The 101600-nt window shown below is 48.8% G+C and overlaps 4 protein-coding genes across 14 annotated transcripts in view; 2 read left to right on the top strand and 2 right to left on the bottom strand.

The window, feature by feature from the left end:
• The window catches only part of ARSH (arylsulfatase family member H), a 25649-nt gene extending 7804 nt beyond the window's left edge, over positions 1–17845 (bottom strand). The window contains exons 1-7 of one of the 2 annotated variants that reach the window (XM_015080200.3): positions 17556–17845; positions 12970–13067; positions 11085–11234; positions 9913–10034; positions 7076–7201; positions 4770–5193; positions 3322–3458 (exon numbers count right to left, since the gene is read on the bottom strand). In XM_015080200.3, the coding sequence (XP_014935686.2) occupies positions 3322–3458; positions 4770–5193; positions 7076–7201; positions 9913–10034; positions 11085–11234; positions 12970–12992 (982 nt within the window). In that variant the 5' untranslated portion in view covers positions 12993–13067; positions 17556–17845. Of the gene's footprint in view, positions 1–3321; positions 3459–4769; positions 5194–7075; positions 7202–9912; positions 10035–11084; positions 11235–12969; positions 13507–17555 lie in introns of those variants that run through there. The other variant, XM_053202023.1, reaches the window with a different exon arrangement.
• A 1968-nt stretch (positions 17846–19813) lies between these two features.
• On the top strand, positions 19814–37708 carry ARSL (arylsulfatase L). Of its 3 annotated transcripts, none has more exons than XM_027052922.2 (12): positions 19814–19942; positions 20108–20592; positions 21631–21680; positions 22903–23052; positions 23821–23942; positions 25150–25272; positions 27844–28267; positions 29688–29824; positions 31366–31500; positions 32210–32372; positions 34618–34739; positions 37261–37708. In XM_027052922.2, the coding sequence occupies exons 2-12, from the start codon at positions 20317–20319 to the stop codon at positions 37617–37619; spliced, it is 2061 nt and encodes a 686-aa protein (XP_026908723.1). In that variant the 5' UTR covers positions 19814–19942; positions 20108–20316; the 3' UTR covers positions 37620–37708. The 3 variants fall into 3 exon arrangements, with proteins under 3 accessions (XP_026908723.1, XP_053057997.1, XP_026908722.1); XM_027052921.2 differs by lacking the exon at positions 19814–19942 and having other exon boundaries at positions 20008–20225; positions 20348–20592; positions 21631–21675; XM_053202022.1 differs by lacking the exon at positions 19814–19942 and having other exon boundaries at positions 20007–20592; positions 21631–21675.
• A 1149-nt stretch (positions 37709–38857) lies between these two features.
• On the top strand, positions 38858–61577 carry ARSD (arylsulfatase D). 3 transcript variants are annotated; one of them, XM_027052923.2, is made up of 10 exons: positions 38858–38984; positions 40831–40980; positions 47367–47488; positions 49834–49956; positions 51920–52343; positions 52724–52860; positions 54170–54304; positions 56492–56654; positions 58255–58376; positions 60306–61577. In XM_027052923.2, the coding sequence occupies exons 1-10, from the start codon at positions 38941–38943 to the stop codon at positions 60668–60670; spliced, it is 1785 nt and encodes a 594-aa protein (XP_026908724.1). In that variant the 5' UTR covers positions 38858–38940; the 3' UTR covers positions 60671–61577. The 3 variants fall into 3 exon arrangements, with proteins under 3 accessions (XP_026908724.1, XP_014935713.2, XP_014935715.2); XM_015080227.3 differs by lacking the exon at positions 38858–38984 and adding an exon at positions 40022–40391; XM_015080229.3 differs by lacking the exons at positions 38858–38984; positions 47367–47488 and having other exon boundaries at positions 40842–40980.
• A 5248-nt stretch (positions 61578–66825) lies between these two features.
• On the bottom strand, positions 66826–100498 carry GYG2 (glycogenin 2). 6 transcript variants are annotated; one of them, XM_027052866.2, is made up of 11 exons: positions 100457–100498; positions 94619–94774; positions 90389–90530; positions 83619–83793; positions 82245–82407; positions 81397–81523; positions 79079–79301; positions 77706–77834; positions 71310–71414; positions 70064–70171; positions 66826–67344 (listed from the first exon to the last, which is right to left on the bottom strand). In XM_027052866.2, the coding sequence occupies exons 2-11, from the start codon at positions 94623–94625 to the stop codon at positions 67183–67185; spliced, it is 1341 nt and encodes a 446-aa protein (XP_026908667.1). In that variant the 5' UTR covers positions 94626–94774; positions 100457–100498; the 3' UTR covers positions 66826–67182. The 6 variants fall into 6 exon arrangements, with proteins under 6 accessions (XP_026908667.1, XP_053057992.1, XP_053057995.1 ...); XM_053202017.1 differs by lacking the exon at positions 100457–100498 and adding an exon at positions 99847–99964; XM_053202020.1 differs by lacking the exon at positions 100457–100498 and adding an exon at positions 96003–96132.
• Between the last annotated feature and the right edge of the window lie 1102 nt (positions 100499–101600).

Genomic DNA, 101600 nt, shown 5'->3' with positions numbered 1-101600 from the left:
GTAATATAAGAAGTATGCTATATAATACCTGCAAGAAATATATGTAATATATAATATACAGGAAAATATATTTATTTTAGAAATTATGTAATGATATGCACACACATTATATTCTATAAATACATGACGTATACACATAGAGTGTATGAGAACATATGAACTACTATGTAGATACAATACTATCATCGCTCAAGGATCAAACAGCCAAGACAAAAGTTTTAATAGGCAGTAAATATGAAGTCTGGCAGTTAGAAGAGCCTTACAATCACTAATACAAAAGAGATAACAGATGAAACACTGACATTTGCAGGAATAAAGAAGCAAAGTCGTACCCTTGTGCCAGAGAGCAGCACGGTCCCCCCACCCCCCACCAGGATGTACTGTCCCCACGGCTCTCTGAAGGTGGCACCGGACCCACAGGTCCTAAGCCTCCGACAATAATTAACATCTTCCCAGACTCGGCAAACATTGTGTGTTGAGTGTGGACACTCTCTTAAGAAGACAAACGAGTGTTTGAAACAAACAGATGGAAAGCCACATTCCACACGATGTTGACTTAATTTGTAATCCCAGCTGGACATCAGCCCTGGGCTTCTGTAGGTCTCACCTTGGTCCTGCCGTCCAGCAGGAGCCCCTTCCCCGGCCACATTCCTGTTCTACTCAAACATGCAAAGACAACGTGGCTAACTGCAAAGAAAACTCCTTGAAACATAAACTCGTTAACCTTTCTGTTTCGTTTTTGAAAAGCGGTTTGTTTCCGAAGCCACATTGGCCTTTTTTTTTTTTTTTTAGAAACCTTGTAGCTAGAAATCAATGAAAGCCCTGATTTTGTTAGATAAAGTAAATGACACCGATGCGAATCCTGATATTTTTTGGAAATATTTCCATGTAAGCCTATGTGTATGCAAGGTGTAAAACATAGAGATGTCTGTGTCCATATGTATGTGCAAATGGCAACAGCATAATCATAAATATAAGACAAGATATGAGGAAAGACTGCAAAAATACAGAGTGTCTGACATATTCTTTTAAGGTCAAGTTTGCTTGAATACAGAGTCTAAAATGTTCCCGAACCCTGGACATTTTAGGACATTCACTCTCTATGTCACTCTGACTGTAACATTGTTATGGCTTCTTGAGAGACTTAATAACTTAGGAAATGATCTTAAATTGTATCATCATATTGCCAACTAGACACACACACACACACACACACACACACACACACACACAAGACGCCTCTCTGGTTTTTGACCTGCCTCTGTTTTTGATGCGCTTTTCAAAAGCCATGAAGGGAGGGGTGCTTGGGTGGCTCCCTCGGTTAAGCATCCAACTTCGGCTCAGGTCATGATCTCACGGTGCGTGGGTTTCAGCCCCACATAGGGGTCTGACAGCTCAGAGCCTGGAGCCTGCTTCCCAATCTGTGTCTCCCTCTCTCTCTGCCTCTCCCCTGCTCACACTACCTCTGTCTCTCTCAAAAATAAACATTAAAAAAAAATCTGTTTTAATCCCTGAAGGGAAAAATACAGCAATGTATTTGGCAGGTGTCGTGCAAGGAAATGCTTACTCGGCATTTCTCCCACGTACATAGGATGAGCCCCGGAACTAAATGCAATTAATAGCGTTTACAAGGAACCTGTAACACGGAGTTAACATAGACGGCAGAATAAACTTAATTATCTGTTAGTGGCAAACTCTGCCCCTTCAGGTAAAACTAGTCTTGGACTTAAGATAGAAGTGCCTTGTTTGCAAAGGAGATTATCCTGAAGGATAAAACACATCAAGGAAATAAACCACAATGTTGCAATGACACTAAGTTATCAGCCTACAGCTTGGCTTTACTTGTAGCAAGTTTCAATAAGTTTCGGTGTTTGTGTACATCTGCCAGGAAATTTAAAAAAAATATATATATATATATATATATATTGTACTATGCACAGAGACATATATAAATCATGTATCCATACATATACACACATTAATATTTGACTTGCATGGATAGATTTATATTAACATAATGATACACTGTTGATTCATAGGTATTAAATACATCAAATGTATTAATATTGATAGATATTAAATAGATATTAAATAAATAGATATTCATAAATAATGACTATTAAATACATATTAAATATTGAACACTTAAGTTAATTACATTCTTAGTTGATTTAATATTCATAGGTACTAAATAGATATTAAATTAAAATTAGATATTAAATAGATATTAATCTTAATAGGTATTAAAGAGTAACCGATATTAATAGATATTAAATAAATATTAATGGATATATTAATACATATATATTACATATATTTAATAGATGTTAAATATATCATTTAATATCAATAGATATGAAATAGATATTAAATACATTAAGTATACAATTAATAGATATTAAATATAAATTGAATAGATACTAAATTAATGGATACTAAGTTAAATCAATATTAAATTAAATAGATATTAAATAGCTATTAAATATAAATAGATATTGAATAAATATTAAATAGAAATTAACATTAAATGTTAATAGATATTAAATGAATACATATCTTCTATATGTAAGAGTAACATTTTCATATTTAAGGAACTTTGAATATATTTTAAAACACATTTCAAACTCTGTGAATATCAGTGTAGAGTGTCGGCACAGAATAGTTTTCAAGCTTCAAGTAGAGGGGGAGAAAATTGTACTGTGTTTCAACAGTAAAATACCCTAGGGGCGCCAGCGTGGCTCAGGTGGTTAAGCATCCAACTTTGGCTCCGATCATGATCTCAAGGTTCATGAGTTTGGGCCCCGTGTCAGGCTCCGTGCTGACAGCTCAGAGCCTGGAGCCTGCTTCCGATTCTGGGTCTCCCTCTCTCTTTGCCCCTTCCCCGCTCACGCTCTGTCTCTCTCTGTGTCTCAAAAATAAAATAAATACATAAATAAATGCAAAAAAAAATTCAAAAGTAAAATTCCCTCCTTGTCATTCATTCCATTCGTCTTATTCTGTGTATTGATCGTATAGCTTTGAATCGAATGGCTTCGGTTTAGAATTCCCTCCTACATTTCTAAGCACTTCTCATAAAACAAACTAATAAGAATAACGGGGAAGGACAGTATCCTTTAGTAACTTTACTAATTTCTTCTCTGTTTTCAAGACCAAAAACCCCACATGCGTCATCGTGACCGCTTTCTTGGGGGAATACTCACTGATTCTGCTGCACCTACGGCCAGATTTGGATTCGGTTCACGGGAACAAACACTTCTCGGCGGCCCCAACACATGCAACGGCCCGCCCGTTCCCAGAAACCCCGTTTTCCTCAATACTCACCCACCATCCAGTCCATTTCTTCGACGTTATCTCCATAGAGCCCGTATTTACTGTGCCCCACAAACTTCTCTTTGGTGATCAGTGGGGTGTGCACGTGCAGAAAGGACACGAAGAGGAGGAAGGGGCCGCGTTTATACCTAACGGGTGGAACATTAACTGAGTTATCGCCACAGACAAAGGTGTTTTCTTCACTTGGCTATGACGCTGCACAGGTTGAAAGGTGTTGCAACAGTGGATAGAGGTTGTGCGAGTACTTCAGTGATCAATGCCACTCACGGGAGTAACAGAAAGTACGGCGGAAAGACCGACCGTGGGTAGGAATAAACAATATGGGAACATTTGCACTGGCAACAAAATAGTGAGTGAGTTCTGACTTCGGAACAAAGAGTTCTTCACTCCCTCCTCCTCCTCCTCCTCCTCCTCCTCCTTCTCCTCCTCCTCTTTCTCCCCAATTGCTGTCTGGAACATAGACGTGGTGGCTGGAGTTTTGGCATTAACTTTGAGCCATGAGGTTGCTGGCACAGCATCACAGGTCGCAAGAGAGGATGCTAATCCATGTTGTTTCTTGTATTCTGCATTTTAACGTCACATGCAACCATTTCAAATTGCCCCTTCACATACTCTTACAAGCGGGCATTATACAGAGTGAAGTGCATAGACATGGGGTGCGTTCTCTCAAGGACAGCCCTTGGGCTGAGTGAAAGCTGGGCTGAGTGACTATGTTCTGACCGCTATGTTAGGGCAAAGAACGAACGTGGGGGTCATGCAGGCATAGGAGTGAAGGAGGCTCCGTTGCCAGGGGTTAATCTCGTCTCCCATCTAGACCCCCATTCCCCATCTAGAAGGGAGCTTGTACTGAGCATATAAAACCTCAGACGACATATCTGGAAATTGAATCACGGCCCCATCTTTCACGGACAGGGAGGCGTTTCCAGGCTGTTTCTGAGAAGAAGCAAAATCAGCAGCCATCCGAAAGCTCGAATCCATTTAGACACCAATCCATATGGAAGCAGTTTTGCATGAACAAGAGCGAGCGAAATATAGCTCTTGGCCATTTCGGTGTTTAAAATTGGCAGGAAATTTAACTCTCAATTTTATTATTATTATTTTTTTAATTTTTAAAGTTTATTTTCAGAGAGAGAGCAGGGGAGGAGCAGAGAGAGACAGAGAGAGAAAGAATCCCAAGCAGGCTCTATGCTGTCAGCACGGATCCCAACGTGAGGTTCACACTCAGGGACCGCGAGATCATGACCTGAGCCAAAGGTGGGGGGCTCCCGCGACTGAGCCGCCTGGGCGCCCCTCAATCTTATTCTAAGGAGAGACTCTGGTCTGTTGCAAACGTCACAGACACACGTGCGCACACGCCCGCGTCCCCAAGACAAAGCCAACGTCTCTGCCGTGCAAACCAGAGTCCCAAGCAGGAAGTCCGGCCGGCAGGGGCCGCGTACCTGTCGATAAAGGCGAGGGCCTCCTTGAGCAGAAGGGAGGTTACCCGCTCCTCGCGCATGGGCTGCTGGACGATGTCATGATTTCTCATCAGGATACAGTTCCAGCGTCTCGTAAACCCGTAGCTGGAGTACCAGGACAGGAAGAAGAGGAAGGCCAGCAGGCCCAGGGCCAGGAGGACCTTCCAGGGCACGGGGAACCAGCGGGCGTATTTGGGGACGAGCAGCAAGACGGGCACGAGGCCGAGGGCCGCCGTGGACATCCACAGCTTTATACGCAACCAGCGGTGCAGCTCGGGGGTCCTGGACGCCTGGCAGTCACTGAGCAACCCAAAGGGCAGCCCGTAGAAGTAGTCGAAGCCGTGGTTGAGCGGGTGGTAACAGTGGTCGTTCCGAGAGGCGCAGCTCAAGCCCTGGTGCCATTTGCCTGCAGGGGACACACAGCGTCACCGGGGCGCCAGGACATCCGTCCGTCTGTAGAACCCATGGGTTCCCGTATTTCTCACCAACTCCGTACCGGTCCCTACCACCCGCACCTTGCGCACGAAAACAGGGCCACAGAAAACCGTCCGCGTGCTGCCGGGACGGGAGTCCCTGCTGGGGGCAGAGGCAACAATTAGTGCGCAGAGCACAGCCACCTTCTCCATCAGACCCTTCCCAGGGGTCTGGAAGGAGCCGGAAAGCCAGATCGCATGTGCTGGGTGTTTTCTGCCCTCCTCCGAGCTGCTCGCTGTGGGTTTGCCCCCAGATGCTGTAATCTGACTCCTTTGTTCCATGCCCCCGAAAGGGAACCAGAATTCTACACAAAGATCTGGTCCAAGAGCCCTGAGTAACGATCATAAGGGAGCCACGAGGAAAAGGACTCAGGTGATGGTTCCCGTTCCTTTTATTGAGCACCTACTACATGGCTCACATACATGCTCATTCATTTACGCACGTGATTATACTTAACCCACTCCAGACCCCTTACTGCCAGTGAGAAATTCACCCTCGTATTAACAGGCCTCAAGTCATGTTAATTAAAAACAACACAGCTGAATGGGAACTCAGGTTTGGCCGTGCCCTAGAATATTCCTGAAAGATCGCGTACAAGATCTCCGTCCACACGGTGGCCACTGGGGTTCATTGAGGGATGATTGCGCTACAGGTCACATACGGGGGAACCAGGGTCATTCTTTTTTTTATTTGACTGCTTCAAGCGAGGGCAGCCGAGATCCTCGAAGAAGCCTGAAGAGCCTGGGTACAGGGAGCAGACAGCATCTTGTTGGCTCATCTCTTGATAGGAGAAAAATGCACTGGATAGAAATTCCATGGAAAAAAAACTTGATGGGATGTTGTCACAGTGTCATGGGTCTCCCCAAAAGGGCGTAAGATATCAAACAACCCGTATAAACAGATTTCCTAGCGCCAATTTCTTGTCTTTACCTTACTTTGTTGTAAGACTACAGTATATACTTTGCTGTAAGAGTACAATATACACTTTGTTGTAAGAGTACAATATACACTATCTACAACTTGCAAATATCTTCTCTTTAGCTTACTCTGTTGTAAGAACACAATATATACTATATATAACTTACAAATATGTGTTCATCAATTGTGTTATCGGTAAGGCTTCTGGTCAATAGCAACCTATTAGTAGTTAAGTTTGGTGCGGGGGTTTGGGGTGGGAGTTAGAAGCTGTATGTGGATTATCAGCTGTGAGGGGGGTTGGTGCCCGTAAGAGCCTCATCGTTCAAAGGTCAAATGTAGTAACTTGGTCACCATTCATGCTTTTGGTTGAATAGGACATATTTAAAAATGCAATCACTCAGGCGCCTGGGTGGCCCAGTGGGTTAAGCCTGTGACTCCTGCTTTCAGTTCAGGTCATGATCTCACGGTTTGTGAGTTCGAGCCCTGTGTTGCACCCTGTGTGGACAGCGTGGAACCTGCTTGGGAATCTCTCTCTCTTTCTGTGTTCCTCCCCCCCCCCCCAACTCTCTCTCTCTCTCAAAATAAATAAATAACCTTTCAAATAAAAAAATAAATAAAAGTGCACTCACTTCCCGGCTACTAATGATGTCATAAAACTAGCGTCTCCCCCTCCCAACACACACACAGAATATCTACAAGCTGTTGTTCCTGCCGCTGACTCCCCCAATACCCTGCTCTGGACTCCGGAAAGGTCCTGAGTAATCGTGCATCTGACTCCTTCCCCGCGTGTCTCCTGCCACCCAGAAGTCAGCTGGCGTGCACCCAGTGGACGTCCCCCGGGAGGCCTGAGCCCCACTGCCAGGGGACGTGTGTCCCCACGTGTCCACAGCCCGTACCTATGAGTCCCGTGCGATAGCCCCGATGTTGTAGCAGCTTGGCGAACGTGGTTTCATTGGTGGGCAGACCGCCGGAGCCTCCGAGCCAGGTAAGGACGCGGTTCAGGTTGAAGGGAGACGCCATCCCTAAACTCACAGAAGCAGAGAGCAGGTGACGTATACAGGCCGCGTGGTGACACGAGAAACCCCAGGGCTCATAGTCCTTTCCTTCAAGCGTCTCCCCAACGCTGTTCTTTCCCCAATTGTACGTGCTTTCTTTGCGTCTACTTAGCTAACCCTCACATTTGTCACATGCACCTGCTGTCTTGTCATCAGGATCCCCAGCTCCAGAAAGCATGTCCGGTCACAATGGAATCTCATATTAACCGTGCAAGACTCTTCAGTACATACACATGCCCCAAACATTGTGCGGGGCGTATCTGTGCTGAAAATTTATTCACTGATTGTTCGAGGTTCAAATGTAACTGTGCACGTGACTCTGGGTGACGTCGCTGGACCTCGATTCTCAACTTTGATCTCATCTTTCTTTTTAAGACTTTTTTTAATGTTTTATTTATTTTTGACCGAAAGAGAGGGACAGACGCAAGTAGGAAAGGGGCAGAGAGAGAGGGAGACACAGAATCAGAAACAGGCTCCAGGCTCCGAGCCATCAGCACAGACCCCCATGCAGGACTCAAACTCACGAACCGTGAGATCACGACCTGAGCCGAAGTAGGATGCTTAACGGACTGAGCCACCCCGGTGCCCCTCATCACGTCTGTCTACACGGTGAGAAGCCCGCTCCCCTCCAGACCTTCCTCTGAACTTTACGTCCTATCTGTGACATCTCTATAGCGATGAATCCCAATCTTGGCCTGGCCAACACACCAGTCCACAGTCGTGTGACTTCAAACCTACCTCAGCCAAGGACGCCATGATGCCCCCAGCCACCCAACGCACAAATTCCTTTCCTAGCCTCTTTGTCACACACCCTGCCCTGTTCTGCCCTATCCAGTGTCCAGTCCTGATAATTCTGTCCCGGTAAACGCTAGGGATATCTATCATAGCTTCGGAGCACAGCTTCCACTGGGCTGTATGGCATACACCAGCCAGTCTCCATGCATCATCTCAGTCACCTTCTCAACAACCCTTCCAACCTACACCCCTCCACTGGTCAAACCTCATGACTGTCCGTCCAGCACCCGTTACAGAAATCTAAGTCTGGGGTGTAGACTGCACAGTCTTTTGATTATCGGTGTGGCCACCTCCTTCTCCACACACTCATGCGTGACTGCGTTACCTGAGCGTGTCATTTCCTCTGCTGGGCACACCCTTCCTCCTGAGTCCTGACTCAGAAACGCTGCATTTTTAGGAACACGTTCCAGGACAACTTTCTGCGGATGCTTTACGGGCCCTTAGGGGCTTCCAAAGCTCACTGAACTGTTCCTTGCATCTCAACCACTAAAACACATGCACCTTGAGGTATGTCCTACTTACGTCACAACGATCACCTATAAATAAAAGGTACCAATGTGCACGATCAATAAAAAAAAAAATCAGTATATGTTTCAATAGCCTTGTGATCCAACCTACAGCTTTGTTTTTCCCTTCCCAAGAGCAACGGGTACATTAAAAACGATGCCTTTTGCAAATCTTAGAAGGCAAAAACCATGCCTGTCATTTGCAAGGAAAGTGGTTACATCTTCTCATTAAATGTAGGTATCTGTTTACATCTTGGTGTGTGCACAAAAGTTTGATGGGCGCCATTCACATGACACGACACTCAACACCTAAAAGAGCTTAAAAACATCTCCATCCTGCCGAGCCCTCAGCCATGCCAGCTCCCCTCTCAGAGGCGGCCGGCGTGACCAGCTGCTTTTCCAGGACAATGACAGAGCTCTATTCCATTGTGCACGACCTCTACTCTGCGTTTTCAGGTTGCTTTCCCCATCTAACAAAAAACATCTTGCAGCACGCTCAGGGTCCACGTATTAGAAGATTTGTCTACCATTTTAAAGATGCATTGGGTTCCACACTATTGGCTTGATCACTTCCTACCGACAGACATTTAATGTTATTTCCCCAGTTGACTTGCTCCCTCAAAAGGTTCAGAAAACTCACTTTCACATCATCAGTACCCAGAGTCCTGATTTCTCAGGGCGCCTGGGCGGCTCAGTCGGTTAAGCATCTGACTCTTGATTTCAGCTCAGCTCATGATCTCCCGGTTTGTGAGTTCGAGCCCCATGTCAGGCTCTACACTGGCAACACAGAGCCTGCTTGTGATTCTCTCTCTCCTTCTCTCTCTGACCCCCCTGCTCTCTCTCTCTCTCTTTCAAAATCAATAAATAAACTTTAAAAAAAAGTCTTTAAAAAAAAACAAGAGCCTTGATTTCTGCCAAATCTGAGTGGTGAAAACATCTCATGAAGGTCCACCACCATTACTCTCATGAAGACGGGTGGACACTATATCCCTTTGTTCAAAAGCTCGATCTTGGTTTTATTTTCAGCCTGGCACATTTCCTAAACTATTTTTGCTGAAAGTTAGGGGTAAGAAACATTGGGAACTTCTCCATCATAAAAGGTTGGCTATGTTCTTGCTGAGTCCAAAACTTGGACAAGGAGCTGGGACACTGCTCGCCAAACCCGGCCACTGGATGCGCACAGTGGGGCAGCCTGGGAGGCACTTGTCAAGACTCTCGGCTGTGTAAACTCTGCAGGTATAAAAACATGACCCCCATTTGCACTGAGATTCTTAATCCCATAAATGACTGATCTTGAGAAGCCTTACGAGGAGGAGCGAACAATAAACAAATAAGAAGGAAGCACGAGAGAAAAAGAAGACTGTTGAGTTCCTGCACCTGATCTGACGGGGTACCGGCCGGTCAGGAAGGCAGTCCTACTCGGGGTGCACACGGACGCAGCCGCCAGGTGCTGGGTGAGCCGCACGCCCTCACTCGCCAGGCGGTCGATATTCGGTGTGCTGCGGGCAGACAGACAGACAGAGGATTCAGCACCTGTGTTTCGTATTCTCAGCAAAGCACGGAACATTCGAAGCCATCCACTCTGGCGTGAGTCCCACTGACTCTGTTCCCGCCAAACCTTATAAAACACATGCTCTTTAACCTTCTATCCATCCACCTGCTAGGACGCATCGATGCCCAGAAGGGACACGAAAACAGAGTTTACAAGAATATGTCTCCAGGCACAACTGCGTGTACAATTCAACTATTACCGCCCCGGGCGCATTGGCCTGTCCATGCAAAACTTAGCCCATTTGGTTATATTATATTCCTGAAATGAAGGGGTAACTTGGATCACATTAAATTTTACTGTAATTCTTCTAGGAAAAGGTGACTTAAAAAAAATAACCGAATTGTGACATTTTGGATGGTCCCTTATTGCCCGCTTTGGTCATCTGATGTTTTAAGGTCTCCAAAATCTTTCGGGAGAACAGTAGACTGTAGGCTCTCCCATGACGAAAGCATGTCCCCAGTCTTGATGACGTACTACTCACACAACCGCACAGCGGTGTGATCGGGGAGGGTCTCAGATACGCCCAAAGAGCCTCAGTGTCGGTGTTGGGGACGATCTGTGTGTACCTCCCAGTACTTTGTGTGGATAGAGTCACTGCCTGGTTGACAGTCACAAGAATCCCGGACAGTCTTCCATCTTAACCACGACTGGAGGAGGTGACTAGAGAACAGTGCTCGTGTGGCCCCAAATTGCCCTTAAGAAGACCAAAACTATGCTTAAAATACAGGACTGGTCCATGACCCACGTTGCAAGGACAAATAATATCAACGTGTGCTGTTGACGGCCACGCGGGATGTGCTGTCTGTTATGGTGGCCCTGGGACGGGATGCGGTATCCGTTATACCGCGGTCATATGTGATAGGGATGGTCATGGGTGATAGGACTCAGCGGATGTGAAATTTCCAGAAGAAACCAATCCTGAGAGACAGAAAGCAGATGGGCAACTAGCAGTCGAGGGACCAGGGCATCACCATCTGGGGACGGGCGGCCTCCTTACCTCACTGTGTTATTGCCGTAGCAACAGACATCTCCCACCCCGAGGTCATCCGCCATCAGGAGCACAATATTGGGCCTCGAGTTCCTCGTCACCAGCGCTGAGCTCAGGCCCCCAAACAGGCACCAGAGGTGAACAGACAGCCAGCAGGTCCTGGAGGCATTTGGGGACGTGACAAACAGAAGACTGTCAACCGTGTCTGCATGTCGGGCAACTGAAAATATGAAACACTGTGATTCCTCACCCATTCCAACTACACCAAGGACCTGAGTGGGCTTGCTCAGAGGCCACAAGTTTTGTGTTTTAAAATCATGTGTTTTTTTTTTTTAACGTTTATTTATTTTTGAGACAGAGAGAGACAGAGCATGAATGGGGGAGGGACAGAGAGAGAGGGAGACACAGAATCGGAAGCAGACTCCAGGCTCCGAGCCATCAGCACAGAGCCCAACGTGGGTCTCGAACTCACGAGCTCTGAGATCACGATCGGAGCTGAAGTCGGACGCCCAACTACAGAGCCACCCAAGCATCCCAAAACTCATGTTTTGTGTTAACGTACTCTCACATTCAAATTAGTTTTATATGTCTGGTGATATTTAAATTCTTACCATGCTACACAGGATTTTGTGATAGGAAACCCTTAAAGAAGACCAACAGTGCAAGGGCACCGGGGTGGCTCTGTCTGTTGGGAGTCCCACTCTTGATTTCGGCTCAGGTCACAATCCCAAAGTCACAGGATCGAGCCCCACGTTGTGCTCTGTGCTGACAGTATGAAGCCTGCTTGGGATTCTCTCTCTCTCTCTGCTCCTCTCCCCCACACTCACTCATGCTCTCTCTCTCTCTCTCTCTCAAAATAAATAAATAAAACTTAAAAAAAAAAGACTTAATAGCAATTAATCATGAGTGCAAGGCCTAATAGTTTGATTGATTTAAATAAAAACTCAAAATGGAAAATCAGAGGCTAGCCACCAGCTAGTCAAGCCTTTTGCTTTTTTTTTTCAACGTTGACCTGTCCTTTTTAAAATATTAAAATATATATTTAAAATACCATCGGGAATCCTTTTGACACCCGAAAGGGGAAATGTAATCTACTTCTATATCCTACTGAGTGTTAGGCTGTAGAATCACCCATTTGTCACTGCCGAATGGTACCCTATGGGCAGAAAAGCACAAACAGCCTTTGACCGAAATCCCCACAAGCTGAGATGAGGACCATTCTCCAGTGCACGAAGCTGGTTCCCCAACCCCAGAGTTTCCATCCGACCCATTTTACCTTCTGTTAGTTCTACCTCAAAAAAGAATATCTTAAATCCACTGGCCTCCATCCATTTTCAGAGCAATCACGGCACGCTCTCTCTCACTCACATATGGTGTCTCTCACTCACATATCCGAAGACTCTCCTGAATGGCCTGCCTGTCCCTTCCCGGTTTTGCCACTTGGGCTGCACCAAAATGCAGCCAAGCACAGCGACCCTATCAATATACAAAGCTGGTTGCTATGCTCCGTAGAGAATTCCAACGGCCTCCCATTGCGCCATGATTGACAAGCCTCAGCAAATGGTGCTCTGCTACTCTGTCATGGCTTCCTCTCTCTGCCCACTCTCCACCCCTCGCTCCTCCATGGACATCCTTAAAATCCCTACAACAATCTGACTTTGGCCCTTGTACAACCCCCACCTCCGTGCTGTCATCCTTAAGGTAGGCATTCCTCAGAAAAGCCACCCTATAGGATGCCATCAACCCATAGCCCCTGGCACACCCCTCATGACCCTCATCACATGTCAAGCAGACGAAGCAGAGCTAACATCAGCCAGGGTGAACAACACTGGGACATCGAACCCTTCCGTCTGGATACAAAGGACAATGACAGTTTACGAGGTCGCATACTTACCGCTTATGGAATGGCCACATCATGGCTGCAACAGCGATATCTCTCTCATGGGCAGACGAGTCCACCCGTGAACACGGTCACCCCTCGATTCTTTATACCTAATTGCAAACAAGTCGCGTTTGACCAGAGACAATGTGACAAACACCATGCGTGACCCACTCATTTCTGGACACTTGTCGTAGCAGACTCCCAACAAACGATGATCTGGCCACAAAAACCCTTCATTCCAGAGTCAGTAGAACAAATAAGTCATCAACCCACTGACTGACATTTTTCAGGGCGCCTCGGGGGCTCAGTCGGTTGAGTGTCCAGCTTCAGCTCAGCTCGTGATCTCATGGTTCGTGAGTTTGAGCCCCGTGTAGGGTTCACTGCGGTTAGCACACAGCCTGCTTCCGATCCTCTGTCTCCCTCTCTCTCTGCCCCTCTCTCCGCTTGTGCTCTCTCAAAAATAAATACACATTTTTTTAAAAAAAGGAAAGAACATTTTTCTGCCCAAGGTGCCTAATCAATGCCTACCTTAAAAAGCACAGTGATCAACACCATGAACCCGTGGCCGCATTGGCCAAACTCATTGAGGTCAAGAAGGCATATTTAGCCACTGTAATTATGATGATTTTATAAGAGTCCAAAGACTGGAAGAGTCCTGTGTCCCCCCCTCCCCCCCCCCCGCCAAAGACCCTCAGATGGCTCCAGGTGGGTGAAGTTTTGTAGGCTGATGGGCCACCCCCAAGGAAAATGATATATAATCATGGCTAATGACCCCACCATAGAGTTTACAGGGTTTCCTCATCCCCAAGGCATTTCCACACACATGTTCCCATTGGCTCCTTAAAACATTTCACCCTGCTTGCCTCGAAGGGTTAATGACAGTTTTGTTTTATGGGAGAAGGAGCTGCGGTGAGAGAGTTTTGAACACTTTCACGAAGGCCAGTGAATTGGAGAGGTCCCATTTGGATGGTCTCTGCCTCTCCATTGTGTGTGTGTGTGTGTGTGTGTGTGTGTGTGCAGTTCTCATCTTCTCATCTTAGACCTCCAGTGACGATCTCAAGTGACACAGTTCTAGAAGCTGACTCTCCTGGGGCATTTGGTGAGGCTCACACCCCACCTTTCAGCGGTGGCCCATTTTCTCTGACCCATGGTACCCAATCAATACCTTACTGAGAGAGAGGTTATCAGATACTGATAAGGAAGAACCTTCGGGTGGGGCTTTATATGGGAATAGGGTCTTTGCAGATGTGATTAAGTGAAGGATCTGAGATGAGCTCATCCTGGATCAGGGTGGTCCTAAATCCAAGGGCAGGTGTCCTTGTAAGAGACAAGAGGAGACAGACACAGAAGAGAAGCCACGTGAAGGCGGAGGCAGACACGGGAGGGAGGCGGCCACAAGTCCAGGGACGCCTGCAGCCCCAGAAGCTGGAAGAGGCAGGAAGGACCCTCCCCTGGAGCCTGTGGACGGAACACAGCCCTGCTCTGGATCTCAGTGATCCTTCCCTGCCTGGGTCTCAGCAGCCCTGCCCTTAGTTTGTGACCATTTGTTACACCAGCCTGAGGAGACAAATAGAAGTAATTGTAGGGGAGTGGGGGGAGAGAGCAGAAAACTTCCCTGTGCCAAGAGACACCATCAGCAAAACAAAAGTGGCATGTTCAGAGAAGGAGAAAACATTTGCAATATTTTCTATCAATAGATCGGACAAGGGATAAAGGTACCGTAAAAATCAGACATAGGTTGTCCACAGGCAACTGACAACACACAGACACGATTAATGAGCACATCGCTGTAGGCTTAGCTTCTTTGGCGACCGGAACAGGTACGTTTTAAGCATCACCAGGCCGTAGAGCTATCAAACCTCCAGTAATTTCTCCAGGGTCAATAGCGGGCACTTGTGCTGCCGGTGAAAGCTTCTGTGGGGGTACGTGGCCATTAAATGGTAGATTAAAAAAATATCATAAGCTATCACACACCGCTTGTGATTTCTTACTCCGGACAAACGCTCGGCCAGCGCGCAACACGCAGGAGTGAGGGTGCTCAGGACAACACTGCCTTTATTTACTTTTATTTATTTTTAATTTTTTTAACGTTTATTTATTTTTGAGACAGAGAGAGACAGAGCATGAATGGGGGAGGGGCAGAGAGAGAGAGGGAGACACAGAATCTGAAGCAGGTTCCAGGCTCTGAGCTGTCAGCACAGAGCCTGACATGGGGCTCGAGCTCACAGACCGCGAGGTCATGACCTGAGCCGAAGTCAGCCGCTCAACCGACTGAGCCACCCAGGCGCCCCATCACACTGCTTTTAAATATGCCATGCTGAAGCCGGCTGAAATCGTGCTGCGGTGACATCGGTAATTAACCCGGCATACACTCTTAGTGTGGAATTCTGTGCTCTTTTCCTTAAAATAGAGAGGATGTACACGTCGATCCTTTAGGGTTTTTTGATGGTAAAGCTGGATCATCCTGCGAGGCATTCGTCAACCCCAGCTGACATCAAAACACTAATTACTTTGACGGGACCTTTCATCCAGGGGCACACAGATGCTACCTGGGTGTCATGGCCTCACGCTTTGGAGGACGGGGGATAATCATATGATTTGTCCCACTCTTCCGCGGATACAGTGGGCTCCAGGAGTGGGGCTGTAGCTTAGGGTCAACCAATAAAGTCAACTGCAGCCTAATTAAAACACTGTCTCTAATTAAGACCCACTAGCCAAGACCTTCCAGGCATTGAAGCCAGTCCTTTCTTTGCCCTGTGCTCAGAGCCAAGCCCTGCAGCGGAGAGAGTCAAGGCAGCCAACGCAGAGATGCATAAAGAAATCCCCACGGATCACGATCTCTCAGTATCAGCACTGAGAGCATCATCTGGGGCTGGGTGGCTCTCGCATGGAGGGGAGGAGCGATGTCTCTGGTCTCCACCTGCTATGAGAACCCCCACTCCACACATGACAACTAAAGTTATTCCCAGACATCACCCAGTGTCCCCCAGAGGCACGACATGGTCCTGTCTCCGTGGCAAGCTGCACTGAAGCAGCCTGATTGGAAATCATTCTCAGATGGTATCAAAAGCTATTGATTCATCCTGCAAGATTCCGATTTTCTCATCCAGAGCTGTGGATTGAGAACAGACCATCTGTGATTCTCTTCTATGTTTTCCCTAGTTTATATATGAGAATGAAAACTGAAGTTGACAGTTTTGTGAGGGCTTTGTTTTACTGAGTCCTTCTGGAAAGAATTGAACACGTGGAGTATGGCTTTATCACCTTGGGTCTCCTCACGCATCTGAGAGACTTCTAAAAACATTCACACCAATCCCCAAACTTCCTCCAACCTGCCTGATCTTCAGTGACTCTGGCAACGTCATTATGATAAAATATAACAGGGAATACGCAACAGTAAGAAAAAAATTTAAATATGTCTGTTATTTTTTTCCCACTAACAATTCATACAAAAAACCCACATTTTTCACAGGATGAGAAAAACTCATTACTGCTTTCAGCTAAGAAAAACTCCACTAATAAAATATTCAATGACACCATTATGAAGTAAATTCAGAGACCAGAAGCCTGGTTTCTAAATTGGCAAAATTCTTATGGTATGGGTCCACCTGTGGTTTTCAATATTTTAGTGTTTGTTCATTCACTGCAATGGTACATTATCCCATTCAAGGAGGATAACAGATAGCTGAAAGGGAGAAAGAAAGAAAGAAACAAGGAAAGAAAGAAAGAAAGAAAGAAAGAAAGAAAGAAAGAAAGAAAGAAAAGGGAGGGAGGGAGGGAGGAAGGAAGGAAGGAAGGAAGAGATTGGGGGAGGGGGTAAGAAACAAAAAAGAAAGAAAGAAAGAAAGAAAGAAAGAAAGAAAGAAAGAAAGAAAGAAGAAAGAGAAAGAAAGAAAAAAGGGAAGGAGGAAGGAAGGGAGTGAAGGAGGGAAGGAGAGAAGGAAGGAAGGAAGGAAGGAAGGAAGGAAGGAAGAGATTGGGAAGGAGGGGGGGAGGGGGTAAGAAAAGAAAGAAAGAAAGAAAGAAAGAAAGAAAGAGAGGGAAAGCAAAATTTAAAGTTTACAAACTTACTCGTAGAGATTTTACCATTTTACTACCAAGCAAAGGTCACCCACCTCCAAGACCTCTGATTACCCTCCCTACTTGTCTTCCTGGAAACACCATAAATACTCTTAAACACTTAACATCCACTCCAGAAAATACAATTTTATACAGATATCCCCTCACAGGTGAGTGGGTAAATCAATTCTGGGATATCTAGAATCCTATAGAATACCATCCGGCCACCATAAGGAGCAAACTGTCAATAACACAGGCAGCACCAGGGAGGGTTCTCCAAGTGATTAGGCTGAGTAAAAAAAAAAAAAAAAGCCACAAAAAATATATATATAATATTTCACACTCCCAGTTATATAAAATCTTAGAAAACATAAAAAAAAGAGAGAGAGAGAGACAGAGAGAGATGATTCAATACAACTAACACTCAACCCTTCATGCTCAACCTTGTTGACCGTTAAAAATTTCAGCACACCAAACTGGAATTAGTTTAACTTAACGTCTTTTACATTAATTATATGAACTTAACATATTTTACTTACTTGAAACAAGTGGTTTCTCCAATTCCTACATTTGTGGACACGGGTCCTGTGCGTCCAGGCTCCTGCCACGGTTCCAAGAGACTGCGCTCGTTATTATAATTAAACGTTTATTAAGTACCAAGGTTGTGCCCTGCTCAAGTCTGTCAATTATCTTTATATTTAAATATAACCTACCTGGCAGCTGTTGCATACTTATTTACCAAAGGAATATTTCATCTCAGCTTTCAACTGCCACCAAATACTCATGTATAATTAAGGACACTTAATTAAGTCGAATACGTTTTCTGCCAGGATAATTTAAAAAAAACCAAAATCTCCACCAAGGATTCCAGTTAGACTTTCAAAATAGAGACGAGAGGGTAGATGTACAAGAATTTCACCATCTTCAATTCTGACGCCAACTTTCAAGAGTAGCTTCTGTCTTGTGGTCTACATGTGTCTTACAAACACTGCATCATGTGTGGCTGCAACTTGCACCTCTGAGGAAGGTGAGGGTCATTAGCTGCATTGATACCTGGAGACATAATGGCACTGAGACAGCATGCAATATTCAGTTAGACACTCCAAGAACAATAGATGATAGAAGAAATGTTTCGAGGGAAGATAGAGATAAGTAGATAGATACAGGGATAAATAGATAGATATACAGATGGATGGATGGATAGATAGATAGATAGATAGATATAGATGTTAGATATGATGGATGGATGGATGGATGGATGGGTGGATGGATAGATTATTGATAGATGATAGATACATAGACACATAGATACATGGATATAGATATGATGATGGATGGATGGATGAATGGAGATAGATAGATAGATAGATAGATAGATAGATATGATGGAAGGATAGATGGATAGATGTATGGATGGGAGGATATATGGGTGGATGGATGTTGAGGTGGATAGATAGATAGATAATAGATGGATGGATGGATACATAGATAATGATTGATGGATAGATACATGATAGATGGATGGATAGATAGAGATTACATAGATAGAAAGTAGATAGATAGATAATAGATGGATGGATGGATATATAGATGATTGATGGACAGATAGATAGATGATGGATGGATAGATAGGTACAATTGCTTCTATCACAAGATTTTTTTTCTCATTTGATTGTATGGTGTTTTACAGTCTTATTATGTCTGTGAAAACGGGATATGGGAGCCAGACAAGCAGTCATGTTCACACGAGCATTACCGTGGGCAAGACAGGCACATCATCCCTGGGAAGGGATCTTCAGCCAGAGCTCCTTAATTTCTGGAGACACAACCAAGGAGCCAGTGTTGCAAGGAGGTCATACTTCAAAGACATTCCAGCCCTGGGATCCTGCAGGCCGTCCCCTCCCCCGCTCCCCCGCAGCGCCCTCTCTGCCCACAGACCTTCTCCCTGGGCAGCGCGTCTGGCCTGTAACCGACGCCTGGGCTGTTGGTGAAGAGAACACAATACAACTCACTCCAGTTCCCTGAAGCATCAATGCAAATACAACAGAGGAAGCCCGAGGGCCCGGAGGGCAGGGGGTACAGTCCCCATCAGAAGGCATCCTGGTAGGAATTTGGGAACACTCTGTACCCACACAGTGACACGTCACCTCAGAGCCCCAAATGACTCCAGACCAAAAACACGCAAGGATCCCGTTCCGGGGCGTGCACTGGAAAAAGTAGCCAAGGGGAGAAACGGAGAGAGGCTGTAAGTCCGGGCTGACAGCTTCAGTGTGCGACCTGCCCAGCAGGACTGTGACAGGGCAGCGGAAGGTCAGTACGCGCCAGGAAGCCTTCTGCAAAGTGCTGGATCACTGGGGGGTCCTCAGCAAGAGCCATCTTGGTACCAGGCCACACTCAGCAACGTCTGCAGGCATTTGGGGGCGGTCACAACCTGGGCAGCGGGAGGTGTTACGGGCCTCTGGTCTTGTCCCTCAACGGGGAGCAGGGAGCGAGGTGGGGTGCACCACAGGTCACGTGGAAATTCCAAGATGTGTCTCCGCTTAGTCGGGTTAAAAAAAACTAAACTAAAGCAAACAGTCCACAAAACACAAGGAGTCCCGCTGCCCTCCTCCATCACCCGCATCCCGGGGCGGAACGTTGTTCCTGTCCTTTGTTAAGTTCACAAAGAATGTTGGACGCCTGGAGCCAAAAAGACTGCTGTTATCTGCCAGGCGGGAGCCCCCAGTGGAAAGTCTGCAAGGCTCAGGCCCCCGGGTGTGGTTGGGGGGGGGGGGGTTGGTGACCACACACAAGGGGCTTTGAGGGGGGACGTGTTGATGGGACGGCACACCTGGGAATGCGCAGCAAGGTCTGATTCAGGAAAGCCTTTGAAAGGAAGTCTTTGGTGTGAAGGCTGTGCCTCCGGCAGGAGGAAGCCGGCTCCCCGGTGAGTAGAAAAGAACAGACACAAACAAAAACAATGGCCTCAAACCCCAGAGCAGCTCCCCAACGCGGGCATCCGCCTCGGCGGCTGCGAAGTTCCTGGCCTGTGATGCTGCTGGCCCGCGAAGGCACACCTATTTTCTGTTCCCCCTTTTCCTTGCGGAGGCAGACGCAGGCTGCAGGGGAAGGGGCGCGGGCTGCGAGGAGCTGGGGAGAGGCATTTTCAAGGCAACCAGTTGGCCGCTTTGGAGGGAGACCCAGCACAGAGCCCTGAGCTGAGGACAGAGGTCAGGAGGTTGCGACCCGCTGGGGAATAAATGAGTCACCGGCCCCCGCGGGAGCCTGGTGCGCTGCCCCCCGGGCGCCTTGCGTGTTCTAATGAGTAACAGAAGGTCTCCTGTACCAACAGGCCGCTGGCCACGGCCCCGGCCACTCTCTGCACAACCGAACTTGCTTCTCCTCCACCTCCTTACTGTGGCTTTGAACGGGCTGAGTTGCTGTGCACATGCGTGCGGCCGGCCGGCCGGCCGAGGAGGCCTGGGCACTGGCGGCCGCCTCAGGACAGTCCCGCAGGACCAGCCGTGCCCCCTGCTGCACCGCCAGCCGATCGCTGAGGTCCAGGCGGCCCGGCCCCGACGGAGCACAGCCATCCAGGTAACTGGGAAGCCCACAGAAGCGTGAAAGTATCACTGACTGGTCCCCCCCACCCCATCTCTCTCTCTCTCTCTCTCTCTCTCTCTCTCTCTCTCTCTCTTTCAGACACACACACACACACACACACACACACACATACACCCCTGGGGTGATTGCAAAAAGGAACCAGATTGAAAGGAACCAGAAAAATCATGCAGAGATGGGGAAGCATGGAGACGGGATTGTGAACGGGTCTCAGAGCCTGTGGACTCGACGTGGCTGGGATCCCAGAGACCGGAAAGTGAGCTGGTTTTGGGAGCAGGTCCAGGCAGAGCCGGGAAGGCAGGCTTGCCGTCTGGGGTCTGGAGGACATCGGGGAAGCTGCGTGCAATTTCTTCCCACCCGGGGAAGACACTGCATTGAAGGGCTTTTCTTTCTCTGTGTCCTTATCTTTAAAAAAAAAAAAAAAATTGAGAGGGGCACTTAAGTGGCTCAGTCGGTTGAGCATCCGACTTTGGCTCAGGTCATGATCTCACCATCTCTGAGTTCGAGCCCCACGTCGGGCTCTGTGATGACAGCTCGGAGCCTGGAGCCTGCTTCCGATCCTGTGTCTCCCTCTCAGCCCCTCCCCCACTCACACTCTGTGTCTTTCTCTCTTTCAAAAACAAATAAACATTAAAAACAAATGAAGAAATGAAAAGACCGGGAATCTATGATTTGTGGGGCGAACAAAGCTGACCAGATCTGTAAACGTTGTTTCAGCAGAAGCCAGTGACACCCAGTCACGTTCCAACGGCAGAGTGGGGGTAGCGGCAACGTGGGCAGAAAAGCCCCAAATATTTATCGTCCTGCCCATGACAGACGCACGTTCCACGTTCTTAACACAGCGTTCAGCTTCCTTAAAGCCTTTCTGACAGAGAAGACCATTCTTACGAGTTCTCGGTAGCTGTTTTAAGGTTTTATTGACACGATCCGAGCGCCTCAAAGTTTCCCGTTCGATAGGTAGGGACTATCTTACGTGTTGAACATCGTTATTACATACGTCCTTGTTTCTTACAGGAAATACAAGCGAAAAGAGAACATGTTACGTCTGGAGCACGCTTGGTAAGGTAGAAACACGTGCAATCTCCAGTCTTCTGTTTGCGCCTCTACCTTTCTTTATGCCCCCTCGCTCAGGACGCACTGATGGAGCGCTCTGGCACACCTAGTAATTGCTGATGCATCTGGGGCGCTGGCCGTGGGGCTCAGGGTTTATATCGCTGTCCCACACTCTGCTGTCTGGGAGCCACTCAAAGGAATTCTATTCCACTTTTCCCAAACTGCATCGTCTGGTTTTCCAGGGTGCCCACACCGCAAATCTTCTTTGGAGACTCAGATCCCATGTTGATTTCATGGCCCCGGGGATTGGCACACTCTTGTCCCTCTGTATATGCACCTGCCCACAGAGACTTCCAGAAACAGGAGGGCCCCCACGGAGGCCACGGTTATGGTAGTGATAGTGGTAGGAAAGGCACCACCCCCCCCCCCCCCCCCGCCCCGTGCCAGCCTTTGGTAGTTTCACAGTCATGCTAGAATATACGGCGACTTTTCATAGACTCAGAATCACCAGATGGCATTGGTGAGCTTTTGCCCTGACTTGGGCCCTGACTCAGTGGCCCAGTTCCCACCAACGGGCCACAGAGACCCAAGTTCAACACAGATTACTTGTTTAAAGAAAAACGAGGAAGAGGCAAAGGCAGAGACTTGTAGCTGTTCTGGGGACCTGATCCAAGCCACAAAAAAGGACTTTCCTCAGTCATGGTATGAGTCCTAATAACAGACCCCAGGGCTTCCAAAGACAAAATGTTTACACTTCAGATAAAATCATCAAGGGCCACCTGGGTGGCTCAGTCAGTTGAGCGTCCGACTCTCCGATCTCAGCTCAGGTCTGGATCTCACCGTTCGTGAGTTCAAGCCCCACCTCAGGCTTGTGCGGATAGTGTGGAACCTGCTTGGGATTCCGTCTCTCCCTCTCTGTCTCTTCCTCTCCATAATGCTCTCTCTATCAAAATAAATATACAAATTAAAAAAAATAAAAAATAAAAAACCATCCCTCTCTCTTCCTCTCCATAATTCTCTACCAAAATAAATATATAAATTTAAAAAAAAATAAAAAAACCATCCAGAAGGTGAACTGTTTTCAACTTTAAAACAAAAATCAAATACCTGAGAAATGTAGTCAAACCCTTCCACAACACGATGCAATATCCAAGTCCCCTAGTGACACCCCTACAAACGTCACTCTTTAACTGGAAAGCAGTGTTAAGCTTTCGTTGGCGCCTTGCCTTGCAGGACCTGGCTAGCTGTGACAGTTGGCGCACTTCTGGGTGTGACGCCCTCCGCCAGCAGGGATCTATCTGGTTCGCGTCCAAACATCCTTCTTCTGATGGCGGACGATTTCGGCATTGGCGACATTGGCTGCTATGGCAACGACACCATCAGGCAAGGATCTGAGAACGGGTCCTCTGGCGTCTCGATGAAAACCCCACTGACAAGGGGTCAAACCTTTGACGTGTGCAGTCCAGACCTTGACCGGATTCCGTACACGTCCGTGCCACGCCCCCTCACCCCTCGTTCTGCCCTCACCAGCACTAACCCCAGCTCAGATGCCTCCTACGTGTGACTCCTCATTTCACTTTGAAACGTGGTTTCTATCAGCACAGTCCATGAGGGACAGTGTCCAAAGATTCATGGGTGTTGCATCTAAGTCAAACACCAGGGCTTCCCCACCCTCCACTTCCGTCCATCAAGTCAAGCCTACCCAACCATGCATGACTTTTCCCGTGCTCCCCGCTGGAAAGCCCTGCTGCGGTCACACAAATCCATGCCCCCATCACCCCAACATACCTCACCACACTCACCTGTCATCACTAGCCCGTCTCGCGTAGAATGACCTCACTCCATCACCTGGGTCACATTCTAACTGCCCTTGGGCGCTGAACTCAGCCAACACCAGGAAGTATCATCTGAATCCCACCCTCGAGTCCCAACGACAGCGTGCGGCTGCCATGAGGTCGAATTTTCAGGTCCTCTCATGGTTCACGTGACATCCGAAGTTCTCGCCACTGCCTTTGGGCCACTCCCAAGAACATCTTGCTGTGCTAAATGGTGATGGGCTGATTTTTCTATGAAATATGTAGCAGTTCTTGTAGACAAAAAACCCGTGTGTGTCTTTGTTCAGCAACAAAACTGTTCGTGTTTCTTCTGCAGGACTCCAAATATTGACCGCCTCGCACGAGATGGTGTGATGCTCACCCAGCACCTCGCGGCCGCGTCAGTGTGTACCCCAAGCAGGGCAGCTTTCTTAACGGGCAGATACCCTCTTCGATCAGGTCTGTTCTCCCTCCTGTCTCACCATGGCTCTGGAGAAGAGCGTGTTCCCTGTAACTCCTCTAACGCAGGTATTAAAGCATGGGTCCACTGGTATCGTGGGGAGAGAATAATCTGATATCGCCATAGTTTTACCATCAGGTATAGAGCCCCACCGATAATGACGTGACTCAGATGGGGCGTTTCAGTAGGGAATAGACAAAAAGGTGGAAGTCTGTGTGATGTTCTTGGACCCTAAGGACGAAGAAGGTCCATATCAAGGGTTTTCCCCTTTGGTTAAAGCCAATTGATTGTACACGTCAACCGTATCTTGAAAGGCCTTCGCAGCACCATCTGAAGTAACGGGCTGCTGTTTGAATAACTGGACACTGGCCTGGCCATGTGACATATCAAATGAACTGTCACAGGCCCTCCTATATATGGGTCTCTGGCACCCTCTCATGTCCCAGGGAAGAAGGAATCCTGGCCAACTTAAGCTGAAACACCCCACCTGTCTTTGTTATGGCCGAGAACTACGTATGTTCCCCTAGTGTCCTGCGGAGTCAGATGCATTCTCAAAGGTTTGGAAAATCTCAGAAAGAATTCTCCAGGTCCCCAGAAGATGATCAGTGGGAACTGTGTTCACTCTTTGAACCAGGTGGATCTTCCCTAGTAAGACTGAGCTGCATTGGTGAAAATGGTCTAGGGGGCAAAGAGCACCTTCTAAGTCAGTGGTTTTCAACTGTATACTTCAGAACTTCAGAAAAATGTTTAACCTACCTTTTGGAACACTCATGTCCATGCCTTGGGTATGTCAGGGCTGGTAGGAATTATAGCCATGGCTCCCTACCTTGCTGGCACATTTGAATCATCTAGGGCGTCTTGCAACCCACCCCAAATTCCACCCCCAACCAATGGAACTCAAACTCTCTGGATCGACGACCAGGTTTCAGAATAGTTTGAAGCTTCTCAGATGATTCCAAAGTGCAGACAAGTTTGAGAACCCCTGGGTTATATCAAGAGTTTGGTGAAATTATAAAACCAATTTTAATTCCCCTTCCTGTGTCCTTTCATCCTCTTTGTGTGTATAACCTTCACACAGCAGCACAGTTAAGTGTTTTTGCTAATTGTTCAATTAATTTTTCACTGCCTGTTTTACATGAAAAATTAACCATAATGGCAAATGTCGATGTGTGATGGTAACGTTTCTTTGAAAATGATTCCTCAAAGGTATGGTTTCCAGTAATGGTTATCGTGTTCTTCAGTGGACGGGAGTATCTGGAGGACTTCCGACCAACGAGACAACATTTGCAAAAATATTAAAGGACAGAGGCTATGCCACTGGGCTAATAGGTATGTGCAGTTTTTAAAGTATTAATCACATTACTTTTATATGAAGAAGATATTCAACCATAAAGCTTGCAAATTACGTGGTCATGACACACTGGGATCGTCCACTGGACAGAAAGCTCCCTCCGTGCATGCAGGAACGACCTTAAGACCTGCAGGTTGCTTCGTGCAAAGTACATGCTCAAGAAATGTCCGCCTAATGAACCATCTAGCATGTCATATTATTTGCTGATGCACTGTCACAAAAAAATTAGAAAATTCTTTTCTAATGTCACCAAATTACCAACAATTTCCACAACGTCTTTCCCCCTAAATTCCGCTTAGAAATGTGCCTCTTAGTACATTCCCTCTCTGCTTCCACAAATAGCATGCTTACTTTTCTGTATGTCAACAAACCATGTCATGTGTAAGTACAATCAGGGACAGTAGTTTCTTGAGAGGGGACCAAGCTGTCACTATCGTTATCATCTTATACTGATAATTTTTATTAACAGTGCCATTTATTGATCAAAAAAAAAGCAAGACCACCTGATACACTGAACATCAAATCTGATAGGCTCTTTGTTGTTTTGGGGACAGAAGTCTACCCACGTGGAACATTCCTTGGAAAATCGCATGAGGTTTTCTGGATGGGAGACACCATTTGGGGTGTTGGGAAGATACACAGGCCTCTTTGTCAATACCCTAGTAGTGACAGTAGAGAAGCTAAACACCTGTCATTGGTTAAACTTGACAGTTGTGTTCTGTAGAACCTAATGTCCACCATGACCCTGACCATCATTTCAGTGCTTTAACAAAGAGAGGGACAATCCCAAAGTCAAGAAATCTTTTCCCCACTGACTACAGCAGATTGCATTTTCTTTTTTTTTTTTTTAAATTTTTTAACGTTTATTTATTTTTGAGACAGAGAGAGGCAGAGCATGAACAGGGGAGGGTCAGAGAGAGGGAGACACAGAATCTGAAACAGGCTCCAGGCTCTGAGCTGTCAGCACAGAGCCCGACGCGGGGCTTGAACTCACGGACCGCGAGATCATGACCTGAGCCGAAGTCGGCTGCTTAACCGACTGAGCCACCCAGGCGCCCCCAGATTGCATTTTCTAGAGCAATCTGAGCATCCTGTGCCTTCCTTATTGACCTACCAGAGACCTTTGCAAATTCAGGCACAGTAGATTGAATAATGCTCACCAGAGATATCATGTCCTACATGCTGGAGGCTGAAAATATTACTTTCTATGGAAAAAGGGTCTTTGCAGATGTGATTAAGTTGAGGATCTTGATATCACCTCACACCTGTCAGAACGGCTAACATTAACAACTCAGGCGACAACAGATGCTGGCGAGGATGCAGAGAGAGAGGATCTCTTTTCATTGTTGGTGGGAATGCAGCTGGTGCAGCCACTCTGGAAAACAGTATGGAGGTTCCTCAAAAAATTAAAAATAGAACCACCCTACAACCCAGCAATTGCACCACTAGGCATTTATCCAAGGGATACAGGTGTGCTGTTTCGAAGGGGCACAGGCATCCCCATGTTTATAGCAGCGCTATCAACAATAGCCAAAGTATGGAAAGAGCCCAAATGGCCATCAATGGATGAATGGAGAAAGATAATGTAGTATATTTATACAATAGAGTATTACTCAGCAATCAGAAAGAATGAAATCTTGCCATTTGCAACTACCTGGATGGAACTAAAGGGTATTATGCTAAGTGAAATTAGTCAGTCAGAGAAAGAGAAATATCATATGACTTCACTCATATGAGGACTTTAAGAGACAAAATAGACGAACATAAGGGAAGGGAAACAAAAATAATATAAAAACAGGGAGGGGAACAAAACAGAAGAGACTCTTAAATACGGAGAACAAACAGAGGGTTACTGGAGGGGGTGTAGGAGGGGGCATGGCCTAAATGGGGAAGGGGCACTAAGAAGTCTACTCCTGAAATCACTGTTGTGCCATATGCTAACTAACTTGGATGTAAATTTAAAAAATAAATTAAATAAACATCACAGTTATGTTCACAAATGAAAAAATAAAATAAAATAAAATAAAATAAGGATCTTGAGAAGACAAGATTGTTCTGGATGACCCACGTGGGTCTTATGTGCAAGGACAAGGGTCCTTTATAGACCGATGTAGAGAGATATATGACACAGAAGGGGAGAAGGCAGTATGGCCAGAGGCAGAGATGGGAGGGATATGACTACAAGTCAAGGAACACTTGGAGCCCCCAGAAGACATAAGAGGCAGGAAAGATGCTCCTGTGGAGCCTACAGGTGGAACACAACCCTGTCACCCCTTGATTTGGGGCTTCTGGCCTCAGAACTACAACGGCACAAATTCCCGTTGTTTTAAGCAACCATGTTTATGGTAATTAGTCACAGCAGCCTAGGGAACAATATGGCCCATAACGCTGCCACACGAGATCCGGGTCCAGGTTGTGCTTTAAATCACAGTGAGCACTACTCACACCCATCTGGCTGTCCTGCCCTTTTTCCGCTCCCAGCAGAGCACCCGGAATGTGGCGAGCACACGATACCCACTAACCAATGACCCAACTATTTTGCCTTTCAGGAAAATGGCACCTGGGTCTCAACTGTGAATCTTCCAACGATCACTGCCACCACCCTCTCAACCACGGATTCGACCATTTCTACGGAATGCCGTTTTCCATGATGGGAGACTGCATCCGCTGGGAATTGTCAGAGAAGCGTGCAGGTATGGAGTGGAAACTCAACGTCTGCTTCCAAATCATGGCCGTGGCTGCCCTCACGCTCACCGCTGGGAAACTCACCCACCTGACGTCAGGCTCATGGACTCCGGTCATCTGGTCAACCATAGCTGCCATCTTACTCTTCACGACCTCGTATTTCCTGGGAGCCCTGATTGTTCACGCAGACTGCTTTCTGATGAGAAACCACACCATCACTGAGCAACCCATGCACTTTCCAAGGACGACGTCTCTTATTCTCAAAGAGGTCTCGTCCTTCATCCAAAGGTGAGCATCCAAGGAAGGGTTAGCTTCATCCTAGGGCTCTGGTCCATGGTGAAAATGCATTTTGAAAAGTCTTTTTCTATAATAAGGATAAGACCAGTGAAATCACCGTAGCCCAGAAAGACGTTTTTGGTAAACTGTGTCATAGATGATGTTCAGTTGAGCCCCACTTGAGTCAGTCCCATTGTGTAAGCACCCGCTGATCACCACCGGCCGTATTTAACTAACAAAACAAACTGAAACACCCGTAGATTTACAATAAATTCTAAATATTTTTAAAGCTCTATCATCAGAACTACATTGTCCTCTTGGCAACTTTATGCTAAATGTGAGTTTGAGTAACAAGGAACTTACTGTGTCAGAGCCCAGAGGGACTTGGTGAAAAGCTACGCCAAACAGAGGTGGTTTCTATGCTCCACAAGGGTGTTCCAGTAAAGTGGGGCCAGGGGGGGCCACTGGTGAACCCCAGTTCACTTGGTGGTGATGAGGTTGTGATCATGTTCCAGAACATTCTTTTCGTGGAAGTGCCTAACGTGAGTCTGAAATGATGTTGACGGTTACAGTTGACCTTGAACAACGTGGGGGTTTCCAGATGCCCACACCATGTGCTGAGGAAAATCACAAATAACTTTGACTCTCCCAAAACGTAACTGTTAATAGCTTATTGTTGACTGGAAGTTTTACTGATCACATGAAGAGTCGATCAACACATTGTGTGCTATATGTATTCTATGCTGTGTTCTTACAATAAAGTGAGCTAGGGAAGCCCAGGTGGCTCTGTCTGTAGAGCATGGGACTCTTGATCATGGGGTTGTGAGTTTGAGCCCCATGTTGTGTATAGAGATTACTTAACAATAAAACTTAAAAAAAAAAGAAAGCCAAATATGCAATATCACTTTATCCTATACACTAAGGATTGAGGTGGGAACCTATACCGACATAATTGAATGAAATAAATAACTGAATTAAGTAAACTCCAGCCACCTGGAATTGTCTTACCTTCAGATCCAGAGGCACATACACCTATAAACTGCCAAAAACCAGGAAAAAAATACGTGTCATATGTGTGCCATTTTTTAAGTTTCTTCATTTTATTTTTGAGAGAGAGAGAACCAGCAAGGGAGGGGCAGAGAGAAAGCAGGAGAGAGGATCCAAAGTGGGCTCTGAGCTGTCAGCACAGAGCCCGATGTGGGACTCGAAGTCAGAAACCGTGAGATCATGACCTGAGCCAAAGTCAGACGCTCAACCAACTGAGCCACCCAGGCGCCCCTCAACAGACTTTAGAAGGGTGACGCCATCACATTAAACACTAGCAGGTAGACTTCTTTAAGGACATGACGATCTAGATCCCTATTTTGCATCTTCTAGGGCCTCGGTCTCTACTTTACATAAAAGTAAACCGAGTCATGTTATTTATTCTCAGAAACAAGCAAACACCTTTCCTCCTCTTTGTGTCCTTTCTACACGTGCACACCCCTCTGATCACCACCGAGAAGTTCCGCGGGAAGAGTGTCCACGGGCTGTACGGGGATAACACGGAAGAGATGGACTGGATGCTGGGTAAGTAAGTGCCTTTTCCCCGTGCAGACAGGATGGTCGCTTCTCCGGAAACAGCAGCAGGAAAGGAGATTAATGCAGACTACAGATGGAAGAGGCAGTGTGAACAGTGTGATCTCATTGCACAGGAAGGCTGCGAGCGATTGTAGCCTTTTCGTCTCTCTGATGGCTTTGTTTCTTCTCATCACACTGTCTTAGGTGGGTTGATGTTGGATTTTCCCCCAGGAGAACAGAGCTTAAAATTCCCGTGGGGTAGGATTGTCTTGCCCTGTTCTCCCAGTGCATCCCCTGCATTTGGAATGATGCCCGGAATGACAGAAAGGGCACATTTGTCCCATGAGTACATGGATACAGACACACACACACTTCCCTGCTCCTCACATGAGGATTCGGGTCCCCTAGGGCTGACGTGCCGGTGGACGGAGAGGGCCAAGAGATGCAGAATGATGGGAATCAGATTTTAGGAGAAAACATACTGTAAGAAATTCGCCAAAAACATCACTTTGGAGGAAAATGTATGACTTGAATGAACTGTTGGAGAAAATAGTGGCGGTTGTGAGACCTGTAGGCAAAGATTGATGTCACATCGCGTCCCCCCGTGGGACTTTGTGATGCCATTTTCTTCAGGGCGAACTCATTCACCATTACCACTATGGTCCTTGTGTGGAAAAGATGAAAAATGACTGGAAAATCCAGAGTCGGATGGCCAACCAACTGAGCCACCCAGGCACCCTAGATATTGAGTGTTGAAAATGGAATTCACCATGTCACAGTTGGGGGAAAATCTGCTAAATGAATGCATGTGCAGGTGTATGTACTCGAACACTTACTGAGTGATAGAATCTGAAATTCTACAGTACAGAGCTAAGAACCCCCTAAGTCCATCAAGATAAGGAACCCAAGATACATTTAAGGAATCTTTTCTATAGCCTTAGTGCCTCTGTGTTCCAATTTCAAACACAACCAAACCACAGTATGATCACTTAAAAAAATTTTTTTAAACATTTATTTATTTTTGAGACAGAGAGAGACAGAGCATGAACGGGGGGAGGGCCAGAGAAATAGAGGGAGACACAGAATCCGAAGCAGGCTCCAGGCTCCAAGCTGTCAGCACAGAGCCGGACGTAGGGCTTGAACCCATGAACCGTGAGAACATGACCTGAGCTGAAGTTGGATGCTTAAGCGACTGAGCCACCCAGGTGTCCCCTGTTTTTCGTTTTTGTTTAATGGAAGCATGGTTGACTCCATAATCTTCTTTTGCCTCCTTTTTAAATTTTTGCTATTTTTTTTCCTATGCAATATATTCCATGTAGCTTGCCTGAAGCATGTTGGAAACAGAATGGGGTGCATCCGAGGGTGTATATGAACCTTGGGTCGGTGATGCTCAGAATAGCATGACTACACTGGTGTTTGTTCCCATTCATGTGCTAACACTAAAGGTTTGTTCTCATGGAGAGCTCCAAAATACTCCAGCATGCACGGAAGACTTTGGTTTAAGACGGCCTTCCCTTCTGACTGGCTCACATGCCGTCTATTCTTTGCAGGGAAGATCCTTGATACTTTGGACACGGAAGGCTTGACCAACAGCACCCTGGTTTATTTCACGTCGGATCATGGGGGATCTTTAGAGTCTCGACTCCGAAACAACCAGTATGGCGGCTCAAATGGAATCTATAAAGGTAGGGAGAGTCCCAGATCCTTGTGTCTGGTCTTTATCTCCACCCTACAGTTCCCCACCCTTCCCTTGGAATGGGGCCATGCATGTCAAGAGAGTCACCAGAGACTCTGCTTTTCTATTCAGGGTAGAAAGTATAATTTGTCATACTGAAACTTGATTTTTTTTTTTCTTTTGCACAACGCTGTGGTTTCGGTAGAATCACAGAATTATGAAAACATCACCATCGCTCAATCGCAAAACATGGTCAATTCCTCAGAAAGAAACTCAGTACCCATGTGCAGTCATTCCCGGGTCCTCCCTGTGCCCAGCCCCTGGCAACCACCAACTCTTTCTGTTTCCCTCTTCTAACCAGTTCATGTAAATGAATCGTGCAGTACGTGGTCCTTGACAACAGGCTTCTTTCAGCGAGCACGATGTCTCTCCCAGGTCCACCCACATCCTGGCACCTGTCAGTGCCGTGCTCCTTTTTATGGCTAAGCTTCCATTGTGTGGAGGGGCCACAGTTTGATTACCCATTGATTGAGTGAGGGACTCAGGAATGAGGCAATGCATCCAAGGAGGGTGGGTACCCGTGGTGGCCACATCATACGCAAACTAGAATGCTATCAACCACAGACATACCATTATCAGATGTACCCCAAGGATCGTAAAACACACTGCCAAAAAAACACGGCCCGATCACATTCTTTTCTGTTCGTGTTTACACACAGGTGGCAAAGGGATGGGGGGCTGGGAAGGCGGGATCCGCGTCCCGGGGATCTTCCGGTGGCCTGGGGTGCTGCCGGTCGGCCGAGTGATCCACGAGCCCACCAGCCTGATGGATGTTTTCCCCACCGTGGTCCAGCTGGGGGGCGGTGAGGTGCCCCAGGACAGGTACATAACAGCCCAAGGAAACTCAAGCAGCTCAGTTTTGCATGCAGACAAACGTGTATGTGAAATGTCATTGTCACTTCTGCATTGCGTGACGTGCCCGTGATATCAGTTTCTGGGAAAACACTCCAGGCCCCCCGTTATGAGCTATTAGGATCAGCTGTCCGCTTCATTTGATACACAGAATGTTTATTTCCCTTCTACTGATTCATAAGTGGAGCCATGTTATTACGGTGGCCATTGAAAACATCTAACAATTCATCGTGGGAAATTACTTTTCATGTAGTGTGGCAGAGATTTTGTACAGATTCCAATGTTTTTGTCTTGAAAATTATAGAGACTTTTTGGGGAAATAGAAAATAATATTATTTCATAATCTAATTAATTATGTATATAATCATATAATCATAATGATGCAAAAATATGAGAAATATATGATTCTCATACAATTAGAAATTGTTTGATATATATCATGTCAATCTACCTATATGTAGATCTATCGAGATATGTAGATTTAGATATATGATTTAGATACGTTTTCCATATTTTATGCATATTCATGTAAATACATATATATTTAGACATCTTTCTGGACAGACAAAAAATTTAATGCCTTCATGGTATTTTCTTTCAACCATCCCCTTATAATTTTTAGCCTCGCTTTAAAAAAAATACTGTCTTATCATGTTACTGTCTGTCATGATTACCTCCTTATTAAGAATCCCCTAGAAGGTGAATTCCTGAGTCAAAGCGTATGGCCGTTTACAGATAAATCTCTTCATGTATTTTGTCAAAATTTTCCCTAGGAACCACAACCAGACATATGCGAGATGTCTACTTTAAAACATAACAGAGCTAAGATAAATATAGATTTTGTACAGGTAATTTATATAAAATTACTCATATGTGTGTATACAAATATACATATATGTGTGTATTATAATTTCCACCATTTTATCCCTGGAGAGGTTGAATATTTCATACGTTTAGTCAACATTCTTCTGTTTTTTCTTGCATGGAATATCATATCTCTGGTTGATTTTTTTTTTTCTAACTGGGTGCTAATCTTTAAATTAATTTCTAATTTATCATTTGCCTTAAAAATAAAAATTTGACATGTATATTGCAAATGTGTTTCACTAGATGAAAAAAGAAATGCAGCCATATAATGCCTATATTTATATGTTATATATATGTGTGTATATATATATGGATATATAAGGATATACACATGTATTTATGTGTGTGTGTATATATATATGTGTGTGTGTATATACACACAAAACCAATGTTATATATTGTATGTGTGTGTATATACATGGATATATATAAGGATACACACATGTACAAAACCAATACTATATATTATATATATGTGTGTGTATATAAGAATATATATAAAGATATATATATATGTTTATGTGTATATAAACACGATGAAGAACATTAATGAAACTAGAGAAAAAGATCCCCTTTCCATGGGCATCTGTCAAAACTTATCCTCAGTATCGGTGATTTACATGTGACCCACAAGATTCTGAAAAGTAATCAAGACAATTAAGAAAAATCAAGAAGGATCGCTGCAGTTGTCCATAAAGTCATTTGATTACCTTCAAGTATGGGGAAAGTTAATGGCCCGATACATCCACGCAACTTTACCACTTTAGGGGTGGTGGGCAAGTCCCAAAGAAACACAGACCTGTTTCCCACCCTGAAGCAGTGGACCCCGTCACTAGGACATCAAATGCTCAGGGCCATCCCTGCAAATCACAAGTAGTGGGTTTAAGCTGTCCCCTACAAAGTGTGGAGAAAATGGAACCGGAGTCCCTAGAAGACCTTTGTCCTGAGTGGGATGGAGTCACACCTTGGAAACTGGAGAAGACAAGGAAGGGAAGAGGGAAGAAAACCCAACAGGTGGGGCTAGGGGAGGGAACACAAAAGCAGGACGAGCAGCAGGCAAGGAAATGGTACTCAGTCTTGATGAATACACTGTAGGCTGCAATGGCTTAGAACCCAGCACAGTATAAAACCAAAGAGACAGGTCACAGAACCTTCGGCTTACGTTTGCATTCCTAACAAGGTCGGTCTGGTAATAGCTGGATCCTTGGGGATACTTTAGCCAAAGGTGATGTTGGCAGAGAAAGAATGGAGGCACCTGTCCCAGTGCTTCCCTAAACTTGCTAAGGATCGAGCATGCCTTCCGTGCATCCTTGCTGCACCCCTGAGTCCCTGTGCTCCTCATCTGCAGGGTGATTGATGGCCGGGACATGCTGCCCTTGCTGCTGGGGACAGCACAGCACTCGGATCACGAATTCCTGCTGCATTACTGCGAGAATTTTCTGCACGCAGTCCGCTGGCACCAACGTGACGGTGAGTTCTCTGGAACACGGAGTCACATCTTGGCTTGTAATCCCATGGCTCTGCTTCACATGAGCCCTTATTATCCCTTTCTTGACCGTATTTTCCCCTCACAGCTGCCGGATGCAAGCGGTCAGTCACCTTATCACCCTATTACCATTGTTTAGGGGATTTCATGTGGCCTTCCAGAACACAGGTGTTCTAGTCTGCCTCTCATCTTTGAAACCTGTGCTCTTAACCTACATTGGTCTCCACCTGTCCCAACCACCTTATCTCAACAACATGATTTCATCCTTGTAATAATCACTAGTTTATGATATAAGCAGCAACATGCATACCAAATAATTTTTGCATTTCAAAACTTCCTGGGCTATTTTGGCCCACTGGCCTTTTAAAAGAAGTCTAAAATCATTTGCAAGGGATTTTTTTACTGTTTATTTTTTTTATAAATATTTATTTTTGAGAGAGAGTGCAAGCGGGGAAGCGGACAGAGGATCCAAAATGGGCTCTGCATTAACAGCAGCAAACCCGGTGTGGGGCTCGAACTCACAAACCATGAGATCATGACCTGAGCTGAAGTTGGATGCTCAACCAGCTGAGCCACTCAGGATGCACTGCAAGATTTTTTTTTTTAATCCGATGGGACTATGATTTGGCTCTGCATCCCATGTATAAACTGACTCTGAGAGAAGACTGGTTATCTTTACAATATCAGATTTTCCTGACTGAGTCACGTTATGCCCCTCTACTTAGTCTTTTTGTTTAAAAAATACTGATTTCATCAAGCACATTGTTCCCATCCCTACTAATTTCATTGTATTTTAATTGCCTCCATATTTCTATGCATCTGATCTCCATCATCACTTAAGTGGCATTGCTAGAGGTTTTCCATTGTTAGAAATTTTTTGTTTAATGCAGCTCTTGCATTTACTGTAGCACTGTTAGTTTTGAATTTTACACACAATTGATTTCTGCTGCCACCTTTGTCTTCTGGTAACAGAGTTTCATTCATTTGAGTTACTTTTCTTCATTTCTATTTCCCTTCTATTACTCTTCTGTGCCTTGACATTTTCTCCTCTCTTTTGGATTTGCCCTATGGATTGATTGGATTTGTAACTTTATGATTGCATAGGTTTTGTGTTTCTTTTCTTCCTCCACTGTTTGGGAAGGACTGTATCCTTCTTGTGATTTAACTGTTATCTTTCCATTCCTCAAAACCATCCTCTAGAAGTCTCCAGCCATCGGAATCAAGGGTGAAGGAATACCTCTTGGGGTCTCCCTTATTTGAGGAAGTTACCATGTTTTTTTTTTAAGTGTTTAGTGTTTTAGTGTTTAGCATTTTTTTGGAGAGAGAGACAGAGTGTGAGTGGAGGAGGGACAGAGAGACAAGAAGAAACATAACCTGAAACAGGCTCTAGGCTCCAAGCTGTCAGCCCAGAGCCTGACACGGGGCTCCAACTCGTGAACTGTGAGTTTGTGACCTGAGCCAAATTTGGATGCCTAACTGACTGAGCCACCCAGGTGCCCCCTATAACATACACAGTTTTAAAATATTTATTTATTTTTGAGAGAGAGAGAGAGAGAGAGAGTGAGCAGGAGTAGGGCAGAGAGAGAGGGGGGCAGGATCTGAAGAGGGCTCTGCACTGACAGCAGCAAACCCAATGACGGGTTCAAATCCATGACTGTGAGATCATGAGCGCTGAAGTCAGACACTTAACCGACTAAACCACCCAGGCGCCCTTAGATTGTTTTCTTTAAACGTCCCTCCCTTTTCATCCATTATTTTCCATATTATTGTAATCTACATCCAGGCTTCAAGTTTGTTCTTTTACATTGTGGCTGCCCCTTAATGACCTCTCATCTCACAGTAACTGGGCGAATATCTCAATGTTTTTTCAAGGTCAGTAGACAGTGGGTGATTCTGGGAAGCCAGTGAGGGTGCTGTTGAAGAGGCTTGAACGTTGGGAATACGCCCCCTGTCTACTGCCCCCCCCCCCCCCCCGGGTTACACATGGCTTCTCCAGACTCACTGTCGGGATACACGCATGGGAGCCTCCCTCCCAGAGCAGCAGGAAGCTGGGAGGACAGGCTGTGCAGCTGGCACAACCCAACTCTGGGCAGGAGGCCAGTGCAGCGACCTCCCCGGTCCCTCCTTCTATTCTTTCAAAGTCCCTTCCTGAGGCAGAAGTAGGATGGGTGCCCTCCCAGAGAGGAAGGTTGGTTGCTATAGCTTGCCCCCTCCTTTCTTCCTCCCTCCCTCCCTCTCTCCCTCCTTTCCTTTCCCTAGCTGCCCAGCGCCCTGGAGCAAGCTTCATGAGAGCAGCTAGTGCCCTTGTAAGCCTCTGAGCATCCTGCCTGGAACTACCTACCACACAAGGAACTCACTCCTTTGTAGCTTTATTGAGCTGCCCAATCTGCCCCTCCATTCATTACATCAGACACTTGGGCTTCTCCCAACACCCGTCCTCCGTCTCCACCTCAACCCATCCTCCTTCTCCACGTCAACCCTCTGAGATTCGTGTCCTTCCCTCAGGAGGAAGACTGTGGAAAGTCCACTACACGACCCCAGTGTTCCACCCACATGGAGCCGGCGCCTGCTACGGGAGAGGGGTGTGCCCATGCTTCGGGGACCAAGTGGCCCATCACGACCCACCTTTGCTCTTCGACCTGTCCAGAGACCCCTCCGAGGCGCACGCCCTCACGCCGGACACGGAGCCCGCCTTTTACCGGGTGATGGACACAATCTCACGCGCCGTGGAAGAGCATCGCCGGACGCTCAGGCCAGTCCCAGTGCAGCTGGACGCGCTGGGAAATATCTGGAAACCCTGGCTGCAGCCGTGCTGTGGCCCGTTTCCCCTCTGCTGGTGTGATCGGGAAAACGGCCAAGCATAAGCGCCTCCAGGGAGAACCAGGTCCCCCTTCCAGATCCCTGCATGTCTTTGCTGGTGTAATTAAACCTCCCCTAGCGGGTTAAGTTATCCGTTTGTGAGGGCGGACTAGTTGTGCATCTCAAAACAGGAAGTTATAAGGAAGAGGCAGCCGGGTGCAGTCACCACTAGCTAGAAGGAGCCATTGGGGGGGGGGGGTGTTCAGACCACCCACAAGGAAGTGGGGAGGAGCAGGGACCCCCACCCCCAACCCAGGGACTTTCACCCACAGACCTCAGTGTCACCCAGAGGAGGCCACTCTGGCCCCATCAAGACCTCCGAGTCCCAGCGGAAGGGAGGTCCGTGCCAAACAGATTTTCAGGCAAAGAGCAGGTACGCACCCAATATAATCAACGACACCCCGAAAGCGTGGGAGTCGGGCCAGTTCAAAGGGCACAGGCGGATCATTATTCTTGGTGAACAAATGCCCCAGTGATTTAGGGACACCCAGAATTTGGGGGCTGTGCTGAGAATTGCACGTCCTTCGGCTCCGTGTTGGAAGGTCACTGCGCGATGACCAACCTTCCTTGCTGGCTGGCTTTGCACCGCACCTGCCCGGGACGGGACACCGGCAGGACGGGGCCTTTACTCCAGACTCCGTGCGCAACTGCCTGTCGGTGCACACACACAGACACCTAGTTCCCACCTGTGACCCTCCCCTGAGCCCAGCATCTGCAAGGAACCACGGAGGACGCAGCTTAAACCACAGAAATGTATTCTTCCAAAGCTCTGCAGGCCGGAAGCCCCCCAGCAAGGCGCGGGCAGGGACGGGGGCGGTAGGGCAAACTAGGCCCACTCCCAAGCTAGCGGGCAACGTTCATTCCCAATTCCTATCTCCCCCAAATGCAGAACTGAGCTGGAAGGATAACACGGGAACCAAGTAGCCCCGCTCACATTCTCCACACCCCCCCCCCCCCCAAACTTGGACACAGAGTAGGAGTCTGCGTCCAGGACCCTGGCATTCACTGCCTGCCTGCCTGCCTGCACGCCGTCAGTCCCCAGACCTTTCCAGAACTCGCTGGCAAGCGGGGGTCGCTGGCCGAGGCCTGCCGGAGGCTCCCCGTGCCCAGGCCCAGCCAGGAGGAATCATCCCCTCCCCTCCTGCACCCCAGTCTCCGGGGAGTGCCCGCCCGGAGGCGGCCGGACCCCGGAAAACCTGTTTCCGAGATCAATTCCCGGAGGCCCCCGGGCGCCTGCGGATCAAGCGGGTTGGGGCGGGGCGCGGCCCTGCTCCCCGGAGGGCTCAGCTGGGGACAAGGTCCTGTGCGCCCGGCCCGCGCGCGGCCATGGGACCCAGGGCTCGGAGGGGACGCGCCGCGCCCGCTGCCAGGTGCGCGGGGCCCGGGGACGCGGCCACTTGGGACGGAGATGGGGGCGCTGGGGGAGGGGTTGCACCTGGGCGAGCGCGAGTCCGGGGGCGGGCGGGCCGGGCGGGGGTGCGCCTCCAAAACCCAGCTGGAGGCCCCTCCCGCCGGCTGTCGGCTGCTGGACCCGAGAGCCAGCCTTATTGGGGGGTGGGGGGGAGGCCACAGGACGCGGGGAGGGGAGGGGAGGGGAGGGGAGGGGCCTCGAGAGGCAAGGGAACACCCGGAGGGTCCTCACAGACCACGCCCCGGCAGAGCGCGGCCGGCCGTCCCCCACCCCCACTGCCTGGGACACCCCCCTGGGCCCCGAGTACCCCCCTTCCCCCGCCAAAGCCCTCTCCTACCCCCGGAGCGCGGCCTTGTCCCCAAACGGCAGAGACCGGTCCCACCTACCCCCCCTTGGGTCTCTTACCCCCCCAACAGCCGGGCGGCGTCCCCACGGAGCACAGCCCCTTGGCCCCCCAGGCCACGGCCCATCCCCCACCCTGTTCCGTCCCCGCCCCCCACCCCAGCACGGCGGAACCCTCCCCCCTCGGACACACGTCCGGTCCAAACCCCAGTCCCCGCCCCCCTCAGGGCGCCGCTTCCTCCCTCCTGCTCGATCCCGCCCCGTCCCCAGCCCGCGCGCAGGCGTCTGTCCCCACCCCCAACGCGACACAAGCCCAGTCCTCGCGGGTCCCCAGCCCGCGCGCACCCGTGTCCCCACCCCCAACGCGACACAGGCCCAGTCCTCCCGGGTCCCCAGCCCGCGCGCACCCGTGTCCCCACCCCCAGCGCGACACAGGCCCAGTCCTCCCGGGTCCCCAGCCCGCGCGCACCCGTGTCCCCACCCCCAGCGCGACACAGGCCCAGTCCTCCCGGGTCCCCAGCCCGCGCGCACCCGTGTCCCCACCCCCAGCGCGACACAGGCCCAGTCCTCCCGGGTCGCCAGCCCGCGCGCTACCGTGTGTCCCCCCACCACGCCGCCCTCTAAGACGCGCCGGGCCCGCCCCTTCCCTGCTCCGCCTGCGCCCGGTCGCGCTCCCTCTGTCCGCTTGTTCCCTCCCCGGACTGCGGGCGCACCGGAGCGCAATGGAGGGACCAGACAGCCCTGGGGGCCCTGCCGGGGACCCCGGCCCACGCTCCAGCTGCCAGCCAGGAGCCAGGAATGGGGATCAGGGCGCCCCCGGTCCCCAGGCGCCCCCCTCGGTTCTGGGGCGGGCAGGGCCCGGGATCCGCGTCGGGGACGCTCCAGGTCCCTGCCACGCGGGGTCAGCGGTGCGTCCCGGCCTCCCCGGCGCCATGCGCTACAAGTCCGTGTTGTAACTACTGGGTCTCATCATCTCCCTGTCGCGCCTGGGGTGCTTTTAATCCCACATGCTGCCTTTTGAAATGTAAGTTGCCCCGGCTGCCTAGGCCCTCTCCCTCCTGCGGGCTCGCTTGTGGGGCGCCTGGCGCACCCGGGCCCACTTGGCACCCTGAAAGGCTGGAAGGCGAGGCCCTGAACGCAAGTCCTTTAGAAAGAACCTCACAGAAGTGGCCTCATTACCAAGGGGTCGGCAGGACGGGCCTGGGTTAACTCACCGGAAGAAACCTCATTCGGGCAGACCCTAACTTTCACAACCAGACCCCAGCGAGTTCAAGTGTTCTGGGGGTGGGTGTTACAAAGCAAGGCATCGGGAGGAAAGGAACCCAGGACCCGGGTACAGGCCCTTGGGGTGAATCCTAATTTGGTGGAGATGCTCGAGCCCCCCCAGCAGCGTGCTTTGAAATGTCACTCCCTAACCTTCCCAGTCCCAACCCCTAATTTTCCCCTTTTGTTTCTGTCTCCAGGGACTCTTGGTGGGTTCTACTCAGTCTCAGTTTGCTTCTGAGGACTTCGGGGTTCCAAGCAGCAAATGCCTCTAAACCCAATATTCTACTGATAATGGCAGATGATCTTGGCATTGGGGATCTTGGTTGCTATGGAAACAATACCCTGAGGTACCCAGTCCAGCTGTTGTGTTTGCCTGTGTGGTGGGGGGTGTATTTGGCCAAATGATGCATTTAACATCTGCCTATAGTGGTGATTCCTTACAGCATCAGATCTGAACACTGAAAAATTGCTTTTACATAGGGAAGCAGGATCCCAAACTTTTCAAACAACACAGCACTCGGGTGAGTGGGTGTATTCCTATCCTAGGGCTGCCTCCTTCCTAAAGGAGGAATCTTAGGCAACAGGACTGTATTCTCTCTCCATCCGGGAGACCAGGACTGCTGAGATCCAGGCAGGACAGGGCTGTGGAGACCCAGGCAAGGCAGGACCGCTGAGATCCAGGAGGGGCAGGGCCACTGAGATCCAGGGGGGCAGGATCACACTCTCTCTTGAGGCTGCAGGGGAGGGTCCTTCCTGCCTCTTCCAGCTTCTGGGGCTCCAGGCATCCCTGGGCTCGTGGCTGCCTCCCTCCCGTCTCTGCCTCCACCTTCACGCGGCTTCTCTGTGTCTGTGTCTCTCTTCTGACTCTTACAAGGACACCTGTCATTGGATTCAGGGCCCACCCTCATCCAGGATGAGCTCATCTCAGATCCTTAACTAGTTACATCTCTCAAGTCCCCACTCCGGGGTAAGTTCCTATTCACAAATAAATACTGGAGATTAGGACTGGGCCGATCTGCCCCGGGGCTGTGGTTCATCCACCGCAGGGAGCTTAGTGCGTATTCAGGGTGTGCGTGCTCCCAGGGGCACGTTTGCCTGCTTGGCTCCGTGCAGAAGGACAAAAGGGAAGAAAGCGTCTCACTCCTTCTGTGAGCATTTCCTTTAGGACGACCGCCCCCCCGCAGATTCACACACGTCCGCCTTGCAGTAGGTGCCCACCTTAGGGCTGACCTACACAGACCGGGGCCACCCTCTTTCCCAGCGGCCTGTCCACACCAGGAAAAACCCCTGTGTCCATGCTGCTTCTTTCCCACGCGGAGCCTGCGCAGGGCGGACGATTCAGCCACCGAACGTGGACAATTCATTGTCTTCTGGATCTTCAGAGATGGGCATCCATCGACACAAACCAGTTTAGGACAATTTTATGCCCCCAGGGAACCCTTTGCTTTCTCTTAACCATCGCCCTCCCCCCCTCCTGTGATGGACTGAATCATGGCCCCCGGAATTCATGCGATGCATCCCTAACCCCTCGGGACCTTCTGTAGCCTTCGGGTTTGGGGCTCAGAAAACCGCCATGAAGAAATTGGTCGGTTCAGTCCGTTAAGCATCCGACTCTTGATTGCGGCTCAGGTGGTCATGTCACAGTTGGTGAGTTCGAGTCTTGCGTTGGACTCCTCCATTGCTTACGCACTCTCTCTCTCTCAAAATGAATAAACTTAAAAATAGATTTAAAAAAATAGAAAGTAATTAACAAAAGTACCCAGACCCTGGGATTGCCTGGCCATTCCCACCCCTAGGAGCAGCACCTTTGATTTTTAGCCCACAAAGATGTTCTCTTGCAGACGTGGGGGCCGTGCCCCTCCAGGTCCGTCTGTACGAAATGTGGCTCGAACTCACGGACTGTGAGATCATGACCTGAGCTGAAATCAGGAGTTGGGCGCTGAACCGATGGAGCCATCCCGGCACCCCTAGAAGACTTAACTTTTGTGTAAGAACCACACGATTTAGAGAAACTGTCATTGGGTTCATGGCGACGTGGTTCCATTCCTTCACTTCATCGTTCGGTGATTTGCGACGAAATCCCTCCAACCCATCTGGCACATAGGCCATTCTCCCTCCAGTAGTAAATCAGCCCCATATCATTCTTTCCAGCCGCCTCGGCGTTCGGTGCGCATGTCTAAATACACTAGAAGATGCTCGCGTTCTAAATCAGGGGTCAGCTACACAGCACTCTGGTACCTTGTGTGGGCCACACCGGATCTGTGTTTCACACCCTCCCTTCTTCCCTTTTCATTTTTTCTAACTCGTGACACATCTTAAAAAGTTCTTAGCTCCACGGGGACCCCTAAGAACAGAGCTAGGGCCAGATTTGGCCATAGTGTGCTGACCTTTGTTCCAAACCATGAAACCCCGAAGTATCTCTGATGGACGGAGCAGACCTTGAGGACCCCGTAGAGAGGTGCGTCCAGACTCACTTCTGCTTGTTTGAAACACCGGTTGTCCCTCGCTGCGTACAGGACACTCAGTGGTGGCAATGTAATATCCCAGACACTTGGCCTCGTGAGAAAGGGACGTTGAGAACCCACGAGGTGTGTTATGAGTGTGTAGGCACTGAGGGGGCACAGGAGGTCAGGACAGAAGAGGGAGTCCCAGGACAGGCTCTGTGACCCCAACCCGGCTTCGGAATGCCTAGTCAAAAGAAAAAGGATGTATAAAAAATGAAAGGCATTTGAGAATAATACTGTAAGACTATATTTGGCAATCAATATATATATATATATATATATATATATATATATATATGGCAATATATATGTGTGTGTGTGTGTGTATACACACATACACACACACACACATATAAGCATTTTTCCTGTTTTAAGGTTATCTTTTAACAAGTGAAGGAATGAGATTCTGCAGGAGAAGATTTCCATGCTGAGGTTGAAACCTGTAGTGTTTTACATTCTGTTCCACAACATAAAGACATGTGTAAGAGATAAATACTTGATAGAAAAGAGATAGACAGACAAATGATTGATGGATGGAAGGAAGGTTGGATGGATGGATGGATGGATGGAAAATTGGTGGATGGATGGATGGAGAGACTGAATAGCTGGCTGGCTGGCTGGATGTGATAGATGGATGGATGGACAGATGGATGGCTGGATGGATGGAGGGATGGATGGGTGGGTGGATACATGGATGGATGGATGGAAGGAAAGGTGGATGGAGGGAGGGAGAGATGTTATGGGATTCTGGAGTGATGGTGGGGTCCGGAGCCAATGGCTAACAAAGAATTCTTGAGACATCTTTGGTGCAAAAATGTGATTTTATTAAAGCACAGGACAGGACCCACAGAAAGAGCTGTACTGGGGTTGTGAAGAGTGACTGGTTATATACTATGGAGTTGGGGGAGGTAAAAGCAGAAGGGAGACCTCCAGAAGGACTTTGACATGCTAAAGAGGACTCCTAAGATAGCTGAGACCTTGCTATTGTCAAGTTAAGGTGGTTTTTCCTCTAGTAAGGCGTTAACATTAGGAGGTAGGGGGTTCCTGGAGAAATGTTCTACTCTGTACTTACCTCAAGTATCTGTCAATGGGCTGTAGGTTATAAGGAAATTTCATTATATCTACCATTTCCTTCTTGCCTTCGTTCCCTACATCGTGATGGAGGGGAGGGTGATATTGGGGCTCCAGGAAACAGTCTATAGGGTTCTGGAGATGAGGCTATTGATAGGGTTGCCTTTTTCTTGTAATGTACTAAGACATTTTTAAACTGATCAAGACTCCTGTCTTGCACGACTGTGATCTCGATCAGTTAACCATTTGTTTTCTTTCCTTTACTTTGTTTTTGAGCATCAAGGGGTGCCTGAGGAATGTCACACATGTCCCACCCGGGCAGGGAGCTGTGTGCCGAGTCTCAGTTCGCCTTATGCTCCCTCATCAGGTGGATAGAAGGATGGATGGATGGATGGAAAATTGGTGGATGGATGGATAGATGGATGGAAAGATAGATGAAGGATGGATAGATAAATGATACATAAATTTGTAGATAATAGATACATAGTTGGACTTTGGGATATCAAACTGGAGAGAACTGTGAAAAATAGGTCAACGCTAACAAAATTATATTTAATTGCTAGAATCCTATAAGCCCCTTGCAAATCATGTTCATAGCTGAGCCAAAAGAAAAAAAAGAAAAGAAAAGAAAAGAAAAGAAAATTTCTACAATTGGGTTATTGAAAACAACCAGCATGAGTACAGAATGGGTGCTTTTTAACAACAACGGTTATATCTCAGTTGGTTGCAATTAAAATGTGAGTCAAAGCAGCCAGAACTATCTTGAATGACATTGACACAGCTGTTCTTTGGAAACAGAGGCTGGGCAGGGCCCCAGCAGTTGCCCTGAGGAGCAGGTGTCTGAGCTTCCCCTTTGGTTTCTGGGCAGGCAGGGAGGGCCTGGAAGTCACAGCTGATGGAGCTCAGGTATCAGCTTACACACAAGAGGGTGAGGGACACTCCCTGCCTTCAAACAGGAACAAAGCGATCAGGAAAAAGGCTGCCACGGTCACAAAGTGGATGGGTGATTGTAAACTGTCGTGACCGGTGCAACAAACACCGAGGTCAGGGTCCTGAGGGTAGGGGAATGCAAGAAAAAAAGAGAGAAGAGAAAGTTTGGGAACAGGAGGGTCCCCTGGGCTGATGGCCCAAGTGACGGCTTTATTGTTGCTGTACACAATCTTTTATATCCAGACTCTTATGGGTCAGACCATTCTAAGAATAAACAGGTTTCACATAATCGCTGCCAACCAAAACATTTAGTTCTGTGTTTCTTGTGCATTTTCTAGACGGGTCACAAGACCTTGTTGATAAGATTGCTAGCAAAACACAATTCCCATGTTTGTTTCTATCTGACTCAGGGTAGAAAAAGGGAGGTAGTATTACTGCCAACACCTGCAGACCACAGGCTTCAGGAATTAACTTTCTCAGCCTTGACAAGGCTTTTGTATGCTCTTGAAAGTGGGGAATGGGCGGGGGAACCACCGGGTTGGCTTGAGTCAACGGGGAACATTGCTCAACCCGGTCTCAGCCTGGCACTGGGGCCCGGCCCCCCACAGTAAACAATCAGAAAATCCATGACTCATACCAGATGTGACCCCCGATATCTAAGATGCTTGAGTCACAATGCCCAGTACGGCACACTCTGGATTTTTTTTTTTAAGTCAAACAGATTTGGCATTAAGCCCTCCTTTGGCACTTTCTAGCTCCATGACCAAGGGTGAGGGGTTCAACCTGCAAACGTTGCTTGTCTCCTCGCAAACGGGGAGATCGCTCCATTGGCCGAGAAATCGCCAGGGCTAAAGATAACACAGGGTGTCCCAAAATGCAGCTTTTCGCTGTAATGACCCCCAAAATTACTACACCAACTCAGAAGTTTACACCTTAACAACGAACATCTTTTGAAAACGATCCTCCTGCCCGTTACCTTTATGCTTCACTGGCTTTGAGGGTTTTGACGAATACATTTAATTTTTCATGTTTTTTTTTTTTCAGACAACATGTACCATGTTCAATCAAAGGGACCAAAACAAAAGCAAAAGTAAAACTAAAAATGTGTTCTTCAAAAGGTGAAACACCATTCGAGTTAGAAAGAAAGGTACTTAGTGCAGCATTCAGAGGATGGTCTCAGTGGTGGTCTTGATTCGCCTGACGTTCTTGAAGCTGAAAACCCACACTAGGACTTTGGGACGCCCACCAACTCACAGAGGTCCTTCAGTTGACCTCTTGTTCCTTCACAGCTCATCTTGTTTCTATCCTCTGTCCATGCAACCTATGGACACGGACCCTCTGGGACACCTGGAACCCCCCACTAGCAAGCAGTCAGTGTCACAGGGCTTGGGGTGTGCCTTATGTATAAGAAAATAGCGCCCATTAGTGCCATGACTCAGCCCGGGGCTGCCCATTCCCCCTCAACAAAGCCACAGTCACTTCAGCCTGCTCCTCCTGTAGCACTGGGTGAACAGGGAACTTTAAGGCTCTTCTCCCCTGTAGATAATGGTTGTGGACCACACTCGACTCCCAGAATCCTCCATCAATACTCTTAATCTCAGCTAGGAAGCCCTCCACCCATGCCTCCAATACGGTCCAAAGATCCCTTTCACCTTGAGGTCATTGGCTTTTGGACCACTTGCCCATAAGGAAGTTTTAGGTATTGGCTTTTGCAGATTCTATTCCAGCCAGTGGCCTTGGTCTTCCTGTCGTCCCCTCGCTCTCTAATCCACTTGCTCTCTGCTATTTATAACCCATCCGCACAAAAACTTGGTGGTCTAGGCAGGAAAGGGGCACTTTGTCCCCATTCGATTGGGAAGACCATTTCCTGCATGTGGAACAGAGCATGCTCACAGAACAGCAATGGGTATCAGGGGAAGCTTGTTTCTGACCCCCAAGACCCTCTGGTGACACAGTGGGCTCAGATGTTGGATATACAGGCAGTGGGTTGGGCTCCAGCTGAGGACCCCAGGACAAGGGCCCCGCATCTTTTATAGCAAGCAGTACTCAATGCATGTGCTCATGCTGGTTGTTTTGGGGGTGGGTCCATCTGCCTCTGCAAGACACCATATGCAATTACTTCTAAAACCTATAGAAATGCACTCTGCCAGTACCTTCCAGTGCATGGATCCCCATAAGCTGAATGCATGTCCCCGTCCTGACAGTGATTGTCTGTGTGGTTTGCTCAGGACACCCAATATCGACCGGCTTGCAGAGGAAGGCATGAGGCTCACCCAGCACTTGGCGGCCGCCCCCCTGTGCACCCCGAGCAGATCTTCCTTCCTCACGGGGAGGCACTCCTTCAGATCAGGTCGGTGTCGTTGGGACAATCGAGAAAGGGGTATGTCTACCTACCGCCACTCATTTCTCATCTTCAATATTATTAGCAATGCTTGAGATCCAGGGGAAACGGTGCAAATATAATCTGCAGAGGCATCACCTTGTAATTACATGAAGAATACTGTGTTTGATATAGTCATGCAATGATTGGGTCGACTGGGAATTCAAAGGCTGAAACTCTCCAAGAGTAGTTGACTATGTTTGACATTGTGTTTAGTTGTCTAAATATTTTAGTCAATCTTGACGTGTAGTCATGATTTCAGACAGGCTCTGGATGAGTGTATAGGGGGCTGAATGAGGGTCCCCAAAGATCCCACATCGTAAGTCCCAGAAGTGACGAATGTTCCTTTATATGGCAAAGGGGACTTTGGAGATAGGATTAAATCAAGGATCTTGAGATGGGAAAGTTATCTTAGGTTATCCAGGTGCCCAGTGTCATGACAAAGGTCCTTATAAGGGGGAAGCAAGAGGGTCAGGGTCAGGGTCAGAAAAGGACAAGGAAGAGGTTGGTGTGATGAACTTCAAGGATGTAGGAAGGGGCCGTGATTTGATTCTCAGTGTCTGCTTAAGCTAAATGCGTGCGTACCCTGTGACCCAGCAGTTCCTGAGTATGTGCCCAATATGGACACACAGGTGTGATCCACAAAAGATGGAATGAGAACGTTCACAGCAGCACTGTTTGTAAGATGCAAACACGGAGACAGTTCACCAGCAGAAGAGTGGGTTAATAACCTGGTATATTCATGTATTGGAATATTGTTGTATTGGGCTGTTTGAGATGCCACATGGAACGCCACAGGTGTGGCAGCCTAAACAAAAGAGATGAATTTTCTCACCAGTCCTGGAGGCTGGGAGTCCAAGAAGCAGGTGGGGCTGAGGCTGGTTCGTCCTGAGGCCTCTCTTCTCAGCGTGCAGACACCATGTTCTCCCTGTGTCCTCATGTGGTCGTCCCTCTGTGCGTGTCTGTGTTCTCATCTTCTTTTCTTAAAAGGACACCAGTCCTATGGGATCAGGGCCTACTCTACTGACTTCATTTTACCTCTTTAAGACCTTATCTTCAAACATAGTCACATTCTGTGCGGTTAGGGGTCGGCTAGAGGCTAGTAGCACCCACTTTCCCCACCAAATTGTGACAACCAAAAATACCTTCAGGCATTGCCAAGTATTCTCTGGGGGGCAGAATTGTCTTTGGTTGGGAAACACTGACATAGATCATGGAAAGATGATAGATAGATAGATAGATAGATAGATAAGTATGATGGATAGATGGATATGATGAATGGACAGACGATAGATAGATAGATAGATAGATAGATGATAGATAGATATGATGGATGGATGGATGCATGGATGGATAGAGAGAGAGAGAGATGATGGATGGATGATAGATAATAGATAGATAGATAGATAGATAGATCAATAGATAAGTGTGATGGATAGATAGATAGATAGATAGATAGATAGAAATAGGGATGGATGGGTAGATAGATAAGATGGATAGATAGATATGATAGATAGGTAGATAGGTAAGATAGATAGATAGGATGGATAGATGGATGATAGATAATAGATACATACATAGATAGATGATGGATGGATAGATAGATAGATAGATAGATAGATAAGTATGTGGGTAAATATGATGAATGGACAGATGATAGATAGATAGATAGATAGATAGATAGATAGATAGATAGATATGATGGATGGATGGATGGACAGATAGATAGTAGATTAATAGATTGATAGATGGAGAGTAAGGTAGATAGATGATACAGACAGACAGACAGATGGACAGATGGATGGATGAGTAGATAGATGGATTGACAGATGGCAGAAACAGATAGATGAATGGATGGATGGAAGGATAAGTGAATAGATGATAGATAGATAGATAGATAGATAGATAGATAGATATGATGGATGGATAAGTGATGGATAGATACACAGATAGATGATAGATGGATGGATAGATAGATAGATAGATAGGATGGATGGATAGATAAATGGTGGATAGATACACAGGCAGATGATGGATAGATAGATAAACAGAATCTCTCACGGTAAGGCAGGGTTTCTCAATCTCAGGACTGCTGACTTTGGGGCAAGATAATTCTCTGTGGTGGGGGCGTCCTGGGCACCGTAGGGTATTTTCCACCCACCAGAGGCCAGTATCACCCCTCCCACGATTGTGACACCCAGGCCAAGCCCAGGCACGGCGACGAGTCCACTGGTGTGGGCCAGGCTCCTCCCCAGGTGAGAAGCCCTGCTGTAGTCAAGGGAGAGTGAGCACTTGCTGTCTGCTCTGTTCCACAGGCATGGAAGCCCATGATGGGTACCGCGCCCTCCAGTGGAACGGGGGATCGGGTGGACTCCCCGAGAATGAAACCACGTTTGCAAGAATCCTGCAGCAACAAGGTTATGCAACCGGCCTCATAGGTACTCATATCGTTAGTGAACAGGAAGACCAACCATCAAGAGAACCTGTTTCCCTACAAGGCGGAAAAAAAAAGTCGTGTGTCAGAACCAAAATCGGGGGCTGGACCCTTCTGATCTCTCTTGGGTTTGTCACAGTGTTGGAACTTCTGTTATTGACAGGCAGTTTTTCACTCAATCTCTTGGGAGGTGGCCCTCTTTCCTCCATCCCCAGGTTCTATATTCGGGGCTGTTCTCATCGGCACCTGCTTCCTGGCACCCATGACTTTTCTGGTCTCCACGTAGCAATCTGGGGGCGACACAGACATTCAGAACATAGCATATCACATCTTCGGGGACATTTTCAAGGACTCGTTGCACATCCACACTATCACCTTTCTCTTTTCACTCCCAAGAAATGGAGCAAAACTTCTTAGCCACCCAAATTGACTAGAACTTTCCATTAGCAACTCACCACCATTGGATCAGTGTCCCTGGCCCCAGAACTGGAAAAGTATATTTATTTTGCATTGACTAGAATTGCAGACCTGTGTACCGGTTCCTTCTGTGCCTCCTCTTCTGGTGCACACGTGCCATCTATATTTAGAGAAGGCTGTTCTTGACAGCATGAGAGGTGGAGACCCTCCTGGACACTCTTCGTCTCCACCACCCTCACCCTGTTTGAACTTTTTTGCTGCCTTAAATGAAAGCAGGGGAATAAAGGAAGATACCCGGGCTTGGAGTTAGAACTAATTCCTGTAGGTTCTGAAGACACTTTGTGAGTCGCGGGAGGGAGCAACAGGGCAAGGACCCGGTGTACCCTGTGCACTTGGAAATTATGGCAAATAGTACTTTGGAGCCTTTTCTATCCTGTTTTGTAGCTAAATTTAAGGTGGTTGAAGGTCTGGAGTAAATGAAATAGAAAGTGCCCATAGACGGGCGCCCGGGTGGCTCAGTCGGCTAAGCGTCGACTTCGGCTTAGGTCATGATCTCGTGGTTCGTGAGTTTGAGCCCCACATCGGGCTCTGTGCTGACAGCTCAGAGCCTGGAGCCTACTTTGGATTGTCTCCCTCTCTCTCTGCCCCTCCCCCGCTCATGCTCTGTTTCCCTCTGTCTCTCAAAATGAATAAATGTTAAACATTTTTTTTTTTAAAAAGTGCCCATAGAGAACCCAACTCTTGCACATCCTGCTGGAATTTGATATACGGGCTTACTCACGTTCCATCTCAATGATATTGTTGTCAAAAGTTCTTGCCTTTGGGAAAAAATCTATTATAAGCATTTCTTGCTTACTAGTTGGTGGAGTGAGATGGTTACTTCTACTCGGTCTTGAGATTTTGCAAGAACCAACTCCTGTTATCAAGCGGCTGTCTTTTAAGTAAGAAATAGCAGTAAATGATATTATGTGAGTTATTTAATAGGATAGTCTAGGGTGACAAACTTATAATTACACACAGTCCGGAAAATCTTAAACCTTTAATCTCTTGATAACTGTCATGAGTATTTGTAATGTTCATTACTGTTTGCAAAGTGTAACACACCCATTTAAAAATACCCCAATATGAATGAATTCATTTCATCCCTTTCTATTTTGAATTTCTATTGTGTTCCTTTCTTTAAAAAAAAAATTTTTTTAATGTTTATTTTTGAGAAAGAGAGAGAGACAGAGACAGAGCATGAGTAGGGGAGGGTCAGAGAGAGAGGGAGACATAGAATCCGAAGCTGGTTCCAGGCTCCGAGCCGTCAGCACAGAGCCCAACGTGGGGCTCAAACCCATGAACCATGAGATCGTGACCTGAGCCAAAGTCAGACACTTAACCGACTGAGCCACCCAGGCACTCCTATTATGTTGCTTTTCTCATTCAAGTTTTGCTGGTTGCATACCATCTCTTTTCATCAGAACATCTAAATTATTGAGAAGGTGATTCGTATCAGACAGAGCACCTTATTTGTATGTTCTTCTCTAACGCCCTGCTCTCATTTTCAGGGAAATGGCACCAGGGCGTAAATTGTGAATCCCGCAATGACCACTGCCACCACCCACTGAACCACGGATTTGACTATTTCTATGGCATGCCTTTCACGCTTGTGAATGACTGTGACCCAGGCAGGCCCCCGGAAGTGGACGCCAGCACGAGAGCGAGGCTGTGGTTTTACACCCAGGTGGCGGCATTGGGAGTGCTGACTGTTGCTCTTGGCAAGATTTGGGGGTTAATCTCCGTGCCCTGGAAAGCGGTCCTGGGTGCGGCCAGCCTCGTCTTCCTCTTTTTTGTCTCCTGGTATGCCAGCTTCGGGTTTGTGCGTCGTTGGAACTGTATCCTGATGAGAAACCATGACGTCACTGAGCAGCCCATGGTTTTGGAAAGAACCGCGCGTCTCATGCTACAGGAGGCAGTTTCCTATATTGAAAGGTAATAAAACCATCACCTTTGATTTTATTGTTTTAAGTTTATTTATTTATTTTGAGAGAGGGAGGGAGAGAAAGAGAGAATACCAAGCAGGGTCCACACTGTCAGCCCAGAGTCCGAGGTGGGGCTCGAACCCATGAACCATGAGATCATGACCCGAGCTGAAATCAAGAGTCAGACGCTTAACCGACTGAGCCACCCAGGAGCACCAAAAACACCACATTTGAAACAGGAGGTGACTTCTCAGAGCACCTGAGTCTCTTTATCATCTTTGGGATTTCCTCAACCAGCCTCAATGGGGAGATGGTTTTCAGGGGCTCAGGTGGATCGAATAATGTCGAAAGAGGTTCCATCATGTCTGAAGGGTGTTTCTCTGCTTTCAGAAATAAGCACAGGCCATTCCTCCTCTTTGTGTCCTTGCTACACGTGCACATCCCCCTGGTCACCACAAAACAGTTTCTCGGGAAAAGCCAGCATGGCTTATATGGCGACAACGTTGAGGAGATGGATTGGCTGGTAGGTAAGTCAACGCACACCTGAGCCTCATTCAGTCTTGGAGTCACTGCTCAAGTTTGGAAAACACATGGGCCATCTCACTGTTAACCAGGTTGCAATAAAGAATAACGGGGCACCTGGGTGGCTCAGTCAGTTAAGCGTCTGACTTCATCTCAGGTCATGATCTCATGGTTTGTGAGTTCAAGCTCCACATTGGGCTCTGCGCTGACACTCGGAGCCTGGAGCCCGCTTTGGATTCTGTGTCTCCCTCTCCCTCTGCCCCTCCCCCACTCACACTCTGTCTCTCTCCATCTCTCAAAAATGAATGAACATCAAAAAAGGATTTTTAAAAAGAATAGTGAAAAAGGCAAAGAATAGGGAGAAACGTCCCCATATCATTCACGTGCTCCTTCAGCATTTCGGATTCCTCAGTCTGCTTCTGCACAAAGTCATCCTTCCACGAAGTGCGTTATTTAAAGCCATCGTGAGACATTACCGGAAGTGAAGCAAGAACACTGTTGTTCAGGACAACAGACCAACACAGCTTTCCTCCTGTAGCCTCGAGAAAGTCCGGACAGATCCAGTGAGATGGTAGATTCTATTTGTTTTCACCTTGGAGTGTGGCTGATACACAGTGTATCACACTTAGTGTCAACTGTATAGAGATTCTCAGAAAGACGTAGACATCTAAATCCTTGCAGGATCTGAGGGGTGTCCTGGGAGAAACATAGTGATGTGGTACACCAAGTTAAGAGGCAAACAACCCCAAAATGGGAGGGTGGATTACATAATCTTTTAAAACTCTGCATTTCCACTGTTACACATGCCAACGTGCTCTAAAATCTTCATTTTCAGTGCTTTAGAGGTGCGTTCGGTCTCCATGGATAAAATGTGCACATGGCTTGTACGTGGCTCTGCACTCCCGAGCCTTGGGCTCCCTGTGTCAACACCCACAGATAGATGCTCACAGGTCTGGCTTCCTCGTGTCCCAACAGGGGACTCCCATCAAACCTTTTCTCACCATGTTGCCACCCCCATGCACTCATCATGGACACGTGTATGCCTGCCAACCATGCGTGTTCAGAACACTCTATGACTTTGGGTGTTTATTATGTTCTCTGCATTGGTGATACCTTTGTAAGCAAGATTCTGAATCCTGTGGCATCAGAATAATCTGATAGGCATTGACCCTTTCTGACAACGTGCATAATGATGGTCTATGGTGACTGCAGAATCCACTTGGGGGACTTTCTAGCAAGAATGGGGAAATTTGGATTGAATTTACTGATGATGGATTACTGGCTCTGTCCTGAAATGTTCCATTTTTCCTAAAGGTGAAATCCTTCAGGCCATTGAAGAAAACGGTCTGAAAAACACGACATTCACGTATTTTACCTCTGATCACGGAGGACATTTGGAGGCAAGAGACGAACGCGGCCAGCTGGGGGGATGGAATGGAATATTCAGAGGTGAGACCAGTGGAGATTGGGGCTGAAAAGGCAGATTGTGGTCCACCAAATGACTCCCAGCAGTGGAGACTGGAGAACAAGCAGAAGGGGGAAAGAGTGTGTACTCACTTTCTTTCTTTCTTTCTTTCTTTCTTTCTTTCTTTCTTTCATTGTATTTTTATTTTTTTTATATTTTTATTTTAGAGAGAGTGAGAGAAAGAGTGTGAGTAGGGGAGGGGCAGAGGGAGAGAGAATCCTAAGCAGGCTCCACACTCAGCGCACAGAGCCCAACACAGGGCTCAATCCCACAACCCTGGGATCATGACCTGAGCCAAAATCAAGATTCAGATGCTCAACCAACTGAGCCCCCCGGGCACCCCAAGAGTGTGTGCTTTCAAAGGGGGATTTCTTGAGTAGCACCTATTCACCAAATTTTACCAGATGCCAAGAGAGAGAAAAAAAGACACCCGACCTTCCCATGAAGAGTTTACATTTTAGTAGAAGTGCGAGATATACAAATAAATGATTAAGACAAAATAAATGCCATCCTAAATAAAAGACAGTACAGTAACTATAACCCTAATTATATGCATCCTTGTATTTGACTATATTATGCGATACTTAGCGCATCATAACTTTTATACTGCCCTTTTTTTAAAGTCTGACACAATCGCTCCACATGATTCATGGATTCCATATTTATGAATTCTCCTCCTTGCTAAAATTTATCTGTAGCCCCAAAATCAATACTTATGATGAATTTGTGGTCATCGAAAGAGCAATGAAAATACTGGTCACCTGACACGTACATTCCCAGTTAAGGTTGGATGAGGCAACTGTGTGCCTATATTTCATCTCTCAGACTATGAACATAGGTCTCTTTTGTGGCCACGTTTTTGCGGTTTTGTTTGCTTTTTGTTGGCGACTTTGCTGCTTCAAATGGCTCCCAACCATAGCGCTGAAGGCTGTGCCCTGTGTCTGAGGGCAAGAAGCCTGCGCTGTGCCTCATGGAGAAAATCAGTGTGTTAGATCCGCGTGGTCGAGACATGCATTCTAATGCTGTTGGCTGTGACATCAATGTCAATGAATCACAGTATCTACTCAGTAAGGTGTGTTTAAGCCAAACACACAGAAATATACCAACTGACTGATGAAAATATAGAGACCAGAGTCTCCCTGGAACCGAGCCCTGTATTGCTCCTGGGAGCTGGGATTTCGTATTTGCTCATGGGGTGTTTTTGATGGCTCTGTAGAACACCACTCCGGGGGATAATGAGGGTTGACTCTATATGTTCCTACCCCTTGGAAGTGGATTTTTCTTCTGATCCACCGTATACGTGTCCAAGATGTAGCAGGTTCATTTACAGTAGATTCTTACTGTCCCCGGTAGTATGTTCTACAAACAGCCGAAACCTTGAATTCCTACTGTGGGACCCGGAACAGAATACCCGCGAACCCAGCATACAGAACTGAGACCAGATACACAGGAGTGAAGCCGCTGATTTTCAGTCACCCGTCACACAGCGACAGAAAATGAAAGGAAGCACATTATAATCTGAACTGTGGCAAAGAAGCCTTTATTTAGCGAGATTCTGAACGCATCCTTCCCTTCTTAAAACTCTCCTTCTGCAACATAAGATTGCTTTAACTCCCCTATCCAGAGTTCCTAGGCAACGTAAGCATGTTCCCTAATGCTCAGTAGTTGTGCGTGTTTCCCCAAAAGCCAAGCTGGGTCCCAACTCATTGCCAGGCACCCCAGAAATGAGGAAGAACCAGGCAAGGGGTAAAGGAACAGGTGGATGGTGTGGTGAGCAGGTGGGAGAGGAGGAGAGGTGGGGGAGGGACGGTGGTCCCAGACCCAGTTCCCAGTCCTTCAGGAAGGAAAAAGGATGGAATAAGATAGGGGTCACCAGCCGCACACGGTGTGAAACTCCAGGGCCATTATGCCCCTGATGCCATGCATTGCACACCCCATTTTTTCTGGTGGTCACAAAGACACCCTGAATCACAAGGGGAGAGTGTACAGACTCCACGTGCCCGTGGGGGAGTGACGAGGTTCTGGAATTATTGCCACAACCATTTATGGGGAACGCAGCCTGCCGCGGAGTGCATTGATGGGCGTAGGTGTCCAGGGAAACACTAGGTGTGCCCAGGCGTGTGTGTGGATGAGACCATCTCCTGGACAACCCTAATGGCACTTCCTTACAGGTGGCAAAGGGATGGGGGGCTGGGAAGGCGGCATCCGCGTCCCGGGGATCTTCCGGTGGCCTGGGGTGCTGCCAGCCGGCCGAGTGATCCACGAGCCCACCAGTCTGATGGATGTCTTCCCCACCGTGGTCGAGCTGGGGGGCGGCCACGTGCCCCAGGACAGGTACACGTACAATGAGACCCTCTGTTCCCCAGTTCCTGACAGCTACACTTGCACTATTTCACACGTGGGGGAGAAAAACGACCACAACGTGAGAACATCTAAAAGGTTCTCACGTCCTCAAAGGTAGGGGTCAGCCTAACAACACAAAATAACCATACTCGCGAAAACATGATTAAATACACTATTGGGTCCATTGACTGGTTTTGCTGAGGGGGTAGAATTTGATAACTGCAACAATCGGGAGATTAAAGCAGTAGAAGTCAGTCCGTTGGAAAACATTGCCCTATGATTTCCTGAAAAGGCAGTCTTGCCCATAGGCGGATGAGGCTGTGGCCTCGATATCTGCACATTACCAAAGGCTCACGCTAATACAGGGTAAAAACAAAAAAAGTAAATCTTTTCACAATGATTTGATTTTAAGATGACAAATAAATACTTCTGAATAAAAGGGCAAAACCAATACAATATGTGCAAGTATGTGTCTGTGGGTTTATCAAGTAAGACCTTGATTTTAAGGAATTGGCTCAGGCAACTGTGGAGGCTGTTCAACTGAAATCCTCATGTCGGGCCAGCAGGCTGGAAATGCAGCCAGATTTTCCGTGTCATAGTCTTGAGACGGAATTTCATCTTCTCTGGGAAACCTCAGGCTTTGCTCTTGGCAAGATTCTGAACACATCCTTCCCTTCTTGAAACTCTCCTTCAACTGATTGGGTGGGGCCCACCCTCATTATCAAGGATGCTCTGCAATTGCTCTAAGTCCACTGACTGTGGATGTTAACCGTATCTAAAAAAACGCTTTCATGGTAACCCTTAGGCTGGTGTCTCACCAAATCCCTGGGCGCCATAACCCAGCCAAGTGGACACAGAAGATGGAACCATCACAACTAGGGTACAATTAAAATAAAAGGGAAAATAACTCCATTTTTACATTCAGTTCAGATTAAGGACTTTTTTTGTTGTTAATATTTATTTTTGAGAGAGAGAGACAGAGACAGAGTGTGAGTGCAGGAGGGGCAGAAAGAGAGGGAGACAAAGAATCTGAAGCAGGCTCCAGGCTCTGAGCTGTCAGCACAGAGCTTGACGCGGGTCTCAAACTCGTGAACCGCAAGGTCATGACCTGAGCCGAAGTCAGTCGCTTAACTGGCTGAGCCACCCAGGTGCTCCCAGATTAAGGACTTTTTAAAAATATAAGTTGTTTGTAAGGAAGACACTTCAGGTCACGTGGCCATTACTGGCTTCCCTACCCAGCTCCTATAGACATGTGACAACATGTCTTGGAATCTGTTATGATTTTAAATCATAACATAATATGTTATGTTACGATTCTGCTACATTAACACTCAAATCAGGGGCCTGGGCAGTCCAGCCAGAATTTAAGATGACTTTGTGTGGAAGAAGTGACCCCACGACTTAGTGACTTTGTGTCTAAAAACAGTATGCATCTCGCTCAGCAACCTGCCATCTGCATGATACTGGGGAGATGGCTCGTCTCCCTTGCCCTCAGCGGGGGCCCCCTCCAAGCTTGGCGTTTCATTTGCCTGTGCAACACTGCACGAACAACCTTGGTCTGATTCCTTCCTGTGTCTCTTCACTGAATCAGGGTGATCGATGGCCGTAGCCTGGTGCCCTTGTTGCAAGGGACTGCCGAGCACTCAGCACACGAATTCCTGTTTCATTACTGCGGGAAGTATCTGCACGCAGCACGCTGGCACGATAAAGACAGTGAGTACACACTCTTCTCTTGTGGCAGGAGGGGGCTTGCATTAGTCAGGGTTCCCCTGAGAGACAGAACCAAGAGTGTGTGGGATGGATGGACAGACAGATGGACTGTGGATGGATGGATGGATGGATGGAAGGAAGGGTAGACAGGTGATAGACAGATGATGGATAGATGGATAGATGACAGATAAATGATGGCTGGATGATAGAAATAGAAGATAAAGACAGATATGGATGGATGGTAGATGGATGGACAGATGGATGGATGCACAGATAGATGAATGGACAGATGGACGGACAGATGGATGGACGGATAGGTGGGTGGATATAGAGTAGATGGATGAATGGATGGACAGATGGATGGGTGGATGGATGGGTGGATGGATGGATAGATGGATGGACAGATGGATGGGTGGATGGATGGATGGATGGATGGATGGATGGATGGAGAGATGAATGGATGGATGGATGGATGGCTCAGTGGATGGATGAACAGATGGATGGATGGATGGATGGATGGACAGGTGGATGGATGGATAGATGGTGGATGGGTGGGTGGACAGATGGATGGAAGGGTAGACAGGTGATAGATGGATGATGGATAGATGGATAGATGACAGATAAATGATAGATGGATGATAGAAACAGAAGATAAAGACAGATATGGATGGATGGTAGATGGATGGACAGACAGATGAGTGGATGGATGGAGAGATGGATGGATGTATGGATGGAGGGTGGATGGGTGGATTGACAGATGGATGGATGGTAGATGGATGCACAGACAGATGGATGGATGGATAGATGAATGGAGAGATGGATGGACAGATGGATGGATGGATGGATGGATGGATGGATGGATAGACGGATGGATGGATGGATGCACAGATGGATGAGTGGATGGACAGAGGGATGGATGGATGGGTGGACAGATGGATACATGGATGGGTGGATGGATGTATGGGTGGACAGACAGGTGCATGGATGGAGATATGGATGGATGGATTTGTAGATAAATGATAGAGGATGGATGCATGATTAGATGACAGATTGTGGACGGATGACAGGATAGATTAAGAGCTAATGACATAGATATGATAGGTAGTAGATGGATGGATGATAGAGATAGAAGATAAAGACAGATATGGATGGATGGATGGATGGACAGATGGATGAGTGGATGGATGGATGGATGGATAGGTGGATGGATGGAGGGTGGATGGATGGATGGATGGAAACAGGGAGAGATTTTAAAGAATTGTCTCATGCAGCCATGGGGAGCAGCAGGTCTGAAATCTTCAGGGGCGGCCAGCAGCCTGGAACGAGTGCATGCTGCCATCTTGAGCCCAGAGGCTGGAAATTGAGGCAGAATTTCTGCTCTGGAGGCAGAATTCCTTCCTCTTTAGGGGCCCTTTGTCTGCTCGCTTATGTCCTTCAACTGATTGGGTGAGGCCCACCCACAATATGGAGGGTAGTGTACTAATGGAACTGTTCATCTCCTCTAAAAAAACACAACCCAAGAAAGTCCCCGCCGCACTGACACGTAGGCTAGTGTTTGACCACGTGTCTGGGTGCCGTAGGCTGGCCGTGATGACACATGAAATTCCCCCTAGGTGCCGTGGTTAGTTGCGCCTCACCCCTGACTGTTCTGCCATTGTTCTCCATGTTGTCACGGTCCTTTCAGTGTGTCACTGAACACTCTGGGATGAGTCCCTTGGCCTGGGTGTGCCTGGAGCACACCATACACACACGTGCGCACCCACACACACGCGCGCACACACACACGAGGACGTGACGTCTTTTCAAAGTTGCAAGAGCATCCGCTGCTTATTCTCTCCTCTCCATTTGAACGGGACGTGGAAGACGTCCCTGGGGCTGGCTCTTGGCTCTGCTGGCTCGTGCTGCCCTGACCACCTCCCTGTTTGCCTTTAGGCGGAAGACTCTGGAAGGTTCACTATATGACACCGCGATTCCACCCCAAGGGGGCGGGGGCCTGCCACGGCCAAGGCGTGTGCCCCTGCTCTGGGGTCGGCGTGACCCAGCACAGCCCGCCTCTGCTCTTCGACCTGTCCAGGGACCCTTCGGAGACGCGGCCCCTGTCCCCTGGCTTGGAGCCCCGGTACCACGCGGTGCTGGCGCGGGTGCACGAGGCATTGGAACAGCACAGGAGGACCCTGAGTCCTGTGCCCCCCCAGTTTTCCGTGGGCAACATCGTCTGGAAGCCGTGGCTGCAGCCGTGCTGCGGAACCTTCCCCTTATGCGCGTGCACGCAGGACGGAGACCCCAGCGAGGCGTGACCTCACCCTCGGCCACGGTGCCCGTCATCCAACACAGGTTGGCGACGGGGTGCAGAGAAAGGAGCAATCGTGCACCGTTGCTGGGAATGCAGACTGGTGCAGCCACCCTGGACAACAGGAAGGCGGCTCTTCAAAGAGTTAAAAGCATACATGCCCTACAGTCTAGTGATCGCGGTGTTGCATCCACACGACTCCTGAAACAGAATGCTACAGGCACCAGTGACAGTCACAACAGTTTATTACAATGAGAGGCAAGGCCGACCGATAGAGACCAACACTCTTGATAAGAGTGCAGCCCCGAACAGCCGGGGTACAGAGTTTTTAAAGCCAATCACATCGTTTTATCGTTATCTAGGAACAGAACAGAGAAACAGTTCCCAGATGAGTCAGAAACAGTTATCGAATGAGGTGATTATTTTAGACTTTCTGCCGCTAAGTTGCAACCAGCGGATCTCCTTGACCTTGTCTCTGATGCTCTTTTTTTGAGCTTTTGTTTCCTTCATTGGTAAAGCCTGATTCACAAGAGTATGAAGTATGATTTACAAGAGTAAAAGAGCGTAAGACTGGCTGCCAGGGTCTGGGGGAGACGGGGAGGGGGGTGGTCGGAGGGCATGAGCTTCCAGTTGTAAGAGGTCTATGTTGTGCCCGCCTCACGGTCCACGTACATTATAGCTCCTAATACTGTGGTATATACTTGAACTCTGCAGAGAGCAGATGCTTGGTGTCCTCACCGCGCACACAGGGGGCGATCACGACTGCAGGTGGCAGCTGGGCTCATGAACGAGACTGGGGCGCTCATTTCACGATGGACACGTGCATTGAATCGTCACGCTGTCCTCCGTCAATGCATACAATTTGATGTGTCACTTCTACCCCAAGAAAGCTGGGAAATAAATGCTTAAATTTTTTTTAATGTTTATTTATTTGTGAGAGAGAGACCGAGCATGAGCAGGGGAGGGGCAGAGAGAGGGGGAGACACAGAATCGGAAGCAGGCTCCAGGCTCTGAGCTGTTGGTACAGAGCCCGATGCGGGGGTTGAACTCACAAACTGTGAGATCATGACCTGAGCCGAAGTCAGACGCTCAACCGGCTGAGCCCCCCCAGGCGCCCTTGGGCGATAGATGTTCACAAGCTCCCCAAAAGGCCAGCACTTGGCCGGGGGACCCAGAAGGGGCACAGCGAAAAGCAGAGCTTGGTTTCCCTTTCTCGAGGAGGATGTCGTGGGCAGGGAGTGTGTGTCCACTTTCTCATCTGCGAAACGAGACAATCCTAGTGGACACCCAATCATGTCCCCCCCCACCCCAGTCCTAATCGTTTTCCAAAGCTCGGGGGTTATCAAAGTGCCAGTGTCCGATTTCTGTAGCCATTAATCTTAAAGCCTATTTGGGATTGCATTGCCTCCGGGGACAGCCTTTCAATATGGGAGATAAAAGTATGTTGCCTACTCTTCTCAGAGATTATTTTGGGGCTGCTAGTAACACACCCTGGGAATAAATGTCATAAACGAGAGAGGGGAGCAACCCAGGCCGGCAGGCTCACACCTAGTCTCTAACCATCCTAGCCTCTACCTCAGGGCGTCAATATGGCTGCAGCAGCTCTGGGCAGCACATCGACATTCCCAGCTGCAGAACGAAGGGTATTCCTCCCAGCTGAGTCAGCCCTTGTGAAGGAGATTCTGCAGAATTCCTAATCCCAGCCTCCGCCGATCACCCCCCACCTCCCCATCCACAGAAGGGGTGCTTGTGCGGCTCAGGTGGCTGGGAATCTGGATTTCGGCTCAGGTCATGAGCTCACACATGGTGAGTTCGAGCCGTGTTGGGCTCTGTGCTGACTGTGGAGCCTGCTTGGGATACTCTGCTTCTTGTCTCCCTCTCTCTCTGCCCCTCCCCTGCTCTCTCTCTCTTTCTCTCTCAAAAATAAATAAACTTAAAAAGTAGCTTAAAAAGAAGGAACAACTCTGGGAACTGAGAAATTGGGCTTTCGAGTGGGCGCTTACTTGCCCCGGGGAAATTCAGGGTTAATCTCGTCAGCCTATAGGGTGGCCCATCTTTACGGACGTGACCAGGGTGTTCGAAACATCATTTCATCGCCCAATTACTGATTCAGCAAATGTAGAGTTTCCAGGTGGCTTCTGAACATCTGAAATTTCTGCAAGAACCCCCCCCACCCACCCCGGGCTTTTCTTTTCTTTTCTTTTCTTTTCTTTTCTTTTCTTTTCTTTTCTTTTCATCCTTTATGACTTTCTCGTCGGCTTCTTGTGAGTCAGAGTCGTTGAGTGAAACACAACACAAAACACCAGTCACTGCGGATTTGCGTTATCTTACTGGATGCAAAACCAAGTCAGATAAGAGAAGTCACGTAAGTGCAGCAGGGAGGGGGGCGGGAGGGACGCGGGGAAAGACCCCCCGAGGAAGGGAGCCGCCCACCGACCCTCAGCGGAAGGGGGTGGCCCCCAGCCCCAGGACTGGAGATCCGAGGAATGCCCTCCGGTGGGGGTTGGGGCCCTGGAGAGACAGAACAGACCCCATCTTAATCTCCAAGGTTCCTGTCTGTTGACTTACAGTGAAACCTTGGCCACTGGCCTAACCGGTTAGACCGGCTGTGGATTAAGTCAGTGCCCCGGAGGCCAAACACACCTCTCCCTCGAATGTTTGCTCCCACACGCCCAGCTGCTCAGTCTGCAGACACAGCAAATGAGGCTCTTTGCACAGGCTGTTGCTGAACCCCCAGGGCTGGCCTCCCTCCCCCTCACCTTTATGCAAGCTCTGCCTGTAAACAGCCAATGGGGCATCCACACATTTAGACATTTAGACACTTCATCTCTCAACAGAAGAATGGATTCACAAATCCGCCAGAGACCCACATGTGAAAGAGAAATCTGCCAAACCTTCAGGAAAAAAAAAAAAAAACCAAAAAACTCAAGGGAAGATCTTTATCATCTTCCCTTAGAAGAGACGTTTTAGATAAGACACCTAAAGCCTGAGCGTTTAGCAGAATTCAAAGCCCCTGTGCTTCAAAGAGATGAACAAAAGAAGAGATAAGCCACTGGTGGGAGGGAAGCATTTGCAAATGAATACAACTCCGTAATAATAGAACCATAAAATGTAAACACACACACACACACACACACACAGCCAACCCTCCTTCTAAGTACCAAAATACTTGTGATGGCATAGGTCACATCACATCTCTTGGGGTTTCAGTGTATACAATTGTGTAGTCCCGACATTACATAGCACAGATTCAGACACTGGCTTTATTCAGGTATACATTGTATTATACCTCTTACGTGGATGTTTCGTAGAAATCCCCGAATGTTTTTGAACTTCTCATTTATTGAATAAGCACATGTCACAGTGCCTGCCATACAGAGAACTCAATAACCAGGAAGGAAGGAAGGGGGGGAGGGAGGGAGGGAGGGAGGAAGGAAGGAAGGAAGGAAGGAAGGAAGGAAGGAAGGAAGGATGAATGGGTAAGTGGGTGGGGGGATGGGGGGATGGATGGATGGGTGAATGGGTAGATGGATGGATGGATGGATGGGTAGGTGGGTAGATGGATGGATGGGTGGGTGGATGGATGGATGGATGGATGGATCGATGGGCAGATGAGTGGATAGATGGATGGATGGATGGATGGATGGATGGATGGGTAGGTGGGTAGATGGATGGATGGGTGGGTGGGTGGATGGATGGATGGATCGATCGATCGATGGGCAGATGAGTGGATAGATGGATGGATGGATGGATGGATGGATGGATGGGCAGATGAGTGGATGGATGGATGGATGGATGGATGGATGGGTAGGTGGGTAGATGGATGGATGGGTGGGTGGATGGATGGATGGATGGATGGATCGATGGGCAGATGAGTGGATAGGTGGATGGATGGATGGATGGATGGATGGGCAGATGAGTGGATGGATGGATGGATGGATGGATGGATGGATGGGTAGGTGGGTAGATGGATGGATGGGTAGGTGGATGGATGGATGGATGGATGGATGGATGGATGGGTAGGTGGGTAGATGGATGGATGGGTGGATGGGTGGATGGATGGATGGATCGACCGATCGATGGGCAGATGAGTGGATAGATGGATGGATGGATGGATGGATGGGTAGGTGGGTAGATGGATGGATGGGTGGGTGGATGGATGGATGGATGGATGGATCGATGGGCAGATGAGTGGATGGATGGATGGATGGATGGATGGATGGATGGATGGATGGGCAGATGAGTGGATGGATGGATGGATGGATGGATGGGTAGGTGGGTAGATGGATGGATGGGTAGGTGGATGGATGGATGGATGGATGGATGGATGGATGGGTAGGTGGGTAGATGGATGGATGGGTGGGTGGATGGATGGGTAGGTGGGTAGATGGATGGATGGATCGATGGGCAGATGAGTGGATAGATGGATGGATGGATGGATGGATGGATGGATGGATGGGTAGGTGGGTAGATGGATGGATGGATCGATGGGCAGATGAGTGGATAGATGGATGGATGGATGGATGGATGGATGGATGGATGGATTGGTAGGTGAATGGGTGGGTGGATGCATGGGTCCGTGGATGGATGGATGGATAAATTGAATAAATTAATGAATATGTGACACTGAGAAGCAATGCTAGGAAAATAGCTTCCATAGAGAGACTTTAGGGAATTTCACACTGAGAAGTAAATAGTTATATGCATTTTACTGCTACTAGCAATTCTGAAAAAAAAAAAAAAAACCAAAATTGGTGATTTAAATTGGTACAACACAAAGGCAACCACATCCCTTCCCGCTGTTACATATAAAATATTATTCTGCTGCTCACACGCGCATACACACACCAGAAGGGACACCATATTGCTGTTTTAAATTTTTAATTGAAATGCGTGAGCAGACCAGAATGCATAACAGAAGTCTTCGTCAAGCGTGTATCTTAAGCCAATGAACCACTGTCCAGAAACAGGAATTCTCTTCCCCACAGAAGCTACACCAGACTCAAATATTCATCATCTGGGCTCCTCCTCAAGTATGTCAGACTTGGGCTCCTGTTCTTTGTAACCCAACACCACAGCACAGAGCACCAGTCTTTCCCCAGAATAACTGTACCGTGTTACTCTGACGGCTGAGTACCGTCCCAACCCAGTCCCTCTAAGGCTATATCCCAATGGCTATCTTCAATTAGCCCCAGGAGCATCCTGTGTGTGATGTCAGCCAAGACTGCCTCCCAGAGCTGAAGGAAGCAAACCCTCCGTCACTCACATCGTGCAAAAGCTGTCACCACAACTGATGTCACGGACATGCCCAGATTCCCCTAGCCAAGGGCTCACCTGCTTGACAGGATGGAAACTCTGGACAGACACACCCACCGGGTTATGACATAACCATCACCACGTGGTTCAAACCGGTCTACCAGACCCTTCGATGCTCCACAGTACGTACAAGACAAACCATTCTAACTTTTAAAACGTCACATTTACCTCTCTTTAGCATAGCGATGCCCGTCGTTAATTATGATCGTGGCGGCCACAAGCAGCGACCCTGTGAGCTGTTCCAACACGCGGCATGGATTCACAAAATTAGGACACTTCTGAAGATGAGGATTTCTCCTGGAAGAAAGCTTCCAGTCTCAAAAAAACTGAGAACTGTCCCCAAAACAGCGGTGTCGAAATGGTTTGGGAACGTGCTGACTTGACCCGTTATTCAGGCTGAGGTAGTGATATCCGGCAACGAGCAGTCACGTGGGACACACCACAAATGGGTCTGCCTCTAAACAAGGACAAGAACCTCGGGAGATTCTCTTAGCGTGAGCAAGGTGTCGCCAGAACCACCTGGACTAAACCCTTGGTTCTTCCAAACTGAGATGACACTCCCTGCCCCAAGCCGGCTAGAATCTTCCTTCCACATCATCTCCAGCGTCTCCCAAATTGGGCGTCAGTCAATGGCACTTGGCGGTCCAGTTGGGTTTTGCAGAAGAGAAACAGCTGCGGTGTTTCTCAGACGCGCTCTGCAAAGTCTACGTGAGACTCACCCTCAAGATGCCTGAACGTCTACCTAATCCTCAAGGAAAGGACTTTCCATCCTCGAGGGCTCCTGAACGGGTATACCGGTGTCATTAGCTTCGGGGCAGAAGACAACGCGCAGTGACGTCTAACGCTACGTAGGACAGATACGGTAGCACCTGCCCAAGGCAGCATCTCGGAGCTCCTTGGGGCAAGACCAGGGAGCACGAATAAGGGTCTACCAGAAGTTTATTGCCGCTCCCATCTGCTGAAAGTGGGGGGCAGCCAAGAAGGCATGGAGAGCTTGGATCGGCAGGGGCGGTGGGGAGGGCTTCAAGCTGGGTTTTGGATGGTCTACGTTATTTTTTTGAGGCACTCAGGCTGGTCAGCCCTAAATAGAGGCACATAGTTGAACACCTGTTCCCTCTGAAGGGCCGGAAGGAGATGTCCACGCAACGGGACCATGCAACAGCACCGTCTATAACCACACACGGAGCAACACAACCGGTCAGGTTACTGCAGAAACCGGTCCAGCTTCTCCTGGATGCGGGCGAACGCGTCCTTCCCCATGTAATCGATGCGTCCCTCCTCCCAGTGTCTCCTTTCCTCCTCAGGACTCGGGGCCTTGACCTTCTCTTCGATGGAAATCTCGAAAACGGAGACGGCCAGGTCAACCTGGGGAAGACAAAGAGACAAGAGGCGGTCTTTGGAGCCATCAGCGGCACAACATGCCGTCCGCTTCAGCGACTGGTTCTACGAATGAATTTCCGCTCTCTGGAACCAAATACGTGCTGCGTTTCACACCATACTCTTAGAAGAAGATGGTTTCGCTGGCCACGTTTTGTGAAGTCTTATAAAGTATCATTGTACTTGGGTTCACTTTTACGTAAGACGTGTTTCAATTTCTAGCCACTGAACCTTTTGAGACACACACCTGTCCTGATTTAAGGCTTCTACCCGCCCCAAACCTCAATGTTTTGAATCACTTGTATATAATCAAACTACGTGAAATCAAGAGGATATTCACCATATGTGAATAAAGCCTATAGTAGTTTGGACGGCCTGGCAAAGCCATCGAAATAATAATCCCAGTGGTTTTCTGCTTGCAAACGGTAGGGTTTCTACCTTCTTAAAGCAAAAAACTGAGACAACATATAGATACACACGTGTGCAAACACATACACACACACCCCTTTTGTGTGGCACTCAAATGGGTCAACAAAACTAGCAAATATGTTTGCTTTGAAAATTTCTTACCAAGAATTAGAAAAGATGTCTACAAATTTGCATGTGGTAATAATACACACACACACACACACACACACACACAGACGCTAAAGGTGACTCGGGTATTCCCCAGACACTATGTGTCAACGGGATGATATTAGATGCCAGATGGCTAAATTCGAATTTAGATGCCACTGGGGGGGCCTGGGTGGTTTGGTCTGTTAAGTGTCCAACTGTTGATCTCAGCTCAGGTCATGATCTCACCGGTCGTGAGTTTGAGCTCCCAAGTCGGGCTCTGGGCTGACAGCGCAGAGGCTGCTTGGGATTCTCTCCCCGCCCCTCTCCTGCTTGCACTGTCTCTGTCTCTCTCAAAATAAATAAATATTTTATAAAAAAAGAAGATTTCGATGTCAGTGGGCTCTGGTACTCTGTACTCCATTTGCAACCGGGTTTTTAAAGAGTTTGTATGGAAAACGTTCTGTTTTCTGCCCTTGTCCCCATGTGTCGTGTTCAGGCCATCCTACTGGTCAAGGAAACAGCAAGAGTGGGAAAGAAAAAAAGGTCTTTTCCAGAATACCTTCTTTTCTCTGTGAGCCCTTGGATTTGGTCCCGGCACATCTCTGGGAACTAAAGCTTTCTGGAAATAACAGGACCCATAGCACACATGTCACACTACGCCAGCACAAAACGGTGTGCTGACTGCATCACCCGTGATAACCAGAGAAGGTGCGTATCTGAGAAAACCAGAAAGTCCCCTGATTCTATGACACACGGAATGATACAAGATACTGAGCATCGTCCGAGAAAGTGAATGTGCCCCAGTGAAGCCAGGCACTAATCACAGACTCTTGCAGACCACTCCTAGGTCTAATTTCCACCCCCATTCCCTGCTCAGAGAAGGTAGTGAACTCACCTACGGTCCCAAACCCACCACCCAGCTGAGCTGTTACATAAGGTCCTCCGAGCAGCACTCCCAAACCACGTTACCCTCTAAACACTATTCGTCTGAATCACAGAGCTTCAAAGCCATACTCCCAGAGCTGAATAGGCTCACATTCCACATCCTGCCCAGCAGAACTGAAGAGACGCCATCACCAACCGCTCTAGAATGAAGTTGAAAGTAGCGTATTTGGCATTTACTACCTTCACATAGAGGGAGACAGGGCGTTCACGTTTTCTCCACCGCTAACGGCTAGTAAAGGCTTTGTGCCGACTGTCCTCCGTATTATATGGTCAGCCAGATTCCAAATATTGCTATGAACTAGATATCTTTGTTCCCCCAAATTCCTATCAACCCCCAATAGGAGGGTATGAAGACGCGGGGCCTTTGGGAGGTGGTCAGGTCATAAGGGTGGAGTCCCCATGAATGTGACGAGTGTCCTTATAAAAGGGACCCCAGAGGGCTCCCTCGTCCCTTCCGCTGTGTGAGAGCACAGTAAGAAGACAGACGTCCATGAACCAGGAAGCGGGTCGCACTTCCATCCTGGACTTCCACCTTGCACAACTTTGAGGAAGAAGTGTACCCTGTGCGTCAGCCCCACAGCGTATCGTGTTCGGCTATGGCTGCTCAAACGTACTCAGGAACACGTTCAATATGATCATTAGAGGCTCAACGCCCAGCTCTAGAGCCATATTAACTACTCCTTAAAGACCAAAAGGTGTCATTCAATGGCTGTTAGAAAAAAAAAAAAAATTAGCAATTGCTTTCACTAAATATACGCACAGAAAGAAGAAAATTTAAGAACAGAACGTTCTGGAAGAAGAAGGAAAGCAGTACATGGGCCATTTGGATCAGAAGGCTCACCCCCAGATTTTTCTGCTTTTATCCGCTTCCTTTGAGACAATGGCTCCCTCAGCATTCGTTCCCACGCTCGCCATACAGAAAAACAGCAAAGCCCCCGATGGTCAATGAACTTTTGCAGAACAGCATTTAAAAGAGAGAAAGGCCACCGTGGTTAAGGATGGAAAAGAAAGTGACCACAAGCAACCCAGGCAAGTGCTGCAAAGGACAAGGACGCGGATCAAAAGCACCAAAGAGGCTGGTGGAGTCTTATTGCCAGAAAGTCAGGCTGGAAATTGATGTAGCGGTTGGTGCGTGAATACGGCTGGCCTCAACATGGCGGACGGCATCCACCAGGAGTGCCGGACAAGACAATTAGGGTACCACCTCCAGAGCATCCTGAGGACTGGGGTCCCCGGTGACATCCACAGGGGGCTCCTGGCTCGGTTCCACGGCTTCCACAGACGGGCCACTTTCTGCTTTATCCGCAGGCCGCTAGAAACACAACCAGGCCATCGTTAGTCTGCGGACGGCTTCAGGACAACTACAGCCTTAACCACGAGGACAGAGAATCTTTGCCAGGGGAAAATAAAATCAAAGGCACACATTGTGCTAAATGGCCTCTTCTGCAAAGTCTAGAAATGTGGGCTCCACCACTCCCCACCTTCTCCCCTGACACCCACCGTTTCTTGCACAACACAAGATGCTGCAAGTTCTTATGGGATGTGCCAAAGCTAATTTTTCAGACAGGGATTCAATTATAGTTCACCCCCGAGCAACACGGGGCTAGGGGCATTGACCTGCACACAGTCGAAAATCCACGTATAACTGTGGACTCCCCCAAAAGGTAACTACTACTAGTCAACCAGTGACCGAAAACCTTACCAATAATATAAAAAGTCAAGTAACACGTTTTCCTTTTGCATGTTCTATGTATTATATACTGTATTCTTACAAAATGTAAGCTGGAGAAAAGCAAATGTGATTAAGACAATCGTTAAGGAAGAGAAAATACATTTATGGTACCGTACTGCATTTACTGAAAAAATCCGTGTACAAGTGGACCCACGCGGTTCAACCCCATGCCATCCAAGGGTTGACTACAGGTTATACCAAATACCCACAGAAGCATTTTACTAAGCTCGCCTCTCGGGCAGCATGGCAGCCTCTGGGTTCAATCTTCTGATGATGCAAGCAAATGACAGCCCAGATTCACGAGGGCAAATTTAGAAAAAAAACAGGGGTAGAACTCCTCATCCTTCAATACTGATATGAAACATGGGTCCAGAATCGTACCAAATTTTTTTATTTAAAAAAATATATGTGTGGGAGAATATATGTCATGGTGATGTTACACCTTTGTCGTTTCTAATGCTTCCTAAAGGAAAATGGAGTGACCAAATGGCCGACAGGAAACAGAAAGATGGAGGAGAAAAAAAAAATCTGAACAGATGACCAGGTCCTTTATAGACTAGTCACCACACAACGTATTTGAGGTGAGGTAAACCATTCAGAAAGGTCATGGGACGAAGAAGAAAAGCATGGGGAATCTTTGGTATTGACAGACACAGACACATTGAGAAAACAACACTAGGAGACACAGTTGTGCGTAAGGAGTATAAATGAGGTGTACCGAGGTGGCCTGGGTCTCTGTGGAGTCTGCACATTGGGGGGAGGGTGGTGATAATGGGTCACACCTCACTCCAGCGGAAGTCTCAAGTTCAGGCCACCCTATCGTCTGTTATAAAGAAAGAAAGAAAAGCAAATTAGGTCAGCCCTCCTGCAGGTATCTGAAAACACCCAATCTCTTTTTTTCTGCATCCATGATACAAGGGCAGCCCGTTAAGGAAGACGTGTGGGACAGACGCTGCCGGGCTCACCGATGCCTGTGTCTACTCCTCAGTCTTGGGCTCACGCGTCGCAGCCTCCTTGCCCCTAGGTGGAGCCACACCAGGACTTCTCACCCACACGCATGAGATCTAATGTGACTCACCTGGAGCAAGGCAGAATACACATTCCTTAACCTCTCCACTCCCAGGTCAGGTGAAGCCTATTTCAACTGGGGTTCCACCAGAAAACAAACCCCGACCGAAAGTGATTTGAGTGACTATTTTCTCACTTCTTCCAAGGGTAGTATGCAGCCAAGATCATTCCAGGTGTACGAGAGACAGCATAATGCATTGTGTTCAATGGCTGGCTACGACAGGAGATCCTAATTGTCCCTCAGGGAGTCACGGCAGAGAAGGGATGTCCTAGAAGATGCTGGACCGGAATAAGAGGAGGATCCTGGACCCCTCGATGACTGCATGGAGCTACACATATCTTTGTCACCACAGTTGACTAGGACATGGGCACAGAGTTTTCCTCATTTGGGGATGTTTGTTACACGGCAAGCCTGACCAATTCACAATCGGGAAGCAAGCTTGCACCCACAGGCTGGGGGCCGTAAATGCTCTGAAGGCTTCTGCAAGACTAAGCTAATGAGTCAGCCACAGCGACTAGAGAACGCCGAGTATGTGCCCAATTCTCTGTGCAAAAACACTGCGAAAATCACGCAGGTGGACTGGGCTGAGCTTGTAAGATGAATATTATAAATACACCTGGCACTTTATTTCCCCTTGAGGCAACCAAGAGGCTGTCGAGAAGAATCTGGGCAGGCATTTTAGCAGTGCCATGAGGCTGAGGACCCCATAAATGATGAGGCATCCAAGAGGGACCCTCGGAACGCCACAGGCTTTCACATGGGACCACACTACAAGGAGGGCCAGAAACAGCGACTCTTACAAACACAGAAAGCCCGATTTCACACCAGCTCAACCCCTCATAGGGTGTGGGCACACCACCTGTATGAAGACTTCCCGCCAGGAAAAATGAAACAAAACAAAACACAATGCTCTCTGGATGAGGATAATATGATTCAGAGCTTCCAATGAGCCCAGCAATTTTTCCATCTACAATGAGTCTTGAGGGCTATTCAAAATCAACTAGCATAGAGCAAAACAAGATCAAATGAATGAAAAGCAAGAGGGAACAAAATCAAACCACAAGAACATGGGGCACCTGGGTGGCGCAGTCGGTTAAGCATCCGACTTCAGCCAGGTCACGATCTCGCGGTCCATGAGTTCGAGCCCCACGTCGGGCTCTGGGCTGACGGCTCAGAGCCTGGAGCCTGCTTCCGATTCTGTGTCTCCCTCTCTCTCTGCCCCTCCCCCGTTCATGCTCTGTCTCTCTTTGTCTCAAAAATAAATAAACGTTAAAAAAAAATTTTTAAAAACCACAAGAACATGAAATCCACACATATGACTTATCAGACATGCACTATAATCAATAATCAAGTCTAAAAAATACTTTAAATGAAATAAAGGGGGAAATTAGAGAATTTCAAAGGAGTCCAGAAACTGTCCTATTAAATATTTTCTGTTTATTGGAATTAAAAACACAGTAACCGGGGCGCTTGGGTGGCTCGGTCTGTTAAGTATGCAGCTTCAGCTCAGGTCATGATCTCATGGTTCGTGGTTCGAGCCCCGCGTCAGTCTGTGCACTGACCGTATGGAGCCTGCTTGGGATTCTCTTTCCCCCCCTCTCTTTCTGCAGCCCCCCCTCCTCAAAATAAGTAAACTTTTAAAAAAACTCACAGTAACTGCAGTTAAGTGTCCAGGATATGGGTTTAACAACTGATTAAACACAGCTAAAGAAAAGATCGGTTAACTGGAGAACAGGCCAGTAGAGTGAAGCATGGAAAGCCAGATGGGAGGGAAATGTAGAGAAGTGAGTCACAGATACAAGGAACATCATAAAAAGGCATACTAAAGATCTAATTACAATAACAAGAGAGTAGGTGAGTGGGGAGAAGGAAGGAGAGAAAGAGGGAGAACAGAGAAAGACAGAATGCTCAGAAGGAACACAGGGTCAAGGAGTGCTACAAACTCCAAGGAGGACAAACACAAAGAATAAACAACCCAGAGCCATCGTGAGGAAACAGATAACCAAAGCCCAAGAGACAAATCTGACAAGCAGCCAGAGCAAAGAGACAAATTGCCCTCAAGTGCAGAAACAGGATGCTGGAAGACGGACTTGTTAAGAGATCATGGAGGTCAGAAGACTAAGAAACAACATTTTTAGGGTGCCCTTGTGAAACTACCTGCCAGGGGAGAATTTCACATCCAGGAAAATACGGCCTAAAATGAAGGTACACAGTACATGTATGGATGACATTTTAAGAAATTACTATACAGTTTTTCACTTGCAGATGATGTGATTTTGCATGTCGACTGACCAAAAGAATCGAGGCAGAATCTGTTCGTGTGTAAAAATTTAGCAAGGTAGCTGGATTTCAAAACTCAAACGTATTTCTATACACCCACATGAAGTAGTAAGAAAATTAGTTTTTACAATGATACCATTTATAGTAGCCTCAAAACACACCAAAAACGAGGAATAAGTCTAGTAAAATGTATCCAAGATCCCTACCAAACAATTTAACATATTGACATAAAATAAAGAAGATCTACCTAGAAATATACTATGTCCACAGAATGGAGGGCTCAACATTTTGGTGATATCAGTCCTTCTGAAACTGGTCTGTAGGTTCAGTGCAATCACAGCTGAAATTCCAGAAGACTTTTTTGTTTGTTTGTTTTCCAAGACACTGTAAAGCTGATCCTAATATTCACAGGTAAATTTAGAAGAGGCAGGGGAAGAAGAAAAAAGTTGAGGTACTTGTATGACCAGTAATAAGACTTATTTTAAAGCCATGGTCATCACGGCAGTATGTTACTGGTGCAAGGAAGGGAAAGATAACACAAAAGAATATAGAATCGGAAAACAGATCCATCCGCAAATGGGCACAGGAATGATGGCAAAGGCAACATGACAAAGCAGTGGGGAAATAACAGCTTTGTTGTTAACCTGTGCTGAGTTCATTCTAGATCCACATGTAAGAGTAATGAATGTTGACCCCAAGCCCATTCCTTACCCAACATCCATTGCAGGTGGATTATATACTTACATACAAAGAGAAGACACAATACAAATTCTGTAAGACATGCAATGTCTTCATCACCTTAGTTTTGGGACAGATTTTCCTGAAGGGTGAATAAAACAGACTCTACATAAAGGAAATACTAAAACCTGGCTAAACTAGGAATTTCTGGGCATCAAAGGATGCCATTTGGGGACTGAAAAGGTAACAGAGTAGGAGAAAGTATTTACCGTACTACTGGAAAAGAGCTTGTATCTGGAATATATACACATTGTTAAGACTAACTTTAAAACAGGAGACCCTGGAGAAAAAAAAATGTTCAAAATATTTGAATGAGCATGGCCAAAAGCGTCACAGCTTCATAAGCATCCAAAAATTGGCTCATGTTAATTCAGCCTCATCTGATACATGCACACTAAAACCACAAGGAGACGCCCCACGTGCTCACTGGTACTCTGGAAGGTTGCTGACGAGGTGAAGCCACCAGGACTCCCACTAGGGGTGCCGCCACTTGCCAAATCCTTGGCAGAATCTACTAACGCAGAAGGGTACATAAAAGCCCACCCTTTGATCTAACGACCCCGCCCCTAAGTATCACCTCACCAAAAACGCATGTGCAAGGGCAACGCCAGGCACGCACAACGTTGTTCCCAGCAGCGTTATCTGTATCGCCCCAAACGGTAGTATCCATCAACGCTAGAATCAATATATCATGTCCTCCTACAATTTGACACCATGCAACCCACAGAATAAACGAACTACTGACTCACTCTGCAAGACGGAAGGATCTCATAAATATGTCGCGTGAAGGAGACCAGACTAGAAAGAACATACTGTAGGATCCCATTTATAAGGAGCTCAAGAGCACTCACAAGTAAGTGGTAATGGTGGACCAAGGTCAGGGTAGCATTTTGTAGTGACTGGGAGGGTGAAAGGGGTCTTTTGGGCTGAATTTTCAGGTCCGGATTGTGGCTATTTAGAATTTTTTTCACTCTGAAAATGCATCAAGGTATATACTTATCACGTGTGTCATTTTTTACACATATGTTATCCCTCAGCTTGAAGGGAGGGAGGGAGGGAGGGTGGGAGGGTGGAGGATGTTCTACAAACAATAAAAACAACCAATAACTTCAAAAAAATAAACGGCATTCCTTGTCTTTTCATTCACTACATTTCCCCACCCAAGGTACTGGAGGACAAAACACATGACTGAGAAAATAATAAATGGCAAATATATTTGCCTAATACATCAATGTACATGGGAAGAAAATTAGACCTTCGGCTGTAACTTTTGAAAACAGATACCTAGTTGTCAGTACTGGTTGCCATATTTACAAAGGGCTCCTGTCTTCCATCGGGATCCCAAGGTCAGGACCCAGCTGTTATACATTTATAGGAATTTATGAAAATAATTTTTTGTTTTTCGACTGGGTTCCAGCTCCCCAGATCAAAGACCCAGAGTCAATAATTCAATACATGGCCGGTAGGTGGCAGTGATGCTGTGTAATGAATTCCAAAATAAAGCACTTCGGATACAGCGAAGGCACGCGTTACTTTGGTGTTTTTTCTTTCAAGGTTTTCTTTGAGTTCTAGTTAGTTAACATAGAGCATAATACTGGTTTCAGGACTGGAAGTTACCGATGCGTCCCGTCCTTTTAAAAGTGTGAGGACTTCATGGCTTGTAGAGACACAAGGTCGTCATCAGAGAATCGAGCCACTGGGATCCTCAGAGGTGACCCCTCCCTGGCCCTAATGACACATTTCAGCAGACAAGTCGGATGTCTTCCCTTCCTGCCTCTGCACATCCGGAGGCTCCCTTCTGCCTGAGCACTGGAATGCGAACCCAAGTTCTACCTCCAGGTGAATGGTTCTAGACTCTTTCCTCGGCAATCTGCACACACTGGTTACTCATCGCAGGCACCCGCCGTTTGGAGACAGATGTCTGGGAAGCCTGGGGCGCGGAGGCATGGAGGTACAACAAACTGTAGAGTGCCTTCCACAAAAATGTCCGCTAAACTTTAAACATTGCTTTTTTGCCGAGGCGCCTGGGGGTGGCTCGGTCGGTGAGGCGTCCGACTTCGACTCAGGTCATGATCTCACGGTCCGTGAGTTTGGGCCCCGCGTCGGGCTCTGTGCTGACGGTTCGGAGCCCGGAGCCCGGAGCCCGCTTTGGATTCTGTGTCTCCCTCTCTCTGTGCCCCTCCCCCACTCATGCTCCGTCTCTCTGTCAAAAATAAATACACATCAAAAACAATTAAACATTGCTTCTTCACACTGAGAAACAGCTTCCCCAAAGCCGTGTGCAGCACAGAGAACTTAAGGGGAATAAAAGTGCCTTCCAACGTGAAGACTTAAATTCAGAAATCTTTCAACACCGGATATTATCGCAATGTATTCACTTGGAGATATGGGGTCTAGGAACACTGGTGTCCTTTGGGATTACCCATAATCCTTTGGGATTATATCCCCCACGAGTATCTCCGGGCTGATCGAGGTGCGGGCAGCCTGTAGCTCCTTCCAGCGGCTCCCACACAGGGTCTGTTTCCTGGCTTTCTCCCACTTTTGGAGACACCGGAGGCCCTGGTTTGTGGCCACGTTCCTCCAAAGCCAGCGGAGCTCACATCTTCTGTCTCTGCCTTGCTCAGAATCATCTGATCACGAGGTCCTCATCCGGATAAGGTAGCATTTTCAGGTTCCCAGAGTCAGGATGTGCCCGTGTTGGTCGGGGAGAATCATTTGATGTATCCACGGGTGCAATGATGCACGTGAACGCAGGAGCCCCCCCACATAAAACTGCAATGATCCACGTGAATGCAGAAAGCCCCTCCCACGTAAAACTGTGCAATGATCCATGTGAACGCAGGAACCCCCCCCCCCCACAAAACTGTGCAATGATCCACATATAATTGCGCAATGATCTACATGAACGCAGGAGCCCCCGCCCCCCACGCCAAAGCCAGAGCCTTGGAAGCAGGCTCTCAGCTCTGTGTCCTTGGGGAGCCAGCGTCTGACTCTCCCATCACAGCCGTGTGGACGTCGAGTACTCACGTCCTCCGAACGGCATCCCTTGGGGGAAGGCGGGATGTCCTCCGTGACCACAGTCTCCTCCGAAGGGCCCTCAGCTGGCCAAGGCTGGCTGGACCCTGCTGATTCTGCACACGGCTCCCCGACGCCAGTCTGCAGAAAGATGAACACACTAGCTAAGTCCTCCTCCTATGTTTCCAACTCTGCAGCTGCCCTCGGGACCCCAAGACTCATACCATGCCCTGCGAGGCCAGTGCTCCCCAACTCGGTAAACATAGCCTTGCCCAGGGAATGCACACAGACCTGGGAAACCAGGACCCCAATGTTCTGAGTCGGCTGTGCAGACAGCCAACCGCTCTGGAAACAAACCCCAGCATCCCACACACCCTGGCCGACAGAGAGCCCCTCGGGCCATAGGGGCTGCTGGCCATGAGACACCTGCAAAGGTCAGCTCTGATCAAACAGGTGACAGGTGGTTCTCAAGCAAGCTGCCCCGTTCTCGTGAAAACCACCTGTGTCCTCACTGCTCTGGATGCCGTATTTCCCACAAGCACCTGACTCCACGTCTTATTGTCCTTCCCCCACAACCTGACGCCTGGCTCACCGCCCGGCGGGAGCACGGTGGCAACCTGAACGCAGATAAACTTGTATGCACTCATGTGACACGACCCGAGACCCCGAGTCCTCAGAAAGAGAAGAACCACTTGGTTCCACCAGACAGAACCCGCAGCAAAGACTGAACGACGGATTCTTTGCGATTTCCCATCAATGCCATGCCTGTGGATGGACCGACCTTCCCGTACTAATAAACGAGCCGGTAAGCAACGATCAGGTAAGAAAGTTCCCTGGGACCGAATTCCAAAAACTCTTTTGCGAGGCACCTGCCGTACCCCTAGTCGGTGGACTGCACACACATCGTTACGTAGTGCGTTAAGAGTCACCGGGACATTAAAAAAAAAAAAAAACAAATCAGCGCCAATCTACAGTTTCAGAAATACTCTTCACCCACGCGTCGCAACACGTGCTTCAACTGATGATGTAAATTGGAAAGTGTGTCCTCGCAAGACATGGTAATCAATCCCCCGCGGCCACTCATCCCCCAGCGGCTCTTTCCCTGACGCAGGCAGCTAATTGGAATGATTTATGCACGAATCCTGTAAATCTCAGCAACACTCTGGCTCATTAAACATTCACGATTCTGAGCCGGGGGGGGGGGGGGGGGGGGGGGGGGGGGGGGACAATAACCACACAGGGTGTCTGTCTGTTCAGCACCCTTTATGAAATACAGCATGTGGGAACAGAAGCGTGAGCTTCTAGAAAGTACACCGGGCATTTGGGTCACGCACAGCCATCTACCCGTGCCCAACACCTGTTTCCAGAGGGCGTCACCCGCTTACGGCGTGTCCCGGAGCCACGTGCTCTCCCGCATCCCGGAAGCTCTCGTAAAGAGGCAGGACGCTGTGCTGGTAGACTGTCCACCACAGGTTGAGGAAGGACGTCTGGTGCTGGGTCCCCAACCCGGAGCCGTCCTCCAACACCGAGCCCGTCTGCGGATTGTACTTATAGTTCCATGGCTTTGTGGGTCCCAGAAAGTGCACGACCTTTGCACTCGAGCCAAATCTGAGGAGGAAACACACAGCATTCCACTTTCCACTTGGAAGTGACCACACATACACACACACACACACACACACACACACGGAAAGCATCACGCGGCCATGAGACACGTCAAAGACAGCAGCAAGTAAACACCTGTCTCAACCCTTCTAATTGGACCCACACTTAGGTTTCCTTAAAGATAACGGTTTAAACACTCAGCATTTGCAGTATTTGGTTTTCTACATACCAAGGAACATAATCATAACCCACTGGGGTATTCCCCCCAAAGCAGAAGAATCAGTCGAGAACCTTATAAAGGTAGATACTGCGGGATGTAGCCCAAAGCATCAGCTCCTCAAACCAGTAGGGATCAAAACCAAAATCACTTTTATAGAAGATGGCACAGGATCCAGATGAGAAAATTGACTTCTCTCCTCTCAAGATTGTGGATTTTCTCCTCTCAACCTTTTTTTTATTTAAAAAAAAATTTTTTTAATGTTTTATTTATTTTTGAGACAGAGAGAGACAGAGCATGAACTGGGGAGGGTCAGAGAGAGGGAGACACAGAATCTGAAACGGGCTCCAGGCTCTGAGCGGTCAGCACAGAGCCCGACGCGGGGCTCGAACTCACGCGAGATCACGCGAGATCTTGCGAGATCATGGCCTGAGCCGAAGTCGGCTGCTTAACCGACTGAGCCACCCAGGCGCCCCTAAAAAAATTTTTTTTTGATGTCTATTTATTTTTGAGAGAGAGACACAGAGCACGAGCGGGGGAGGGGCAGAGAGAGAGGGAGACACAGAATCCGAAGCAGGCTCCCGGCTCCAAGGTGTCAGCACAGAGCCCGACATGGGGCTCGAACTCGGAAACGGTGAGATCGTGACCTGAGTTGGAGTTGGACGCTTAACGGACTGAGCCACCCAGGCACCCCATCTCCTCTCAACATTTTAAAACATTTTTTCCATATCCATCTTCCCATGAAATTTTAATACTATATTTGCACTGTAATGCGTGTTCCGTATGCACATCTCTGGTTTATACATTAAAAAGAATAGGATGTTTGCACTCCCCAAGGACCAATTTCTGCCCCTTGGAGGCAGTCTGGCCCCTGTTAAAAATGCACACTCTAGAATTATTCTGTCCCTACATTCTGCTCAGATTTTCCACTTTTCTTTATAACAGCATCACCCACAGGAGCAAATCTCAAACATTTTTGTCCCAGGACTTTTTGAAATTCTTAAAATGCACTGAGGATCACAAGCTTAGATTTTTTCACGTGGATTCTATCTGTACATATTTATCGCAATGGAAATTAAAACTGAGGAATCTGAAAACAGATTTAATCAATTCATTAGAAATCAATCACTCCCTGAGATGTTGATGTTCATTTCGTACTTTTTTCATGAAAAATAACTGTATTTTCATGGACCATCCCAAGAGGAAACAGCCAGCTTCTTATATCTGTGTGCATTCAGGACACTGTTTTTGGTTTTTTTGTTTTTCAGTGCATTTTTTATTACATCATAGAGTGTCTGTAAAATTCCTATACGCTCATGAAAAAGTGAGAAGAAAAGAAAAAAATAACATCTTAGAATTATTTTTATTTTTATTTTTGTATATCTTAGAATTATTTTTCGAGTCATTTTGACTTTGCAGACATTAAAAAGAACTGTGGGGAACCCCTTGGGGGTTCCTCGGACCACACTTTGAGAACCACTACCATTAAAACTCCCTGCCTTGACTTCCTATAATTTATAATTACAAAAGGCAAATGGAGGGAGGATCTAATATTTTTTTAATTTTTTTAAATGTTTATTCATTTTTGACAGAGAGAGAGAGGCAAAGCATGAATTGGGGAGGGGCAGAGAGAGAGGGAGACACAGAATCTGAAGCAGGCTCCAGGCTCCCAGCTGTCAGCACAGAGCCCAATGCGGGGCTCAAACTCACGGACCGCGAGATCATGACCTGAGCCGAAGTCAGACGCTCAACTGACTGAGCCACCCAGGCACCCCAGGATCTGATTTTTTTAACCCAAATGCCAAAAGCTGATAAAGATTCTAGAGACAGGGTTGCCGGAAAGCAGCTGCTCTAGAAGGATGTAGAACACAGAGAACTTACCGTTTGAAGGCGGGGCTGTAGGTGTATGCCGTGTTACTGCTCAAGTTGTAGATGAACGGTAAGTGCTTGTGGATGTCTGCCGTGGACCAGCTACTGAAGAAACTGTTCAGTAAGCCTTGATCTGCCCCTAGATGACAGAAGAGCGCTCGGAGAGAATTCAAGACGTGCTTGAAGGGCTTAATATACACACCCACCCACGAGGTCCCATTACCTGTCTCCTCTCTGCCCACTACAACACGACCGTTCGTCTCAAAAGGGAGTGGTCGCCCACACCGTTAATCTTAACACCGCATATTGTCTCCAAAATTCTCCACCCATAACCTAGACCATTGATAATAAACTCACACGTTGTCTCCAGAATTCTCCATCTTGCCCACAATGAACCCCATCTGGTAGCAATACTTCTTCCTTTACCATGTTTGCCTGGTGGGCAACTCCTGGCCCGTACCCAGACAGGATTCTCGATCAGTCTTGTGTTTTCTTTTACGTGACAACAGTCGTAGCACGTTCCCCCTCTATTAAAGCCTGTTCCAGCCAAATATCGGCTTCTCGCTGGGTCACTTCATTCTACTCCAGGGGCTGGCCAACCAAGGCTTACCTCCTGTAGGATCAGGATTGGGGACCCATCCTTCCTACTCACTGCAGATGTTTTCAATGCTTTTCTACGTTGCGTATTTACTGACTTCACTAATTCCTAACACCCTGCCTGGCCCTATTCTTCCACACCCGTCTTGAACTCGCTTCGATTTGCCATTCACATATCTGGGGGAAGGTGAGCAGGAGGCAGGGATATGGCTCCTGGGAAGAGCCCCGTTCTCTTCCACCCACGTCCGGCTTCCGTCGCCTACCATCAAAGCTGCCATGGTCCATGGCATGTCGCAGCAAGAGGCCGTGCGTCTCAAGAGACGGTTGGAAGACGAAGACGCCACTGTTGAAGCAGTCCGGCCACCCGGGATCCGGGGCTGCGGAAAACTCCGCCCTGTCAAACAGCTCATCGATATTGGACAGCACCTGGCAAAACACAGCATGGGAAACCGTGTGGCCACACATCTCTTACCTCTGGGATGCGGGTGAAAACGCCAGACACTTAAGGATGGGCAGACTATGTCCAGCGACTGGAAACCCGTGCATGTTTTTTGACCGACTCTTCTGTTAGGCTTACAAGAGACACAGGAGAGCATTATGAGTAAGACTGCTCTCCGGCTCATTTCAGGCGCCTAAAGTAACACCATCTCTGAGACGACATTATTTTCTCAAGGTTTTTAAAATCCTGTGTAGAGCTTGCCCACCTGAATATCCTCTTTAATCCAGCAAAGGTGGCCAATGAAACTCTGCAAACCCGTGAACGGAGAGGTTTCCGAGTCAACGTGATGTTGCCTTCCAGAGCTTAACTCTTAATTCCAGATTAATCCCTCCAACACCCATTGCCTTTCTAAATCGTGCTCTGCTTGGAAAAGGAAGACATTACTCCCATGCTGCTACGGGTCTTATTTTCCTTGGCACCTCCCCGTCTTCCCATAGAGATGCTTTTGCCCCACCAAGACGACGTACAATGGACTGGCGACATCCCAACTCCCTGTCACGCTTTAGCTTTCCAATGGCTGGTTTTGAAGGCAGCCAACATAGGCTCCCACCCTTTGGGTCACTACCCTAAATGACAAAGGGGGGGAGCCACAGCCTAAGAAGCCAGCTGTTCCAGTCCCGTGGGGACTCTGCATTTCCATATACAGTCAAGGCAAAATACTTCTTTCTAATTATTCGATTTCGTGTAGACGAAACGAGGTGATTAGAAATCCCTCCTAGCGGGGTGCCTGGGTGGCTTGGTTGGTTAAGTGTCCGACATCGGTCCGGGTCATGATCTCACAGTCCGTGAGTTCAAGCCCCGCGTCGGGCTCTGTGCTGATGGCTCAGAGCCTGGAGCCTGTTTCCGATTCTGTGTCTCCCTCTCTCTCTGCCCCTCCCCCATTCATGCTCTGTCTCAAAAATAAATAAACATTAAAAAAAAAAAAAAAAGAAATCCCTCCTAGGGAAGGAGCATGGCTTCAAGTCCCTTAGTGTCCCGAACGGGGACTACGGCAGTGCAAGTGCTGGGTTATACCTGGTTCCGATGCGCTGAATGTCAGTGCTGGTGACAGAGATGGAGGTGGGGACCCAGCAGTAAGAACCAGCAGGCTACTTAAAAGGGGTCTTTGAGGAGTTCCTCGCTGTCCCCCCGTACTCACCAGAGTATCTGCATCCAGGAAGACGCACTTGCTGTAATGGGTGAGGGTCCAACAGTGAAGCTTGGTGAGGGTGACCCCAAGCTCAGGCCTCTTCAGAAAGGCCAGGTGGATGTAGTCTGCACTCTCCATCAGGTTCACCTCGATCACCTCATCAAACACCTTCGACAGGATAACCCTGGAAAAGAGCCACACCAAATACTAGGAGAGCAAGGGACTATTCAACACAGAACATGCTATCCCTTCAAGATGACACCCCTTTGCTACTCACAAAACGGAGCATGGATCCAAAACCCCAAGCAATCTTTGTGTTCAGGCTTTATTTTTGCCATGGAGTTTTGTATACTTCCCACTCATGCTTAAGCCTTACGCAAACTTAAAAAGCTTGACAACTATACAAAATTGTCTTAGACTGATTCTGGTCATCCCTTAAGAAGGCAATTCTCTTAGAAAAATGTGGGTGCTGTGGGAAGGAATGCTGAGCAGATACAGACAATCTCTATCAGTTTTTGTTTTATGATCATTTTTTATTTTTTTCACTTTACGTATTTACTTTTTGCTTGTATTTTATGTATTCAAAACCTACATTGTTGGTTGCATACAAGTTCAACACTCAAATGTTGAAAGACATTTTGTCAAAATGAAATTTCCCTCTATTCCATTAACTTATTTTTTTGCTTATGTTCTACTTTATCATAGACCAGAATGTTTGGGGATGCAAAGAATTAAGGAAGACCTAGAAAAAGGATGGTGGAAGGTCAAAAGGATACAGGGAGCCAATCAGGAGAGTTACCCATGCCCAAGCTGGAAGCACTTTGAACAGGAAAACAAATAAGAAACCCAAAGTATAAAATGAATCTTCATGGGTCAATATTAGTATTAATATTAGTATCAAAAATATATTAATATCACAATATTAGTATTAATATGCTAATTAATAGATAAGTAAATGGGAAAGAAGGACTAGCAGAAGAATTCCAAATAATAAATGTATTAGGAATGAGGGAAATAGAAAATCACCACTGGGGGTGGCTGGGTGGTTCAGGTAACCATCCTACTCTTGATGTTGGCTCACAGATGGTGAGGTCCAGCCCCGCATCAAGCTCTGTGCTGACAGCGTGGAACCTGCTTCAGCCTCTCTCTCTCTCTCTCTCTCTCTCTCTCTCTCTCTCTCTCTCCCTCTCCCTCTCTTTCTGGCCTCTCCCTTACTTGTATGCATACCCTCTCTCCCTCTCTCTCACAATAAATAAAATGACATTTGTAAACAAGAAAAGAAGATAAAATCACCATTAGGCTAACACTGCAGTAATAATTGCTGTTGACAAGGTTCTCCGATGGATGCTAAAATCAATGGGTGAAGGTTTTGAGAAGCAGCAGCATGTTTTCATAGTCTGAATGTATCTCCCCAAGATATTTATCAATTACAAAGACAAAAATCATAACCCCACAGATAGAACCTTATCCATGTGACCAAGGTTAATATCACCCTAACAGGACACAGCCACATCACATACTCCTTGATAGGATGCCCTAAAAGAGGTACATCACTCCTGCAGACTTTTTTTTTTTTTTTTGCCAAAAATGCATAACCTCTACTAACGAGAAAATACTGGACAAACCCAAGCTGAAAGGAATTCTATAATATAACTGACCAGTACTATTTGAAAATGTCAAGATCATGACACGTAAGGAAAGAAAAAGAAAATGTGATAGATGGGAAGTCACAAGGGCAGATGTGATAATTAATGCAGGGTCCTGGATGAGAACAGAATCATCTAATATCAAGCACGTCCTTTCTTTTCCACATTTTGTGTTGCTATTGAAGGTGCCTCCTGTACACATCCAGGATATGGCTGGATTTTATGTTTATTTTCCCCTGGTGGTAGTCTCTCTCCCTTAAAAGGGGTTTTTAACCCATTCACCTTTAGTATCATCATTGACATATTCTTACTGAGTCCTGCAATTTTATTCTCCCCCCCCCTTTTTTTTTTTTTACATTTATCATACTTTCTTCTTCTTTGTAATCCTTTCCCGCCTTCCACTGCATGGATTAGATTTTTTTTTTCCATTCCATGCATTTTTCCATTAATGCTTGGGAAGCATACATACCCTTTATAGTCTCCTGGTGGTTACCATCCTCAGACTGTCAACACATATATTTGAACTTATATTTTCTGGGGCACCTTGGTGGCTCAGTTGGTTGAGCATCCAACTTCAGCTCAGGTCATGATCGCATGGTTCATGAGTTTGAGCCCCACATTGGACTCTATGCTGACAGCTCGGAGCCTGGAGCCTGCTTCAGATTCTGTGTCTCCCCCCTCTCTGCCCCTCCCCAGCTCGTGCACGGTCTCTCTCTCTCTCAAAAATAAAACATTTAAAATTCTTTTAAAAATATTTTTTCTACCAAATGTAAAGAGAGTCGGCATCTGTATGTTCACCCCAGAAGAGGCAAGAACATCACCTGATGTTCACTTCTGTCCCTCCCCACTGCACTCCAGAATCACCTTGTTGTGGAGTGTAAATCCCAGACTATTTTCATAATTATGCACAATGCATTTACAATTCAATCCGAGTTCTACTTATTTATTCGTTTAGCAATGCTTCTTATATTACAAGTTCCTGCCTGGATTCATAGTTCATTCTGGTTGAGTACATCCTGAAGTAATTAGGTTCTCAAAAGGTCTTTGAGGGGTAGAATTATTAAGCTTTTACGTATTTGGTACATCTTTATTTTGCTTTCGAACTGCATTAATGTGGCCGAATTGAGAAATCCCATTCCACAAGTACTTTGTGCTCCAGAGAATGTGAGACATCCACTGTCTCAACCTGACGGATGCTCAAGTGCACTTAGGGCCTTTCTCCGCTCTTTGCTGGGTTCATTCATGTGCTCAACGCTCAGGGGGCATTCACAACCTAAAATCCTTTCTCAAAGCGGAAATAGGAGATGAGTTCCTCCCTACAATCCATTCTTTTTCTCTTTTTGAAATTTCCATTATTAGGCAGGTGTTGGCTTTTCCCAGTCGATCCGTTGTATCCCGTACCAGCTTTTACGCTCGTGCCTTACGTTTTTTTGTGTGCTTCACTGAACAGTATTGAAAGTACCTACGTGTCTGAAAGAGTGCTATTTCAACGCCAAGTTCCCCTTGCTTTTAGCCCAGTTATTTATGGAATTTATGGCATCCTCAGGGTTGTGTAAAGATCCGGGAGCCAGGAGGGTGGAGGGCAAAAAAAGCATCACTCAGTGTTGCTACAAATAGATGCTGGTATCATGTCCTTGAATTCTTTTGTTCAGTTCTGCTTGTTTTCTCAAAATAAATCCCTGGTCTTGGAGTTGAGTGTCACGAATACAATTTGTTTGAAGCTCCGAGCACGTGCTCCTGGGTTTGTTTCTGTGCAGAAAGATGACTCCACTCTGCACTTGGACCCTACAGCGGACAAAAGCAGAGTGGTGGTCCCCATACTCACACCCTTGGTCACTTGCGGTCACCTGTCACTGTCTGTCTTCTGGACCACAGGGCACCGTTCCTCAGCTCTCCCGACGCCTGCAAACCGTGTCATGGTTCTGCAACACTGGACCTTCCCAGGGTTACTGAACGTTTCTGAGTATTTTACGGCTCATCTTCGGTGGACCAGAAGACTGCCAGAAAGTCAGTGTGGACAGCTTGTACCGACCCCGAGGAGACGGGAACAGAGGAGGGAATCACATGGGAGTCATGGGGATGCTTTGGGCTCTTTGAGGACTGTTCTCTCTAAAAAAAATATGACGTTCCCCAATCACCGGGGCAACTGATGGGACAGTAGGCAACCAGGAAGTACCCCACGTTTTCCGTCTTAATCCCAACCAAGACTAACCTCTCTGGTTATAAATATCCTCCAAAGATACAGTGATGCTTCCCACTCTCAATCCCTGTTACGTCCACCTGTCCGTCTGTGCATCCTGTTTGTAAGACTTCCTTGAACATGATACAGACAACAGGCCTCGTCCCCACCGCAGATCTCCTTAATGTGCCCCTTAGTTTATTTGTTTGATCTTTCACGTTTACACATGGTATTTCTGACCAACAGAGGTCTGGCTCTCAGCCTCTGATTTAATTTAGAATGGTTTTCCCAGCTTTCGGATGAATGGCCCATCCATCATATCAGTGTCTGGAGACACGTTTCTTTCCGACAACCGCAGGGAGGGTCGTGGGTGGTGACTCTACCGGCATATCCCGAATGGAGACCAGAGATGCTGGTCAGCACCCAACAATGCACAAGACACTCCACAACAGACAGACATCCAGCCCCAAATGGCAGTAGTGCCTGAGCCAAGGCACCCTGATCTACCGACTTCTAAGATTTGTCTACATTTTTAAAAATGTTACACTTCCTCATCTGGATTTCATCCTAGTACATGTTTAACTTTATATTAAAAGGACTGGATCACTGCCTTTCTCTGTAAATCAACTTGGGGTCTCAAGCTTAGGACGGTTTGTTAAAATACATGAACACGTTCATTTTCCCCCCTAGGTTCTGAGATAGTTCCTATCACATGGAAATTAATTTCTTGTGGCCAACGTAACAGAACGTCCTTGATCAACTGCCCAGTCACAGGACCTTCTAACTGATAAGTCTCTGTTCCCCACCCCCAGGTACTGGGTAGCAATGTTTTCTATGCCTTCTAGCATTCTTTTTTAAGATTCCATTTTTTTTAAGTTTATTTATTTATTTTGAAAAAGACAGAGAGAGCACCAACCGGGGAGGGGCAGAGAGAGAGAGAGAGAGAGGAAGCAGAATCCCAAGGAGAGAATGTCTGATTTAAAATGTCTGAGGGTAATGCTGTTTTTTAAATGTGTTTTGCTCTTAATGTCTACGTTTATCACATTATAGTCAAAGGACATAACATCCAATTCCTGTGCCAAGTAACACATTAAATGCCTCCTTGTGCCGTGAGTATAAAATCAATTTTTCTAAGTGGTCCGTGGCAGATGAGAAAAAGGGCCATTGTTTATAGAACGCGTAACGTTTAAGAGATACCTTATGCTTTATTCATTAGATCAACTTACTTACATGTCTGCTGTGTGAGTTAAAAACCAGCAAAACGCTATGAAAAGACTCTCCCTCTACGGTTATTTCCGTTTGCCTGTGTATCAGATAGGTTTTATTTTTATGTGCTTTGTCTAGGGATCGTTGGTGCACGGTCTTGAGCGGTATTATGTAACATGTGAATTCTCCACTTGATTAGATAGCGTCTCTTGCCTGGATCCTTGCACTCGGAAAAACCCTCCTTTTCCTTCCTTGTACGTGTGATCCAATCCATCTGTCCATCCTTTATCAAATAAATATATCAGGTAGAGGAGGAGGGGTGGGGGTTGGGGAACAGGTGACAAGGACGAAGGAGGGCACCTGTCGCGATGAGCCCCGGATCCTGTATGGACATGTTTAACAACTATATTATACACCTGAATTCACACAAGTCTGTTCTTACAACAGTCACCTTCAAGACAATTCTCTTTAGTAGGAAGATGAAGAAAAAAGAGAATTCTCTTTATTAGAAGCAAACGTAGCAAAGGAAAAACGGGCAGTCATGGGATCTGCTCCTGGAGTCATGACCGGGGTCACCCGGAAAGCACCCAGAAGGAACGCGGGGTTGCCCACGCAAACGAGCACCATTCGTGACCGTGTGGTGACACCCCTATGTGCATCTGCACAAACGGGAGCCTCCCCACGCTCGGGTGTGAATGCACAACCCGCTCTACAGAACCAGGACGTCTGAGGAGCTCACGTGTCTGCACTCGCGAGCACGCGCCCATGGCCGTGAAGGCGTTGTGATCAATCTGAGCTTGGAATCGTCCTCGACCTCCCGTGGCAAACCTTGCGTGGTGATCTCAAGGTCCCGGCCTATGGAGCGCCTCAGTTCAGATCGCTGCACGGGCACCCCCTGTTCCCAGGACACACGTCAGGGGCCCGTCGAGGCAGGAACCTGCACCTGCTTCCTTGTCCCCGCCTCCTGCACCTGCTTCCTTGTCCCTGCCTGTACAGACACTGTGTCCGCTGACCGTGGGCCAAGTGGGGGTCTTGTTTCTACTGGGCTGGTGCTGTGTGCCCGCAATGCCCCCACCCCACCGCCTCCGCTCTCCTTCATGGGACCATCAACCCCACCCTCGTGCACCGCCGACCTCCCGACCGCTCCCAGTGGCTCGTCCTGGGGAGCAGGTGGCAGGCACAGCGTGGATGTGCAGGCTGGGATCCCAGCTGGGTACGCCCGCCCAAGGGGTGCTGCTAACATGGGGCCAGAGAGGGGCACCGACAGCACCCAACCCATCAGGCACCGTGAGGCTTCTCGATCAGCCGTCCCTCGCGTGGCTCGCCTGGTTGTGACATCCCTGGGCCTGCTGGCCGACCCTCCCCAGCCTCTCTCTCCCAGAGTCACCACGAGAAACCCAGAGCTCTCCTCCGTACCCAGACGCGCACTCACCACCACGACAGACAGACGCCCGGAAATCCGCGTGCAACACGGGGACACGTACGCACTCATCGGGAAGCAGAGCCCCGTTCCGCCCTCCCAAGGCTCCTGCAGAACCGCCTGAGGATCCCCCGACTCCCGAACTGACATCTTTATCTTCCTCTGGGAGACCTGCCTACGTGGATCACAACTGGCGCGTACCAGAGTCACACGCCCCCCGTGACGGCCTGTGATCCGGACCCTCCGCACCTCCCCGAGCATCGGAGGCCTCGCGTCCCTGCACAGCAGCACAGAAGCGGCCGAGCGCGTGAGAATCTCCCCGTCTTACCTGAGCAGGCTGGACACCTGTGAGGTGATGAGAACCACCAGCTTCCTGGTCGCCCGCTGCGTCCTCAGCGACTGTCCCAGCACCAGAGCGCCCTGGCAGTATGTGTCATTGGTGGCCAGAGTCACAAACGCCTGGTCCAACACTGTGGACGTGGACAAAAACACCAGAGTGACGTCCCGAGGCATCTCCCCAGGTGGCCAGGTTTGAGGTCAGCCCTGTCTCTGCCTCTGAATCATCGCAAACTGCTCGATATTTCTCAAACGTTCCCTGGGAACACTTTCCTTACATCCTTTCTTTTTTTTATGTTTTCCTTTATTATTTTTTTAATAACCCGTACATCCCACGTGGACCTTGAACTCACGCCCCTGAGATCAAGAGTCACACGCTTCCCAGTCGGGCTCCCTGACGTCCCTTTTCATTGCAAAACACACACAGGGGAGTCTGGGGGGCTCAGTCGGTTGAGCGTCCGACTTTAGCTCAGGTCACGATCTCACAGTTCTTGAGTTCGAGCCCCGCGTGGGGCTCTGTGCTGACAGCTCAGAGCCTGGAGCCTGCTTCCCATTGTGTGTTTCTCTCTCTCTCTCTCTCTCTGCCCCTCTCCTGCTCACACACACTCTCTCTTTCTGAAAAATAAGTAAATATTAAAAAAAAAACTAAAAAAAAATCACACAGACACCCATGGAGTGTAAGGAGACCCCACCCGTGAGGCACAGCCCAGCAGAATATGATTATAAGGTACTGATGCTCCAAATATCTGATCCTGAGCCCGAGCACATGGAAACGAGTCAGCCACCGTCCGATGATCCGAGCTACATTCTAGATGCCCGTGAGACTGGCCACAAAATAGCTACGCCCGGTTTCCCAACGCGTGGACAGGACAGGAGGAAACGGTAACAGCAGATCCCATTGAGGGCCATTTGCAATCCAAGTACATCGTCCCTCCCGGTGTTCGTGTCTCCTGGGACTTCCAGACTCAGTTCCTGGTCCGCCCAGAGCGCGTTGCCAGGAGAGACACAACAGCGTAAAGAAATCCTGGGCAGGCTCCGTGCTGTCTGCAGAAATTAAAATTCGCAGCACGCGGCGTGGGGCCCGAACACACAGACCTCGGTTCTCAAAGGCCAGAGAGCCGAGCTGAGCCCTCCCCTCCCCTCCCCTCCCCTCCCAGCAGGGCTGGCGGCTCCCAAAGGAGGGCCTGACGGACTCACATTCACAGTAAATATAACGTGACAAAGGCAAGCTTCTGAGCGAGGCCTGTTTCTTGGGGCACCTCCCTGACCTTTACATGCCATGGGGCTACATTCCAAAGTGCACTTGTGACAACAGGATCCCGTCTGCACGTGGCTGCTGCTAAGAGGATTGGGCGAATTCCACGGTCTCCTCTGTGGCTTGAGTCTTACCCCACACTTGAGAACTCAACTTTCTAGGCGCCAAATACCCATCTACCTACGTGTTATCTATCTGTCCATACATGATTATCTATCTATCTATCTATCCATTCATCCATCCATCCATCAATAAATCCATCCATCTATCCACCGATCCATCATATCTATCTATCTACCTATCATCTATCTATATGTATCCACCCATCCATCCCTCTAACCATCCATTTCTGTGTCTCTCTGTCTGTCTATCTGTCCATCCATCCATCCATGGACAGGGATAGCACTCACAGAAATATGGACAACAAAAAACAATGTCGTGGGAAAAGCAAGGAGGGTAGTTTTGCCACAAGGTGCTGGAAGGCTGAGGAGACACCCCTGCGATGTCTGAGACATGGGAACAAAGACTGGGGTCCCCCGGAGACCTCACGGTGACGAGAGAGAGCCCCGGACCAGAACGGATGGCCCTGTGACAGGATGGCCATGCAGACAAGAGGCAAGTGTTGCTCAACTGGCCCGAGACAAGGTACTGGGTGGAACAGAACACGAAAGTGTCCAAACGCTGGTCACGGCACACACTGGTTTTGCAGCGTTTTGTAGGGACATCAATGTACCTGATGTAATCGATGGGTGTTATGAGCTGAATTACATCCCCCCGCCAAATTCACACAAACTCCTCCCCCCTGGGACCTCAGAATATGGATATATCTGGAGATGGGGTCTTTGAAGAGGAGATTAAGGTAAAATGAGGTCAGTAGGGTGGGCGTGGGCGTGATCCCACAGGACTGAGGTCCTTATAAGAGGAGTTTAGGATACAGAATGGCACAGAGGGACGACCATATGAGGACACGGGGACAAGACGGTCTACACACGAAAAAGAGAGGCCACAGGAAGAACCAGTCTCAGCCCCACCCGGATCTGACTCCCAGCCTCCAGGACCAGGAGAAAAGACACGTATGTTATCTGAGACATGTCATCGAGGGTATTTGTCACAGGAGTCCAGTAATGGCACACCCAGCCCGGGGGAAAAGCAGCAGAGCAATCACCCAGTGACCCTTCCTCACGGAAAAAGAAAATCCCCAACGAAGCTTGCTCGGATAGCACCCAAAAAAGAACGTCAAATTCTGTCCGAGCGCAAGGTAACACCACGACCCGACAAAGACCCAACTAGGTTACTCCTACTCATTGATCTTTTCGATGATCAGGAGCCCGGCTGCCCTGTACCTAAGGCAACCGTCAGGCCCAAAACAATTAATTAGATTTCCAACCATCTCACGTTTCAGAACGACCGGGATTGGACACATCAGCGGCTTCCTCGTGAGGCACGGGGTCTCCGGGGACCCCAAATGACGCACTGCGGACAGGCAGTTCGTTCGCTGATTCCTACAGAAGTCACAGCCGGGGCTGGGACCACTGAGCGGGTTGGACACAAGGACCCGGGCCTGAGTCTGTTCAGGATGGACGGCTTCGTGATCCCGCTAACAGGAGTGCACAAAATCACTCACAGGGAGGACCCCCATCAGCGGAAGCAACGCAGACCAATGGGTCTCCACCTTGACAAGGATGAGAATTCACCCACCCACACAGTCCTGCTTTTAAGAAGCTACCACCGCCCAAGTTTCCATAAGGCATGAGCCAATGCGGGTTTAAGAAAAAAAACCAAAACAGATATTCCTGCAAAAGCGAGTTCAGCCGGACGAACGTGGCAGCTGAGAGTTTCCCAATGGGTCCAGAAGAAACCCGTTTATTTTTACCCGTGTCTCTTCCTGGCCTGTCCTCCACTTGACCTGTCTTCCATCCGCCCCCCTCCGAAATAACACAGCCGGCTGGCTCCCTCCCCCACCCCCTCCGCTTTTACTCAAAGCTGGTTTCTGTTCCCCCCGCCCCCACCCAAGGAAAATGTGGAATCCACAGTTGGGGTCTTGGAGCACGTTGCAGGGCTGACCGGGATGTGTCCCAACGCCTCTCACTGAATGCTGCCATTATCCACAGGCCCCAGCGGCTTCGGGAAGGTGGTTTCCCCTGGGCAGGAACGCAGGCCTCTCCCTGCAACACAGGACCTGTTTTCCTCCTCCTGGGAACAGACTCTTAACAGCGGGAACCACAGGGAACCACGGTCCTGCGTCCCTGCTCAACAATTCTCCTTTCTAAGGCCAGAGAAGAGGAAAGCACAGATTTACCAACCTCTGAATAAAAAGGAACGTTGTTGTTGTTGTTGTTGTTTTCTTTCTCTAATGGGCTCGTGCATGGTCACGTCTGGTCTGGTGCAAGACGGGGGGTGGCTCTGTGCCAGCAGGAGGACAGGCATCTTTCTCGGGGCGCGAACGTCACATGCTAATCACCTAATTGTGTGGCTCCCTGAAGTGTCCACGTTTGACGTCCACAAAACCCAAGGCCACGTGCGAAGGGCTGGATCTGAGCCCTCGGGGTCAGGCCCAGCCTTAAGTCCCAGGCGGGCGGCCACCCTAAGCCTGCTGCGGTGCGGGGAGATGACCCGAACCTGCTATCTGTCGCCCGGTTGCTGAGAACCCCACACAGTGCAATCCTGTGGCCAAGAAACCAGCCCACTGGAACTCCCCGGGCAGCAACTAACAGGAGGAAAATTCGGGAGTCTGCAAGCCCCCTGCCCATGCTATAAATGGCCCCTCCCCGCTGCTGAGACTCCCCCCAACTCCGCCCACCTGGCAGCACCAGGCTCTGCGAAAGCTCGGAAACACTCGGGTGGCACTGGGGAGGCGAGGGGCTTGGGGAGACTGTGGGGGCACAGCGGCGGTCTCTCCAGATCAGATGGATCTCACAGGTGCCACAAGGAACACGGAGGCTGAACGCAAAGCCTTCTCCGACTCACCCGGCATGGTTCCGCGCTCGTCGCCTGGCGCACAGTGGGGCTGACCGCCCGGGCTCTCCTGGGCGCGCGGGAGGACTCCGCCGGCTGGAGCAGGGCCTAGCAGAGGCGGCTTCGTCGTCGTCGTCGTCTCCAGGGGACCCGCGCGGAGCTCCAGGCCTGCAGGCGACAGCTGCACTCCAGATACCCACAGCTGCAGCCCCGGCCCGGCGCGCCCCGACCCTGGGCCCTGCTGAACCCGAGCCCCCTCCACGACCCCGTGTCCTGCACGTCCTCGTCCGTGCTCGTGGGCAGCCTCTGTCCTCCAGCCAAGCTCCCCTCGACCCTGTTTCCTCGACCCGGAGTCACCTGCGACCCCTCTGCGCCCCGGGGCACCCTCAGGCTCGCTCTGGCCCTAGCCCGCCCGCCCGGGTGTCAGAAGCGTCCCCGCCGTGCCCGGCACTCCCTCCAGCCTCCGCCGTGTCCCCCGCTCCCTCCGGGGGCCCCTAGACCCCTCGAAGCTCCCGAGTCACCTGCGGCCCCGCCGCGCCCCGCCCCTCCTACGAGCGCCCGGAGGCCTCGGCCCCACCCTGGCCCCGCGCCCCCGTCGCCTCCTTCCCTGCGGGTCCCCCACAGCGTGCGCCACCCCGCCCCTCGTCCCTCGGCTCCCCCGCAGCGTCCCCCGCCCCGGTCCCGCCACGCCCCAGCGGCCTCCACGCCCCCGCACGTCCCGAGCGCACCAGCAACCCGGAGACACCCTCCCCGGACTCCTGCCCAGGACCCCGCAGCCCCGCGCCCCCCCCCCACACCTCCTGCGCACTCCGGCAGCCCGGCGCCCCCTCCCCAGATCCCTGCCCAGCCCCCTCAGTCCCGCCCCCCCATACCTTCTGCGCCCCCCCCCCACACCTCCTGCGCGCCCCCTACACCTCCTGCGCACTCCGGCAGCCCGGCGCCCCCTCCCGCGATCCCTGCCCAGCCCCCGCAGCCGCGCGCCCCTCACACCTTCTGCCTGCCCCCCACACCTCCTGCGCTCCGGCAGCCTCTGGCCGGGCAGGCGCTGGGAGGCCCCGCGACCCGCGGCCCGCGCCCCGCGATTGGCCGCTCGCCGGAAGCCAGGCCCCACCCCCGCTCGGCCGCAGGGGCACAGGTCCCCACCTCCGCCGCAGACCCCGCCCCCCCCCCCCCCCCCCCCGCCAGCGCCAGAGCGAGCCGCGACAGCCCTCCGTCCACGCCCCTGCCCCCACCCCACCACGAAGCCCCCTCCTTGCCAAATCCTGGAGCCCCAGGTTTGGAGGTTTGCACATTTAACCTTCAACCAGCCCGCTCCAAAGTAAATGTTTGCAGTGGCCTGGCCGGCCTGGGCTCAAGGCCAGCGAGCTGCCCTGCGGAGGCCACGCTGGAGACCTACCCGTAGGGACCGCGACGCTGGATCTTAACCGAATTCGGGGCGAGCGCAGGGAAGAGCGAAGCGGGCGCGCGCAGGAAGGCGGGAGAGGACCGCAAGATTAATGAAGTCTTGGCGCCTCAGCACTTGAATCCGTGCGCGCCTGGGCCAGGGCACCTGTGAGTGTGCGCGCGAGTGGGCGCGCGTGAGCACGCAGGGGTGTGCCTGTGACCCCGCAAAGCACCAGAGGGTGCGTCTAAGACTTGGATGTGTGCGGGACCGACCTCAGGCATGGATGCAACAGTGAGCGAGCCTATCCGCCGGTGAGTGAGTGAGTAGGAAGGGAATAACTGAACGCATGCTTCAGTCAAAGGAGGAGGGAATCCGTGAATGAGTATAGGAGTGCGTGCAGTGCATGAATGAGTGAGCTCCTGCACCGTCACTGGGGGAGGGGTGCCCGTATCCATGAAGGCGTGAGTTCCTGCACCGTCACTGGGGGAGGGGTGTCCGTATCCATGCATGAGTGAGTTTCTGCACCATCGCTGGGGGAGGGGTGCCCGTATCCACGCATGAGTGAGTTCCTGCACCGTCGCTGGGGGAGGGGTGCCCGTATCCATGCATGAGTGAGTTCCTGCACCGTCGCTGGGGGAGGGGTGCCCGTATCCACGCATGAATGAGTTCCTGTACCATCGCTGGGGGAGGGGTGCCCGTATCCATGCATGAGTGAGTTCCTGCAGCATCACTCGGTGGATGGGGAAGGGGGAACATGGATACCCAGAAATGCTGCCCTGAAGAGACGAACGTCTTGGACGCACAACTTGAAGGGTCAGCAGACGAACGCAGGGTAGGACAGGAGACACGTGAGCCATGGAGAGTGGAAGAGGGAGGGAAATGGCAGCCAGATGGGCCAAGAACTCCTGAGACCAGACAGCTCGTGCCTGGGGCCATGGGAGAGCGTTAAGGACCAGTGGTCAGAGAGAGCAGGCAGTTCCTTCTGGAGCTCTTCATTCTGTGTGGCCTTCCTGGATCCAATGAGCTGTCATTGTCCTTCTAGCTCTGGGGTCCAGGGGACATATATCTGCAGGGGGAGTTGACATGCCTGTTGTTCAGGGACAGAGCCGGGCTTCCCGCTTTGCGAAGTCACCTGGGGTAGGGGAGGAGGACAGAAGACTCACAGAGGAGGTCACCTCCCCACAACAGGACTTTGGTGGATTTCATGATTCCCCATTGTGACAAGTGGCCCACAAGTGACTGCATGGGGAACAGGGGCTTTGCATCCTTAAAAGCCGCAGGCCTCAGGGGGTTTGGAAAAGCAGGACCTTGGGGGTAACAATGACAGAGACGGAGAAGGGAAGGGACCCAGGTTCCAGCAGCCCCTGTCCACAGAGACAGCAGCTTGATGGGTAACCATCCGCCTCGGGGCACAGGTGCTGGTGGGGTTATTCACCCCAGGGCCCAGAGGGGCCCAGAGCTGTTAAGACCTTGCAAGCTGGTGAGGGAAGTGGGCCACGCCATCTGGAACACGCGGGGGCAGCGCCCCACCTCGTCATGCTCACGGTCTCCAGAACGCACACCTGGTGAGCCACGAAGGTATCGTGGGTCTGACCCCACTGGAGAGGGGCTTATGGAGCTCCCTGCCCCCACCACGGGCTGTGTGCACCTGCTTGACCGCTTCTGGGGTCTGGAAAGGTATCTGCAGGGCTCGCTGAGCCTCTAGAAGGTTCTCTGAAATCTCCACAGCCTCCAGACTAGCAGTGGGAAGAGGAGAAACGTTCTCAGGAAGGTGGACAGCATGGGAAAGAGTTCCCGTGTGAGTCCTGCTCGGCCCCCCACAGCCCCCTCGCTTCCAGGGGCAGGGGGAGGCTCCCTGGCCTCTGTGGTGGTCTTCCTTCTGGCTCCATTATTTCCCGAGTGTCCCCACACATCCGAGCCACGGGGTCATTCTGTTGGGCCTCATTCTGGCCTGTCAGTGAGCAAAGTGTGGAGTGCTGCGTGCAAAGGCTCTCCTATGAGTCATGGGGTCCTGGGACGGGACTCCAACAGTAAGAGATCCATTTGCAAATGTCCCAGACGGGTCCTGCCTCCTTTACTACATGGGGCAGTGAGGTTCCCAAATTGTCCCCTTTCTGTGGGTCGGAAGCTGTCTACCAGCAGGGTTCCCCCCCCCCCCCCCGGCACCGTTGACGTGTGGGGCAGGGCATGCTCTGATGGGCGGCATCTTGGGCACTGTAGGGTATGCAGCAGCTTCTCTGGTCTCCACCCATAAGTGCCAGTGGCCCTTGCCTCCCCTCCCTCAGTTGTGACCACCACAAACAACTGCACACATGGCCAACAGTCCCCTGAGGGGCAGAATCAGCACTAGGTAGTTAGCCATAAAGAGGGAGGAGGGGAGGGAGGGGTGCATGGATGGATAGATAGATAATAGATATGATGGATGGATGGATCAATCGATTGATCGATAGATAGATAGATAGGTACATACATATATATATATATGATGGATGGATGGATAGATACATACATAGATACATAGAAGAGATGGATGGATAAATGGAGTGATGGATGGGTGGATAAGATTGATTGATTCATTCATTCATTGATAGGATGGATGGATGGATGGACAGATGGACAGATGGATGGATGGATGAGTGGGTGGGTGGGTGGATGGATGGATGGATGCATGGATGAATGCATTGATTGATAGATAATAGATAGATAGATACATACATACATACATACATATGATGGATGGATAGATAGATAGGTAGATAGATAGATAGATAGATAGAGAGATAGATAACAGTTGGATAGATAGATGGTGGATGATACATGGATGAATGGATTGATCAATAGATAATAGAAAGGTACATACATACATATGATGGATGGATGGATAGATAGATACATACATAGATGCATGGATGAATGTATTGACTGATAGATAATACATAGATAGATACATACATACACACATATGATGGATGGATAGATAGGTAGATAGATAAGTTGGATAGATAGACGACGGATGATGCATGGATGAATGGATTGATCAGTTGATAATAGATAGGTACATACATACATATGATGGATGGATGGATGGATAGATAGATACATACATAGATACATAGAAGAGATGGATGGATAAATGGATTGATGGATGTGTGGATAAGATTGATTGATTCATTCATTCATTGATATGATGCATGGATGATTGGATGGATGGATGGGTGTATGCATGGATGGATGGATGGACAAATGGACGGATGGATGGATGGATGAGTGGGTGGGTGGGTGGATGGATGGATGGATGCATGGATGAATGCATTGATTGATAGATAATAGACAGATACATACATACATACATACATACATATATACATATGATGGATGGATAGATAGGTAGATAGGTAGATAGATAGATAGATAACAGTTGGTTAGATAGATGACGGATGATGCATGGATGAATGGATTGATCAATAGATAATAGAAAGGTACATACATACATATGATGGATGGATGGATAGATAGATACATACGTAGATACATAGAAGAGATGGATGGATAAATGGATTGATGGATGTGTGGATAAGATTGATTGATTCATTCATTCATTGATATGATGCATGGATGATTGGATGGATGGATGGGTGTATGCATGGATGGATGGATACATAGATAGATAGATAATATATATGATGGATGCATGGATGAATGGATTGATCGATAGATAATAGATAGATACATACTTACATACATATATACATACATATATTGGATGGATAGACAGATAATAGTTGGATAGATGACAGATGGATGGATGGGTGGACGGATCGATGGATTGATCGACAAATAATGGATAGATACATACATATGATGGATGGATAGATACATAGGTAGATATGATGGATGGTTGGATATTTAGATGGGTAGACGAATGGAGTCTCTTGTCCCGAGGCAGGGTTTCTTGCCATCAGCGCTGCTGACGTCTGGGGCTGGATGACTCTTTGACACGGGGCGTCCTGGGCACCGTGTTGCCCAGCGTCCCTCCCTGGTCTGCACCCACCATCTGCCAGGAGCCCCCTCACCCAGTTGTAAGGACTGAAAATGTCTCCAGACTTTGCCCCGAGGCCTCCGGGAACGAAATCTCGCCTGGCTGAGAATGTCCGTCCTGCGGCAAGAGAGCCTTCTGGGTGGACGCCAGCTTGGGGCCGCACCAAGCAGGGCCGGCTGCCAGGCCCTGAAACCGGGGCGTCCCCGCCCCCGCGTCACGCCACATCGTGTGGGGCGTTCGTCCGAGGGGTGTGTGCGCGCGGAACGAAGGCTCAGTGGGCACCGTGGGGGTCTGCGTGCGCAGTGCAGTCTGACCTGGCGCCTATCCTGAGTGTCCCCCCTGCGGCCCAGGCACATCCCTGTCCAAGCGGAGCACAAGCCTCTAGCTTTCCATTCACACGCACGTCACGGACCTCCGGGCCACTTACCAGGAGCCTCTGTCGCTTCTCCACGTGCCCAGCGTGCGCTGGGGTGGGGCGTCCTGCGCACAGCGGGGTCCACCCCGCGTCCTGGCCTCCACCCCCACAGGCCAGGGGCACCCGCCCACCGGCCTCCGAAGCCAGAGGCAGGAGCTAAGGGCAGGGGTGGGGAGGGGGGGACGCCCTCTCCCTAGGAGCCTGAGGGGCAGGGAGGTCCGGCTGGAGGGCGCAGATATGGCTTCTTGTCCTCCCAGCGCCACCCTTTCCCTGTGCTGAGTCGCAGACAAGCGCTCCCAAAGGGAAGCTGGAATTCTGCCAGCTCTCAGAGGACCAGAGACGGGGCCAGGGGCTGGGTGGGCTTCACCCCGCCCCCAAGCAATCCACCAAACGGGAGCCCTGGCTCTGCCCCCACCAGACGGCAAGAGCAGCCCCTCCCCCCTGGCACCCCCCCACCCAAGGGAAAATCTCAGGAATGCACACCCTCAGCGCTTCCCCGGCCCAGAGCCCTGAGGAACAGAAAACTGAGTCTGGGGGCCAGTGGGTGCTGTGTGTGCACAAGCCCTCCAGATGCATCATCTAGGAGGGGGTCTGCTCTGCTTGCAGAGAGAGGCTGGGAGGGGGCTCCAGGAGGGGGTCAGCCGTGACCCCTGGGGGAGGTGGGAGGGGGCTCCCGGACGGGGTCTGTTCTGACCCCTGGGGAAGGTGGGGAGGGGGCCGCTGGACCCTGGGGGCAGGAGAGGGTGGGCCAGGATGAAAGGCAGCGGGAAATGGCCAATCACCCGAGAGGTTTAGGAGAAGGTTCAGGAACCCCAGCAGCCGTCCTGTGTCCTGAGACCCAGTACCCCCTGCCCCACTCCCCTGCCTGCCCCGTGGGACGCTTGCAGTCCTGAATTTGGGCCTGGAAACCAGGACAAAAGGCAGTGACCCCAGGGGAGCTGCCGGGCTCCTGGCCAGAGGGTGGGTCCATTTTTAACCCCCCAGCGGAAGGTGCGGTGTCCTCTGCTTTCCTGTGATAAGGCGGTTGCTGCGGTTGCTGACTGCACAAGGGAGTCTGCGTTCTCCCCAACGGAGCCCTGGGGAGAAAATGGGACTTTTTTTTTTTTTAAGTTAATTTATTTACTATCTTGAGAGAGAAGCAGAGCCGGTGAGCAGG

This window comes from Acinonyx jubatus, chromosome X (assembly GCF_027475565.1).
Source record: "Acinonyx jubatus isolate Ajub_Pintada_27869175 chromosome X, VMU_Ajub_asm_v1.0, whole genome shotgun sequence".
In the NCBI taxonomy this organism is placed as follows: Eukaryota; Metazoa; Chordata; class Mammalia; order Carnivora; family Felidae; genus Acinonyx; species Acinonyx jubatus.
Note: the sequence above shows the minus strand (reverse complement) of the source record. Positions and strands in the feature narration are given on the sequence as shown.

What these genes read in the sequence shown, in the direction of transcription:
- ARSD (XM_027052923.2), top strand. Translation starts at nt 38,941, where the DNA reads ATGGGACCCAGGGCTCGGAGGGGACGCGCCGCGCCCGCTGCCAG. An exon ending in GGCCACGTGCCCCAGGACAG is followed by an intron (nt 56,655 to 58,254) that starts GTACACGTACAA and finishes TCACTGAATCAG; the next exon opens with GGTGATCGATGGCCGTAGCC. An exon ending in ACGCTGGCACGATAAAGACA is followed by an intron (nt 58,377 to 60,305) that starts GTGAGTACACAC and finishes GTTTGCCTTTAG; the next exon opens with GCGGAAGACTCTGGAAGGTT.
- GYG2 (XM_053202017.1), bottom strand. Translation starts at nt 99,949, where the DNA reads ATGGCAAGAAACCCTGCCTCGGGACAAGAGACTCCATTCGTCTACCCA. An exon ending in CGAGCGCGGAACCATGCCGG is followed by an intron (nt 90,531 to 94,618) that starts GTGAGTCGGAGA and finishes CCACGTCCACAG; the next exon opens with TGTTGGACCAGGCGTTTGTG. An exon ending in AGGGATGCCGTTCGGAGGAC is followed by an intron (nt 71,415 to 77,705) that starts GTGAGTACTCGA and finishes TCTTTATAACAG; the next exon opens with ACGATAGGGTGGCCTGAACT.
- ARSL (XM_027052922.2), top strand. Translation starts at nt 20,317, where the DNA reads ATGAGTAACAGAAGGTCTCCTGTACCAACAGGCCGCTGGCCACGGCCC. An exon ending in TATGGCAACGACACCATCAG is followed by an intron (nt 23,053 to 23,820) that starts GCAAGGATCTGA and finishes TTTCTTCTGCAG; the next exon opens with GACTCCAAATATTGACCGCC. An exon ending in CCGCTGGCACCAACGTGACG is followed by an intron (nt 34,740 to 37,260) that starts GTGAGTTCTCTG and finishes TCCTTCCCTCAG; the next exon opens with GAGGAAGACTGTGGAAAGTC.